The sequence below is a fragment of the Amborella trichopoda genome, chromosome 2 (genome assembly GCF_054954075.1).
Source record: "Amborella trichopoda isolate Santa Cruz 75 chromosome 2, AtrichopodaSantaCruz75HAP2 v2.0, whole genome shotgun sequence".
NCBI classification, from domain to species: domain Eukaryota; kingdom Viridiplantae; phylum Streptophyta; class Magnoliopsida; order Amborellales; family Amborellaceae; genus Amborella; species Amborella trichopoda.
In genome coordinates, this window is record NC_142337.1 from 13,784,243 (window position 1) to 13,928,421 (window position 144,179).

General features: G+C 36.6%; 5 protein-coding genes across 17 annotated transcripts; 4 read left to right on the forward strand and 1 right to left on the reverse strand.

Moving 5' to 3' along the window:
• The first annotated feature begins 12,763 nt into the window (after positions 1–12,763).
• LOC18448113 (uncharacterized) lies at positions 12,764–16,278 on the forward strand. Of its 7 annotated transcripts, none has more exons than XM_088858127.1 (6): positions 12,764–12,953; positions 13,777–13,867; positions 15,235–15,410; positions 15,524–15,599; positions 15,688–15,746; positions 15,921–16,278. In XM_088858127.1, the coding sequence occupies exons 1-5, from the start codon at positions 12,915–12,917 to the stop codon at positions 15,702–15,704; spliced, it is 399 nt and encodes a 132-aa protein (XP_088714253.1). In that variant the 5' UTR covers positions 12,764–12,914; the 3' UTR covers positions 15,705–15,746; positions 15,921–16,278. The 7 variants fall into 7 exon arrangements, with proteins under 7 accessions (XP_088714253.1, XP_088714251.1, XP_088714252.1 ...); XM_088858124.1 differs by lacking the exon at positions 12,764–12,953 and adding an exon at positions 13,274–13,565 and having other exon boundaries at positions 13,777–13,885; XM_006858189.4 differs by lacking the exon at positions 12,764–12,953 and adding an exon at positions 13,274–13,565.
• A 17,548-nt stretch (positions 16,279–33,826) lies between these two features.
• On the forward strand, positions 33,827–70,527 carry MBAC1 (Mitochondrial substrate carrier family protein). 7 transcript variants are annotated; one of them, XR_016049245.1, is made up of 8 exons: positions 33,827–34,471; positions 43,457–43,546; positions 68,708–68,809; positions 69,008–69,112; positions 69,195–69,294; positions 69,401–69,601; positions 69,882–69,974; positions 70,071–70,527. XR_016049245.1 is itself a non-coding variant. In XM_006858191.4 (8 exons), the coding sequence occupies exons 1-8, from the start codon at positions 34,385–34,387 to the stop codon at positions 70,209–70,211; spliced, it is 924 nt and encodes a 307-aa protein (XP_006858253.1). In that variant the 5' UTR covers positions 33,827–34,384; the 3' UTR covers positions 70,212–70,527. The 7 variants fall into 7 exon arrangements, 2 of the variants coding, with proteins under 2 accessions (XP_006858253.1, XP_088714254.1); XR_016049247.1 differs by having other exon boundaries at positions 69,532–69,601; XR_016049243.1 differs by having other exon boundaries at positions 69,190–69,294; positions 69,532–69,601; positions 70,071–70,399.
• Positions 70,528–74,355: 3,828 nt separating this feature from the next.
• LOC18448118 (dormancy-associated protein 1) lies at positions 74,356–75,228 on the reverse strand. The gene is made up of 3 exons (XM_006858194.4): positions 75,096–75,228; positions 74,803–75,022; positions 74,356–74,733 (listed from the first exon to the last, which is right to left on the reverse strand). The coding sequence occupies exons 1-3, from the start codon at positions 75,199–75,201 to the stop codon at positions 74,697–74,699; spliced, it is 363 nt and encodes a 120-aa protein (XP_006858256.1). The 5' UTR covers positions 75,202–75,228; the 3' UTR covers positions 74,356–74,696.
• A 16,377-nt stretch (positions 75,229–91,605) lies between these two features.
• Positions 91,606–93,466, forward strand: LOC18448119 (malvidin galactosylase UGT88C3). The gene is given in 3 exon segments (XM_088858129.1): positions 91,606–92,008; positions 92,010–92,400; positions 92,403–93,466. Coding segments are annotated over 3 exon segments (1,443 nt in total). The 5' UTR covers positions 91,606–91,813; the 3' UTR covers positions 93,260–93,466.
• A 28,376-nt stretch (positions 93,467–121,842) lies between these two features.
• Positions 121,843–123,703, forward strand: LOC18448120 (UDP-glycosyltransferase 88F5). Its single transcript, XM_020675861.2, has one exon. It carries the CDS (start codon positions 122,088–122,090, stop codon positions 123,534–123,536), a length of 1,449 nt encoding a protein of 482 aa, XP_020531520.1. The 5' UTR covers positions 121,843–122,087; the 3' UTR covers positions 123,537–123,703.
• The last annotated feature ends 20,476 nt before the right edge of the window (positions 123,704–144,179 follow it).

Genomic DNA, 144,179 nt, shown 5'->3' on the forward strand with positions numbered 1-144,179 from the left:
GGATAGTAAGGGTTCTATGTATGAGTTCCAATTAATTAATCTTAGAATGCATTATCTACCTTTTTTTTTTTGAAATCGATGGGTTAAAATGTTGGGTTTATGTGGCCTTTAAAGGCTTTATGAGAGCTTGTATGAACATTTTATATAATGGAACATAAACTCAGTAGGAGTGCGGTCCTTTTGTGGATCATACTAGGCAAATATTGTTTGTTGATACTCGGATTAGGCTCGACGAGCTAGGCCAGCCGAGGTTTAGAAAAACCTAAGATACCTAGGTATAAGGATCTACCGAGAAAAGTTTAGTGGGTTATCCCTTGATGAGGTCAGAGTATGCCCAGATCAGAGCCAAGGGACTGTGTGGCCTTTATGTGTGATGAATAGCTTTTAGAGACAGGGTTAAAACCTCATAGTTATATCATCACACGTCATGTACATAGATAGCCGTTTTGAGATTCATCAATGAGGGTGAAATGTGTATATGTGCGAGAGATTATCCCTATGCATCATAGAGTCATGGTTGCGTCATGGTTTGGAGGACCATGATTTTTGTCTTTAGGAGAGAACCTGAAATCCATAAACTGGGATTGCGTCTCTTAGTCTACTGGTTGACTTTGGTGGTCCAATCATGAATCCTTGCAGTGGACTGTGGGTCATGGGAACAGCTGGGTCAGTTTAAGAAAGCTAGGCGGATCGTGATTCGCAGTTAAAGGTGGGGGGCTCCCATATATTGATAATTTTCTAGATGTACCGGATCCGATTCCCATCAAAATTAATTAATTTTAATTAATTTTATGTTATGTCATTTTTAGAATGTTTATTTGAATTTTTGGAAATCTTATGATATTTTATTTTTGTAATTTGGATTTATAAATTAAGAGAAATAAATTTTTCAATGTTTTAAATAAAATATAAGATTTAAAAATTCTAGATATGAAATAAAATATTTTTAAAAAATATATGGGACGTCTATAAAATATGGGGCCAAAAAATTAAATACATGTGGCCCACATGGGTGGCACGCCCTACCCATTCACGTATTCTTCTTAGGAAGAATGTTTATCCCTTGTTAGCTTATCTTTTGGGTATAACCATGATAAGGTTGAATGTTTGAGATATTTACTAACTCTTTGAATTAAGATTGATTGATCCAATAATTAAGGATTTGATATATTAAAATATAAGCTTTCTGATGGGAATAGATTTAAGAAAAGGAGGATAAAGCTCTAGCTCATCTTTTTAAATCTTGATAGTGGATCAAAGAGATTGATGTATCAAATCTCTCACCCCATAAGTCTCCTTAGATCAACGATTGAGATTTGACCCTATGAATTGATGCAACATCTACGACGTAGAATATCTATAAAAAGATGCCTCCCCATGAGATATGATTCTCTTTTATCTCTTTAACAATCTTCTCTCTCCTTATCCAAAATTGAGCTCTCTTCCAAAGGCGAGGCACGCCCTAATTTTTTATCTCTCTTTCTCTCTCCTATCTCCCTCTCCAAGTTGCACTGTATCTCTCTCTCCAACTTGTACCATATTTTTGGTGGCACGTACCACCTTTGTTCTTTTAGGGTGCCAAAGAGGTAGAACGGCTTGCTAGTAGATCTCTCCCTCTCTCTTCATATTCATCTCTCATCTCTCTAAACTCAAGCTAAGAGGCTTGATGAAGATTAAGTCATTAAGTGGATTTTTGCCATAATAGGAAAATCAACTTACCGATCATAGATCCCGAGTAGCATCTGAAGGAGGAGACTTGGCGTGGGGTGTACTAAGCCCAGTTGAGGTAATCTCCGGCAATTTTACCTTTTTAAATATTTACTTCTCCTCCCATAATGCAATAAATTATACTTTTGTTTCTTGAATAAAGCGTGGGGTGTACTAAGCCCGATTGAGGTAATCTCCGGCAATTTTACCTTTTTAAATATTTACTTCTCTTCCCATAAAGCAATAAATTCTAGTTTTATTTATTGAATAAATAATTGTATTTGAAGAAGTAGTAATTGAGAACCGATTTTATTTTTATTTTATTTATTTCAAAAGTGATTTGATTATAATTGGACATTGTAAGTGATATTACCGGTGTAAGGGTAAAGAATTTTTGAAATATATATATACCGTGCTTTATCCTAAAGTCCTTTCATAAAAGTATTCATGCAAGCCTAGGAAATATTTTACATGAGACAATTCATAGAGTGTAAGCTATCCGTTTTAGAAAGAAAAAAAAAAAAAAAACATTAGATGCTTTACATTATTTGGACCGCATGTAGAAATGCGGTCCAGCCCGCATGAAACAAAATTACATTTTCGCTCTTTAATCACTTGCTTCTTACTAGTCTTAGTAAATTATTGGCTTATGCCCAGGATGCCAGCTTATGACTCCTTGATCACCTGCATATGTGCTTAAATAACCTCAGTCATGAGCAAAAACAATTGGGTCTCCTATCCAATCATTTTAATGTTGGAGTTTATTGAAAATACTTTGCAAGGATAAAGGGGAGACATTACAAGAGCAGGGCAGATCTTTGTGAGCCCAAAATGCTCCATCTTCCCAAAATTGGGAGTTTTAGTAGTCATGCTTATCAATTTCAAAGCAAAAAAACGTCCAAATTAATTATCATTCATTTTCTGGCTTCATTTGTTTTCTTGACTAATCAGCTTGTTTATCCTTTAGATTTTAGCTTTTTCCATGGGCTTTAGATTAATTAGTCAGCATTGTTAAAACAATTGAAACTTAGTTTAATAGACAAGGTCCAGTTCCTTTTCTATTTGATCCCACCTTTCTCCAAAGAACCCTGTAATGTTAAAAATCAGGGGGAATCCTTTGTTGGAACTTCTATGATTCTTGTATATATGTTTTATCTTTGAAAATGATCGCTCCACCTTATTTTTGGTTTTGTTAGATCAATGGGGACTGGTTCCTATAAGTAGGATTGGAACTCAAGAGTTCATATTGTGGCAGAGCTCCAGATCTACCGGGATCTAGATTTGAATCCAAAAAATATACATAGATTTAGATCTAGATCCAGACCTGATCGGATCCATAATATATAATACGAAAATACTTTATAACATATATATATATATATATCAAATAAGAATCATGACACTATAAGACCCTCCCACGCCCATGTGAGTAGGATCCCAAATGATCAATATTAAATTTTGACACAAATCTCTAGAAAAGTTATCACATGGGTGTGGGATTTTGGTGAATGGGTTTATTGATAACTTTTTTAGAGATCTGTGTCAAATTTTAATGGTGATCTTTTGGGGTTCTACTCATATGTATGTGGGAGGGTCTCATAGTATCATTACTCATCAAACAATATATAATATTTTATTAACCAGGTCTGATCCAGATTGGATCCACCTGTACCTGAATTGGATCTGAATTACTATTTGAATCCAAATTTTGGATCCAAATCCGATCCATCGAATCCAAATCTTGGATCCATACCTAAATTTTCTTCTTGAAATGATTCTCAACTAATACTTTATTATTTTCTTTTTAAAAATTCCAATATTTAAAGTTATAATAAACAATTAGACTATAACATGATTCCTCTAGCACTTGTTTTGTCAGGCAATAATTTGTTAGGGCTAGCTTCAAGTGGCTAATTGATTGATTGACTGACCCAAATGGATAGTGCTTTTATGCTTTATCTCGTGATTTCCTCTAGCCAATGTAAATATTGTGGTTTTGTGGGAGGAAAACAAGACTCCCCATGAAAGCAATAAATCAAAATAGAAGAATGATCCCTTTACCCTACAATACCCAATACCATATAGAAATTGCAATATTAAAAATAGTAAACACCAAGCAAGGAGCAATTGAGATAGCCATCGAGTTGAAGATATTATGCAGTTCATTATTATTTTATCTTCTATCACCCAGCCATGTGTTTTTTATTTTTATCTTCAAGCAACCAATCAACCATTGGCCATTAAATTTGAAATCGAACAGGTTGGACTACTAATTATATATTAGATTGTTATATTTTTTAATAATAGAAGTTCCAAATTTCAAGTGATTTGGATTTGTAGAAGAAAAAAAAATGAAAATTCAAATACGAAATGAGGTCGTAGCCGTCAGATCGGCCTACATTCAATCTGGACCATTGGCTGACACTGTAGCTATCAGCTCGTGGGCTGACATGATATTTCCCCATATATATATATATATAAATAGATTTTACATCAAAATTATAGACCATGATAAAATTTGAAGGTGCACCTTACCTCTATAGCTACGGATGCATCTGTATGCCAACTGCACCATATATATATATATATATATATATATATATATATATATATATATATATATATATATATATATATATATATATATATATATATATATATATACTATGAGACCATTTATTTTTTGTACAAGGAGGTCAGTTACAATCAATTTAAGTTGTTGGATGTGAAATCTAATATATTGAAGTGTGTGTCATAGCATTCGAGAAATTTTGGACTGGGTAGAAAGTCAAAAATCAATTTCACGAATGTCATGACATACTTCAATATATCAGATTTCACATCCAATAGCTAAGAATGATTATGACCTCTACATGCCAAAAATGCATGGTCTTACAATCCACACACATATAAATATCTATATTTTAGCCTTAAGACAAAAAAGAAAAAGAAAAAAAAGACTAAAACTGCACCTTGAGACTCCACATGAAAATGCAGTTCTGGAATCAAACCCTGTATGATGGGCTAAAAAATCTATTTCAACCGGTGGTTATGAAAATTGAAATTTTAAAATGACATAGATTTGCTAGATCTGTGAATGCTTGAAAGTAAATAGGCTAGATAAAATATATTATAGTACTTTTAGGGTTTACATCTTTCTCTATAGCTAATCAATTTAAAAAATAAACGGGGCTTAATCAACTTGAGCATCTTTTGACACTAAAACTAGGGTTGGCAACAGGTCGGAGATGGGCCCCACGCAGACATGTATGTGGACCATAAATATAATGTGAGAACCGGACCCGGACCTAGACCCAATTGGACCGGCCCCTACTCAAATTTTAAAATATCGATAAATATATTTCATAAGGAACTTGACAATATAATGTGGGACCCAAACCAACCGGACCTAGACCAAAATCCAAATAGCGGTCAACCCGAACATGACCCGCCCCGCCATTCCAATTTTTAGACCCATAACCGGACCTGTTTCGGATGTACGAATCGGGTCCGAATCCATTCCCACCACTAACCAAAACTACAAATTTTGTGAGATTTGAGGTACAAGTTTGCTTTTTGTTTTTTAATATTAAATGTCCAAGCCTTATCCTAACCTCTTTCAATATCTACATATGCCAATTATCATCATTTGAAACTTATGATGACAACGACATCTATATGTATCCAAACCAATAAACAATACAAAAATAATAATTATTCGAGTGTCGTGGGAGGGTTGGTGCAAATTCTATCCCATTTCAGGAATTCACAGAGGTATCAGATTTTCCATTATAAGACATTTTGGCATTTTGTGACATGTGGTGCTTTCCTTCATCCACAATCATACATACATGATTTTTTTTTTTCCTTTCATCTTATGCCTTATCTTGTCTATTTAACTTTCAAGTTATTACCATTTGTCTTCTACCAATTTTGAAGCTTATATTGAAGATGACATGTATTGCTTATCGTTCCATAATATTGCAAACAAGGGGTTGTATAAGTGCAATCTCATTGTTGGCTCACATGAAGTTTAAATGTTTTTCTTCATCCATTGTGACAATAATTGTGTACTGTTTAAGCATGATTTGATAAGCTGAATCTAAATAGGTAAGAAAAGTCTAGGATGATGATTGAGACAGTTTTAATTTTAATTCAACTATCAAAGCATGAAGGAATCGAGATAATGGCCATGCAAGTATGCTTACAAGATAGATGAGAATCACGATCATCTTTATGTGTTATTCTATGGAATAATATCATGTTAAAGTTCAAAAAAATAAGAATAGAAAATGGCGTTAGTATCTTGCCATTTAAGAGATGATTTAAAATGTGCTTGTTTCTTGGGAGTTTAATCCAAAAGACATGAAAACTTACAAACTTGAAAGTAGCACCTGCTCATTTCTTTGCTAGATGATAAATTCCATAAAGATTATTGAACTTAAATGCTTTCTCCCACAATGACCATAATTCCGTGTGTTTTCATTAATTTAAGGACAAGGTTTCTATGAGTCCTAAGACTCACATTTAGATATGCAGCCTCTTTTTTTGATATATTTTTTAGATGGTGTTCATACCTAATTTCTCTTTTTAGATATACATGGAAATCATTAATATGTAGAAAAGAAAAAAAAAGTAAACGCTAAAAAAAGAATTTTTTGGAAATTGTTTATTCAAATATTAATTTTATTCTTTTAGAAGGGACCACAACTTTACATCTATATTAAAGATGGATGTTTGATACCTCCTCGGATGCAAATGTAGAAATACATCTGGGACTCATGGACTACTTTTCTTTAATTTAAAGTTGATATAAAAAATGTACATAGAATGGGATTGGAATAAGAGAAATTAGAGTAACAATGCCACACAATTAGAGTTTCTATACAATTTGTACAGGTTACCCTTGAAAATTGCTTTTCCTTGCGTCATGATCCTGGGTACATTTATTTACACCCACTTAGGAAAAAATGGGAGAAAGTTTTCTTATTTACTCCAAGACTCAAAGGCAAAAATTCTCGAATATTGTTTCATTTTCTAGATTCACATCCCCCTCCTAAATATATTCAAAGTATAAAAATTCCTGGATATATCCTTATCTACACACTTTTGGAGATTCTATAGATGCTTCTCTCTCTAAGTTTTATTTTAAAAATAAATAATAATAATAATAGTAATAAAAACTTACAACTTTTGTGAGATTTGTCATTTGACCAACCTAGATTCCATTCTTTTCCTTTGAGATGCTTAACTTGGGATTCGAACCTTGGACATAATATTAAGTCCACCGCGCCAACCAAAGGTCAAAACATAGAAACCTGTCTTATCACTTTGGCAAGTGTGAGAATATATGACTACTTTTTCAAAATTTCGGATTGGAACTTGGCCGTCAAGGGCAAGTAGAATTTTCACTATAATAGGGCGAATCACAATTATCAAAAGTTTGAATATATAATATTTGTTTATGAGTGTGGTTTGTATAAAGCCTAGGCTCTAAACAATCAAATTAAAGCTTACTTTAAAATAGTACCGAGAAATGTGGTTTCAATATTGAAAATATTTATGATAGCCTTAAAATATATTTTTATATTTATTTATAAAGTTTAAAGTTTAAAAAATAGTGTGGATCGACATATCTATGAGAAATTGAAAATCTTGAAAAATTGACAGTCCAAAAATGCGTTACAAAATACATTGTTTTCAAAACTTGCAAACCATTTTTTTCTCCTGTCCATACATCTTGATGTTGAGATGATCAATTTGAAGATATTTGGGCATCAAAACAATCTCTTCTAGTAAAATTTTTGAGGCAGGCTCAAATTTGATGGTTTAGAGCCTCGGCTCTATATAAACTTTTCCCTTTATATAGAGGTTGCATAAAATGAAGTTTTAATTAGATTTAATGCATGTTTTAAGATAATATAAAAAATTGGCTCGTCCTTTAAAGTAATATCAAATCTACATTATCTAAAGAAAATAAAATCAACCGACAAGTGAGATGGGAAGTTTATAGAAACAGTTTACTATAAAGGGACCTTTAGGATACTCTCGTGGGAGCAGGTTGTGTAGTTGATCCCTCGAGCGAGAGAGCTACTTAGGGGATTTTTTCCGGTTTGAATATTTGATGAACTATCAATGATTATTTATAAGAAAAAAATTGGATTTTTGACCTTTAAACAAAAAAAAAAATGTTTAATATGAGACCATTTATCTTTGTTCTAAGAAGGTAACAATTACCCTTATTTTAGGTGGGTCAAGAAGTTCCATATTTTTATTTTATTTATTTTTTTAAAACTTTGAATCTAATCAATGACAATCTTACAACTACCCATTTTAAAATATGATGGACAAATGATTGATTGTCTCCTTACACTAAAAGTAAAAATACGATGAACCAATGATTGTTCGCCTCCTTACACTAAAAGTAAATAGTCTCTCTATACTTTTCTTTAGGTTCCAAAAAGTAGAAGGTCTTTTCCCTCACAAAACATTTATTTTTTTGAAGCACATAATGTGGGTTTATTTTTCTTTATTAAAATTTAACATTTTTTTTATTATTTTGACCTTGGTCACAAAGTTTGATTCCTAAAAGTACTCCACTCTTAAAAAAGTACCGCAAGGGGTGCATGGAGGAAATGCTCCCGCGGAAGCACCTGATGCCATTTTCCTCAAAATTCAAATAATGTCAAGCCTTATTATCAAGATACCTAAAGGTATTCAATGAAAAATTGTACACAACAAAAGATAAATCAAAACTTCAACAAGTGTTCTGGCGGTGCACGTCTTGTCCGCCCATGGGAAATATCCAACCCAATACCCCAATAGGCACCGTCCAACAATGTTTATCTTTGTTTATTATATCCTACGTTCTATTTCATGTTGAGTTTATGGGATTTGTTTTAGTGGACCTACTATATGTACCTTTCCTTTTGGTAGTCCCCTACAAAAACATGCCAAATTTTTGACTACCCCCACTTCAAAATTTCCGCCCTTGAAATTGGGTTAAAACAGTAAAAACTCATGAGCATATTACAAAGGTACATTTTTTTTAATGTAAATTTCGGGTGAGGTGTATATAAGGTGCGTACCCTTATACTGCACAAGCAAGGCGCACTTGAATTTTATTGAAAGATGCAGATCCGGTGTAAAAAACCTTATAATTGCTAAAAAAAATTCATGTTCGACCCTCGTTATAAAACTTAAAAATTTATAAAACTAAATTGATAGAGTAGATCTATAAACGCTTCAAAATCTTGAACATAGACGGTCGAGATAACTTGTTACAAGATCTATTGTTTTGGGACTTGAAATTCAATTCTTTCTTTAAGGATTGTAAATTATGAGACAATTTATCTTTATTAGAAGGAGGTGACAATTACTACCATTAGCTATTGGATGTCAAATTAAATAGCTTAGGGTATATCATGAAGTCCGAGAAATTTTTTTTGATCCTTGAGCCAGTAAATGACACTCTTAAAACCACTCGAATTGAAAGCTCATTGACGTAATGTTTTGAACATCCTTATGCTAAAAATAAATTGCTTATTTATATTCTTTTTCTATCCGAAAAAATAAATTTAAATTTTTTTCCATTGGGTAATAATTTTTGGAAAATTACATATAACCCCCAAGACTAAACTTATTGTGCAACTTACCCCCAACTATTTTCTTCCTCTCACTTTTTCCCTAAACACAATGTTTCGTAGCAAATACCCCCATCCACCCCCAAAAAATTTTAAAAAAGCAAAACTACCCATACTGTACCTTTTACCCACACCTTATGTCCTCCTATATTTTACCCTTTACCCTCTCTTTTTCCTCTTTCCCACGAGACCTAATTTCCACTGGCCATAGACGCACTCACGACCCGAGCTCTGTCCCTCTTTCTTACCCACTGTCCCGGCCCGAGCTCTCTCCCTCTCCCTCTTCAAAGGATTTTTTGGATCAAGTCCTACCTTCTCTCTCTCTTCTACGGTCTCCTTGAATCCAAGGCTCGATCTCTCTCTGTGAAACAACTATCAATTTGTTCGGCCCAGCCCAAGTCACTTAAAAACAGTGTCACCACCACCTAAAAGCAACACGTAACTGCAGTTCTCCTTATTATTAATTAACATGTAATACCACCCAAAAGCAAAAAAAAAATAAAAATTGATAGCTCTAACAGTGGATCAAGCGCTCCGGCACTGTGTAGGTGCGCTCCGACAGTGGAACACTTTGGAGTCACAGCGCTCTGGTACGGTGTATGTGTGCTCTGGCAGTGGATCAAGTGCTCGGGCACTACGTAAGTGCGCTTCGGAACTGCGTAGTGCACTCTGGCAGTATAACACTCTGGAGTCACAGTTCTCCGGCACTGTGTAAGTGCGGTCTGGCAATGGAGCACTCTGGAATCACAACGCTTCGGCACTGTGTAAGTGCGGCTCAGCAGTGCAACACTCTGGAGTCCTAGGGCTCCGGCATTATGTAAGTGCGTTCCTACAGTGAAACACTTTGGAGTCACAGCACTCCGACACTATGTATATGTGCTCCGGTAGTAGATCAAGTGCTCCAGCACTGCGTAAGTGCACTCCGACAGTGGATCACTCTGGAGTCACATTGCTCCAGCACTATGTAAGTGCGGTTTGACATTGTGTAAGTGCGGTCCGGCAGTCAAGCACTCTTGAATCACAACGCTCTGGCACTGTTTAAGTGCAGTCCGGCAATGAAACACTCTGGAGTCCTAGGTCTCTGGCACTGCGTAAGTGCGGTTCGACAGTGGATGATGCACTCCGACACTATGTAAGTGCGCTCCGGTAGTGAATCAAGCGCCACCATGTAAGTGCGCTCTGCCAGTGGTTCCATCACTGTGTAAGTGCGGTCCGGCAGTGGAGCACTATGGAATCACAACGCTTCGACACTGTGTAAGTGCGGTCCGGCAGTGGAGCCTTATGGAATCACAACTCTCCGACACTGTGTAAGTGTGGTCTGATAGTGGAACACTCTAAAGTCTCAGGGCTCCGGCACTGTGTAAGTGCGGTCTGGAAATGGATGATGCGCTCCGGCACTGTGTAAGTGTGCTCCGATACTGGATCAAGTGCAAATGCGCTCTGACAGTGGAACACTCTGGAGTCACAGTGCTCCGGCACTGTGTAAGTGCGGTCCGGTAGTGGAGCACTCTGGAATTACAATGCTCTTGCATTGTGTAAGTACGGTCCGACAGTGGAGCACTCTGGAATTACAACGCTCAAGCACTGTGTAAGTACGGTCCAACAATGGAACACTCTGGAGCCCCAGGGCTCTGGCACTGTGTAAGTGCAGTATGGCAGTGGATGATGCATTCCGACACTATGTAAGTGCGCTCCGACAGTGGATCAAGCGCCACCACGTAAGTGCACTTCGATAGTGGAACACTCTAGAGTCACAATGCTCCTGCACTGTGTAAATGCAGCCCAACAGTGGAGCACTCTGGAATCACAACGCTTCGACATTGTGTAAATGCGGTCCGATAGTGGAGCACTCTGAAATCTTAGCGTTGTAAGTGCCGTTTGACAGTGGAACACTCTGGAGTCCCAGGGCTCTGGCACTGTGTAAGTGCGGTCTGACAGTGGATGATGCGCTCCGGTACTATGTAAGTGCGCTCCTGCAGTGGATCAAGCGCCACCACGTAAGTGCGCCTGACAGTGGAACACTCTAGAGTCACAGTGCTCCGGCACTGTGTAAGTACGGTATGGCAGTGGAGCACTCTGAAATCATATCGCTTTGGCACTATGTTAGTGCGGTTCAGCAGTGGAGCAATCTGCAATCACAGTGCTCTGGCATTGTGTAAGTACAGTCCGACAGTGGAACACTCTAGAGTCCTAGGGCTCCAACACTATGTAAGTGTGGTTCGGTGGTGGATGATGCACTCCGACACTGTGTAAGTGCACTCCGGCAGTGGATGAAGGGCCACCACGTAAGTGTGCTTCGACAGTAGAACACTCTGGAGTCACAGTGCTCCGGTACTGTGTAAGTGCGATCCGGCAGTTGAGCACAATGGAATTACAACGCTTTGGTACTATGTAAGTGCGGTCCAGCAGTGGAGCACTGTGCAATGACAGCGCTCTGTCACTGTGTAAGTGCAGTCCGACAGTGGAACACTCTAGAGTCCCAGGGCTCTGACACTATATAAGTGCGATCCGGCAGTGGATGATGCACTCTGGCACTGTGTAAGTGCGGTCCGGTAGTGGATCAAGCGCTATCACGTAAGTGCGCTCGAGCAGTTGAATACTCTGGAGTCACAATGCTCCGGCACTGTATAAGTGCGGTTTGGCACTGGAGCACTCTAGAATCACATCGTTTCGGCACTGTGTAAGTGCGGTTCGGCAGTGGAGCACTCTGGAATAACAGCGCTCCAGCATTGTGTAAGTGCAGTTCAACAGTGGAACACTCTGGAGTCCCAGAGCTCCGGCATTGTTTAAGTGTGATCCGGCAGTGGATGATGTGCTCCGGCATTGTATAAGTGCACTCCGGCAGTGGAACACTCTGGAGTCACAATGCTCCGGTACTGTGTATATACGATCCGACATTGGATCTAGCGTTCCGATACTGAGATGGTTCGCTCCAACAATGTGCTCCGAAAGTTAACCTGAAATCTGGCCAAATTGATTTTTGTGTATGGAAAGGGAATTTCTATCTAAAAAATGAACTTTTCCTCTTGCGGGTATCTGCATATAAAGTTTGTTTTTGAGAAAAAAAAATAAGAGAAAAAACTCGGTCCGATAAACTACATACAAAGTGTTTGGTTTTGGTTTTTTGTAATTTCCCCTATTTTTTCTATAGATTTTTGAGGTGCATCTTACTTCTGCACCCTAATAAGTATGATTCCACTTTTCACCACAAATATATATAAAAAGTAAGCAACCGAAGCGAGGCAGAAAGGGTTAAAAGGAGAAACGGTATTATCCGTTAATGATACGTGGCGATCGGGTGTTGGTTAAGGGTGGTGTGACCACTTGGAAGTCAGGCGGCCCCACGTGTTGCTTATCCATTTAGTAGTGGAGGTGTTTTTGGTTTTTATTGAGAAATTTTAGGATATTGCCCATGTTCATTTCTTCTCCTTCAAAGTACCCGAGAAATTTTTAGAGAGAGAAAGAGAGTTTTTAGAGAGAGAAAGAGAGGTGGAGGCCTTTGATTTGTGCGCATAGAGATTTGCATGTGGATATAAATATGGCCATCCCCCCTGCCATCTTCACATGGCCCTTTGTTGCAGAAGATTGACTCAGCAGTTAATGGTAGTTTGGATTTATACACCCATTCACAAAAGAGACAAACAGTTTCTTCTCTCTCTTTCTCTTTCTCTTTCTTCCTCGTGGGTTTTTTTTTTTATTTTCTCTGATTTTTGAGGCAGATTTTCTCTGGTTTCCTTTGAGTCTCTGTTTTCTCTTGAGGCGGTTTTTATTGACTGTTTTTAGGATTTGAGGTTGCCATTTACTATCTTGGGCTTCTCTCTTTCTCTATAAAGGTTTTCAGTGTGGGCAGTGGGGGAAAATTAGGTTTCAGGATTTGGGTTGTTTTCATTTCTCTTTCTCTCTCTTGGGTATTTGAGTTTCTCTCTCTTTTGGGGATTTTTGGATTCTTGTCCTCTCTCTTTCGGTCGGCTTTCAGGTTCTTTCTTTCCCTCTCCTGGGGTCAATTGGGGTTATCTGGATTTTGGGTTTTGGGGTGGTTTCCCTCTAGCTCTTGCCGCAAATCTTATTGCAATGGAGGGAAATGGTTCCAAGCCAGGAAAACCCAGGACCTCAATCTCCGAATTATTCGACTCCAAGGACACGAATTCACAGTCTGGGATCTTTGGGGTCTACCGCCCTTCTTCTCACTCTTCCCCATCATTCCCATCTTCGCAGGTAATGCGTGATCAAGAATACAGTGCTTTTGTTTTTTCGGGTCTCTTTATAAAGTTCCTGTTTTTTCTTTCTTCTCTTTGCTGCCTTTGTTTCAGTAGTTCATAAAATTATTGGTTATGGGGAAAGGGGGGAGACAAAAAGAAGAGAAGCATGGCTTGTTGGGGACGATTGTTTAACTAAGTGACTTTCGCATTTGTGTTTCTGGTCGCAGGTGGGTGGGAAAGACTCGCACTCGGAGGCTTCCATGTCATGGAAGAAACAGGGTTCTGAGCATTCAAGTGGGGATTCGCCATACACTCGTGGTTTGTGCAATAGACACAGTCTCTGCAATTATTCTTTGGGTGTTTGATAATTTTTTTACTAGTCTATATTTTTTGCTTACGTTATTCCATTCATTTCCAGTGCATTTTTAATCAGGGATGCTATTGGCTTGTTGGGCCTGTATATGGTGACGGAGAGTTCTTGTGTTTTTTTAGCTGTTGCATCTTCTCTCAAACTTGATTTAAATGATTAAGCATTGAAAATGTTAGTCTTTAATCTTGATTTAAATGATTAAGCATGCAAAATGTTAGTCTTCAGTCTTTTTTCAGTCAATGGACTTCCATTGAAAATTTCAATTTGAAACTAACTAGGGTTTCTAGTATCCAGCTGCAAGGAGAAGATTGACACTTTTTAGGTTTTTTGGTCATGTACTTTCTCAGAAGTATGTTATAACTTTATCTTATAAATGTATCTTGCGCAACTAGTACTTTATTAGTGTTTCTTTGTACTTTTTTTGTGCTTCTTACCCTGTTTTATGCAAATCAGTGTTTTTAAAAATGGATCCGTGGGGTGGACCACCCACCCACCTGGATTGGTGATCTAGCCAAATAAATAAAACAAAAAATTGATATAGTACATACAATCATACCATTTATCATTGTACAAGGAGATCACAATTACTTATAAACCATGCCATGTAAAATTTGTATTTATAAACCATCCCATGTGAAATTTGATAGCTTGGGTGTGTTACAAAGTTTGAAAAAATTCCTTTTGGACCTTGAGCTTGGGTCAATAGAATTAATGAAGCCACCCAATTCTACATCTAATAGTCAACATTAATTGTGATTACCTTGTACAAAAGGTAAGTGGTCTCATTATATACTTTTCCACTATATTATATATAAATTTTCATGCAAAACTAATAAAGTGATATTGGCAAATTATCAAAATAAATAAATAAAGTGATATTGGCTAGACATTGAGGTTAATTACCATAAACTTGAAAGGTCGATTCGAACATCCCCTTTTTATAAGGTACAAAAGTAAAACTATATAAATATATGATTGTCATATATGACTCATATAATACTCGGCACTAAAATTCAATAGGGAAAAGCATGCATGGAGGGTAGTCGAACCCCAACCTAAAACATAGTGTCCGTGTGCACTACCAAAAAGACAATGTAAGCTTTATTGAGTAATTTGAGTTATATAAATTTTAAAATAATATAGAAGTGAACCACCAATTCAGACCAAGAATCGGTGTGTTCCCTGGCAATTCCCAATCCGTATCAGTGATTCTGATTCAGATCATTGATTTTCTTAACACTAGTGCAAATATTAGAGTAATCTTTATCAGGGCTAGAGCAAAGATTTTAAGGCTAGATGCCATTTATTTTTGCAGAGAATAGTTCTCGTGGTCATGGAAGTGAAAGTCGAGCTCTTCCGGGCAAGGATCAGAACCCAGGTCGTCAGGATGATCATGGAGAACGCTGTGTTTTTAGTTCATCGCTCTACTATGGTGGTCGAGATGTATATGCTCCCTCCCAGAATGACCACACCTCTGGAGCTCCAAAGACTGTAAGTGTTCTATTTGTTGATCGACCACTAGAATATGACTTATTAGAAATTAGTAAATTCACTAGCATTTCGTCTTTCAAGCTCTGAAGGTGTTGTTTATTTTTATTGCGCAGTATAAGAAGGATGGAGCAGATGATGATCCTACTATGGGTGGTTCTAGCGGTGCCTCAAGGGGAAATTGGTGGCAAGGTATAATATAGAGGTGTACTTTGTAATAGTTTTAAACTAGAAATAATGAATGGCTTGCTAATGATCATTTGGAATTTGCTTTCCTTAGGATCTTTGTATTACTGAGCCATCGCCGCTAGAGAAGTATATGCTTGCTTCACTTGGGTGGTGAGTATGTCGTAAAATTCTATATTAGGTTATGTTAATCCGACAAAAAAGAGTCATTATGGATCTAGCAAACAACATCATGGCCTCATTCATTTATCCATGTTAATTTTTTTAAAAAATTGTACTTTGTTTTCTTCCTATTCACAACGAATTTCATTGTTTTTCTTCTTTCAGGGGCTTCCATGCTACTTTGGAGTAGAGAATATCAATACAGCATATAAGAACAGCTGACTAAATCAAGCAAGCATAAAGCTTGTTTTTTCAAGACTTATAGAAGCATCATATTATGTTGTGCCTTAGCTACTTTTTTAACATGGAACTGCTACATGTATCCAAAGAATTTTAGTTTTGGAGATACCGAGCTGTCATAATAGTGGCCTTACTAGACCATGTAGGCCTTGAAGTTTTGACCCAAGGGACTTGTAAAGCAGTGGTTGTTTCTAAGTATTCGTGAATGTGTGGTTAGAGCCAAGTGCTTGTATATACAATGAACTTTATATAATATATGTGTGTGCGCGCACATTTGTGTGTATATCGGGTATTCTAATCTCTTGTTATGTATGCATGTGAACAGTTGATAAAGAAAGACTGTATATGAAGAGTATAAATAAATAAGTGCAATTGAATATTGCAAATGAATTAGAATTTTAAAGTGTAATCTAGATACTAGATAGCATCTTTAAGTGATGAGGTTGACTCTTCTCCTTCAAGGTCATTTTGGGGATAAGTTAGCAATGGAGCACCGTGGGGCTCGCACAAATACTTCGTCCTATGTATTACATAAGGTTTATTGGCTGAAGTTCACAATTAAATAAAATTTTACTTCCTTAAGTAAAAAGGTAATTTTCTTTCTACATATTCTATTATTATTAGACTTTTTTTGATTGACTAACAACGCCTCAAACCCGACAAGCTTTGAAGAGTTCTATATATCTATATCTAAAAAATAAAGTGGTGTGGTTAGGTTATTGTAAACCTCAATTCAAAGACTAAAGCTTTACAAAAAATCTCCATCATGTAAGGCTTATCAAGATTGCGTAGCATTGACTTTGAATTGTACTTCTCTTTTGTCATATAGATGTTGATTCAGTTCTACTTCCCATGGGCTGCCTTCTCATTTACCAAGCATGAAGGAAATGAAATGCTATCGGTGCAATAATCCAAGTTACGAACATGTCCCAATTGTATGATTGATTGGCATGTATCTTTGAACTTTCATACCTCATCTTCTATGAGTACACTTTTTAATATTTCCTTATCCCCAACCCTAGGCCTCAAAAAAAAAAGATGCTTTCTTTTTAACACTTTGCTTATGACCTTTCCTTTTCCTTTCGATAAATGTGATGTACACATTTATCTATTGTTCTGAAAGATCTTCAGACACATAATGTTTCTTAAAGGTGTCCAACTTGAGAAGTTATACTAACTTCGGCATGATCTTGTCCATTCTTTGAAGGCATCTATCTAGCACTGTGTCTCAATTGCTAGATGGGAAAACAATCCAGTCCACATCTAAAGGACTATCCTATGAAAGCATATTTGGATTTTATATGGTATCTTCCAAAATGTTACCACATACTAATTCATATTCTGTTTCATATAAACAACATCTAGATTTATTCTTGAATTCATTCTTTGGATGTGATGTCTATGTGCTTAATAAGAAATCTCCACGCTGAGAAATCTTTTTAAAAGATCAAAAGTTGCATCATTGCTGGGCATTTTGATCATTACGAATGCTAATGGTCTTTTTAGCCTCAATGTTTGGTCTCTCTCCATGTTATTTCACCTAACGAGAATGCTATACTCCATGGAATTTCATGTGGTGGCTTACATTAATAGTTTGACTGTTAGTTCCATATTATCTGCTACAAATACCATGACAAGCATAGTGCATTTGCTCATTTTGCCTACATTTATAAAAAGTTTCTTTATGTTTCCTTGTACACATGACGTGGTATGCACAACCGTCTTGTTTTGAGTTTAGTATGTCTTCAGTGAGTTATCTTGGATTATGATGTCCTTTTTTGCCTAATAGTGGCAAAAAGCAAAAATATAGAAAGGCACTCGTTCAACACTAACCTCAAGAAGTTGGTTATATTTTCCCGAGTTAATATTATGATCCACTAAATTAATCTCATGAAGATAACAAAATTTTCTTTTCGTTTTGTTGTACACATGACATGGTATCCACAACCGTATGGTTTGAGTTTAGCATATCCTCAGTGACATGGTATCCATATGATTGTGCCACAAGATAATATATGCTAGGTTGGAGAATGATGGCTTGTAGAAATCATTTTTGCATTTTAGGAGACCCGAGGCCGCCATTTTTGCATCCAAAATGATATATAAAATCAATTAAAAACATATAAATGTTGAAAACGGCATACTGCAAGGCAAACTTATTTGGTGTTAGAATGACTCCCTCGTCTCACCCCTCTCATCCCTCCCCCCCCCCTCCCCGATTTGAGCTTGGGTCAATAGAATAAATGAAGCCACCCAATTCTATATCTAATAGTCAACATTAATTGTGATTACCTTGTACAAAAGGTAAGTGGTCTCATTATATATGTTTCCAATTTATTATATGTAAATTTTTATGCAAAACTAATAAAGTGATATTGGCTAGACATTGAGGTTAGTTACCATAAACTCGAAAGGTCGATTCGAACATCTCCTTTTATAAGATACAAAAGTAAAATTATATAAATACATGACTATCATCTATGACTTATATAATACTCGGTACTAAAATTCAATAGGAAAAAGCATGCATGGAGGGTAGTCGAACCCCCAACCTAAAACATAATGTCAGCATGCGCTACCAAAAAGACAATGTAAGCTTTAGTGCACAATTTGAGTTTTATAAATTTTAAAATAATATAGAAGTGAACCGGTGATTCAAACCAAGAATGGGTGTATTCCTTGGCAATTCCCAATCCGTATCGGTGATTCCGATCCAAATAAGTGATTTTCTTAACACTGGTACAAATATTAGAGTAATCTTTATTAGGGCTAGAGCAAATATTTTAAAGCTAGATGCCGTTAGTTTTTACAGAGAATAGTTCTCATAATCATGGAAGTGAAAGTCGAGCTCTTCCTGGCAAGGACCATAACCCAGGTTGTCAGGATGATCATGGAGAACGATATATTTAGCTCATCCTTCTACTATATGCTCCCTCCCAGAATGACAACACGTCTAAAGCTCCAAAGACTATAAATGCTCTATTTGTGACCACTAGAATATGATTTACTAGAAATTAGTAAATTCACTGACATGTCTTCTTTCAAGCTCTAAAGGTGTTGTTTATTTTTATTGCGCACTATAAGAAGGATGGAGTAGACGATGATCCTACTATAGGCGTTTCTAGCGGTGCCTCAAGGGGAAATTGGTGGTAAGGTATAATATAGAGGTGTGCTTTGCAATAGTTTTAAACTGGAAAGAATGAATGGACTGCTAACAATCACTTGGAGTTTGCTTTCTATATGATCTTTGTATTACTGAGCCATCGCCGCTAGAGCAGTATATGCTTGCTTCACTTGGGTGGTGAGTATCTCCTAAAATTTTATATTAGGCTATATTAATCCGACAAAAAAGAGTCATTCTAGATCTAGCGAACAACAACATGACCTCATTCATTTATCCATGTTAATTTTTTAAAAAAATTATACTTTGTTTTCTTCCTATTCACAACTGATTTCATTGTTTTCTTCTTTCAAGGGCTTTCATGCTACTTTGGAGTAGAGAATATCAATACAACATATAAGTACAATTGACTAAATCAAACAAGCATTGAGGCTATTTTTTCAAGACTTATAGAAGCATCATATTTTGCCGTGCCTTAGCTACTCTTTTAATGTGGAACTGCTACATGTATCCAAAGAATTTTAGTTTTGCAGATACCGAGCTGTAGGCCTTGAAGTTTTGACCCAATGGACTTGTAAAGCCGTTGTTGTTTTTAAGTATTAGTGAATGTGTGGTTAGGGCCAAGTGCTAGTATATACAATGAACTTTATATAATATATGTGTACTCACGCACAATTGTATGTATATCAGGTATCCTGATCTCTTGTTCTGCATGCATGTGAACAGTTGATAAAGAAAGACTCTATATAAAGAGTATAAATAAATAAGTGAAATTGAATATTGCAAATGGATCATAATTTTAAAGTGTAATCTAGACACCAGAGAGCATCTTTAAGTTATCAGGTTGGCTCTTCCCCTTCCACAAAAGTCATTTTGGAGATAAGTTAGCGATGAAGTCCCGTGGGGCTCACACAAATACCTTGTCCTGTGTGTTACATAAGGTTTACTGACTGAAATTCACAATTAAATAAAACTTTACTTGCTAAGTAAAAAGGTAACTTTATTTCTGCGCATTCTCTTATCATTAGACTTTTTCTGATTGACTAAAAGCACCTCAAACCCGGCAAGCTTTGAAGAGTTCTATATATCTATATCTAAAAAAATGAAGTGGTGCAGTTAGGTTATTTTAAACCTCAATTCAAAGACTAAAGCTTTCCCGAAAATCTCCATCATGTAAGGCTTATGAAGATTGCGCAGCATTGACTTTGAATTGTACTTCTCTTTTGTCATATAGATGTTGATTCAGTTCTACTTCCCCATGGGCTGCCTTCTCATTTACCAAGCATGTAGGAAATGAAATGCTATCAATGCAATAATCGAAGTTACCAACATGTCCCAATTGTATGATTGATTAGCATGTATCTTTGAACTTTTATGCCTCATCGTCTCTGAGTACACTTTTTATTGTTTCCTTATCCCCAACCCTAGGCCTAAAAAAAAAGATGCTTTCTTTTTCATAGTTTGCTTATGACCTTTCCTTTTCCTTTCGATAAAGGTGATTTACACGTGTATCTATTGTTTTAAGGATTTTCAGACGCATAATGTTTCTTAAAGGTGTCCAGCTTGAAAATTTATACTAACTTCAACATGACCATGTCCATTCTTTGAAGGCATCTATCTAGGTATGTGTCTCAATTGCTAGATGGGAAAACAATCCAGTCCACATCTATAGGACTGTCTTATCTTCCAAAATGTTACCACATACTAATTCATATACTGTTTCGTATAAACAACATCTAGATTTATTCTTGAATTCATTCTTTGGATGTGATGTCCATGTGCTTAATAAGAAATCTCCACGCTGAGAAATCATTTTTAATAGTTTGACTGTTAGTTCCGTATTATCCGCTACAAATACCATGACAAGCATAGTGCATTTGCTCATTTTGCCTACATTTATAAAAATTTTCTTTATGTTTCCTTGTACACATGACGTGGTATGCACAACCGTCTTGTTTTGAGTTTAGTATGTCTTCAGTTAGTTATCTTGGATTATGATGTCCTTTTTTGCATAATAGTGGCAATAAGCAAAAATGTAGAAAGGCACTCGTTCAACACTAACCTCAAGAAGTTGGTCATATTTCCCCAAGTTAATATTATGATCCACGAAGTTAATCTCATGAAGATAACAAAATTTCCTTTTTGTTTCCTTGTACACATGACATGGTATCCACAACCATCATGTTTGAGTGTAGCATATCCTTAGTGACATGGTATCTATATGATTCTACCAACAAGATAATATGTGCTAGGTTGGAGAATGATGGCATGTAGAAATCATTTTTGGGTTTTAGGAGACCCGAGACCACCATTTTTGCATCCAAAATGACATATAAAATCAATTAAAAACATATAAATGTTGAAAGCGACATACTGCAAGGCAAAATTATTTGGTGTTAGAATGACTACCTCGTCTCACCCCTCTCGTCCCTATCATCATTCCCCTGACCCCCTCCCCCCCTGATTTGACCTTGGGTCAATAGAATCAATGAAGCCACCTAATTCTACATCGACTGTATTCACCTAGTAGGCCCTCCGGTCTCCCACCCCTCGCTTTAAGGGTGCCTCTCTCTCCCTCAAACCTTGGGCTCCTGAGATCAGTGCTCTAAAAACAATGTATGTTTGGGTCATTTTTGCTTCTATTCCCTTCACCTCTGACAACCCTCAACCTTTAATGCATTAGGAAACTGCCTAGGGTCAACAAATCGTTTTCACCGGTAGCCCCTAGAGTAGCTTTCCCTGGGCTCCATTAAAATACTTGTGGAAATACCAGAACCCAACTCCATTATGTCTCAACTTCTCATCTTTGCCACTAGTCTCTTTTACATGTAAAAATTCCCTACGAGATGGCTTCTCACATTCCTGCTACAGAAATGCCAACAACCAGAGTGGTGAAGGTTGGACACTGGTTCCCTGCAAAAGACACCGGCCAAGAAGCCCTGTCTATTGATCTCAAGATCGTGCGGCTCGCACCCCCTCCCAAGTTTTTTGTCGTGGCTCTTGCAAACCCTCATCTTTCTCAAGGCCCTTTTGTCGAACACCATGTCTCTTTAGATCCTTCAGCTAGCAATCAACATCGCCAACCCCCCAATGATGTCAGCCATCTTTTGCAATCCCAACCTCGTGCCCCCTCTCGTGATTCACAATTGTCACCACCCTGGCCACCGCCTGTCTCCCTTTAATCATTTTGGCCACCTATCTTTTCCCTCACTCCCTTCTCTAGCATGTGCATGTCAACCTTTCCCCCTCCCTTCTAATTCTCCCCTTTTGCCCTTGGTGACATGTTTGATGTCTTTCTCGCCCGTGACGCACGACCTTTTGCAGAAGCTCGTGTCTCCATTTGATACCTCATCTCGTCAACCCCCTTCCCACCAATTTTCATCGGAGTCAGCACCCCTCTTTCTAAGTATATTGAGCCCTCAATGCCTCTCCTCATTCCCCCTTCACCAGTGGTGGTTTAAAAATGGGTGAGTCGCAACAGGCTCGCCCGAGTCGGCACTGGAATCGATAACCCGTACCGTTTACTTTATAAAATAGGGAATCGCCCAATTCTAGAGTGGAATCGCCGGTTCTGAACAGTGTGGCCGCCTGTATGATATCATAAACAGGCAAGAACCGCCCGTATGACCGTGCCATTTACTATATAAAACATGGAATCGCTCGGTTCTATAGTGGAATCGCCGGTTCTGAACAGTGTGGCCGCTTGTATGACATCATAAACAGGCGAGAACCGCCTGTATGACATCATAAACAGGCAAGAACCGCCGGTATGATGTCATAGAAAGGCTGTGGCTGACGTCACAAAACACCATGTGTGTGGAGAAATCTCACATGGTGAGCTCGTGCTTTGAATGTGGTTCCCGTCTCAAGTTATTCTTCATGAGCAAGGATATTGCAATTCCTTATATACGCATTGTTTGTCCCACCTCTCTTCGATGTGGGACAATTCTCAATGCTCAATATTGAGATCTTAATTCAATATATTGAATTATTATAGAAAAAGATACAACACGTGGTGGTGTGGTGAGTTGTTTATCACGTTGGATTCTCATTAGGAGGTCTCAGGTTTGGGCCGTTGTGTTTAATGTTTAGCTTTTGTGTTTTACTTTTGTCTTAAATAATGTCATAAAAAATAATATAAAGGAAGAAAATAATGTCATAAAAAAAATAAAGAGGAAGAAAATAATGTCATAAAAAAGAGGAAAAAAAGCATTTTATTTTTTCTTCCAAAAAGAATACAAGGAAGAAAATAATGTCATCAAAAAAATAAAAGGAAAGAAGTAAAATAAATGATAATACAACAAGCATTCTTGTCAAAAAAACAACTTATCTTCCAAAAAAATAAAAGAAAGAAAATAATGTCATCAAAAAAATTAAATAAAAGATAATGCAACAATTTGAGATTTTAGTGGTCATTATTTCATCGATTTAATCCATTCTTTATTGTAGTCCATACATGATTATATATTTTATCCATGATGATTTTATGGTTTTTCTTTTATGTGATGCAAATTTAATAGTTAACATAAGTTCATATAAGGAAAGAACATCTCAATATTCACAAATTGATGAAAAAATGAAAGTTAATAATATAGTAACCCCATTTCTTATTGGATTCCTAAAAAAGAAAAAAAATATAATGAATTTTAATAATATTTTTGGATTTTTTTAAGGCTTAATTAGACCGATTCATCTGATTCCCGATCTGGATCACCGATTCACGATTCGAATGGGTTTTTGGGGAGACCGAACCGGGGGCACCAATCCATTTTTTAAACCTCTGCTCTTCACCATCGGCCTCCCTCTCCTCTTGCTCTCTCCATTGGCCCTTCCTATTCCCCTGAATCACCCCAAATTGCGTCTACTTCTTTAGACCTCCCGACTGCGTCGTAGTATGCCGGGATTCTCGATGCTCCTGTAAATCATAACAACCTCTCCCTCATTGTGTTGGCTTATGATTCTCCTCCCTATGGCTCGCTTCACCTCTCCTTGTCATTCCCCCTTCCTCTCTCTGTTCAACTCAATCCCTCGCCTCATCTCTACCCCTCTTTCTCCAACCAACCCCCTTTTATCCCCCCTGTTGCTCCTATCCTGCCCCTAATCAGCCTGCCTCCTCTATTCTTAGTGTCTCTTTTCCTCTGTGTCCCTCCCCTATCTCCGTCTCGCCCCAGCCTCAACCCCTCCACTCTACTGTCCACTATCTCTCCCAGCACGTCTCTTACCCCTACTCATGCTCCCCCTGTCCTCATCCTTTTCATCCCCCTATTCCCAACCAATCATCATCCATCACTCCCTTTTACGTCCAATCTAGTTCTTCCCCTGCTCCTTTGGTCCTCCTCCCTTCTCTCCCCTATCATCTTCACTTATCCCTGAGCTTCATTTATCAAACCTTACCTCTCCCAATTCGACCCTTGCACCTTGGTCTAGTTAGTTACTCTCCTCCATCTCCTATACTACCTTGGAGAATCTCTTCCTAATTCCCATTCTACTCTCGTCTTGCCTTAAATCTTCCCATTCTTCTGAACCCGAACCCCTTCCCTCGCCCCCTCTGTGGACTCAAAACTTGTCAACCAGATGGATTGTGCCCAAGGGGACACAAAAAAGGTGTTCAAAGTCATTGGGTTCGGTAATATCCCCCCAAACTAGTCACGCCTCGGCTTGATCGTGAAGCCCTCGTCTCAAGGGAAAGAAAGCTTGAGCTGGCTAGCCCCAATTTAGGAGGCTGCTACCCCGCTCCCCCCCCCCCCCCCCCCCCCTCGCCCGAAAAGAAAGTTGAACGAAGATGAACTTCTTGAGAGATAAACTTCTCTACCAATCCATTCTCCACAAGGAGGAAATTTTTTGGGATCAACGTTCAAGGGTTTGATGGTTAAAGTTGGGGACCAAAATGCAACGTTTTTTCACATAATTGCTAAATGTAGAAGGAGAGATATCGTTATTTAACAAATCAAGTCGGGCGGCCAGACGTTTGAGAGGCCTTGTCAAGTGGAAGCAACCATTGTCAATTTCTTTCAAAACATCTTTCAAGCCAGCAGTCATCCCAAATCAAGGATGCCCGACCTCTCTTTCAAAACTATCCCCACCGAAGAGTCATATCGGCTTGAACGACCATTCTCCAAAGTAGAAATTGTGAGGGCCATCTTAGATTTGGCTTAAGATCGATCGCCAAGACCTGATGCCTTCCGTATTGTTGTGTTCAAGCATTTCTAGGAAACTTTACGCCCATATTTCATCGCTTTCTTCTCCAAATTCCATGAGAGGGGCATTGTACATAAGGTTATGAATGCAACTTGTGTTGCACTCATACCAAAGATTGAGGGGGCCGAGGAAATCAAGGATTTTTGGCCCATTAACCTCATTAATAACTCATACAAAGTGTTACCTAAAGTGCTGGCCACTAGATTGTGAGGAGTTATGGATTTTGTCATCTCGCAAAACCATGTCGCTTTTGTCAAAAACCGGTAGATCCTAGACATGGCTCTCATAGCCCATGAGTGCATCCATTCTCGTCATGTTGCTAAGGTGTCGGGATTGGTGATTAAACTGGATTGGGAAAACGCAGTGGTTTAAAAAACAGAATGGTGGCCCAGATAGGGCATCCTAAAAACCCATCGGGAATCGGCCGAATCGGTCGGATTAAGCTTTAAAAAAAATCTAAAAAATTTATTAAAATTCATTTATAAATATTTTTTTGTAGGAATCCAATAAGAAATCGGGGTACTATATTATTAATTTTCATTTTTTTCATCAATACGTGAATATTGAGATAATTTTTCTCTTTATGAACTTATTTTAACCATTAAATTACATCACACAAAATAAAAATCATGGAACAATCATGGATGAAGTATATAATCATACATGAAATACAATAAAGAATGGTTTTTTGATAAGAAACTTTTAGTATTTTTTGACAAAAACCTTTTATTTTTTTACAAGAAATGTTTATCGTATTACTTTTTTTTTTTGTTTTTAGCAAGAACCTTTTTTTTGACAAAAAATATTTGTTGTATTGTTTGTTTTTTATAAGAACTTTTTTTTTTTGACTATAAATTTTTATTACTTTTTATTTTTTTTACAAAGACCTTTTAATAAAAATTTATTTTTTTGACAAAGACTTTTTATTTTTTTGACTTTGACGAGAAAAATAATTGATAAGAACCTTTCATTTTTTTTTATAAGAAACTTTTTTTTTTATTGATAAGAAAAAAAATTGACAAAAAGCGAAATTGATAGAAAAACAAAAAGCAAAATTGATAAAAAAACCTTTTAATTTTTTGATAAGAAAAAAATTTGACAAAAAAAGAAGGAAAAAACAACGTTTCCTTCAGAGGGAATTCAAACGAACGTCCTTCATACGAGGAAGGTATGTGGTAACCGGTATGACTGATGCAACTTAGTGATATTAGAGGCGTAAAAAAATAATAGAGTATATCAATGTTGCAAGTTAATACCTTTTCACATTATCCCACATCAAAGAGGTAAAAACAAAATGTTAGTGAATAAATACTTCTTCGTACCCAACGAAGATAACGCGTGCAAAGCAATGAGAGTCACGTTGCGAGGTGTGCGGACCTTAGGTTCTTGTGATTTTTAACTTATTTTACCCTGAAATTTACAAAAATGCCTATGCTCATGATAATGCACACTGTTGAAGAATCCCTAAGATTTACAAAAATTCCCATGTCTATGACAATGTACACTGTTGAAGAATCGGGCCGGCCATGACATCATGAATCGAATAATTGGGAGATTCATGACGTCACATGGGGATTTACGGTACGGAATCGCCAGCACAGGGGTGCCGGTTCCCGCTCGCCGACTTTTGAATCACTGGAAAAAAGCAAACGACCACGTGGATTGGGATGTTTTGGATGAAACCCTTGGTCATATGGGTTTCGGTCATGGATGAGGAATTCCATCTCAAATGCCTAGTTCTCAATTTTAATCAATGGATCATTGAGAGGTTTTTTTCCATCCTCTAGAGGTCTTTAGTAGGGAGATTCCCTATCTCCTTTCCGGTTTGCCATTTCTGATGAAGTTTTCAGCCTGTCACTCGAGGATTTATACCCATGGACTGTTGAATGGGTTCAACGTCGGCTTTGGAAGCCTCACCATATCCCACCTCCAAAATGCCGATGATGCCTTTGAAACCTTAGGTCTGTCCTCCTTTTTCTCAAAGCTTTCCAATTAGCAATGGGTTTCAAAAGCAAACTCAAACAAGACCAAGCAAACTCAAACAAGACCAAGATGATGGGGGTGGCCTTAGAAGACCACCTGATAGCCCAGTTTGCACTTTTTTGGGGTTGTGGGTCGAATATCTGCCAGCATCCTACTTCAGGCTACTGTCTTGTTTAGGAAAATAAAAGAAAAACCTTTGGAGACACATCATAGAAAAGTTTGACCACAAATTTGCTGGTTCAAAAGGGCGCTTCCTCTCTTCCATAGGGAGAATCACACACATCAAGGCAATCTTATCAAATATCCCTATCTACCAAATGTTCCTCTTCCCTATCCCAGCCTTAGTTGCAGCCCAACTAGAGCAACTTATGAAAAATTTCCTTTGGGTGGGGGACGGCTCGGCCAACAAATACCATCTTGTTGCATGGGGTAAGATAAGCAAGCTGAAAAGCATAGGTGGTTTGGGTTTTGGGAGTTTACAAGACTCTAATATGGCTCTTTTATCCAAATGGCGGTGGCACCTTTTCTTCCAGCAGGGTCACCTTAAGCAGGAGGTCCTATGCTACAAATATTGCATCAACTATTCTAGATGGATGCCCCCTTCCATGCCTACAGTCTCTCTTCTGGCTTGTGGCGATCTATCATGAGATGCTATGATCTTTTTAAAGCCAATACCAGAATTCTCCTTATATCAGGCAGCAAAACTCTTTTCTGGATAGATATCTGGGTTGGTCACCCCCCTAAGGGACTCTTTCCCCTACTTTTTTTCTCCTTGCCACAAACCGAGAAGTTTATGTCCTATACTAGCTCCCTCTCTGAGCCTCAAATGCTCCAGGACACCAATTTTCAGGCGCTCTCTTCGTAACCTTGAGTTAGAGTCTTTCCTTCAACTCCAAGCTCTTTTGCAACCCATCTACCTCCCTCTCATAGGCGAGCGTAAACTATATGGAAACCCAACCCTTCAGGCTATTTCTATGTGGCCTCATGTTTCTTGGCCTCAGTTTCCTCTCACAAACCCCCACTGCCCTTCCCTTCTTCGGCCAATGCTTGGCTAACTTTTATCCCACCAAAGTTGTAGGTTTTCAATTGGCTAACCATCTACTAAAGGGTGGTCACTGTGAATCAATTACAAAAGTGTGGTATTCCTTTGCCTAACCATTGCCCCATGTGGTTATGTGCTGAGGAAACTAATGCGCACTTGTTTCTTCACTATTCAGTTGCTCAATTTCTATGGGGACATTTTCTACAACTTTTTGAATCGACTTGAGTCACCCCCCAGTCTGTTCCGTCCTTTCCAACCCCTCCCAATTCCTCTTGTGGCCTAAAATGGGGATTGTCTTATGGAAGACTATGATTTATGCCATCCTTTAGTCCATTTGTATTGAATCTAACCACATAATTTTCAAAGAAGAAAGCTCATCATCCGAACATCTCAAAGAAAAGGTCTTATCTTTGGTGATTGTTTAGAGCAAGAATCACAAAAGTTCTAATGCCTGCTCCTCAACAGATTTGTGGTCCAATTAGCAGGTGCTTATTCACTCCACCCCTTCAAGAGTCGCTTGTTCCTCGCTTTGGAGACCTCTAGAACAGGGTTGGATCAAATTAAACTAACTGAAGACCAATCGAGAGTGTGGGTTGTTTCAAAAACCCTTCCGGTTTCACTATTCTTGCTTTCTCCAAACCCATTGGCCTGGTCGATAGTGTTATAGCTGAGGCCACTGCACTTCTTGAATGCCTAAGAGCCTATAAGCCCGAGTGGAGCAACCAGATTGCTATTCACGGAGATTCTAAATCCATCATCTCTTGGGCCTCAGGCCGTGCAATTCACCCCTAGAGGCTGGCCCAAATTTTCAACGAGATTTCCGACATAATATGCTAAATCAGAGTTTCATGGACCCACATTGGGTTTGAGGCGAACTTGGTGGCTGATGCGTTAGCAAAAGAGGGAACATCTCCTCCTGGAAATGGCCCTCTCTAATTTTCGTTGGCTGTTTTAGTCTGATATTTTTCATGAAGTGCTTGTATAGAACTTTTGTACCTACAACACCTTCTTGGTGATATACGGTCCATATAAGGGGTTCTTTTTTGTATATTTACGTCTTATACTCAATAAAAATAATGTGGCTAGCTACAAAAATTTATACATTAACCTATTCTCTTCCAAATACGTGAAGTTTGGGAGTTGTCTCTAAGTGGTTTCACTAGCATCCACCACCATCTAATATGCAGTTTTGTCATTCACTATCATATGTCTTCAGACTCCCAAGCTTGTTGCCCACTTCACAAGACAAATAACTTCCCATCTAAACAAGTGGAACTTATCCAAACTGACAGAACCACTCAATAGGAAATTATTCATCAACGTTTCCAACCTCTAAGCGATCACCCTAAGGATATTCAACACAGACAAGGAACACATGACAAGATGGCTCTAAGAAGGGCGATCCTACCCCTAAATGAAATATCTCTTGATTTTCATGATTCTAACTTGTATTGAAATGTTTAAATGAATGGGTTCCAAGTTTAAGTCCATTGGCCAGCACTTTGGTTATAATCTTATAATTCGCAGTGAGCAAGCTAATGGGTTTGATGTTTGCCAAATAACTCTATATACTTTTTTATTTGGCACTTTAGTTTATGATAGTAGAGTTTATGGTTCGATTCACTATGACTCTTTTGTAAAACTCATGAAGTACCACTAGCAAGTCATATTTCACCACCTCCCATAACTAATGGAAAAATGCCAGAGAGAAGCCATAAGGCATGGGGCCATGTCCCTTGGTAGTGCAAACACTACCTTTCTAATCTCATTCTCATTGAAAGGTTAACTTCTTGCTTGTTCCTTAATTAGCTTGTGTGAAGGAATCTTTTCTAGAGAGAATGATAATCTATCCCATGAGGTGAATGCCCCCTTGAAGAAATTGACTGTGGCCCCTTGTTTTCTCTACTTCCTGGATCATTGGGACCAATATATTCCAAATATCATTCAATTTCCTTTTCTTATTCGTAATAACATGAAAATATCTCATATTACTATTTCCTTGATTGACCCACATTTGACCTAGACCTCTGAAACGAGTACAACTTCTCTATTTTCAAGAGATGTTGCAGTTCTTCACTCAGATTGACTGTAGTTGCAACATCACCAACTTGAATGCCTTATTGCAACTACTCCCCGGGTCAAGTTATTCAATGTCCCTCATTACCTCCTCCATCTTTACAAAGATATCCCCAAAATTCTCATGCAAACATTGTAGTTTCTTTCCAAATACATGGCTCCCCATCCCTGAATGTGTGCATTGTTCCATAAACGAAGCACCACATGTGGCAACTATTTGTCATCGAGCTACATCACCTCTAAATGAAATGTAGATGCCCTAAAAGCCACATCTTTAGTGGTCAGTAATGGCATAACATGATCCGACATAGCTTTTGGCATTGTCCTCACCAAAACTCTAGCGAAAGAGTTTCCTATTAAAGGGAGATTAGGACTCTGATCTATCCTTGACAGACATATTTTTCTAAATTATTTGAGTAATACGTGTCATACACGGTGTAATTCTACATTGATATTTAGATTATATGGACCATCTGATCATATTAAAATCCCCCAATCCACACGGTAGTACATCCAAATTATTTAGGATTTGCAACTTTACTTCTACAAATAAAATCGCAATGTTATATGATTTTTCTAAAACAATTACTACAAATTCTGTGTATTTTTATATAGACCTAGACCCTACCCAACCTAGTGGTTGAGTCTAAGTCTAATGGCCTAAACTCTGCCTTGCTCAATGTCAGGTAACGTGTGTCCAACTAGGACCCAGTTGGGTCACAGTAGGCTAGGAGCCTAGGATAGATGCCCAACCCCATCCATTTATACCCCTCCATCCGAGAACTCACAAGGGGCAATGAAGTCTTTATATACTTAAGTCTTAATAATATGGAAATAACCTTAGGGCTTGTTTGGGTACATGGATTTCAAAGCTTGGATTTTTAATATCTTGGATATTGTTAAAATCCACTGTTTGGAATGTTTAGTGACTAGGATACTTAACATCAGGAAAATCAAAATCATAAAAATAAAACCTACTTTTCCCTGATTTCATTTCTACACCAAGACCATTTTTTTTGCATTTCCAAGGCCCATAGATTTCTCTTATTGGCTCCCTCGACCTGAAACATAGAGAGCATTTGGTAGGTATGAAAATTTTAGAGAGAGAAAGTACTTAGATTTTTTAAACAGAGAAACTATCTTAAAATTTTTTGGGAGAAAAACTATCTCAAATTTTAACTTTTAGAGAAAGAAAATATGTTAAATTTTAGAGAGCAAAAGTATGTTAAAATTTTAGAGAGAAAAAGTACCAATTTTTTTTAGTGAGATGAACTATTTCAAAAGTTTAAAGAGAAAAATTGTCTCAAATTTTAACTTTTAGAGAGAGAAAGTATGCTAAAATTTTAGAGAGAGAAAGTATATTAAAATTTTAGAGAGAAAAAGTACCAATTTTTTTAGAGAGATAAACTATCTCAAAATTTTAGAAAGAGAAACTATCTCAAGTTTTAAGTTTTAGAGAGAAACTATTATATTTTTAGAGAGAGAAAGTACATTAAAATTTTTAGAGAGAGAAACTATCTCAATTTTTTAGACAGAAACTATTTCAAAATTTTTAGATAGATAGAGAGAAAAACTATATCAAATTTTAAATAGAGTACCTAAAAGTTTTAAAAATAGAAACTATCTCAAAAAAATTTAGAGAGAGAAACTATATAAAATCTTAAGTTTTAGAGAGAGAAAGTATTCTTAAAATTGTATAGAGAGATAGCATTATTAAACTTTCAAAGTGAAACTATTATAAATTTTAGAAAGAGAATCAACCAAAAAAAAATTTAAAGGGAGAAATATCTCATTTTTTAGATAGAGAAACTATCTCAAATTTTGAATTTAGAGAGAAACTATTTCTAATTTTGAATTTTAGAACGAAAAAATATATTAAAATTTTAGAAATAGAAATTATATCAAATTTTAGAGAGATAAACTACTTAAAAATTTTTAGAAAAAAAAACTATCTCAAAATTTTTGGAGAGAGAAACTATCTCAAAATTTTTGTAGAGAGAAACTATCGTAAAATTTATGTTTTAGAGAGAAAAAGTATATGAAAATTTTCGAGAGATAAGCTATCAAAATTTAAATAGAGAAAGTACACGAAATTTTTTAGAGAGAGAAAGTATCACAAATTTTTTTAGAGAGAGAAAATATCTCAAAAAAATAAGTTTTAGAGAGAGAAAGTATATCAAATTTTAAATTTTAGAGAGAGAAAGTATATCAAAGTTTAGAGAGAGACTACATCAAATTTTAAATAGAGAACTATTTCAAAATTTTAGAGAGATAAATTATCTCAAATTTGAAGTTTTAGAGAGAAAAAAATATTAAAATTTAAGAGAGTAACTATATCAAATTTTAGAGAGAGAAAGTATATCAAATCTTAAGTTTTAGGGAGAGAAAGTAATATTAAAATTTTAGAGAGAGAAAGTATTCTTAAACTTTTAGAGTGAAACTATTATCAATTTTAGAATGAGAAACAGCCAAAAAAAATTTAGAGAGAGAAGTATCTTGTTTTTTAGAGAGAAAAACTATCTCGAATTTTTAGTTTTATAGATAAACTATCTTGAATTTTGAATTTAGAAAGAGAAAATGTATTAAAGTTTTAGAAATATAAATTATATCAAATTTTAGAGAGAGAAACTACCTAAATTTTTTTAGAGAGAGAAACTATCTCAAAATTTTGAAGATAGAAACTATCGTAAAATTTATGTTTTAGAGATGAAAAATATATTAAAATTTTCGAGAGATAGACTATATCGAATTTTAAATAGAGAAAGTGCATGAAATTTTTAGAGAGAAATTATCTCAAAAATTTTTAGAGAGAGAAACGATCTCAAAATTTAAGTTTTAGAGAGAGAAAGTATCTCGAATTTTAAATTTTAGAGAAAAAGTATATCAAAGTTTAGAGAGACACTATATCAAATTTTAAAGAGATAAACTATTTCAAAATTTTAGAGAGAAACTATTACAAACTTGAAGTTTTAGAGAGAGAAAGCATATTAAATTTTAAGAGAGTAACTATATCGAATTTTAGAAAGAGCAAATAAATAATTTTATTTAGAAAAAGAAACTATTGCAAAATTTTTAAAGAAAAATTATCTCAAATTTTAGCTTTTAGAAAGAGAAAGTATCTTAAAATTTGAGAGAAAAACTATACCATATTTTAGAGAGAGAAACTATTTAAAAATATTTAGAGAGAGAAACTATCTCAAATTTTTTTAAGAGGAGAACTATCTTAAGTTTTAAGTTTTAGAGAGAAATTATCTTAAAATTTTAGAAACAGAAACTATATTAAATTTTAGAGAGAGTAAAATAACTAAAAATTTTAGAGAGAGAAATTATCTCAAATTTTTTAGATAGACAATTTCAAATTTTAAATTTTGGATAGAAAATATATAAAATTTGAGAGAGACAAACCATTTTAAATTTTGGAGAGAGAAACAATTTCAAAATTTTTATTTTATCGCAAAATTTGAGTTTTAGAAAGAGAAAGTATATAAAAATTTTAGAGAAAAAAATTTTGTTACGAAACAATGGACATAGAAGTGATTGGAAAGAATCTATTAATTTTGTATAGTTTATCTAAACAAGAGATTTGAGGAACCTATGACAAAACTCTTTGATATTGAAAAGATTAACGATCCTATTAGATCATTCTATATCTATGTGAGTAGGACCCAAACGATTACTATTTGACATACATATTTAGAAAAGTTTTTTTTAAAAAATCTGTATCACATTTTAAAAAATCCATAGACTTTTTCCGGATTTCATATATCTATTCCAAATATCTAGAAAAATGTTTGATATTAAAAATCTATAGATTCTTTTGGATTTCAAATACCTATTCCAAGTATCTAGGATTCCTAATTTCCTCCTATCCAAACGGGAATCAATTTACAAATCCAACCCTGCCCTTCAGGCCCATCTCTCTCTAGCTTTGCAGAAAGCATGGTGGGAGCGTAGTGGCGAGGTGTCGAAATGGAGGAAGGCCTCAAGGAGTACGCAGCAGGGTTTGCTGCCGGGATCGCAACTGTTATAACTGGCCATCCTTTTGACACAGTCAAGGTTCTCTCTCTATCTTCACCTTTATTATTCTGCATTTCGATGTCTCCTATAGCATTTTTATTGATTATTTTTCTTTTTATACAAAATAGATTTTCTTCTAAAATGTTCACGGTTTTAAGATTCTCTGTGGACCGCTACTCTCTGTTTCTCTTTTCATCTCATGGAGATTGATATTCTCCCTAACGGATCACTGTGTGTTTTTTGTATAATCTTTGCTTGGTATCATTCCCCTGGGATTTGAAGTTTGTGTAATATAAATTTAGGAAGTTCGTAACTTAAGTTTTTCTGCGACTTTAGCTCTTCTTTTTGTTGTATATGCGGTCCATGGGATGTTTGTCACTCTGCAAGTATTGGATTCCAATTTCCTTTTCTGTTTAAATGGGTTTCTCATTGTTTAGTGATCTGAATACGGCTTCTTTGATTTTGAACTCAATCTTCAGAAGTCCATTAAGTGATGAAATCCACTCTTTGGGTGAAGCCAACATGTGTGTTCCTTGATACACAACATTTCACCAAGTGATTTCATAGGAAGATGGCTAAGATAGTTCTTAAGCCTCTTGTAATTTATAACGCTTAAGTACACACTTCTCTGGTTTAAGGCATCGGTGTATGAGAATTCTGCCGCTTCTATTGTCTCGAAAGGGTTAGCATGAGGTATTGTGATGTTATGCAATTTATAGTAACATACTTTTTCCCATCCCAGTGATCATTTTATTTAAGGATCTCAACTGCAATGAGTCAGCTCGGAGAACAATAATGGATGGTTTGTGCCAGAAGGGACTCAATCTATACTTAAGTTTTATTTCTAATATCAGCTTATGGATTTGTGCCTGTTCATATTTCATGCAAGAAGAAACAATGACCTATATATCATGTTCATTATGGAGTCTAACATCTGATCCTTCCTATATGGAAGACGATATTGGGTCAGCACTCAGTGCTGACTTTTATCAGTTTTTGCCTTGATGGGGTGGGCTTTCCTATGATCCCAATGGCTTCAAAAGAGTTGAACGGTGCAGGGCGCCCATGAAATGTTGGTTTTTGAAATGGCGTGTAGCTAACTTGAGTAGGATGTTCCATCGAGCCAGTGACTACCTAAAGAAAAAATTGGTGTTAATGGCCATGTCAAAACATGCTTCATAGTTAACACGTAAACTTGATATGTTGGAACAAGGATGTTATTGAGATTGTTTAGCAAACCTACATGTTTTTGAGTGATCATTTCTGAGTGTTCCATTGGTTTTATTTTCAGAAACATCCATTTTGATGACACCGAGTACACCTGATTTAATCCACATAGGATTTGATGGTGGGTCCTCCCATCAACCTTAAAAGTGAATCTGAAATGAGAAGGTCAGAACCACTTAATGTTCTTCATTGACATGCTTCTGAAGTCCCATGAGACAAGTCTTGAGTTTGAAGTCCAAAATCTGTCTAGGTGCCTTTGAATTTCAGTTGATGATGCATTGTTAACTCTGTCCACTAGGCATAACTCAAACTAGGGTCCTATGATATCCTCTCCTAGGTTGAATCTCATGAGGTCCATGAAACTAGGGTTCTATAGTATCCTCTCCCATGCTGAATGTTATGAGGTCTATGAAACACGTCACTGTGGTTGTCAACCATGGGTGCCTTCATAGGTCTCAATTGCACACCTCACACTGGTGTTCCCATGATAGCATCAGCTCTCACCACATTGGTATAGCCACTACTAGCGATTGAGGTTGAATGAGTTCCTAGTTGAGCAAGAGATTTGTGCCATTTGGATCACGTTTGTGTCATTAGTGAGAAATTGGTCAGATGAATGTGTTCTTGAATCTTGATGTGGATGCTGACCATGCTTTGACCTTCATGCCTAAATGATTCTCTCAGAGACCACAAAGCTTTAGAGCTGTGGCATTGATGATTGGGGAGCTTGAATATTTTATTTAGTTTGTAAGACAAGAGTAGACTTCTCTTGAGTTTTGCATCTAAGAACTTGACCTCTCTTTGTTAGAGTTCTCGATAAAGAAAACATCTACACTTCCATTTCAATTGCTGTAATGTCAGTGATTCCTCTGTTATAATTAATTCACTTTGGCCTCCTGCACCAGTACTTTCTAGCTCTGGATATTATTGTTCTACGTCTTATGTTTATGATTGTACATATCTACACTGTGGTATCTGATGTACTGTAGGTTTGAGGTTTTACTTGCGTTATAGTTTTTCAAGAACAAAGTTTTGAAATAAGTTAATCCAAATTATTTCCTAAATCTTTTCTATATATTCATTTGGATTGCATCTGGGCATGTGATTGTTGACGAGAGCGTTTGGCACCGTGGTCCTACATGCCCCACCTTGTTCAAAAAGATGGACGTGCCTGCCTAGGCTGTTTGGGGACTTGGCCACCTAGGTGGGTGCCTAGGAACAAGGACAAGCTAAAAGGAGTTCTTAGGGCAGGGGTTTAGGCCCCTTAAGGAGTTCTTAGGGCAGTTTAAGAGCCCCAAAGCCCCTGAAAATAAAAAAACGATAATTACAGAGACACAAACATCATCAAATTGCAACAAAACTCGAATTTCATATTACATTTACATAAACTGATAACACAACCATCAAAAGTCAAATGAAAATTCCATGTCATCACTCATCACCACCGTGAAAATTTAAAATGACAATTCTATGCCATCACCACCATGAGTAGAGTCTAATGATATTGCCATGCCATCATCATCAAAGTCATCCCCCTCATCATATTGAGCATCATCCCTTGTCTCATCTGAATTTGCTTCATCCTCTTCATCTTCCTCTCTCAATCCCGTAAACATATTCCCCTTCTATTTTTCCTTCCCCATCCCCTTCCTTTGGCTTTGAGATTGTGATTAAGTGGTCCTTACAAGGCTCAATGGTGTCCCAACAGCCTCACGAACCTGGCTCTAGGTGAAGCCCTCTCTAAGGAATACCGCATCTTCCCCAGCATCAACTAGCCACTCGCACATATGATCCATATCATCAACCCAAGAGATTCCCTTCCATTGTGCTCTAGCTCTTGGTGGCGCTTCTGCAACTTTTGATTATATTAAACGAAGATAAGGTTGCTCAGTCGCTTTTGCTCAAGTCAGTTCCTCTTCTTTGTATAGACTTATTAGATAAGTGTTGAATGAACTAAGTACCTAACTAACGACTATATACGTAATATACCATTTCAAACGTGTTGAAATTGCGCTTGCATCCAGACGAGGTACAAGTTAGATTCAATATATGCATAGCCACTTGACACAAATGTGGGGTGCTTCCCCCATAGCTTGTCCACCATGTAGCTATTCATGTAAATATAAATGTAGTACATAAGCTATTTGCATCATTGAAATTTAAAATTTTAAATTCAAATCATTAAATCAAAATGAAGAAGTTCTAAACTCACCAAGAGAGGTCTTGGTCCTCTACGGTATTGCTAACTCTATTCCAAGAGATCCAGTTGAGAGCCTATACTTTTCTAAATCCATTGTGACCTTGCCTTGGACTTTCGGATCAGGGTTGAGTTTGATATTGTATTAGTTGATTGCTTTCATGAAATCAATCTTTCCATGTACCTCATGATCAGTAAAAAATGAGCAGGGTTAAGGTAGTTCCACATGCCTGCTAAGTAGACAAGCCTCTCAAGTTGGTAGTTCCATTTATCTTCTATAACCTTCAAATAATCTCCATACTTAGCTTCATCATTCTTGAAAACTTTCTTGATTTCTTCTTTAGCATCCTCCATAGCTTTATAAATGTGAATTATTGTGGGTTCCTTCTCAATCATCTCGAGTACCTTTACAAGTGGCAAAAAAAAAAAATGAGGCATATTGAACCTTATTCCCAAATCGTGAATCCATGACACTCTTCATTACTACTTTTCCATCGAACTTATTGGCCCACTTGGACTTGGTCCAATCCTCATATACAAACATTAACCTTAGCTTTTGCTGCAACTCATCCAAAGATTGCAAGGACAAGCAGCTCTCACCATGTCTCTACCATCAGTGAACTTCCTCATCATGTTTAAGACCTGGTCAACATTAATTTCCTTATGTTACAAACTTACAATGACATAACATAACATGTACGTATTTGAAAGAATCAAAACAAGTACAACAAAGCATAGTATAAAAACTTATGTTCTTACCTGAGTGTGACTGTATGTATAGATTGTGATGGTCTTTCCTTTTCTGATAATCGTCTTCATCAACTTCCTCTTACTAATTGCCTCAAGCATGATGTCTATGTTGTGCACTGTGCAAGGCGACCAAAAAATACGTGGCCTCTTTGCCATCAATAACCTAGCTGCCGCCAATATTGGATGAGTAATAACGGTCACTACTTAGACCACTTTATCCTCCCTCACCTCCTCTATGCACGAGTCCACCAATCATAAAATGAAGGTCGCATCATATAATAGACCTTAAGAACATCATCCTTAATTGACAATTCACCATCAAATTCATAATGCTTCCATTTCTCTTATCACTCTAACCATAAATCGCAATATTGTAACCTTAAATTCCCATGCTTCCTGTGGATCGTCAAAAAGTTAATAGCTAAACTCAACTTTATTTCTTAGCAATGGGCCCTTGAGATGATAAGCAGTTGGCACTCTAAACCCTGGCCCAAATTGACCACTGCTTCCAACATAGTCTGAAAGGTTTCCAAGTTAGTAGCATTAAAAGAAAAGCCTGCTTGGTAGAACCATCTGGCTGCATATTATGCTTCCTTACCTCTATCCTCATTTTTTAAGTGTGTGTTGTAATCTAAGGACTTTTTTTTGTGTGTATGTGTGTGGGAGGGGGGGGGGGGGGATGGGGTGGGGGAGGCTAAGAATCCATAGACCCTCTTCTTCGAGGCCTCTTATGCATGGACCCCATTTGCCTACTAGAAGATCAAACTCCGGCATATATGTTCTCTTCCTCTTCCTGAACTCCAAAAATACCTACAATTTTGATAATTTCTTCATGTCGTTTCCTCACCTCCTCTTTCTTGTTTTTAACCGCCTCCAAGTGCTCTAACATCTCTCTCCTAATCTCAGTTGGCACTTGAGTGTGGGGCCACACCCCATTAATGCTGGCTAAATATTTCTTTAATCAGTTAATACCGGAATTATATGATTTCTTACAAAACTTACACTCCACCCTATTCTGGTAGACAGAATGTGGACAAGTCCTGTACTTCCAACTTGGATCACGTTGCTTACTTGATCCAGTTGAACACTTGAACATATTGTCATGACTCATGACTTACAACACAACAAAGTCACAGTAATTTAGAGAGTACCACCTAATCAACAAACCTGAAAAATGCACAAGATGAAAGTGCTAAGAAAAAGAAAAAGAAAAAAATTCAAGTTTTAAATGAAGACTATGAAGTAAACAAAACAAACTGGAAAAGACACTAAAAATGTGGAAATTGGAAATCAATCAAAAGATGAAACTTCATAATATGTGGAAACCAAATGAAATGTAAAAAATCATACGATATATGGTTTTCCAATCTACAAGAAATCACATAATATGATATCAATCTAAAAAAACATAATCGCATAATTCACATAACATAATATCCATAAGATTTGGTTTTGCAATCTAAATATTAAAAAATATCAATTTAATTCAAAAGTTTCAAACTGTTCACAAAATATAAGCTGAAATCCGTAAATGTTTTATTTTATTATGTCAACCATCCATTTGTTTAGACCAATTATGGATGAGCTATAAAAATCCCTTTCACTGAACAAATAATACTATTTCATCTATATGGTCCAAATCAACTTATTTCCAGATCTTCAGGTTTCTAATATTCCAGGTTCAGTCAAACACAATTTTCTAGACTCTTTGTAGAATTCTAGATAGGTTATTAAACACAGTTTTTTCCAGTACCAAGTACTGAAAAATTCTACCTTCTAGATTCCAGAGCTTCCAGCTCTTACGGAACCTAGCTTCTGTTGGACAATCGGCACTAAATGTTTTTTAATTGATGCCATATATCTCTAAAGCAGATATATGATGCCTACTAAATTTTCTTTGAAAAAAGTTTATATGAGGTTGTAGCCTTATACTGTATAAGTAAGGTGCACCTAAATAATAATAAAATATTGTAACACATTATACAAAAAGATCATGTAACACATTATACAAAAAGAAATGGTAACACATTATACAATAAGAAAATCCTAATTCAAATTTGATATTGCATTAAGCTTTTCAAAATGAAATTGATATAGGTCCAAACCGGGAAATATTCAAAAAACATTTCAAATTTTCAACCACAAACATGTAAAAATATCACAAAAGAAAAAGAAAAAAAGACAAAATAATATCAAATGATTCAAATCATAACACATTACTCAAAAAAAAAAAAACCTAATTAAAATATTGTAATGCACTAACCTTTTCAAAATGAAACCTATATTGGCCCAAACTGGTGATCTTTAGTTAAGTTCTCTTATGCGACCACTTCAAGCTCAAAAAACTATCTCGAAGTATTTTCTCATTAATAACAAGAAATCGAAAAGTTGAAATCTTTTTGATCTTACAAAAAATCTCAAATCGTAAGTTTTTTGAGAGTTTTTCTCTCTCTAACATGCACAAAAGGGGTTTTGGGGACTAGAATGCTCCGCCAAACCCTTTTCCCCAGGGATAATCCCGAAATTGTCGTTGGTCAAGGGCCTTGTCTTCTCTGCTCCCTGCATCAAGGCACTGCCAAGGCACCCGCCTTAATTTTTTTGAGAGACTTTTTTTTTTTAATTGTTTTCTTACAACGTCAATTTCAGTCTCCGAGTGATCAGGTGTGATAAAGTTGCGGTTGTGGTATATCTTGTTTTCATACTTCCAATGTGACACTTGCTTAGTGATCGACTTGTATTCATTCCTTTGATAGTTTTCTATCACCATAAAGTATGATTTGTCATAGCTGTAGGGCAGGGCACTTATCATATGACAAATCTACTTAAAACCCATGTCGAGTTGATGCTATACATTATGTAGGAAGGAAACACGGGAATTGGTTCTAGTTCCTCTAGATAAAGATGTAGCAGGTTTAAATCGAGTAGGAAAACATGTTCAAATCAAATGGATTTTTTAACCATTGTGACGTTTGTTTTATTTCCTTGGGCTATCGTCACTCATGAGTAACATGGACTCCACTATGAGGAGGCCATTATCAGAAAAAAATATTAACAGATGGGGAAAAAGCATTGAATGAGAGGGGAACCTAGAGGCTATAGAGAATGTCATTATGAAGCTAGCCGCATGATATCCAATGTGCCATTGGAGAAACAATTTTTGTAGGCATTGACCATCTGAGGACTAAAATGAATTAAGAAACAAAATGTAAAATGAATTGTAATAAACTTGAAAGGTATTTGTTGTCTTGTGTATGTCCACGTGAAAGACCAACATGCCCCTATAGGTTTTTGTTATGTAACGAAATTTTCTTTCTCTTGGTTGAAGATTACGTAGAAAAATAGATGTTAGTCTCAAATGTCTATTCTGTTTATGGTCGATTATCATGTTTGAGAGCTGATGCATCTATTGATGTGCTTTTGGTAATTAGGATTCATATCATTTTTTGCTAGAGAGGTGTATCACACATGTTCATGTTTAAGCAATTTATGCACATGAATCCTCTTAAGCTACACTCTCAAGGATGATGTGCAGGAAAGTTTAGAACTACGATGGCATCTATTCATTTAAGTAAATTATGATTAGTTGGTACCTTTTAATGATTTCCATCTTACATATTTTTGTTGGGAAAAGGTTTTGATGATGATGATGATGCATCTTGTTTTTTTTTCTTTGTATCTTTTTGCTTGGTAAGCAGGGGTGAACTATAAGGACTTACTAGGAGGTCTCCCATTCCACTAGGAATATTAGACTAATCGGAATCATGACATGATGCTGTTCTAAATACTTTACGTGAAAATTATTGATGATTGATTTGTTAGTGTACTTAGTGCAGGTACTCCATATTGGATAAGAGATTTCTAAGTGCCTAGATCCTTGAACCCTTGGTGCTTAGGGAAGTTCCTCTAACTATGCCTAAAACATTGCCGGGCAAGCTACAAAGTGTGACCTGATGCTTGAGTTATTTGCTGGCTTTATGGGAATCCGAGCATGTTTGTCATGGTGGTATCTTTTGGGAAAATCACAGGAGAAGGCACACTATATGTGTGAGATACTTAACATAGTAAATCTGCAGTTATCTCCTTTTATCCCTTTCTAGAAGTTTACAATGATGATTTTGTCCTTAGCTTGAGGTGGAATGGGTCAGTAGAATAGTTCTTCTGCTTAAGATAAATCTTCCTCTCCCTTGATCTCTTATGTGTGCTTTCAATGTGGGTTTTACTCTTTTGTACTACTAGAGTCGTCCTTTTGATTTTCAATGAATACCATGAAGAAAGCAGTTTTTCCTTCCCTTACTTAGAGAAGGAAAACTGTGAGGAATGGGGCCAAATCATTACTTGTCCTTGGGATTATTGAACTACGAATGGGCTCTTACCTTCCCTCCGGTGCTCAACCAAACAACGAAATCCAACAAACTTTGCAATGCTTCCACACTGGAGAACATGTGAGTGATTAATGGGAACCAGCCAAGATGTCACCCAACAACCTGCAGGACAAACTGAGAATGGATGATAAATGATAAGGGAACATTGAGAGGAAAACAGCTGTCGACAGATAATTGTTTAGTCCTTCTTGTCTTGGTAACTACATTTTGCAAACACACTTTTCGCAAAGTCTTCAACGGACACCAGTGATTCATGCTTCAAAAATACAATTTCAGTTTTTTCAACGTTGCTAAGTGGTTAGAAGTCATGACTTACTGATATAACTTTGCTTAAGAAATGTGATCCTGTTGTAAGGCTTCTTTTCCTAGAGTCTTTGCCAGCTTCTTAAGATATTGTTGAAAGTAAAGTGTAGGGCTTCTTTTTCCTACAGTCCCTGCAAGCTTCTTAAGATATTGTATGCATTGCAGGTGAAGCTGCAGGCCAACAATACTGGACTTCATGGGAAGAAGTATAGGAATGCTCTCCATTGCACTGCCCACATTTTGAGAACTGAAGGAGTATGCACTAAATAACTCTGAGCAAAATGTTGAAGTGGAATTTGTTCTGATCTACATCCTATAAATGTAACCATCAGTTGTTCTTTTGCTTTTCTTCTTCCATTACATGTATCTATTTTGAGGTCCATTATTAGGTGCTTAACTTTATGATGCAATTGTTGAAAGCTACCCTTGCTATAAATAGATTAGATTGCTTCGTCATTGAATGAAACAGTCAAATGTTTGACAAAATAAGTATGCAAGTCATCTCAATTTTCATTTCTTATTCAGTGTTTTTCTTTGTTAGCATCCTATCCTATTTTTTGCCATTAATGTCTGCAAATTGTTAAATCAATGGTTATGTGTATCTGACGCTAGAGTTGCAGTGTTAACTGGTCATCGTCATTTCTTGGTTTGTGATGCAGCAGCTAGCAACATCAATGTGGCATGCCCAGTCATTACATTTAATAAGCGCATGGTTGTTGTGTAATAAAATGCTATTGCATGGAATTTATTGCATTTGCATTTGAAAATGATTGCATAGGAACTAGGACTGAATTGGAATAGTTGTTGCATGGGTAAACAACAAGAGTCTTGAAGAATATGATTTTGAGTCTTGAAAGTATGGTCAGAAAGTTATGAAGTCTTAATTGTCCAAGTGTCTTTGTGATTCTGTAAGTACCCATGATAAATGAAAGAAACAATGGTTTTCCAAATTATTTTGTTTGCAAGCACTTATCTTTTCCACTTGAAGTCAAGTGAGCTCTACTACGTGGTGTTGAGTGATTTCGTCACAAGCTGGTCGAGTGCTTCCCAGCTACGTCTTGCAGGTTCTCGTCTACTTCAGTTTGTTATGCCTTTTGCTTGTTGTGAATGTTGTTTTAAGTCCTGCTATATGTCTCAGAATTGTATTGAAAAAACTATTAAAGCAAATGACAAAGGGATCCTAAAACCCAACACCTGGGTATTGTCATGTGAATAAGATGTTGGATAGATGTGGTCTTTTAAGGCCTTGACAACATTGCACTCAAAATCTAATTTTGTGGATGGCTTGGCTCCAGTGGGAGCTTGATCCTGATGGGGACCAACGATGTGGTTTGGGGCCCATCCTAGATAGATGAGAGATGATCACTCGAGGCGACTCACCGAGCCTTGGTGGTTTAGCATCCAGAATGGTATTTAGAGTCAAGAAAACCTAGGATCATGGGCATCAAAGCCGAGGAGGCACCGAAGAGGGTTTGGGGGTCATCCCTTTTCGAGGTCGGATATATGCCCATTGAATGGCAAGAGGAAGATGAACTTCATCATGGGTCGGAGGCCTGTGAGCGCAAGGGCCAAAGCCTCGACACTATTACCATGTGACAAGTCCAGATGATAGCCACACTATGGGAAGTTGCCTCCTCAAGGAGACATCACATACTGTAGAGAAGTCCCCGCATCTTGCTTTGTGGTGCACATGCACAAGAGTGGCTTAGTTTTGTCCTCGGGGGAGCATATGTAATCCATAAAGGTACTGAAACGCCTTCGCCACCTATTGGCAGGCTTTAGTGGACCAAGCATGAACCCGGGCATGTTTTAGTGGACCAAGCATGAACTCGGGCATGTATGATTGTGGGTCATGGGTTTCATTGGGTCAGTTTAGGAAGGTGCTCATGACCCACAGAGTACACCGCCATGGAAAGCCTTGGATTGATTTTTTAGCCTTAGGTGCCTATTCCCCCTTTAATGATTTTTAAATGAGCCCAAATCACTTTGTTTTGAGAAAGTTGAAAAATGATTTTTAGGAATTTTTGGAAAATTTCTATGAAGAAAAATGGTAGAAATAAACAAATTTGGAAAATGACCAGGAAGGATAGACTCATGTGTGCATGGGACATGCATGGCCCAAGTGGCCAATGAGCCTCACAAGGGACACACAACCCACAAAAGGGCCCAAATGGGGCCCACACCCCTTGTGGAGGGCTCCACACCCTAGTGACATCGTGATGACATTATCCAAAGGGGCCTCACTTTGCTCTCCTCTTTGGTTAGTTTTTTAGTATGGGATTTTGATTTTATTAATGGGAAAATTGGTCAAGTGACCTACTTTCCCACAGTTGAAATTTGTGGAACACATGATTGGAAATTTAGTAATTAGTTCCAAGGAGGGACACTTGTCATAAGATCCCTTGAATACATGTGAAGTGTAGCTATGATTCCTTGGACACTTGTCACCACACATTTGAACACATGGATGTTGGTTAAGGGAATCATGAGATATTTTCTGTCCACAGAGGAAGAGAGAGTCGAAGAGAGTGGCATGCTCATAGTTCTTGGGATCTGGAATGAGATTGGGAGTGGGAGATCTTGAAATGCTAGAAGATCTCTATGGTTGGGATCACTGTCCATACAATGCATATGTTGGGGATCTAGCTCCCTAATTGATGCAAGGAGAAAAGTAACAAATAAGGAAATAACAATAAAAATAAATAGATGAGAGATTATACCCTCGCTCAAGGTCTGCAAGGGAGTCCACCTCAAAGATCTATTCACAAGATCAAAGAAAACTCTTTCTTTACTCAATTCATCATATGTTTTTTGAACCAACAATTAAATATTTATAGAAGAAATAAACCTAAAACATAACTTGTTTTGTAAGAGTCTGCAAGAGAGTCCGCCTCAAAGATCTCTTCACAAGATCAAATAAAACTCTTTCTTTACTCGATTCACCATATGTTTTCTGAACCAACAATTGCATATTTATAGAAGAAATAAGCCCAAACATAACTTGTTATGTAAGAAGCATCAATCAAATCCTAGCTTTTCATCTTTAATAAAGAAATAAACTTCCACTTGTACTCCTCAAATATCTACAATTAGAAAACAAAAATAACCCTAAAGAAAATTAAAAACCCAAGGTCGGCAAAGGAATCCACTTTAAAGATATCTTCACATGATCAAAGAAAACTCTTTCTTTACTCAATGCACCATATTTTGTTTTCTGCTAAACCAACGATTGCTATTTATAGAAGAAATAACGCTAGAATCTAACTTATTCCCTAGGATACCCTAATCGAACCCTACCCCTTCATCTTTAATAAAGAAATAAACTTCCAATTTACCCATCAAATCCTACAATTAAAAAAGACAAATAATCGTAAAGAAAATTAAAAACCAAATATAACCCTAAACCTATTAATCTCCTAAGAAATAATAAAATAAGAATTAAAAAAATTAATTGCATCATTTTCCCAGGGTTAGGAGAAGCTTGACCTCGAGCTTGTTGAATTCATCACATCCTCTAAAGGCCTTTCCAATAATTGGTGATGCAGGCTCGTCATTTGTCTCAATTCCTTTTCTTCAATGAAATCAAATACTTGATATGCAGTTTATAAGGGAACTCTAAGATGCCGATCATAATCTTGATTTCTTTTTTAAGCTCATCAAGGAACTCTGGAAAATCAATCTTGATATCAAGATTTTGTGGATGTTCCTTAAATCGTGGTTCTTGCATCACAATTTACTCGTTACATAGAGGATCAGCATCTGAAATCGATTGTGGAGGTAGTTTTGTCTTTAAGTTAAAAGTTGGCGCCAGATCTATGTGATTGCGAGTACCATCTTCTTGGAGAATAACATTATCTAACCGTTGCAACCTTTTATTCACTTCACCGATCTTTCCTCGAATTCCTTATATGGCTCCATTTATGCTCTTCATGTTCTCCTCCATGGCGTTATTTACACATTCCATAATGTGTGGCATTAAATCATCGTAGTAGTATGTTTTGGTGGCATTGGATGTTTGGTTTTCTTGCCCTGATACCAATTAAATATAGGAAGAAAATTAACAAACCAGGAAATAACTAGAAAAATAAATAGATGAGAGATTATACCCTCTCTTAGGGTCTACAAGGGAATCTACCTCAAAGATCTCTTCACAAGATCAAAGAAGACTTTTTCTTTACTCAATTCATCATATTTTTTATGAACCAACAATTACACATTTATAGAAGAAATAAACCTAAAACCTAACTTGTTTCCTAAGAAACCCAAATCAAATCCTTGCTCTTCATCTTTAATAAAGAAATAAATTTCCAGTTCTACGTCTCAAACCTCTACAATTTAAAAAGACTGATAGCCCTAAAGAAAATTAAAAAGCCAATATAACCCCAAAACTAAATTCTAATCTCCTAAAAAGTAATAAAATAAGAATAACAAAAAAATTTATTGCACAAATGTTAGGGATAGAGATCCCAACCTTTCGGGGATCTTTATTTTGGGGATCTGGCTCTTAATCTTAAAGAGTGTATATAGCCTGGGACTATACATACTTTTAAAGTAGGGATCTCTTTATTTATAGCCAGTAAGAGAGGCTACTATATTAAAAATATAATTTTGTTACTTGTAGCCAGTAAAGATGCAATTGTATTAAAAACTAGTTGTATTGCTAGTTGGCTATAAATAAAGACAATCATCAGTTTGGTTGTTGGCTTAGTCTTTAAGGTTAGGATCGAGATCTCTAACATTGGTAATTAGGATCCTTAAAAGTGAGGATTGAGATCCCAAAATTTAAAAAACTGAGATCCCAAAATATAAAAATCAAGATCCCTTCTTGGAGTGGAAAAGCGAGATTTTGGAGCGGGATCGCCGCCAAAATTGAGATCCCAAAATACAAAAATCGAGATCCCAGGTTTTATCTCTCTTGATGTGTGGTGATGAGTTCCCTTGATCAAAGATCCAATGGTTCAAATTCAAAACCTGTATGTGGATTAAAGGAGAGTTAGGGTTAGAAGCCGCTAAGGTATAAGGGTGTGATATCCACTATCGATGTGTTATAGCTAATTTAGGTTTGGATGATTGGATTTAGATCTTCTTTCTTCCCATAGATTATCAAGATCAATGACCCATATTTCTGGAAGTTAAAAAGAATATTCCTACATATCATTAAACCCTAATGCAGCTCTGTACATAGGGACCTTTCCATCTCTTAACCAAGTAGGGTTGTGCTGCCCATATGTCTCTAGGCCTACCGCTTAGCCTCCACTCCATGCCTATGGTCTCTCTCTCTCTCTCTACCCCCCATGTGTCAGGTTGAAGCTTATATTCATGAGCCTGCCCTTATATTGGTCTTGCCATATGTTAGCCTACACCGGACCATACCCTCACACCATCATGCATAGCTTTGCTTGGCCATGACAATGAACCCCTACACTACATACAATTGACTTAGATGAGCCCCAATACTTTACGAGTAGCAGGTTTTGGTTGCCTCTTAGCCTTGGTTGAGTTGGTTTTATTGCCCCCCCTGTCACCCAGTTGTTGAGTGCTCAATTCCCTTGCATGGGGCACTATTCCCTCATATTTTGGCACACCTTGAGATGGAGGTCTCAGCCCATTTTTCCCACCTCTTCTCTACCCATTCCAAAGAACTTTGAGTGGATTAGGAGTTCTTCTTGGTGCTTCCCACTGTTGGAGCTAGGAGGGCCATGATTTTGGTGCTATCGGAGGGAGTGATCCAGCATGAGGTGTTGACAAGTCCCTTTGAGGTAATCTTAGGGCACCTTGTTAAAAAAAAAACAATCTTAGGGCGGCACCTTGCTGTATGTTTTGGCTTCCCATGGTTCTATTGACTTGTTATTCATGTGTTTATGTTGTAATGTGAGTGAGATGGCAATTTCAATCCATGTATTGAGGTTGTGGTTGTATGTGAGATCAAGTCTGGTTGTATTTGATATCAAGTCTTCGTAGTATCTGTGCCGAAATTTTGTATTGAGTACATTGTTTTATGTATTGCAATCTCCATTGTTTCAATGAATGGAAAAGTTGTTGGGGGCTTGCTATTGTGATCCTTCAGTCTTTCTTCAGTTGTATTCAAATTTTATTTTTTGGCTTTTGTCTGGTGGTATTGCTGTAATTTAGGTCATTATAAGTACTCTTCCCTTTCTTGGAGATAAAAAAGTTTTAAAACACATGCCGGGAAGAGCTACCATTATGGCCATCATTGGTATCAGAGCTGGTCTTTGGCAGCCCCCATTGCCATTCATTTAAGAGTCGATTTATTAGTTTTGAGTCCATTTGTAATGAACCATGCCTGCCAAATCCCTTATGGCGGAGCTTATCAAAGATGAGTAGTTCAGTGGAGGGAATTATATCTCATGGAGAAAGATCAGGTATGTCCTCTGGAGGAGGAACTGACTCCTATTCTGACCCAACTCCACTCCCCCACCTGAGCCCGGTGGGAATTACAAGGGGTGCATTCACGTTGTGGGAATTGAGAAACCTATTGGCCAAATACCTTATATTGGCCACCTTGGCAGAATCCTATGCAAGGAAATATGAAATGTTTAGGACCACCAAAAAGATGATAGACAAGCTCGAGAAAACCTATGCCCCCCTTCTGTCCCCCGAAAGGTTTTGGCCCTCAAGTCACTCTCCTATCTCAAAATGCAGGAGGGGTCCAAAGTAGATGATCATGTCTAAACTTTCAGGTTTCGAATCTAGGAAATTGGGAGTGCCAATATGCATTTTGACGATACCCTCCAAGCCTCCTTATTCATCAGCACTCTTCCGCATTCATGGGATATTTGGAGCTTCCCTCATCACCCAGGACCCCACTCCAACTTTGGAGGAACTGCTCACTCACTTGAAAGCTGAGGATGAGTGGAGAACAGCCTGTAGCAAGAATGGACTGAAGGAGTTGGTCCACCTGTAAACTTGAAACCTATATTCAAAACTCCAAAGGGAAAAATCAACCTAAGAGGGGGTTTCATAACCAAGCAAAAAGAGGGGTTTCCTAAAAAAATGTGAAAGGGTTCTAATGCTTTATTTGTAAGAGGTTTGGGCAAGTTCAAAAGTTTTGTAGGCTCAGCCTTCACGCTGGTATTGGTGCCAGGAGCACCAACACAGGTACTGGGAAGAGGAGTGAACTTGCTTGTATGATCTTTGAGAGCTTGCTTGCCGATGCACTTGATGGGGTTACTTGGTGTTTTGACTCGGTGCTCACTACCCATATGTGAAATTCCGAGGATGGGTATAAGAATTTCAAAGATGTAGAACCAGGCAAGCAATGTATATTCGTTGGGGGCAATCAAAAGCAAGAAGTTTTTGGTATGGTTGATTTCATGCTGGACCCTGCTAATGGGAAGACTAAGACCCTAAAGCAAATTCTATATGCCCCCGCTTGAGAAGGAGTTTGGTTTTGGTTTCCAAACTCACTAAGGCAGGCTAACCCACGATCTTCATGGGTGACAAGGTAGCTGTTAGGGATGGTTGGTTTAATGGAAAAGTTGTGATATCTGGTTGGTTTAATGGAGAAGTTGTGATATCTGGTGACTTGGCCGACGTCCTCTTTTATGTTTCAATGAAATCACCCGCTGCTGTGTATTTCTTGGCTTCAAATGTGAATCATGACAATGACGCATATGTATGGCACATGTGATTAGGGGACAAAGGGCTTGGGCGTATGGAGAGGCTAAGGAGAGATGGTTTGCTCAAAAACATAAAAGGTGACATTACCAAAGTGTATGAGCCAAGCGATCCACTACGAAAGCTCAAAGAGCTACTAGCATATTGGACTTGGTTAATAGTGACATTTGTGGGCCAAGAAATGTGGCTACCAAAAGCCTCAAGAGTTACTGCATTCCTCTATATGTGGCTACCATTCATGCTTTGGTCATATCTACTTAATAAAAAATAAGCATGATGTACAAAATTGTTTTAAAGAATACAAGGCCGAGGTGGAAACTCAAACCAGGAAAAAGGTAGAGGTTCTTAGATCTGATAAGGGAAGCGAATACACATCCCAACTCTTCTGGAAATTTTGTAAAAGGATACATCCTTAACCGGACTCCCACTAAGGCGGTTCCCTCAACCACTCATGAGATCTTCATCGGTCCTGGCCCGTCTCTTGATCAATTAAACGTATGGGGGTGTTCGGCTTATGTATCTATCCCATCACAAAATTGGACCAAACTAGAGCCCAAGACCGTCAAGTGCATATTCATAGGCTGCTCCCACCATGTGAAAGGATACTGGTTTTTAAAAATAGATAGCAGTTCCATCCTTGAAAGCAAGGATGCCCATTTCTTTGAGGATGAGTTCCTTAAAGCATGGTATAGCCACGTGACTGCCAATTTCAATGAGATGGGTGGTGGCATCTTTGAGAATAGGGTCTTTCAACCACAAACTTGACCACTTAGGAGAAGTGAGCGGGTTAGGAGAGAACCACAATTCTTCAACTTCCTAGGAGAACACTATTAGAGATTGGGGATGAATGGGATGATGAACCTACAAATTGCCAAGAAGTCATGGCTAGTCTACAAGAGGACCAATGGGTAGGGGTTATGAGTGAGGAGGTCAACTCCATGGTTAAGAGTGAAGTATTAGACCTTGTAACTTTACCTCCAAATAGAAAAGCTATTGGGTGAAATGAGTTTTTAAGAAAAAGCTAAAATTCGAAGAAAAATTTGCAAAATATAAGGCTAGATTAGTAGTCAAGGGGTTCGCCCAAATGGAGGGTATAGATTACGAGAAACCTTTTCACTTGTAGCCAAATTCTCATCCATTAGAATCATAATAGCCATATCAGTCCATTTTGAATTCGAGCTCCACCAAATGGAAGGGATTCGTAGTTAAGGGCAAAGACAACCTTGTGTATTAACTTGAGAAATCCCTATATGGCCTAAAGCATTCCTCAAGGCAATGGTTCATCATATTTGATGAGACTTGACAAAAGAGCATGATTTTTTCCCAAATGGGAAGACCATTGCATTTATGCCAAAGTAAGTGGGAGTGATATGAAGACCATTGCATTCATATCCGTTGATGTGGACGACATGCTTATTACTAATAGTTAAATGAGCTTGGAGAACTAGGACTTTTATCACACCACTTTGATATGAAGGATCTTGGAGAGGCATCATATATTTTGGGAATACAGATAATAAGAGATAGGGCAGACCGACTCTAGTTATCTCAAGCTACTTAGTATAAAAGCGCATTGGAAAGATTCGCCATGCATAATTGCAAGCTCATAACCTTGCCAATCGATAAGAGGAGGAAGTTAAGATTTGAAATTTTTCCTAAAACGGAAACCAAGAAAATATTTTTGGAAAGAGTGTCATATAGGAGTGTCCTCGCTTATGTATGCCCCATTATGAACTAGACCGGAGCTAGGATTAGCACAAGGCATATCGGTAGATATCAAAGTAATTCGCATGAGAAGCATTGGAATGCTGCAAAGAGAATACTAAGATACCTAAAGGAGTACCATAAACTATGCATTTACATATATGGAGGTAGCTCAAACATGACCATACTTGGGATTCTGATGCCGATTACGAAGGGCACCTGGATGAACTTAAGTCCACCTTGGGCTGTGTGTTTATATTGGGTGATGGGGAAGTTTCTTGTTGCTTGAAGAAACAAACCGTAGTGGCCTTATCCACCATGGAGTCTCAGTATATGGCATGTTGCATGGATTCTAAGGAAGTGGTTTGGAGCAACAAGTTCCTCTCAACCAATTGAGGTTTGACCACATGAAATGTGTGAGGATGATGTGTGAAATTGACTATTTATGTAGCGAAAGAACCAAGGCAGAAGAAATTAAGGCAGAGTATAATTAGTTATATGGCCGTTCAAGGCGTTAAAGCGAAGATTCTCTCACTTAGTGGGAGTGAGAGAGTATGGATCTGGGTGTTGGACGCACAAGAACTAAATTCATATGCCCCGAGTACATGAGGCAATAAGTTGTTTTGTGATTTTACAGAGAGAGATCTCTCAAGGAGGTGTGAGGGTCACCTCCGAGTCAGGTTATGTTAATTAGTATGCCTCATGGTTGGTGTGATTGGCCAGGCTAGGAGAACCAAAAGAGTACAAACGAACTTGATTACTTTTTGAGTATCAGCCTCGTGTGGAATGGTCATAACTTATGGGACATAAGTCCGTACCTTGATACGAGACCACTCCATAGCATGTGCACTTACAGTTGCATGGGAAACCACTCTTCTATAGTTTGATCCAACTATGAAGAATTAGTGCCCATGTGCATTGAGAGGACCCTTGTATATGAGCACTTACATGTCCCACAGGGGCGCACCTATAATCCATTGAGAACCTGATGATGGAAAACTTGATTGGGGTGACTTTGATGAGGCCAAATTATATATCCTTGCCATAGACTGTGGAACAGAAGCTTATTGGGTCATCTTGAGATAAAGTGGACACCATTCTGGATTAACCCAATAAAGTACTCCAATACGTAGAATTATGCATATAGATCTCTTTTACCATTTGTTCCATTTTATTCTGAGGCGAGAAAAATTGTATTCATAATAGAAATCATTTAGGGTTTTTTTCGGATTTTTTGAATTTTTTTTGGAAATTTCTAAAGCCAAAAATTCCATTTTAAAAATTGTTGGGGAACATTCCAAACAAGGACATATAGGGGGTCCACGTGGCACCCAAGTGACCATAGGGTGGCCACGTGGCAGCCCCACGGCCGCCCTTGATGCTGATGTCAACATGATGTCAAAACAAGGGGGCCTAGTCCTTTGGAATTCTTTAAATTGTTCATTTAAGTTGTATAGTTTTTAATGAAAGAGTGTTTTATAACTTAATTGATCTATTTTATCACATGGGATTTTCACGCATGTGAATTTGGTGACATGTGAAGGGTTAGAGCTAATCAAGATATTTTGGCTCAAACCCTAATCTATGGAAGAAAATGAAAAGTTAAAGTGGCTTTTTATGTGGTACTATCTTATTGGCTAAGCCCATCTGAACTTTATGGAATGACACCGTTTGACTGGCTAATCTATGAGATATATCCTTATTAGGATGCCTTTTTCAAATTACCATAAGGGCATGATCCTACATTTATAATGCTTTATTATTTTCATAAAGATTTGTGGTCAATTATGGTTTAATTAAAGGGCTTGTGAGGAAATCTTTTTTGAGACAAAGAATTTTGAGTAAAATGGTTAATCTAGGGTTTCATGGAGTGATAATGGTGTGCAAATTATATCCACTTATCTTGATGGTTAGATGTGGATGTATGACTAGGATCAAAGCCCTCTCATGTGTCAGATGAATAACATCAAAGGTATAGATAACTTCACTCACAACCACTTTATTATATATTCATAAATTAGGTTCATTAAACCAAAACCCCACTTCATTGCAACTTATAGAGTGAGAAAGAGAGAGAGAAACGAGACCTCCAGGCCCCACTTTTGGTGAGCCTAATCTTGTGATTCAAAGCTTGGGGGGCAAGCTTCCATGGTGTCTTCATCATCTTATGGTATCTAAGCTAGTTGCATCCTTTATACTTTGGGGTAAACATATAGTTCACATTCCTTTCATTTGAGCTTTATCTTTTCCATCATTTTGGCTATTGTAATCAGATCTTAGAGCCTCGTTCATGCTATTAACTTAAGATTTTCATGGTCTTTCATGATTATATCAAACTATGCACATATTCCCTTTCATTTGCACAGTTTAGTTTGAAGGCTCATCTCTGGACACCATCTCTTTCATGATTTGACTACTTGATTGTTCCTGAGATTTAGAGTGAATATATTTGACATATTAGTGAGCATTTCATCCCTTTTTGAGTACCATATTGATAGGAAATTGTGTTAGTATAAGTGTTTGAAAAATTGCCTTATACTACACTACACCATGGACACATGTGTTCCTTGTCTAAGCCAATTGGTCTCCATCTCTCTCAATTTTTTTGATATTTAAAACTCAACATCTCTTTCACATTTTAAACCTATCTAAGTGGTGAAGAAGTGAGTACATGCTTCCCATAGTTTGAGTGAAGTAATCCTTGGAGTATTTCAAGCCATCTATGCTTTCATCTATGGGACAACACTAAGTCCCTAAAAGATCCAATTCGTGATCCGGGCATTAAGTGTTCAATTGTTGGCTTCCTTTTACATCGTTGGCACTCTATTTACTGTGGCATTGATTTTATAAGAGCTGAGAGTTATTAAGCTTTGAATTTGTATCGATAATGATGTATGTTTAGTGATGACAACGTTACATGTGTAATCTATGTAAAAGTAATTGTGAAAAGTGACAGTTTGAGTTTTTATGTATCAAGTGTTAGAGATTTTGTATCAGGGATACCATTGAGTTATAATTTTGAGTTCTTAAGTGATATTAGAGTCATAAGGTGTTGTAATTTGTGGATGTAATAGTTGTAAAAGTTTATTTGTACTTGCAATTGCTTGTATTGGTTGTAAAATTTTAAAGTTCTTTTACAAGTCAAGCATTGTATACAATAACATTCTACTCTCTATATCACAACAAGTTTTACCATATCTATGATGAAATCCACGATGGTGAGATTGTTTTGATATATAGCATAAGATGCTCTTATGGGCAATGATAGACTAGAACAACAACTTTAAAATTTACAACTAAAGCATGCCCGTATGACAAGCACAACTCTATCAATGAAAAGCATGTATTAAAGTCATAAGGAGCTCTAAGAGTTGTGCTTGTCATACGGGCATGTCTGTCATTTTAATGACAAGCACAACTCTAATTAGAGCTCCTTATGACTTTAATACATTAAAATGAAAAGCACAATTCTATCATATCCTCGATACAAGATCTTAAACACTTATTACATGAAAGACCCAAACTATGTTACTTTACATAAGCATCTTTACATGGACTGCACAAGTGACTTTTCCATCACGAAACATACAGCATAACCAACATGAATACAAAATTTAATGATTCACAACTAATATGAAAACAAAACCACAGTGAGTAGAGTGCCAAAAAAGTATAAAAAAGCTAACAATTGAACCCTTTGTGCTCGGATCACGAATTGGACCTTTTAGGGACTTAGTGTTGTCACATAGATGAAAGCACATATGGTTTGAAATTCTCAAGGGATTTACTTTACTTAAACTATGAGAAGCGTGCAATCATTATTCACCACATAGATAGATCCAAAAATGAGAAAGAAAAGTTGAATATCAAAGATCGAAATAATCGAGAGAGATGGTGATCAATTGGCTTAGACTATAAGCATACATGTGTCTATGGTGTTTTTAGCATAAGGTAATTTCTTAAGGAATTAAGCTAACATGATTTTCTACCTTCATGGAACTTTAGAGAGGGTAAAATACTCACTGATCTATCAACTATAATCACTCAAAAACTCAGAAAAATCAGATGGTGAAGTGGTGGAAGAAATGTTGTCTAGAAGATGGGATCTCAATCTAGACTATGCAATTGAAGAGAATGTGAACATAGTTCGGTATGGCCATGGAAAATCATGATAAAATCAAGATAATATCATGAAAGAGGCACTGAAATTTAAGATTTACATTAGCCAAAACATGGAGAAGATGAAGCTTAAATGAAAAGAAAATTGAATTATATGATTACCTCAAGTGTAGAGTACTAGTTTCCATGAAGAGATGGGAACAATGGTTGCTTGAGGTTTAAACTTTGGAGCACAAGGCATGAATCGAATGGGAGGTGTGTGGAGGTCTATGTTTCTCTTTCTAAAGTTTTTGATTAAGTGGGTTAGCATTTAGTGAACCTAAGGTACGTATATGTAGTAAAATGGTGGTTAGTGAAAGTAATTTATGCCCTTGATGCTTTTTATCTTTGGCACATGAGAGGGCTTAGATCCTAGCCACACTTTCACATCTAACCATCAAGATGAGTGAATTTGATTTTCACCTTATTATTACTCCATAAAAACCCTAGGTTAGCCATTTTACCATAATGTCCTTATCCCATTAAACTTTTCCTCATTAGTCCTTTGATAATTCTATAAGTGACCAAAATTTTAATGAAAATAATAAAGTATCATAAGGGTAGGAGTAGGCCCTTATGAAAATTTAAAAAAGGCGTCATTTTAAGAAAAATATCTCGTAGATCAACCAATTAGAAAATGGCATTCTATAAAGTTCTCATATACTTGGCCAATGGGGTGTAGCCACTCAAAAAGCCACTTTAATTTTCATTTTCTTCCATGGGTTAGGCGTCAGGCTAAAATATCTTGATTAACCTTGGCCCTTGGCACATGACACCAAAGCCACATGTGTGGAAAAAGACCATTTGACAAAATAGATTAACAATCTCATAAAACAATTTCTTTAATTAAAAACTATACAACATAAAACAACAATTCAGCAAATTCCAGAAGAGGACATCCCACTATGTTTGACATCATGATGGCGTCAGCATATGTGAAAGTCTGTGGGGGTGCCACGTGGTCACCCTATGGCCACTTGGGTGCCACGGACTCCCATTAAAGTGTCATTGTTTGGAATTTTTGCCAAACAAAGTGTCAAATGGGATTTTTATGCTTTAAATTTTTTTCAAAATTTTTTAAAAAATCCCCAATTGATTTTTCATCATAGATACATCTTTTGTGATCAAACTAAAATGGGACCAGAGGTAAATAAGATCTCTAGGCTTAAGACTAGGCATTGGAGTACTCCATTGGGCTAGTCTAGAATGATGGTCCACTTTGTCTCAAGATGACCCAACAGGCCTATATTCCGCAGTCTATGGCAAGACACATAATTAAACCACATCAAAGTCACCCTAATCAAGCTTTTCATCATCAGGTACTCAATGGATTACAGGTGCACCCCTGTGGGACATATAGGTGCTCAAATATAGGGGTCCTCTTATGGTACATGTACACAAGCTTTTCTTAGTTGGATCTAGCTTTAGAAGAATGGCTTCCCATGCAACTGGAAGTGCACATGCCATAGAGTGATCTCGTGTCAGGGTACAGATTTATGTCCTATAAGTCATGACCATTCCACACAGGGCCGATACTCAGAAAATATTTAGGTTCTTATGTACTCTTTTGGTTCTCCTAGCCTTGGCCAATCAATCCAACCATGAGGCATGCTAATTAAAATAGCCTTGATTCAGAGGTGACCCTCACACCTCCCTGAGAAATCTTTCTCTCTAATTGCAAATACTCATTGCCTCATGTATTCGGAGTATATGAATTTGGGTCCTAGTTCGCCAAGTACCCAAATCCACTCTCTCTATCTCCCTTATTGCCATTGATCAAAAGATTCTTGGTTTTTAAGTCTTACAAGGCCATATAACCAGAGATTGAGTTAGCTTACATCCTTACTGAGGTTATGTTGGCAGACCCACTAATTGAAGGGGTAGTGGTAAATGAGTATCAGAGCATGTGCATGGCATGGGATTGAGAGAGTGTGAGGTTTGAGGGAATGTAACGGGCTGTCTTATATGGGTTTGAGTATGTAGTGAAGGATACACGCAAGGCCTTATATGGCCAAGTTGGAGATGTTGGATATATGTGGCCTTTCAAAGCCTAATACCATTTTATTGAAACCTAATTTAGTGGGTTGCTTAGCTCTTGTGGGAGCTTGATCCTGATGGGGATCAAGGATGTTCCTTGGGCCCCATCCTAGACCAGTGAGTTAGGCTCACCTGGGGTGACTCACCAAGCCTTAGCGATCTAGGGCCCAGAAAGGTGTCTAAAGTCACGAAAACCTAGGACCATGGGAATTGAAGCCGAGGAGGCACTAAAGAGGGTTTGGAGTCATCCCTCATCGAGGTCGAGATGCGCCCACAGATTCAAGGAGGAGGATGGACTTCCCTGCATGAGGTTAGAGGCTTGTGAGGGCAAGGGCCAAAGTTTTCACTCTGCCAACCAATGCATGTGAATATGTAGCTGCAATATGGGAAAACGTGCATGTGCCAAAGGGAAGTCCCCCACACCTTGCATTGTGGTGCACATGCCTGAGAGTGGCCCAATCTTCTCCTCGAGTGGAGCACGTAATCCACAAAAATACTCACCCGGCCATGCTACTTATTGACGGGCTTTGATGGACCAAGCATGAGCCCTGAATGTATGACAGTAGGTCATGGGGTTTGTTGGGTCGGTTTGATGCGGAGTAGACCACTGTGGAGTGCCTTGGATCAATTTTCTACCCTTAGGCACCTATTCCCCTTTAATGATTTTTAAATGTGCTCAAATTACATTGTTGATAAAGGAAGTTGAAAAATAATTGTGTATTTTTGGAAAAATATTTATATGAAAAAGTGGTAGAATTAGATCAATTTGGAAATGACTAGAAGGACAAACCCTTGTGAGCATGGCACAAGTGAGGCACAAGTGGCCAATGGGCCTCACATAGGAGACACAGCCCACAACAGGGCCCACATAGGATTACCCTCCTTGTTTCCTAGTTGTTGAGTGCTCAATTCCCTTGCATTTGGAGCACTACTTCCTCATGTTTTGCCCACCTAGAGACTGAGGTTCTAGCTGAATTTTCCCACTTCTTCTCGGCCCTTTCCAAAGACCTTTGAGTGGATTAGGAGTTCCTCTTCTTGGTGTTTCCCACTGTTGGAGCAAGGAGAGCCGTCGATTGTAGCACCATCTGAATGAGTGATTCAGATGGGGTGTTGAAAAGTCCCTTCGAGGTAGTCTTAGTCCCTTGAGATAATCTTAGTGCACCTTGAGTGATCCAGATGGCTCTATTGACTTGTAGTCATGTGTTTATGTCGTAATGTAAGTGAGATTACAATTCAGTCCATATATTGATGTTGTAGTTGTATTTTGGCATCAACTCTTTGCAGTACTTGTACTGAAATTTTGTATTGAGCACATTATCATGTGTATTGCAATCTCCTTTTTGTCAGTTAATGGAAAAGGTGTTGTGGACATGCTTGTTTGATAGTCTGGGCGTTATTTCAGTTTTATTCAATTTTATTTTGTGGCTCTTGTCTTGTGGTATTGCCGTAATTTCTTGTAATAGGAGGCCATTGTAAGTAGTCTTCTCAGTCTTCGAGATAAAAAGGAATTTCGAAATACCATTTCTGGAAGAGCTAACATTAAGGCTACATCATAAGAAACATACGTAAGGTGCAGTGTTCTGCCCCTTATCTTTCTCACTTCTTCAACAGATTGCTCGCACATATGAAGCATTGTGAACGTGTATTGAGAGAAATCAGAAGAGGTAAGAGAGTGAAAGCATTTTCCATATTTAATATGAACTGGATAGGATTTGACAAGCGGATGAGGGTGGGGAGCGGGAGGAGGATTGGCATCATGGTTTTGGAATGGGAGTGCAATCCTAATTACATGGTTCCTGCTGACTAAGTTGTCAATCTTGATTACAATACGTGGGTTTGATCTCTGTCTTTAGTAGGTAAGCTAGGCTTGAACTTAAGAGCTGAAGGTTGAGAAATAAAAGCACCTGCTGATTTGCACTATGGGCTTGAACCCAGGTGTGATTGTATCTTGACCATACTCGTAGGAATTGTCATGATCATGCAAATGAAGATGCATTCTCCTACATCATGGAAGTAGAACAATTATTGCAATCTGTTCTGATCTCCAAATATCAAAACCATAGAATCAAACAGTGCATCAGTCATCTTCTTTGAGGTCATCTCAACAACATAAACAGTGCATCAGTCATCTTCTTTGAGGTCATCTCAACAACATAAACAGTGCATCAGTCATCTTCTTTGAGGTCATCTCAACAACATAATTATCTAAGAGAATGAATTTGTTAAGCTTTGAATCTCAACAGTAATTTCATCTCCATAAGATATGAGACTATGGTGCTCCCTATGTTTTATATGTCCAATGTAATGGATGAGAAGTGCTGAGACACAATGTCTATAAGGCTGGTATCAATGTCAAGGGTTAGATATGGCAAAGGTTGAAGGTTACTTGGTTAAAATAATGGTTAAAACAGGGAGAATGAGAAGCATTATTTCCCAAAATGCAGCTAACATGCACAGGGCACTGAAGCATATTAGGAGATTAACAGTTGAAGAGACATTCTTTGACAAATTCTAGAGACTAATGGTTAGAGGGGAGGTTAGAGAAGGAGGTATGCATTATGGAATGTACACTTATGAAGCCGTTTCTCAGGTGTACTTCCCTGGGATTTCTTTCGAGAATGGTGGGGGATCATCGAGGAAATTTACTAAAGATTTTCGTAACATTCTAGGACTGAGGCCATTTTTGTAGGTATATCTGCAACCTCGATCACTCTCAATTCCAACTTAGCTTATGTGAAAGAGCTAATGTTTTAGGTGCATTAAATGTACAGTAATACTTACAAATTTTGGCTGTATTCTAAGGGAGATTGAAAGGAGATCTTGTGGTGGATGAATGTTTGGACTCAGTGAGCGAGGAACACATAGCTTGACATGTGTGCATGGTGAACATGCAAGAAGTAAATGATTCTCATGGGGTTGTTTGGATTATTTTGTTAGATTTTACTGGTATCAGGTGTGGATAATGGCATAGCTTGTCTTTGCTTTTGGATTTGGTCTATGGCACCCTTTTGATGTTTTTGGGACATCCCTCATTCCAATTCAGCAACATATGGGGGGCTTCAGTTGTTTCATGGAGAGAACCAGTGTTGGTGTATTAAGGGCTTCAGGATCTCCTGTAATGGGTTTTCCATCTGACCCCTTCCTAGCATCATGGGTGTGGGCTAAGTGAGGCATACAGACCATCCCTTCGCAACGGTATAAACTGGAAATGACTTGGAAGTCCTTTATAGACTTGTACTACGTTGAGCCGTTAGCTCCTCTCCTGCATAGAAAATTTTTAGCCGATAACCTATATTGGGAGTGTTGTTTAGTCTCAAGACATCCATTCTTGTGTGGGAAAAGCCTTAGCAGATGGGGACACAAGAGATTGGAGTTGGATAGCAGACCTTGGGAAAGATATTGGGACTTGGATAGAACACTGAGACCTTGGGCCAAGGCTGATGTGGTCAAACAACCAGGATCGTGACGGGACATGGGAAAAATAGCATATGGGTATTCTGGGCTGGGAAAATTTAGCAGTTGGTATTAGAGTCTGGTTTGATGACCATGGCTAGTGGTGCCTCAGCTGGGTTTCGGGAACTGTCCCACAACTTGAGGAGCAGTTGGAGCAAGTGATGACCCAAGGTGTCCAAGATGGTGGGATGGTGTAGAGCATCATTGCCTTGGAGGCTTGGATATATGTTGGGGGAAAGTTGTGGCGTTTGTGAAGTGCATGCGCAGGGCTTGTGGACCATTAAAAGTCCTTTGTTATCCAAGTCCTAGGACCTATGTTTCGTTTATTTGTATGGGCAGTTTGTCCTCAACATTATATTTTTTTAATAATATATAAGACTGAGAGGTGGGTGATGTTGAGACCTTATGGAACTTTTTCCTCTCATGCCTTTCATCTCTCTCTTTCTCATCTCTCTTTTTTCGTCTCTTTTCTCTCTCTAGATTCTTTGACATGGTATCAAAGCATGACATTAGTTTGTCTCAAAGAAAATATGTAACTGTTATGTTGACAAATTGGAATTTTGGATGCTAGACCAATGGATAGGCCTATGCATTCAAATATATAATTATCGCCTGATTAGAGGGAGTTGTTTGAGGATCCAAAAAGATGCAGAAGACTCGTAGGCAGGTTGATTTATCTGACCATCACCAAGCCTGATATTGCCTTCGTATGTAGGTGTTGTGAATTGATTTATGCATGCTCCAAGGATTCCTCACTAGGATGTTGTTTGTAGAATTTTAAGGTATCTGAAGTGAGCCCCAGGGCGAGGTTTGATTGACAAGCCAAATAATCATTTAGCCATTGAAAGTTACTCAAATGCCGATTTAGTAGGTTCGTCATTTGACAGGCAGTCTACCATGGGTTATTGTATATTTATTGGTGGAAACTTGGTAATTTGGAGAAGCAAAACGTTGTGGCTAGATCTAGTGCAGAGATTGAATATAGAGCAATTGCACATACTACATGTGTATTGATCTAGCTGAAAACATTGATATAGGAAATAGGGTTTACAGTTGCTGAACTTATGAAGATGTATTACAATAATAAAACTGCCAACTATGTAGCTAGTATTCTAGTTGTGAAAGGATGAAGCATATTGAAGTAGACTATCGTTTTATTCGTGAGAAAGTTGTTAGTAAGCAGATGTTTACTCCATATATGAAATTGTAATGGGCAATATTTATGCTTCATCTTCAAGGGGACAGTCTACTTGAGTGAAAGCTGGGAAATGCGACATTTATGCTCCAGCTTGAGGGGCAGCGTTAAAAGTCTTGTGTTATCAAAGTCCTAGGACCTAAGTGTCCTAAGTTTATTTGTATGGGCAGTTTTATTCTTCTCCTTTTTTTTTAATAATATATACAAGATTGAGAGGAGAGGATACCATGAGGTCTCAACAACCCTCACACACCTCTCAATCTCATGCCACCCTCTCCTCTCATCTTTCATCTCTCCCGCTCTCTCTCCCTCTCTTTATTTCTCTCTCTCATTTTCTTATATCTTTTCTCTCTCTAGATTCTTTGACATGGACAACCTCAAGGCCTTCACAAGCTCCTTAAAGGCAAGTCTTGTGGATATGTAAAAAAAAGTGGCCCTTGTCAAGAAGGCCTTATGCAATGCCAAGGGTGGTCTGGATCCTTAAAGCATGAGAGTGTTAGAGCCTAAGACCCTGAGGAATTTGATAACTTCTTATGGGACCTGGAGCAGTACTTAGAGGTTGCTCATGCTTATGGAGAATGCTTGGTTGGCATTTGTGCCATGTACCGGTACGAAACTCTAGTGGAAAATGTATGTTAGGACCCTTTAAGGCCCAATGTTGAAAAAGTTGCCCGACCGCCTAGGAGGCTTTCTGGAGAAAACGCTTAGGCGTTCTTAAGGTGGTCACTGTTAGGCACTAGAACTTGGCGCCCGCCTAGGAGGTCGGGTGGTCGATTAGGCGGTCGAAAAGGCGGTAAAAGGCACCCCCGCCTAGGCAGCCTGCAGGAGTATGGCGGAAACGTTTTTCGAGAGGGGACAAAAAAGGTCATTTTACCCCTTTAAAAGGGGGGATAAGGGTTTGGGGGCTCATTCTTGCCGCCGAAAGCGATTTTAGTTAAACTTTAGAGTGAGAAACAACTTGAAAAAAATTAAATTTGAAGATTTTTTGAGAGATTGAAATTTTTTTGAAATCCTCAAATGGTCACGATATTAAAGGATATTCAACCCCAATCTTTTTGAGGCTTATAGGGGTTGTAAAAAAGGATATTTGGGATCCCAAACATTTTGGTTTGGCCTGAAATCGAGTCTACTTCAAGAAGGTTGGTATATTTTAATAGTGTTCATTAGTAATTGTATTTTTTTCCCTTAATGTCTATTGTCTAATGAAGTTATTTTTTTCTATTTGTATTTTTTTTATATTTTTTGATATATATTTTGAGTAATGATCCTATAGGACCCTCCGCCACCCATGTGTGTAGGACCCCAAAGGATCGCCATTAAATTTGGCACAGATGTCTAGAAAAGTTATCACATGGGTGTGAGACTTGACATTTCTATAGATTCATGCCAAATTTAATGGTGATCCTTTGGGGTCCTACACACATGGGTGGGGGAGGGTCCTATAGGATCATTTCTCATATTTTATATGTTATTGTCTATTTGGATTATTATTTTATTAGTTAGTTTAATAATTGCTTAATTCTTAATTGCTTATTAAATAATTGTATGTGAAATGTGTTTTCTCGTTGTATGATTCATAAAACATAATTATTTTATTAGTTAGTTTAATATTTCTTAATGCTTATTACATAAGCGCATGTGTGATATTCTTTTTCGATTTTGTGTTATATCATTGCAATTTTGATGTGTATGTTTTACCTAGATTTATTTTTTGGCTTCATAAGAAGCCAATACATTAAAAGGTCAATGGCACTTCCCATTTGTAATAAGAAGCCAATACATACAAAAATTACTTATTAAATAATAAAATAGAAAATTTTATATATAATAAAATTGGGGGAGATGTGGGCGATCCAATTTTTTTTAAAAACAATCATTGGCTTTTTTTGGGTCTGGGCCCCCGCCTTAGCACCTAGGCTGCCCAGCTCCCGCACCGCCTAGGCAGCTGCCTCTGACTTATCGAACATTGTTAAGGCCTAAGGTGAGCACTTGAGAGGCATTAAACCAAGAGCTGAAGGATCAGTTCTTGCTGGGGAATGCAACTTGGATGGTTTGTAAAAGCTTTGACTAATGGGCTTGATGAGGTAGTACTTGAAGAAATTCGTGTCTAATATTGGACATCCGTTGGATATCAAGGCCCCTGACTGAAGAGGAATGAGTCTTCAATTTTGTGACTAGGATGTAGAGTTGGGTCTAGGTTGAGCTTAAGAGGCAAGGTGCGCGATAGTTGCCTGCTGCTATGGCGGCAATTGAGGCCCTATCAAACTACTACTGTTGTTGTGAGGTGGAGTTGACCTGCAGATCGGGCTTCAAGTCTATCACTGAGAGAACTTTGGCGCCCTAAAATGGGGCTAGATTTGAGAAGGGGGCAGTGGAAGAGGGGCACCTCAGAAAATATATCAGGCTTTTGTAAGTATAACCATTGGGCTAGAGACTGCTCACAAAAGCAGCCTTTGAATGCAGTTAAGGTAGTTGAGGGAGAGGAGGCCGTAATGCAATCGTGCTCCTTGGAAATATTGAATGTACTACAGCTAGTCGAGACATTTGTGTGGGCTTTGGAGGAGCCTAGGCCAAAGATTGTGGAGGCAATGGTAAAGAAGGCCGTAGTAAAAGGCTACTTAGCATCAAGACGGAAGAATCAAGTGAGGACTTTGGTGGGATCATTATGAGGAGGTCATCGATGGTGAGGATGGCAGCTCAGCATGGGGGGCTGTTCCATGTATCTTTGTTTAGTGAGGCATGTGATGCGAGGAGACACCCACCAAGTCCTAGTATGATAACGAACTGGAGATTGAACTGCCAGCATGACTATCTTGGGCATCACACAACCTGTGGTATGGCTAGAGTTAGTCCTTCCTCTTGAACGTTGTTTGTGGTAGCAAGAGGCATGGTGGAATCAGTAGATCTCCTACAGAACAACTGTCTGAAGAGGATGTTAGAGTTAGGGTAGGGGATTCTTGTGAAACTCCCTGCTTGATGTCATGCGTGTGGGCTAAGTGAGGTGCGTGGAACCTCCCATGGCAACATTACAAATTGGAAATATCCTGCATTTCATGTATGAACTTGTGCAAGCTTGGGGCATTTAGCTACCACTACTGGCAAAAAAAAGTTCTGGAGTTGACAATACCTATATGAGGAATTCCGTCCGGTCTTTAAGACATCCCATCCTTGTATGTGTGATCCTTTGGCAGATAGGTGCATGTGAGACCGGAGTTCGTTGGCAGCAAAGACCCTTGATGAGAGACCTTGGGCAAGATGTTTCAGATGGATAATTGAAGGTTGGACGATGGATCACTGAGACATTGGGCATGAGGCCTATATGGTCAAACAACCAAACAGAACCAGATGGGACATGGGCAGCATATCATGTGGGCTTTCTTGGTATGACCCATATGCAAGAGGCATGGCTGGCCGTACACCTAGGTTGGATTTGTAGATTAGTGATGGTCAAGTGTTTGTTCAAATTATGTAACTCCCCTTGTCATAGGCCATGTGAATGTGAGAGTGATTGCACATGAAATGGGTTTGTTTGGCCATTGGTGGCTTTATGACGCCAATGCATGTTTGAATGGGCATGCATGGTTAGTGATGACTCGTATAGCAAGCTGCAACCTTCAGTGACCCCCCTTAGTATGAGCTGGTGTGCAGCCATAAATGGAGAGGCCTGATCATGTAACTGCTAGGCTGGTGGTGTGCAGTCATGGTGGGTACTGTTCTTCATCATTCAAAAAGTCGGTAGCCTGCTTAGGCGGCTGGGAGGCCTCACCTTCCGCACTGGGCCTATGTGGCCTAATGTGGGACGGTGACCTTGGGCAGCTGTCTAGTCGCATAGGGCACTGCCTGGGGGGGTTGCCAACCCTTGGGCACCCGCCCAGAGCCCTTTTCGTGAGGGAAAAAATAGCCCTTGTCGAAAGGGGAAAAAATGTAATTTTCCCCCCTTTAAAAGGGGGAAAAAATAGCATTTGGAGGGCATTACCCTCCTCCCCAAAAAAAATAAATAAATAAATAAATAAAATAATAGAGAACTCTATTTGTTTGCTAAAAACGACTTTTTTATCTCAAAGTAAAATTTTTTTAAGGATCGAATTCGTATTAAAAGTTCAAGAAATCAAAAGGAATTCGACCTAGAACTTGCTAGGGATTAAAGTGGTTGTAAAAGAGTTTTTGGCAACATAAAGTGATCCATTCAGGCCTACTTCGATTGGTTCTTGAAAGGTTAGTAAATTTAGTTGTTTATGTTAAGGGTTTCGTATTTTTTTAAAGTATTGCCATGTTATGCTTTTTTATCATTCTCTTGTGTTTATTTTTGAAGTTTGGCCTTATATTTATGATGAAACTTTATGAGTGTTTATTTCATTTTATTTTTATTTTTAAATTTTTATTTATTTTTATTTTAAGGGTTTGCCATTTTTGTGATTATAAAATATTTTGACTTTGTATTTATATTGCAAATTTAAAATTAGTACTCTATATTTGGCCATGTTTCTAATTTTTAATGCAAAAATAAAGATTTACAATATATTTCCTCCCCTCCTCCCACCCCTTGCCCCCTTTGACATGGTGGGCGGCGGCTGCCCCCATCTTCTTGAACATTGCTGGTCTTAATGGCCAATGTAGTCGTCAAGTGTGTGGATGCATGTGGAACTGTATAAATCCTTGCCCAGACCATTGAGGAGCACCTATGGCTTTGTAGATAGTCTGGGATGAGGTTGGTGTAGCCCGGAAAGCTATTTATGCGTCCTTTGCATTGGAAAGCTAGTTAACCACTTGCGGTTCCAGTGTTCCACTAATTGGGAGGTATGAGTGGAGATTGGCATAATGGAAGTTCTAGTACTCATTATCCTTCCTTTGGATGTAACTCTCTTACTCCATATGTTTTGGTAACGAAAGGAAATTTGGGTGAAACCCTCCTTGGTAAATATATTGCATGGCATCTTTGTGTAATGCTCAGAAGTAGTGCATGTTCTCGGTTCAAACACATTCCACATATTATTCTTTTGCATCCTAATTCCTACTAGAATACCTTTTTTTTATACTTTTGTGCTAGAACATTTCCTTTTCCCTCTCTTTTGTAGGAAGACATTTTGTGTGTACAATGCTGTTTTTGACCTCCGATGCTACTTTTGTTCTTTAATATTTTGTACATATTTGTTAACTGTATCATCATTCTGTTTGCAAGATCCAATGTTTTCCCTGACCTTAAGCTCAAGTCTGAAAATTGTAATTTGCAGATAAGAGGACTTTACAAAGGTGCTACATCATCTTTTATTGGAGTTTCATTTGAGAGTTCCCTGAGTTTCGGCTTTTATTCTCAGGCAAAAGCAGCATTGCAGGTTTCCCTCATGCATCTTACAAATTGATTACATGCCAACGTGATCTCACCAACCCTCACGACCTAACCCTTTTTAATACACTCGTCACAAATTCTGTATCTTGATATGTTCCTTTAAACCCCAATAGTGTTATTTTTTTATTGGAATTAGATGTTATTCATTACTTCTGGGTTTATAAGTTGTTGTTGTCTTGTAAAGGGCGAATGGGATAGTGAAACCCCACGCCTTCAAACGATTTTTCCTTCAGGAGCTTTTGCCGGAGCCATAATCAGTTGCATACTTTGTCCTGCTGAGTTGATCAAAGTAAGTGAAATTGAGATCCCAAGTTGGGGCCCCAACAGATTACTAGTTAATCCAAATATAACATTCAGCGTTTTCAGTGTAGGCTGCAAGTTCAAGGGGTGGAACCCATTGCTTCTCAGAAATGCCAAATAAGATACAGTGGTCCTCTTGATTGTGCTACTGAAACAATCAAGCACGAAGGGGTGAGTGAATAATGGATCAATAATTTATGTTTTTTGGTATTTTGGATTGAAATTTATTGTTAAATTGACAAAACACGTTTAAGCCAATTGTATGATGCAACATCAGGTAAAGGGTTTGTTTCGTGGTGGTCTTGTAACCCTCTTAAGAGAAGCGATTGGCAATGCTGTCTTCTTTAGCACTTATGAATACAGTCGCTTCTACATGCATTCTCAAGCAAAGTCTGCTTTGTCGAGCAGGAGCCAAGCCCAAGATTTGGTTCTTGATGTAGGAATTGGCATTATCAGTGGCGGGCTTGCCGGTATGTCTGTAAGTACCAAAGAATAATGAAGAATTCTCCAATTATTGGAAATCTTGTGAAAATGGTTTTGAATGTTGTAAGAAAGATGTTTTTCTGGAGGGTTTGTATGATATGCTATCATTTGGGTTTTCCTACTCTTTCGTAGTGCTACTAACTGTCATATGTCAACAATGGATGATTGGGGTGTCATTCCTGCCATCACATTTGTAGAAGATTAAATCGAAAAAACCGTAGGTAAAGAATGACTTTGTCCTTCCATCTTGAACTCCATTTTTACTGTCTTTGCAGTTTTGGTCTGTTGTCTTGCCTTTGGATGTGGCAAAAACTATTATTCAGACTGATAAGAAAGCTAGCCGGAATCCATTTGACACATTGAGCTTGGTAAACGATTACCACATTTCAATTTTGTTGCTTTGTATGTACCATAAATATGTGTATTATGTAATTTGAAGTGGTTTATACATGGATTGGTTACAGGTGTACAAGAGAGTTGGTATAAGAGGATGTTATGCTGGCCTGGGACCAACATTGACGAGGGCTTTCCCTGCAAATGCGGCTGCTATTGTTGTTTGGGAACTTACGGCCAAGGCTCTCGGGATCAGGCCCTCTAGCAACTGATATTGTGCCCTTTTGTTTATCAAAAGAAAAAAATATTTGTGGCAATTTTGATGGTCTTCTATTTCCTATGGTGCCATGTTACCCTATTGATGGTGTATCTTTATCTTATGACATGTGTGAGAGAGAGTAATTGTAATGAGAGAGGGTAGAATAAGGAAGCATTTGGGTGCCATGTGGCATTTGGTCTCTATAGGGTGCATAAGAGAGGGGAGGAAGCATTTGGGAGGCATATGGCATTTGATCTTGAGAGAGAGAGAGTACTTGGAATAAGGTGGCATATGGCGTTTGATCTCTAGAAAGTTAACCTTTTGTAGCTGGTGTCACCTTCGTGAAAGTAATTTCTATTCCAATGCTATACCGTTAAAAATAAAAAAAGAGAAAATTACAAAAAAAAAACATTCTTAAATGAACTATTTATGCAACTTACCCTCATTATAAAATTTCTCACTTTTTTCCCTCCAAACTACCTTTCTTCACAAAAACTGCTCAACCCAAAAGTAGCATGAAATAAGATTAAAAGTACCTTTGTTTCTTTTCACAAGGTCTGCTCTCTCCTGTTTTCCACAGTAAAGATGTGTTTCGACAGCCCCAATATGTGCTCCAACAGTATTTTGTTTGACCCACAGCGCTCTGACATTTTGATAACTCGCTCTGGCAATGCAACTACACGCTTCGACAATCTGCTCCGATAATGAAGCTTCTGGAGCTACAGTGCTTTAGAAATGGAGGACTGCGTTTCGACTGTTCGAATGCACGCTCTGGTAGTCACAATGTATGCTCCGATAGTGCTTTGTTTGACCCACAACGTCTTGACATACTGAGAACTGGCTTCGACAGCTTGAATGGACGTTCCAACAGTCCCAATGTGTACTCTGATAATCATTTGTCTGATCCAGAACATTCCAGCATTTTGAGAATGCATTTCAGTAATGAAAATATGCGTTTCGACAATATAACATTGCCGTAACGTGAAAATACACGTTTCGACAATGTAATACCACGTTACGACAGTGCTTCTTAACATTCTACTCCGAGAGTAGTATATTGCCCTTCGGCACTACTTTATTTGAGATTTGCAAATTGATTTGATTTGTACGGAATCGGTATTTTGTTTTTTATTTTGGTAGGTTTTTGTAAAAAAAAGTTATTCAGAAAAAAACAAAATGCGAGAAAAAATTGGCTCAGAGTTTGTTCATTTTAAGTGTTTTTTTTTTTGTAACTTTTTTATAAAAAAATATTTTCTATTCCAATAACATCAATGGCATTCTTTTCTTATATGACATTGAAGTATGGTTCCTTGAGAGTGGAGAAAACGGTGGAGCAATCATCAAAGAGATTACAGCTGCCATCCTCCAATTATAGGACAACTACGCTTTCACATGCGTCATATCGATGCTACTTTACCTCATCTTCACGTGAACAAATCCATCCAAGGCATTTTCAAAATTAGATGTGACATTTTGTCTTTTTCAAACGATGTGACATTTACCAAATTCTCCTTTTTCATTTTTATCTCAGAAAAATATTAATAAATTATGAAATTATAAAAAGATGGAGCCAAGGCTCGGACCACTAAAATTAGAGCCTCGCCTAGAGGAAGTTGTTTTCGTTACCCAAACATAAATGGACAGAAAAAAAAATAGTGCTTTTTATAATATATTTTTCGATCGTTAATTTTTAAAATTTTTAAGTTTTTATAATTTTGTTCGATCTATATTATTTTTAAAATTTTTAAATTTTTATAGTTTTGTTCGATCTATATTATTTTTAAATCTTTAAATTTTTATAATTAAATATAAAAATATATTTAAAACTATTATCAAAATTTTTAAAACCATAATTCCCGATACCATTTGGAAGTGAATTTTAATTTGATTGTTTAAATCCTCGACTCCGTACAAACCGCACCCTAATTAAAATGGTCAACTTATCTTGTTTAAAACCAATACCCTTATTAAAATTGTCAAATTATCTTGTTTAAAATCAATATTATTGTTTTTATTTTATTTAATAGGCTTGCCTGAATTGAACTGTTAAAATACCTCTCCAAGGGCTCACAATTTAAAGAGAGGGACTTTTTGAGTTGATACCGTGTATTTTAATTATCTGATAGTAGTGGGAATTTGAGTATTTTGTCATTTGGTTTGAATAATTACTTAGCTTGCAAGGGTTCTCAATCCTTCAAACATGAGCAATTTGGCTAATTTTTACTATATTTTTTAAAAAAACGCTCGTGTAAAATTATCTTTAAAATGTAGCTCTCTTAAAATTAAAACAAAAATAATATGATTATCTTAACAACTCTATAAAATAATTTCACCAGTTAATTGATATTTTCTTAAATTAAAGAAAATAATTTGCTTATATTAGTAATTTTATAAAGTATTTGACAAGCTATTTGATATTTTTTCATCTACCAGCCAGGCCGTTCTTGCATTGTATTTTTACATAGATATTTAGTTCAATTGTTGAATACATCAGCTGTAACTACTAAATTAAACTTTTGTAGTCCCAAATGCCCTTGGTCGCTGAGCAGTCTCACTCGGATTTAAAACCCCAAAATGGGCTGCGGATTGCCATCCGTATGATGGAAGTGAAATTCGTTGAGGAGAATTTTGTAAAATATCTAAAATACGATAAAAAGCACTATTAAGAGGATCTAGCCCATTAGTTTCAGATCAATGAATTTAACCATTCGTTCCAGATCAATTATACTATCCAGGTTGTCGTTATCATCTTTAAAGCCTTCAGGTCAATGAACCTATCCAAATAATGGGGCATCATCATCATTAAAGCCTCTCAATCTATCCAGATATTTTTAAGTACAGTTTATACAAGGCAGCAACCTTGATTATAGAAGTAAAATTGCGTACATTTCCAATTGGACAAGATAGATTTGACATCTAAAACAATAATCACCTCTTAAAATAGAGTATTACGCCTATATCATCTCAGTAAAATAACAGTAAAAATTACTCGAATCTTGCAAGTAAAGTTGTCCTCTACCCTCAACAAAACGAACAGTGTACATTTACTCAATATCCACAAGTCGAAATCTTCTTTACACTTTCCTTTCTTCAATGCTGGATACAACATTGCTGCTTAGAAGTAAAATCGGACATAGAAAAACAACTATAAATGCATGAAAATTAGCAAATTCCTACTGGTGAAATTCTCAAACACTAAAATTCTAACTTTAATAATTATAGGCACATATATGAAGAGTTCAGTACGACCTACGAACATCTTCAAATCCTACTAACATCTTCAGATCTTTTCCTGTTGCATCTTTATAAATTCTACTTCTTTCCTTTTTTTCATGGAGTCGAAAAAATACTTCTCATAAAATACATTCAAAAAATTCTCCCAAATAGTTATTAATTCCTATCCTCTATCCTTTTTCCAGGCCGCTTTATTGAGCTCCACCGGTGCTCATCTTCTCTTTCAAGCCTGGAGATACCCAGCCAACTTTATGCTCGTCCGTACAATTTAAAACTTTAAAGTATCTTTTCTTGGAGATGAGCTTGGATCCATAATTTTGGAGGTGTCATGTTAATGCATCTCAATAGATAACAATTTTTCAACCTTCAATAGGAAAACATTACTCACGATCCCATTTAGGTTTTTCGTTGGCTTAGGATATAAAGCAAAAACACATTTTGAATATTTGGATCTAAAATCCCACCGTAGATTCATTTACTCGTAGTTTAAAAAATAGTGATCATTTGATACGATATGGAACAACTAAATGAATTAAACCATTCCGTATTCATTTAAAGAAATATTTACTTTTCCATACTGCTAAATTTTGGATTGAAAATCTGATTTATACTACTTGAACCGTTCATTTTAATTCTGCATCTCAGGATTGAGGGATGGAGTGTTGCAACCCACCCCTTTTCCCGTAGCTCACTTGATCTAAATTGAATGGCAGTTCGCCGGATGGAGACTTTCGCACAGTAAAAGTATAGACAGATTTCCCAAAATAAAATTTTTGTAGATGTCTCGGGATATAATCATTAAATTTTGTTTTTTTGTTTCTTTTTTTCTCCATTTTTTCTCTTAATCGGATGCAAGCAAACCTAAATAAAAAATAAAAAAAATAAAAAAGAAACAAAAACTAATCTCTACAAAGTAAAGAATATAAAGAAACCACTCTTAATAACCGATTAAAAAGTGAAACAGAACACTGAGGTCATGCGTCTCCATGAAAATTAATATTTACAACAACAGAGTGACAAATCCTGTTGCTCTTACACGTGCCCATATCTAAACTCTCACACAACTTAGTATCAGACTACACGTGCCCATTTCTAATGTTCACACGTGGGTGCCACAAGAAGCATGTCTCATGGCACATGCCCTTTTTAACATAGATATTATAGATGCAGGAAAAAGCCTGAATAAAAAAAAGAAGGAAAAAAAAGAAAAGAAAAAAAGAGTCGAAGCCTGTACAGAAGTTTCGAGTGCCTTCTCTCACACCGATCAGCGATGGCGGCTTCGGGTATCGCCACTGTAAAGCCTGCATGTCACATGTGAATTATGAGGGAGATCACACACAGAGGTGAAGAGAGTGAGAGAGGGGAGTTACCAGTCATAGACGGTTGGGGAGTTTGGCTGAGGCTTATCGAAGACCTCAGCACCGATGGTCTTGGTGGCAAGGTTGCTTCCGGGGTTGAAGACGCTCCTCCAAACGTTATCCTTCTTCGCCGAACCCGGCGTCATGGGCGTCCCCGGCGTCGGGGGAGTCCCCGGCATCGAAAGTGACCTCCCAAACTTACTGTTGCTCCCTTCTCCTTCTCCCCCTACATCTGCACCACCAATACAGTCATCAATTATGAAAGAATCAATAACTTGACTTAAGAATTTACAGAGAGAGAGAACCTTTCACGCTGAGGGCCTTGGTAGAGAGCTTCCTAAGTTTTCCCAACCCTTGATCAGGCTGGGGACCGGCCAGTACGTCGTCCCAAAGCTTCTCCAACAGCACCATTTCAATACTCTCTCTCTCTTCACACTCTCTCTCTCTCTCCCCCTTCTCTCAATATATAACTTGAAGAAAGGGAAATGTCACAAATGTTACCACCCAACAAAATACAGAATTACGTCTTAAATGAAGTGCATGGAGAGCGTATGGCGTATATATACGGTTGAGGACGTGGCGGATAAGGATGAAGGGGAACCGGTGGGACCCGACCCTTTAATTAATAATAATATCTTCTTACCTCAAACTTTTTCTCTCTAATCCAGCTTTCTCTCTCTAGAACCCGGCGCGCAGTGGCCATCCCTCGACACGTTGCTGTCTACGTATCGGGATTTCTGGGATCGCAGAGGATCGGGTGGGGCCCTCTTTTCCACCAAGTGACCTATTCTTCATCTTATGTAACGTGTCCTAAGACCCGCGCTCTTCCGAGCCGGGACCCGGTGGCTTGGTCTTCCTGGCGCATTCTTTTGCTTTCATTTTGGATCTCTTTTTCTTTATTAAGGGAAAGGAAAAAAAAACAAAAAACAGGGTAAAAGCTACAAATTCCACATCGATGACTAGGGTTTAAATAGGATGTTTGATTTGGATCAGAATCGCTTTTATTCAAATTGATTTAGGAGAGCCAATTGAATTCCCTCTTGCTCGTAAAATCGATCCAGAACGGTTAATCGGATATGAGACTTGAAGCGGTTTAACGAGCCTAATCGGTAAATCGGCCGTTCTAACTGGGTAAATCTTGAGGCGATCGAAAAATTGTTGTAAAAGTAAAAAAAATCTACTCAAATATGAAAAACATATAAATAATGATTAAAACAAAATACATTAAAATGAAATTGATCAAAACAATTTTTAATCTTTAGCATAATTTAAAGAATATTATAAAATATATTATAAATAAAATTCTTTATTTTTGATATTTTATATACATTTTTTTTAAAAAAAATTTCTTTTAAAACACACATCGATCACCTAAACTGCCCCTTACACCGGAACCGGCCCCTAAGTGATGGTTATATCCCCCGGTTTCTCTAATGTGGATTGAGAACAACTAATTTTAGGTAGGAACCGGTCGCTTATAGGTCTATTAGGCAACTGCTGATATGGCTTGACTATCTAAATGGATTTTTAAATAGAAAATAAATGTGTATAGTACTATCCATAAATATAAAATAATACTAGTTGGAAAAGACCTTAGACAAAAATAAGGCACCATGCACCAATCGCTCAAATAGTGTACTCATTGCCTTGGCATTGTTGTACCGTCTAAAAATTCACTTGATGGACATTACAAGGAATCTATTTTAGACAGCCTCAAGGATTTGTCCTAAAATGTATTAGGAACATTGGTTTAAAAAACGGAAGGGTGTTTCGGATTGGGGCATCTCAAAAATCCATTCAGATAGGTAAATCGACGATCCGGATAAAAAATCGATCGAATCGATTGGATTAAGCTTTAAAAATATCTAAAAAAAATATTAAAATTCATTATAAATGTTGTTTTTTAATAATCCAATAAGAAATCGGGGTGCTACATTAATTTTCATTTTTTTCATCAATATGTGAATATTGAGTTTTTTTTCTCTATATGAACTTATTTTAACAAAAATACTTGTTGTATTTCTGACAAAATTAAGAAATGAGTTTTTTTGACAAAAAATATGAATTTATTATAACAAAAATAAGAAATGAGTTTTTTTGACAGAAATATATGTATTTTTTTTTATAAGAACTTTTTATTTTTTTGACAATAACTTTTTATTTTTTATTTTTTTGACAAAAACATTTTATTTTCTTGACAAGAAAAAGAATTGATGAGAACCTTTCATGTTTTTTATACGAAACTTTTTATTTTGTAGATAAAAAAAAAAAAAATGACAAATTGCAAAATTGATAGAGACCTTTTTTTTTTTTTTTTTAGAAAAAGCCATTAAATTTTTTTATAAGAAAAAAATTTGACAAAAAATTTAATTTTTTTTATACGAAAATTTTTATTTTATTGATAAGAAAAAAATTTGACAAAAAGCGAAATTGATAAAAACCTTTATTTATTTTTTTACAAAAAACCTTTAATTTTTTTGATAAGAAAATAATTTGACAAAAAAAAAGAGGAAAAAAAAAAGTTCCTCAACACGACGAATCAAACCTGCGTCCGTCCACATAATGAGCGCACGCAATAACCGTGTCACACCCCAAGAATTTACAATATTGATATTCCTGAGATGTGACAGTCAAAACATATATACATCTCTTGATAGGACAAATTTACACTGACGAATTCTTACAAAGTAACAAAAAAAAAGCTTAGACACAACTACAATATCTTCCAAAGTTGCCCTTGACGAGTACTCAAAATGAAGCCGCAGTTATCCTGAAAAATGTTTACCATAGTTTGATGAGTTTGGCTACTCAGTAAGTGATCATCATAATCCTAAAAATAATCATGGTTGAAAGATATCAATATTTTCCAAAAGGAGATATATTAACAGAAATGCATCAACAGTTTCACTTTCAATAAATACATAATTAAGTATAATTCGAATAATTGAAATGCATATAACACTTTAACGGTAGTGCATAATTCATAGGATTTCACAAAATACCCTACTGGCGTCCCAAGTAGGTCACCTATATACCCCATCAGCGTCCTGATGGGTCCACTTAATCCCTATCGACGTCCCAGATAAGTCCACTTAATCCCTGCAGGTCCACTTATACCTCACCGGCGTACCGGATGAGTCCACTTGATCCCTACCGGCGTCCCAGATAGGTCCACTTATACCTCACCGGCAAACCGGATGAGTCCACTTGCATACTTAAATTATTTCTAAATCTCTTTAAACATTCGAAAGCAGCAATATCATGTACTCAACATATCACTGAAATCATTAATATGAATTTCACTTAAACCATTAATAACAGTCACTCTCTATAACATTTCAAAAATAACCAATCAAATATTTTGGGCTCAAATTTAGAAAGGTAGCAGTTTGTAAAGGCATTCTAGCATAATTGCCAATTTAATATGTATAGAAAAACTCTTATAAAAATTTAAAAATACGGAATTATCACAATTTATGGGATATCAATCCACAAATAAACATTTCACAACAATACTATAATCAATTACAAAAATGTCAATTTTTTTAAATAATAAGGTAGTCTAAATATTTTACAAAGTCTAAATATTCAAAACAGTAGAAAGAAATATCACAATTTTACTAAAAGCAGAAATATCACATTTATTTCTAACAATAAACAAGAAAAATAAATAAATTTATTTTTCTAATTTACAGCATTCAAAATTTCTAACATAGATAAAATATCACAATTTTTATTAAAAAGATTATTTTTCAAGATAATGAGGTCACGTGTGCATAGAATTTATCGCGCCTAAAATTCATGATAATAAGCAGAAATAATTATTTCATTTCATTTTTAAAAAGAATGGATTATTTTTCGAGACAATGGGGTCACTTACACACAAAACTTATAAAATAAAGATCCTGGACAGAAATATCACTATTTATTAAAAACAGACTATTTTCAGGAAGACGATGTCACTTACACACAAAACTTATAAAATAAAGATCCTGGACGGAAATATCACTATTTATTAAAAACGGACTATTTTTCAAGAAGACGATGTCACTTACCTAAAATATTTGAGAGGGAGCTTCCGATAAAAATTCGGCTAGGGAGAGGAGCTCACTGTGTTTCGACCAAAAAGGGAAAGATTTCAAAAGTTTTCTAGGGTGGGAGTCCTCGCCTCTCGTATTTAAACTCTTACGACACCTTATTATAATATTTTATTAAGTGACACCTCATAAACGAGGTGTAACCGTTACAATACCCCTTATATGCTTAAAGCCCACGTCCACTTGACGTGGCAAGGCAAGAGCAAATAAAAGAAACTTAACCAAAAGATTTTGAAAACAGTGATGGTCCTTAAGGACCATCATGCTCATATAGACCATCACTTATTAAGAGTTTATTTTCTTCTTTTTTATTTTTATTTTTTATTTTTTATTTTTTTACTTTTTTTTTTTTAAAATTTTAGAATTATTACAAACCGGTATAGCACTTGCAACTTATAGTTAATAAAACCGTTAACAAAATATATAATATATGAACGTTTTAAGGTATGACCTTTTCGCATAGTCCCACATCGAAGAGAGAGACGCAAATTTATGTGAATAAATAGTTCTTTGTACTCACCGATTACAGCGCATGTGAAGCAACGAGGTCACGCGAAGCGTGTGAATCGTGAGCTCAACTAGGGCCCGTGAAGCGTGTGGGGGTACCCAGTGGGCTCCCGGTCTCTTAATTTTGCCTCGAAATTCGAAATTCTCTGAAATTTATAAAAATACCCTTGACTGTAGAAGAATGGGCCTCAAAATTCGAAATTCTCTGAAATTTATAAAAATACCCTTGACTGTAGAAGAATGGGCGGGTCTTGACGTCGAAGAACTAGGCGATTTACTATGCAGAGAAATTTATAAAAATACCCTTGACTGTGGAAGAATGGGCAATCGCCGGTTCCCGACGTTACAGAAGAACCGACACGGGATGACCGATTCCCGATTCGAATAGGCCGATTCTGTGCCGACTCGGCGAGTTTTAATGAATAGTTTAATAAAATTATATTATCACTTGAATTTCAAATCAATAATGTTTATACATGTGTATACCCCAGAGTTTTTTTTATGTAGGTTTCAATTATTGACTTGTATGTAGATGATATACTCATATTGTAATACTTCGTGCAATGAGAACGTAAAAATCATTGTCTTTTGAATTTAATTTGAAAGACATGGAGCAAGCCGTTGTGATTGGAATCAAAATAGTGAGGAAAGAGACCCTGAGCCACCATATAGAAAATTGCTCAAAAGATTTGACTACTTTAACTATAAACTAGTTTTGACCCCTTATGATGCTCATTTAAACTTGGAAAGAACTGCAATTGTCCTTTTTCCTATTTAGACTATGCCAGAGTCATGGATGTTTGATTATGTAGTGTCCCGTGCTAAACCAGTTGCCTTTGATGTTGGTAAATTGAGTATATATATAAGAAACTTAAGTCAAGATCATTGGGATATGGTTTACAAGGCCTAAGATATCTTAAAGGAACCTTATATTATGACCTACATTATATGGGTGAACTAATGGTAGAAGTATACAATGATGCAATTTCGATTAAGAATTATGATGAATCCATGTCCATTTGTTGCTTCTAGGGATAATATTTTTTTACAGAAAAAAACCATTGATTTGGGGCATTGCATCCTCCCTGTAACTTCAATCTAAGAGATAGGCCACATTGCAATAGACTTTTTTCACAATGAATGGTCCTTCCTATTTTAGTTCAAACTTTCATCTCCTCGTAACAGAGCACCTAAATGCCAGAACTAAATCCCCCTCTCTCGACCCGGAGCACCTAAATGCCAGAACTAAATCCCCCTCTTTCGAACTTTTTCTTTCATTTGAGCTTAATAGACCTCGAGTGTTGGCTAAGATAGTAGCATCCTCTCATCTAAGGCTTCCAATTTTGAAAGTGTAACCATGCTCTTTCTTCCCTACACACACCAGCTAACACCCTACTCAGTCATCTAGGACAAACTTGACTTCTAGGTTTAAAAGCTAATTTGATGGTAGAACCAAATTTGACTTTATTTAAAGGTTCCTTATCTCTTTTGGGTTTATCTAACGTGGGGTTTGGATTTAGCTAAGGATTTCTTTGTAGGCTTGGGAAGGTTTGGAAATGTTTTCCTAGGTTATTTCTCCCATTCACTCTTGGCAACTCTCCTGATCAAGAAATCGTCTTGGATCTTGGACTTATAACTTTTATTGACGACGAGATGGTGTCATATTAGTTCTAGGGCCTAATCCAAATCCCTCGGTTTTAAAATATATGTAGAAATTTTGAAAGGAAAAAATTTATATAGAGCTGAGGCTCTAAACTATCAAATTAGATTGTACCTCAAAAATTTCACTAGAAGAGATTGTTTTGTTGTCCAAATATCCTCAAATTTATTATCTCGACATCAAGATGCTTGGACACGAGAAAAAAAGGATTTTAAGTAATGGAAATAGTGTATCTTGTAATGTATTTTTGGACCGTCAATTTTCAAGATTTTCAAGTTTTCATATATCTGCTTGATCTACACTATTTTTGAAAATTTAAAATTTATAATTAAAGTTAAAAATATATTTTAAGGCTATTGCAATGATTTTCAGTATTGAAACTACATTTCTTGATACTATTTGAAGGTACGCTTTATTTTAATTATTTAGAGCCTCGACTCTATACAAACCACACCCATTTTGAAAAGGGGAGAATTTTGGAAAAGGGACTATTATCGGGTTTTAGAAAGAAATTAATGGTTTTTTAAAAAAACCTAGCCTAAAATTTTGAAAGTCCAACTTAGGGTTGACCCAAGACGGTTTAAAACATGAAAATTAAAATTTGAAAATTTGAAAATTTGAAAACCTGAATTGTTTAAGAACTTTTAAAATAAATATTTTTAAAATTATTTTGCAAAGAAAGATTTTTGAAATTTTTGGATGCTTTTTTTTAAAATAAAAAATAAGAAATATTTTATGTAGGGACTTTTTATTTACTAAAAACCTAACTGGAGAGCCAAATTTTGGAAAACAAATTCCCCTTTGTGTTTTGGCATGCAGGGAGGCAGGTTAGTTAATGTTGCTAACCATGGTGGGGCTTTTGAGACTAGGAATCATCTTGTTCTCAAATCTCAAATCTCAATTCTCATTTGGCAATCCAAAGAGAAGTTTTTGAAGTCCTTGGAACAAATTGGCGTCTTAGAAGATACATGGTACTGTTCCTAGTGCTCAGGATCTCTTTATATTTCCAATTTCATAACCCCAATATTGATCCTTTGAACTTCAGATGGTTAAGGTCCTTTGGTTTTAGTTGCCCTTGATTTGCTTTACAGGCATGGTGCCGGTGTTTGACTGGGCATCTTCTAATTTGCTTAGGAGAATTTTGTATGCCGCTTTATATTCCTTTGAGGAGTAATGGTAGTTTTTTATTTGCTTGAGGATTTGGACACATTTTTTTTTTTTTTTTCTCATTACACGGGGCTCGTCTTAGATGTTCGTCCCTAGAGGCATAGTATTTTGTCTGTCTTTTTCCTTTTTTCCTCTTCGCCATCTTGAAAGCCTGTGAGGCATTTTTGTGACATGTCGCGTTAAAGATCGGGTTAGGATTCCCTTCGAACTTAGAATTTTTACACTCGGAATCACACTCAGTTTTCCTGGTCATACAATCTCTCGCTCGGGTGCTAAACTCTTGAGGTTTTCCTTTTACAGGCTAACCCAGATGCATGTTGTAGGATTAATTGGGGTTGTTAACATTTTTTATTAAGTGCCCCTAATTTAAGGGCGATAGAAAGGTTTGGGTTTAGAAGGTACCCTTCCACTATCTTGTTTGCAGCTCCAGGACCTCGTGGTTTCTACTAGTGTTTCGACCAGCATTCTAGAGACATTGAACGGATAGGAGGTCTGTGATCCCAGTGTGCTTGTGTTGCTTTTTAAAAGGGATACATCATTTAGTTATTGAGAGTGAATACATCACGCTCAATAACTAAATGATGTATGAATACATAACTTAGTTATTAAAAAGGATGAAAAATCATCATGTTCCCTTGGATTGTTGAGGAATTAACTCTTTTGTAAGCTCATCCTCAATGCTCAAGTCTTGGTGGGACTCTTGGATGAGGAAGGCAATGTTGTTAGCATTTGGATGCGTTATGGCATTTAGGGTAAATTAGATGAGGTCTCGGCCTCACCTTCTGCTCTTATTGTATTATTTTCTTCGGTGAAAGTTGTGGCTGTTAGGCTGGTGGAGGTGGATGTCCCTATTAATTCTTAAGATGGGATTATCCCCATCGATTCTTTGAATGGGACTGCCCTTATCGGTTCTTCTTCAATAATGGGGAATTATATCATGTCAAGCGGATTTTCACTGCCTTGGGGTGCCGCTATTAATGGAGAGACACCCTCAGACTTTTGAGGCTTCTTTTTATTTTGGTTTCATCCCACTTGAATCCGTCATCAATAGAGGTAATTTGAGAGGTTGACTTAATTGAACTTATGGGATTGGTTTCTTTTAATTTAGGTTTCTTATTTATTTAGATAGAGCTTATTATTTAGGATCTAAATTCATGAATAACTCATTTTTAGATTAGGATGGGCCTTGGGTCTACAAGTAGATAGAGATAAAGTTAAGTTTCAGGGATGTGCTTTTTCTATATAACGGTTATTTTATATTGAGAGAAATAAATTCAGAAAAATAAAGAAAAACATTATAGGGTTTTTATAAAGAGAGAAAATTATAAAGATATGCGAAGAGGATAGAGGCAAAATTTATTTAGAAGATCGGAGGGCTTAGATAAGAAATGCCTCCGAGCCCAATAGAATTTGGGGGCTCGTTAAGCGGGAATCAGCAGGGCTTACAACAAAAAGGTCAGGAATCCATCTCTAGGTGATGTATTAGCTTTATGGAAACCCAATTGTTTTCCCTAGAAAATTAATGAATTAGGGTTTTTACGTTTTTATTTATTATTTTTTAGGATATTGAAATTAGATATTATAGTTATTTTAGGTTTATGGTTATCGTTTAGGATATCCGTCTTTTTTTTTTGACATTTGAGGGGCGAATTTATAATATTTAATGCTAATTAGGATCCCATATGAAACAAATTATGATTTTGGGGTTGTTTTCTTTTATAAACATGTAACTATTGGACTTTGAGAGTGGATTTTGTAAGTCCACTAGCTGACCACTACAGTAAACGCTAATAGCCCATATTGAATCTGTGCCAATCTGATGACCATGACATCATTTTATGTTTGAATTTTAATTTTTTTTCTACAAATCCAAATCATTTGAAATTTTAGATGTGTATTCTTCTCACCAATTGCATCTAATAAAAAACAATAATAATAATTTACAAAAATAAAATTAACCAAAATACCGCCAAAACTTTTTGGGGGGTATTTTGGTCAATTTATTTCATGTAAAATATATATTTTTTATATTTTTTGTAGATTCGCCTATTTTTAAAGAATACAACTTAAAATTTCAAGTGATTTGGATTTATAGAAAAATTTAAAATTCAAATACTACTAAACATCTGTGATCGTCAGATCAACCCAGATTCAATCTGGGCAGTGGGCGTTTACTGTAACACTACGCCTATGGACGTACATGATATTTTCTCCTTTTTTATATATAAATATGTAACTATTTGACTAAAAAGAAAAAAAAAAGATATGAAAAATAAAAAGAGTTCATTTTGGATATTATGAAGAGATAATTTTGGATTGGACTCCCTTATAGACCCTGAGAGAGGGTATTGTCTCTAAACCCTTCATTCTTATCTTATATTTTTCTATTTTATTTAGCCTTTACCCTTCTTCCTACATCAAGTGGTATATGAGCCTTGAGATCCATGCACCATGATTCCATCACAAATATTTATGAATCTAATTATTAAGCATTTAGATCGATTGGATCAAATATGTGATAGACACAAAGATGAACTGGTAGAACATTTTGGTAAAGTAATGCAATAAGCGATACAAGATCTACTTATTGCAAGAACAAGAATATGACAAAGTAAATCTCAGTTTAAAGGATGTTGACAACAACCCATAAGTGCTACAAATTTCAACAATCGATCATGAAAAATAAAGATATGCTAGTTGTGGTATGTGAAATACCAATTTTTGAGCTTTAAGGAGAAATCAAGTTTCCATAGCTCTACTACAAGCTGGATATAAAATGTCTTATCAATTATTTCATCAAAGAAGACAAGGTACACAGGAAAATTGTGGGATTCTATCACTAATTATTGAAAAGGCCATCAAAGGATATAATAGATTTAATAAGATCGAGATCGAGTTTTGCCCAATCCCAAGAAAATGATGCAATTAGTGTTTTCAATATTTTTTTTAATATTTAAAAATTTTAAAATTTAGATTTTTGGACTATTTTAAGTTTCTAAATTTTTTGAATACTTGTATATTTTTTTAATTGTAGAGATTGGAAAATTGTTTCATGCGGGCTGGACTGCATTTGTACATATATTATCCAGAAAGTGTAAAGCATCCATCTTATAGATGATGCAAGTAGTGTTCCATCTAAAAACAATGGAAACTAACATTCCGAATGGTTCCTTACTAGAATTATTATTTTTAGTTTTTAAAATTTATTTATTTATTTGTATTCATGATCTATGTTGGAGATTACATAGCTTTAAAATTTGTCGTAAAATACATATCAAAAATAGATTTATTAAAAGAAAAACTTTGTATAGAGCCCAAGCTCTAAACAATCAAATTAGCGCCTACCTCAAAACTTTCATTAGAAGAGGTTGTTTTGATGCCCAAATATCATCAAATTGATCATCTCAACATCAAGATGCAAGGACATGAGAAAAAAATGGATTTCAAGTTTTGGAAATAGTGCATCTTGTAACACATTTTTTTACCATCAATTTTCAATATTTTCAAGTTTTCATAAACCTGCTCGATCTATGTTATTTTTTAAGATTTAAATTTTATAATTAAAGATTAAAATATATTTTAAGGCTATCACAAAAATTTTCAGTATTAAAACCATATTTCTCGACACTATTTGAAGGTGGGCTCTAATTTGATTGTTTAGAGCCTCGGCTCTATACAAACCGCACCCTTTATTAAGAGGCCCGCATTTCTACATATGAGGGATTGACCGCATTGAATCCGCGTCCGTAGAGATTTGATTGTCAAATTTGAAAATTTTAGTATTAATTATATGCTCTGCCCTCTTTTCAAAACCAAGAGAAAAAGGGGGAGGGATACTACTTATAACCTTGACCTGACCTTCTGCATTCTTATAGAAATCTAACCAGCTGGTATGGATTTTCTACATGAATATATGATAGATATCATGCAATGTCATGCTTATTGTTTTCTATTTGTGACAATTCATTTTGAATAGTTAGGGTTGTTGATTAATCTTTTTTTTTTCTTTTTTTTTTTTACGTAATTCAATAAAAAAGATATGCCCCTACTTATTTTTTTAAATAGATTAAGAGTTAGCTTTTTTTGAAGATATTAATGGGGTGGTGTTGGTAGTGAGAATGAAAACCACAACATGGTAACTAGAGTGTGTGGTGCTAATTGATATCAATTATTAAAGAGACTTGATGATACAAAACATCCAAAGTTGTAATTGATGAACAATTAATTAATGTTAACTAGTAAAGAGACGCGATGATTCAAAACATCCAGATATGAACAATCACAAGCATCGAACCCCCACAACCCACGACATGAAAACGTACTCTCTTTATAAATGAGACTAAATTTCACTGCCAAAACACAGCCCTCTGTAGGCTATCTCACTGTTTTTTACTTATTCTCTCTGTCAATTAACTCTCCTACTCTAAGGTTTTGTTGTTTGTGTGCAATGAGCTGACAAAATAAATGTTAAGTCCTCTGCTTTTAGATATCCAAAGAAAACATTTGCCAGGAAAACGTTATACACATTGATTATTATCAATTCGGGGACAAATATTGTCTTATGATAGTTTATTGATGTCTAAAAATAGAAAGACCTCTTCGGAAAAAACCACCAAAAAAGCAAACAGATTTTTTATTGGCCCTTTTCACCCCCACCGAACCATTTCGAACATAAAATATGGTGATTATATATGAAATCCTATGTGTATTGCGGGATACGGTAAAATATACTTGTACGTGCATGTTTGATTTTAAATGGTTTTTTTTATTACATAATTTTAAATAGTTACTCCAAACGTATTATATGTATATGAATAGGAGGCCACAAATGCAATAAAAGAACAATATCATGCAAGGTTTAAAAAAAACAGATGGGTGACTCGAATTGGTCACACCCATATATGTGTCGGATTGAAGAAACGGCAGATTGGATCAGAGAATCGATGGAATCGGCAATCTTTGTCTCAATTTTTTTCAAAAAAATTAGTGTTCTTTAAGGTTCTAAACGTATTTATGAGTGATGCATTATGTGCTATTATTACTTTGTAAAAATAGGCGAATACTGAGACAATGTTATCATGTCTGGATGTCGGTATAATTACTGATTATAATATTGTATCCAAATAATTTTAAAATATTAGTAAACTCTTCCATATTAAAAGATTAAAAAAAATTATTATATGAAGTAAAATTAGTATTACATCAAAGTATTAAATATTTATTAATTCTCTTTACTCATCCAAAATTATCACAACCTAACTAACTATAATATTATATACTGAAATTGAAATTATTGGTTTATAAATTTATATTTTATAATTATTTTACTATACAAATAAAAAAAAATCTAAAATATCTTTTAGTACCATCTAATTTTTTAAAAAAATCTTATTTACAACTATAAGAAAAAATAATATATTGCATAATTTATAATACAAATAAATTAATAAATAAAATACAAGATTTGGCTAACAATGTATAATATTAATAATTATAATAAATATGATTAAAAAATATTAAAAATGTTTCCATAGCATATGATTAAAAATAAAAATAAAACCCCTAATAAATTTTAATGTAATTATATTCACATGATTATACTGACATAAGTTTGACAACTTATTAAGATAAATAAACAATAATAACTTGAATATTATTATACTAATTTTTGTAACTTAATTACATAGAATTTCGTTTTGTAATTATATATAATTAAAACTTAACTATATATACTTTTATTTTTATTTTTATAAAAAATTATTAATCTAAAAAGTAAATAAATTTTATTTGTAGACTAGAATAGTCCCACATCCAAGGATTTGGCTCAAAGAATCTAGTATTAAAGGGTGACCTCAAGCGTATGATTAAGAAATGGCGCATGTTGAGTAAGCATCTCATAAGAGCGGTATCCATCCAATTAATGGCATACCTTAAATCCAATTAAAGGCTGGTCTACCTCAAAAACTGCGATTAGTGGCCTACCTTAAAAACTGCGATTTATGGCCTACCTTAAATCCAATGGCTAAGGGTGGCCTACCTTAAAAACTGCGATTAATGGCCTACCTTAAATCCAATTAATGGCCGGCCTACCTTAAAAACTGCATTTTTATATATCATGAATCCATCCAATTATACATTTTTATATATCATGAATCCATCCAATTATGCATTTTTATATGTCATGAATCCATCCAATTATGCATTTTTTTATGTCATGAATCCATCCAATTATGCATTTTTTTATGTCATGAATCCATCCAATTATTTTTATATGACATGAATAAATCCAATTAGTTTTATATATCATGAATCCATCCAATTATGCATTTTTATATATCATGAATCCATCCAATTATGCATTTTTATATGTCATGAATCCATCCAATTATTTTATATGACATGAATCCATCCATATTTTTATATATCATGAATCCATCCAATTATGCATTTTTTATATGACATGAATCCATCCAATTCTTTTTATATATCATGAATCCATCCAATTATGCATTTTTATATATCATGAATCCATCCAATTATGCATTTTTATATGTCATGAATCCATCCAATTATTTTTATATGACATGAATCCATCCAATTATTTTTACATATCATGAATCCATCCAATTATGCATTTTTATATATCATGAATCCATCCAATTATTTTTATATAATCATGAATCCATCCAATTATTTTTATATATCATGAATCCATCCAATCATTTAATGGCATAAATCCAATTAATGGCCTACCTTAAAAACTGCATTTTTATATATCATGAATCCATCCAATTATTTTTATATATCATGAATCCATCCAATTAATGGCATAAATCCATCCAATTATTTTTATATATCATGAATTCATCCAATTAATGGCATAAATCCATCCACTTATTTTTATATATCATGAATCCATCCAATTATTTTTATATATCATGAATCCATCCAATTAATGGCATAATATATCATGAACCCATCCAATTATTTTTATATATCATGAATCCATCCAATTAATGGCATAAATCCATCCAATTATTTTTATATATCATGAATCCATCCAATTAATGGCATAAATCCATCCAATTATTTTTATATATCATGAATCCATCCAATTAATGGCATAAATCCATCCAATTATTTTTATATATCATGAATCCATCCAATTAATGGCATACCTTAAAAAGGGAAGAGGGAAGAACATATCATATTTTGCATTTTTATATATCATGAATCCAATTATTTTTATATATCATGAATCCATCTAATTAATGACATACCTTAAAAAGGGAAGAACATATCATATTTTGCATTTTTATATATCATGAATTCATCCAATTATTTTTATATATCATGAATCCATTCAATTATTTTTATATATGATGAATTCGTCCAATTATTTTTATATATCATGAATCCATCCAATTAATGGCATACCTTAAAAAGAGAAGAACATATCATATTTTGCATTTTTATATATCATGAATCCATCCAATTAATTTTCCAATTAATAGCATACCTCCAATTAATTTTCCAATTAATGGCATACCTTAAAAAGGGAAGAACATATCATATTATTTGGATGTAAAATTCTCTTAGGAAACGATAACCCGGTACATCATGAATCTTTTTATATATCATAAATTCATCCAATTAATGGCATACCTTAAAAGGGAAGAACATATCTGAATATATCTTATTATTTGGATGTAAATTTGGAAATAAAATTCTCCTAGGAAACGATATCCCGGTATATTATGAATCTCGGTTGATCCTAAATCTCAGATCGGCTCACTGATTTTTTATATATCATGAATCCATCCATTAATGGCATACCTTAGAAGGAAAGAACATATCTCGCATACCTTAAAAGGGAAGAACATATCTTATTATTTCGATGTAAAATTCTCTTAGGAAATGATTCCATCCAATTAATGGCATAACTTAAAAGGGGAAGAACATATCTTATTATTTGGATGTAAAATTTCCTAGGAAACGATGTATCCAGCCGGATCAGGTCATCGGTTTTTTAAACATTATGTCATGAATCCCGGTATATCATGAATCTTGAATCGGGTCACCGATTTTTTAAACACTATATCATGAATCCATCCAATTGATGGCATACCTTAAAAAGGGAAGAACATATCTTATTATTTGGATGTAAAATTCTGCTAGGCAACGATGTATCTTAATCTAGACAAAGCTAGTAGAACCTAAAATCGAGTCATGATCATATACAACATCGGCACATACAATGTTTATCTGAACAATAAATTTCTCTATATTTATAAATAGAATGATATAAAATGCATTACAAGAAAGATATCTTGACAGGTAATCCTCCAATTAATGGCATAACTTCAAAGGGATTACTTACTTTTTATGAATTTGAATCTCATTTCATAAAGAGAAATATAATTACATAGATACATTTACCCCCACAGTATATTTTACGTCATACCATATGGATTTATATTTAGGAAAAAGTATATATAAGGTGTCAACGTACAAGTAAGGCGCACCCAAAAAATCCACGGTCTTTTCTATGCTGTAAAACTCACAAATCGATCATCTCAATCTCAACATTCATAGATATAGAAAATCAAAAGACGATTTTTAATCCTAAAAATAGTTCATCTCCGTACACATTATATGGACCATAAATTTCCAATATTTTCAAGTGTGTAATAGATCTGCTTGATCGTCATGATTTCTAAAACTTCAAATTTCATTTGAGGGCAGCAATAAATGTTCATATCATCACAAGACTATGCATCACCAGCCTTGCATTTGTGGTTTAGTTTTGAGGTGGACCTTACTTCAATAGTATAAGGTTGACACCTTATACAAACGTAATTTTGATTGTGAAGTCATACCATATGAATGAAGTAGTCACTCACACTTGATATGCTCGAGAGGTTAAGGGCACCAACTAATATTGAATCTCATCCCTGTCTTACCCAATTTTTTTTATTTTCCCTTTTTGTTCACAAATAAAAACTCTCTTTTTTCACCCAAAACACTCCGAGTTTTTCATACTGTTCAAAGGTGGTCTCTTTCCAAAATCCATTTTTGCAATGGATCATAATTAATCTTCATCACCAATATCATGTCTAAGAAAAATGGAATTTAAATCTTAAAAATCGATCTTGAAAGGTTTCAAAAACCCTATTCTTCATATATTTTTATACATTTCATTGAAGTAAACCACACACTCTACGTAGAAAGCTACTTTGTAAAGAAACCCAAGTAGGATGAGTTGGAAATTACTCTAAAAAAAAGGAAATTAATAATATCATACAAATTTATTTCTTATTCATGGCTCCCACTACTTAATAACTCCTGTTTCTAAACCCTCGACAGTCCCCCAAGATCACAACACAGAGAAGGAGAGAGAGAGATTAAATTTCACCTGAAAGACAGTAGAGAGAGAAAGAGAGAATGAAAAGCAGAGTGAGAAAGAAGATAAAATGGAGGACAGGGAGTTACCCTGCAACTGCTTGATCCATTGGAAATCACCCTTCGTCTATATATAAATATAGGACCACCCAGTCACTTTGAGCTCACCACCTAAACCTAAGAGAGAGAAATGGCAACTCAGTTAGTCCTCTTCCCAAGCCCAGCAGTGGGGCACTTGGTGTCCATGGTGGAGTTGGCGAAGCGCCTCCTCCACCATAACCCCACCGCCTTCTCCATCACAATCCTCACCACCCAATCCCCCTTTGGCCCTGGCGCCGCTGCCACCTACATTGCCAATATCTCTGCGTCCGCACCGCTGGCCCTCCAATTCCTCACACTCCCTCTCCCACCTCTCCTTCTCCCCTGAAAGCAAAGGCGAAGTGCTCCTCAGCCTTTTCATCGGCGCCCACAAACAATCCATTGCTGAAGCCCTGAAATCGCTCTCCCCGGTTCGAGCCTTCATCACTGATCTCTTCTGCACCACCATTCTTGACACTGCGGCTGAAGCTGGTGTTCCGGCGTACAACTTCTTCACTTCTGGCGCTTCACTTCTTTCTCTAATGCTCTATCTCCCTACACTTCATGACCAAATTGCATCGGAATTTACGGATTTGAAGGAGCCGGTGGCGATCCCCGGCATGACGCCGTTGCCACCACTCGACATGCCCACGACGCTCATGAACAAGACCAATGACGCATACACCTGGTTCTTGTACACTCCCGCCCCCTCCGTGAGGCAGAGGGAATTCTTGTGAACACCTTTGAAGAATTTGAGCCTCAACCCCTCAAGGCCTTACCCGATGGTCAGTGCCTACCTGGCCACCCCACGCCCCCAGTCTACGCTGTCGGCCCCCTCCTCAACCTTGATGAACAGCAGCCCCCTGCTAGCGAACCTCACGAGTGCTTGAAATGGCTCGGCACCCAGCCAGATGGCTCGGTCCTGTTTCTGTGTTTTGGGAGCTGGGGCGCCTTTGAGCCAGCCCAGGCCAAGGAGATCGCTCTTGGGCTCGAGCAAAGCGGCCATCGTTTCCTGTGGTCTCTGCGAGGTCCGCCAAAGGAAAAATTCTCAGGCCCCACCAATGCAGACTTGGAAGTGCTGCTCCCAGAGGGGTTCATAGACCGGACGAGGGAGCGCGGGATGGTGTGGCCGACATGGGTGCCGCAGGTGGCGGTGCTCGCACACCCTGCAGTCGGTGGGTTCGTGTCGCACTGTGGCTGGAACTCGATTCTGGAGAGTGTGTGGCATGGCGTGCCTATCCTGGCCTTTCCCCTGTACGCAGAGCAGAGGCTGAACGCATGGGAGCTGGTGAAGGACATGGGCGTGGGCGTGGGCGTGGGCGTGGGCGTGGGCTTGGGCGTAGGCGTGGACGTGGAGGTAGATAGCGGTAGCTGCGGTTTGGTGAAGGCTGAGAAGTTAGAGAAGGCAGTGCGGCGATTAATGGAGGCGGAGGAGGGGCAGAGAGTGAGGCGGCGTGGGAAGGAATTGAAGGAGGCGGCGAGGAAGGCGGTTGAAGAAGGGGGCCCGTCGTATGCCGCTCTAGCAACGGTGGCTGGCAAATGGGTCCAAGAGAAGTGAATGGTCTTCGTCGTCGCCGTTGCATAGCTTGATTGCCTTAATTGTTTTTCCATAAATTTCGAGTACTATCTCTCGCGACTTTTTTTTTTTTTCTCTACGTTGACCTATTATTTGGCAAGGACAAACCTTGACATGAGGGTGTTTTCTTTTCACAAATGTAAAGAGTTGTCTGGTATTCGTATTACCAAATAACTAGATTATTTGTTAAGTTCATGTTTGATGGTGTTGGTAACTAGATTATTTGTTAAGTTGATGTTTGATGGTGTTGGTACCGGACAGTAATATAGTTCTATATTGTCTGGCATTCGTATTATTCAACAACTTTTTATAATCCCCAAAACCTTGTTTGTCCTTTATTCCCCTCATTTCTTTCACTTCTTTCTTCTCTTTCCACTCTTTCTGATATGACCCCACTCCCTACCATCCCCATCGGACCCACACAGGGCTAAGCTTGGGCCCGTTGGAGGACAATAGGGCGTGGAATCGCAACCACAGGTTGCAAGCACCACTCTGGTTGGAGTGCGCCCAATCACTTGAAAAAAAAAGAATTTTCATTATCAAAGCCAACTATGAAAGAAATGAAAAACAAAACACATTATACATAACCATAGTCTGATACACAAACAAGTCCCAAAATATATATAACAGTAATAAAATAGTACATATAAGTCTAAGGTACAAAAAATCCAACATCCAGACATTGTCAAAATAAAATGGACTATATGGCCAAACCACCAACTAAAACATATATTGCAATATGGAGTTTCAACTGAAGGGGAGTAAGAGACCCCAAGTGCAATCACCAAGTCACGCTGCTCCAAACACGCTGGCTATCACTCTACATGGAGGAGAAGTTGAAAGAGTGAGCTGTAAAGCCCAGTAAATAGATCTAGGTGCCATGAAATCATGTTTATCATGACAATAATCGGGTTTATGCTAGTCTTACAAAGCATGGAGTGATGAGTCAAATTCATATCTTACACACGTGTCTCGTACGATTCGTTTCATGGTGGAGTAATAACTAAATTGATCGATCTGATATGATATGGACAAAGAGTCGATCAAATCATTCAAGCATGAGTCTTATAACAGATCAAAACAATTAGGCATGTATATGTTAAGCATAATCAATATCAAGATATACTAACTAACTAACTACCTAACTCTTGAAGTAGAAGCTCCACTGATGCCTAGAGCCTCTACCATTTCATCAGGAGGGAAGCACCACTAACGGTTCACTCCGTTGTGTAGTGCCTTACACACAGTCCCCAATGCGCTTTGGGGCATTTTGATAGGCAGGGGCCTTACAAGATACAACCCTCTCATGTGTCTTTTTGGAGAGAAAGCATTACACTACCAAAGGGGTCCCAATGAGTAGTGCCTCACATAGATTTTGGGGGGCGCAACCCTCCCAAACACACACACTCCTAACTCTCATCCTATCATAGAGAGTTAGGAAAATATCACAACTACCAACACATATATCTCATCATATCATCGCAGGGGCATGTCTCCATGCACCCATAGCTTATCACGAGCATGTTATCATGCACACATATCTCATCAGTAGCATGTTGCCATGCACACATATCTCATCAATAACATGTTGCTATGCACATATATCTCATCAGTGGTATGTTACAATGCACACATATCTGATCAGTAGCATGTTGCCGTGCACACATATCTCATCAATAGCACCTTGCAATGCACACATATCTCATCAGTGGCATATTCCATACACATATATCTCATCAATAGCATGTTCTTATGCACATATATCTCAGCAAAAGCATGTTATACATATAAACAAAAACGCCACTATATCATATTATCATGCTTTTTAGCTCAATAGACATTATCATGTCAATATCATGCTATATATCAATGCAACAGACATCATCATGTCATATTATCATATTTATTAGCTCAAGAGACATTATCATGTCAATATCATGCTATATATCAATGCAATGGATATCACTATGTCATATTACTGGGTTTCCAAGATGAACATTGTCCACCTCTAAGCTCATATCATTAAATTTAACAATTATTTAACCTTGCAACCAAATTTATGAAAATGTAGACTCATAAAAAGACAAAAATATTGGTTTAAAGTTTGTTAAACTATTTGATGTTCTCGTCTTGCGCAATAGAAAATCCAAGGTGACACCTTACTGAAAAAAATGACCATATCTTTCAGACCATAAGGCATTTTATCATGATTCCAAAACTAATTTTAAACTAGACTAATCTATCTAGCATTTCAAAGTGGTTTGACCTCATTTGGGTACATTTTGGTATGTGAAATGCTTCACACAAAAACAGGTTAAATCCCTGGAATTTTATTTCATAAATCTGCTTCAATAAATGGTTAATAACTTTCAAATTAAATGATATATCAACAAAAGGTTTTTTCCATGTAGAAATACATTCAATATACTACTGACCCACCAAAATTCATGGTCTAAGGCAAGGTTCAAGGTAGTCTAATGATCTCTCAAACAGGGACCACAGTTCTGAAAATCAAAATGCTCTTCAAAAGATTATTAATAGCATGCACTAGCACCCACACTCACACCCATAATCGAATTTCACATTTTGATTAGGTAAGGAAACATGCATTAACATAAGTATTAAACCATGAAAACTAAATCCACTTACCTATTCCAAATCAAAACCCTCAAGATGCAATATTCTACAAGCTCCACTTCAATTGTCAAGCTTCAAGTGGAGTGGGTTCAAGGTTGAGAGGTTAAAGATGTACGAAGGTTAAATGACTAAGGGAGAAGAAGGAGAACGTGGGGGAAAGAGGGGCAAGTGAGGGAGTGGGAGGAGAGAAAAAGAAACCAAATTGATTAGTAGATGAAAGGGGTATAAATAAGCATGAGGGGTGGAAGCATACATGTGCCACATGACACTCAAGTGATCATGCATGAGGAGAGAGAAGCAAGCATAGAGAACACAATGATGAGGGTGGAAGCATGGATGAGGAGAGAGAGAATGTGAGATGAGAGATACTCTATACCACCATGCACCACCCGCGTGCTTATCCACCGCATTCTAACACATGTCCGTCAATCCACGCTTAATAGCGCTCATCTACACGCGCCCGTCAATCTGCGCTCAGCACTCATCCACCCGCGCTCTCAAAATGTGCCCATCAATCCGCTCTCAGCGCTCATCCACCTGCGCTCTCAACGTGCGCCAGTCTACCCGCGCTCAGCAACAACACTCTTATCTATCTGAGCCCAACTGCACATTTATCTGTCCGTGCCCAACTGCGCACTTATTCATTACTTTGGGAAAGTCCCGGACTTAACACTTTCTAACCCAACGCTCATCCTCTCTGTGGAGCAGCCATGTAAAGCTTCACATCCACGGATATTTGGTTGTGCTACACCATGCTAGAGAGTTTCCGGTAATACTACGACCGGACAAGAACTTAACAAAGAAATTAGTTGTCCGTTAATAAGAATGCCAGACAACTCTCCACATTTGCCGAAAGAATAGGGTCCTGTGCCGAACAAGAGGGCAACTTAAGAACAAAAAAACATCGTCGGGGTGGTACTCATAATTTATGGTAAAAATAACATCATACGGTAAAATCCCCCAAACAATGTCCATACAAAATTGCTCTTTAATGATTCATCTAGGGCTGGCAATTGGCGCGGAAAACTGTGGCATGAAGTCTAGGGTCGCCGGCCCCACCTAGCCATTTTTTATTTTTTCTCATTTGTTTTTACCTCGACCCTAGACCTGCTTGTTGCCACCCTTAGATGAATCTGATATTTAACCATGAGATTATTTTTAAAAATAAAGGATCTCCATAAAAGTCTCTTCAAAATTAAAATTTGGATTTTGAGTTTTGAACACAACTGTGACTATACAACCATACAAAAATTTTGGGCCTAAAAGTCGTTATATCGCTCGAGGGAGTGAACGCAGAAAATGCTCCGGCGGGCGCATAGAATCGTTTGAATTGTTTTATAATTATCTAATCCCTCCTCCCTTGGACTCCTCCGAGCCCATTCACCACCACCCAATCCTGCAGCGACTCTAATTTTTCCATCACCATGTCCAATTAAATTGGTGACTCAAAATGTGAACCTATTGCACTCGGTCCAAGTCTTTAAGCCGAGGGTTGTAAAATTGTTTGAATCGTCTGATCCAGATTAAGTATTATAGTTATTGTTCTGGATCTCTTAATATATCGAGATCCGACAGTGTCCCCAAGAACTAGTATGTTCAAGTCGGTCCGTACCGATCATTTATCAAAGAACCAGTTCATTTCTAATAAATTCGGATCTGGATCATGTATGTGGTAACCATTCCACATCCCCAATCTATCAAGATCTAGTTGTATCCCCTAAAACTAGACCCCCAATATATTGGGATCTAATCGTAATCCCTAGAAATAGCCGGTTCAATTCAATAGTTTGTACTGGTTATTTACCAAAGAACCAGTTCATTCTTAATAAACCATATTTCTTAAACGATTATCGAATAAAAAGTACTATTGTGGGGCACACCAATCTCACTTATATTAGCAAGTATTATAGGGCAGTGATTTTATGCAACAGTTGTATCATAATATAATGCAACAATTTTCAAAAATCATGTTAGAGCCATTTGTTTGATCCAAATTTTAAAATATACACTCTTAATGAACAATAAAAAAAAAAGAACTTAGAAAGTATTTTTTTAGTCCAATTAACATAGGCCATTCATTTTGATAAGATGCTTAGATCTAGGCCTTAAAAGGATTTTTTCGTTTCCATTTTTTTTAGGTGGCTTTATTATGAACAATGTTAAAAAAGAAAAAAATGATTTTGAGTTTGTAATGGCTAAGATATTGAAATTTACCAAATGAATGGCCAAGATTTGTTGTTGAAGGGGACTAATTTTGACCCTACCTAGGGTTCAAATTGAACTTTTTTGTTGGGGGAGGATTGATTATTGAGATGAAGAGAGTGCGTGTGCAAAATTATGGATCATACAAATACCATAAATATAATTTTTTAGAAATATGGTTGCATTATACTATGATACAACTGATGAATGCCAAAGTATTATAACATTTACCTCTCCCTTATACATATTTGACCTCATTGGCAAGACCTTTTACTATTGACGTGGAGTTCGCAAGGTGACTCTCTCTCACAATCTTTCGATGTAGGATATATCTACCTCTACTTCAAAGTTAGTGCTTCCCTTATCTCTCTTTCTTGTTTCTACATTCGTGATGTAAAAGATGGGTGGCTTGAACAATTTAACAATATAAACAGGCTCTACATTAGTGATTTAAAAGATGGGTGGCTTGAACAATTTAACAATATAAACAAGCTTGTGTATAATCCAATCCGTATTTGTTTCTACATGAGTGTGAACAATTTAACAACATAAACAAGGTCGTGTATAATCCAATCCATGTTGCGGCATGTAAGCAATTATAATGCTTATGTTGGTCTTTACTCACGATTAAATCATAAATTACAAAAACGAGGGAAAATGATGGACTAAAATTAATATTTATTACATTGGCAGAACCTATACCGAGTTTAACATATGCCATGTCAAAACAAAATAAAGACGTATTTTTCAATTGTCTGTTTCCATTTTATTTTTTAAGTTATTATATTTTATTTTATTACATTTCCATTAACATCTCTATCTCTCTCTTGCTCATACAAGGGTATGTTCGTCTACAAAACTGGAAGTCTATAAAATAAAATTTATTTGTCATTTTTAAATTAATAATATTTATTTTTTATATAATTTACCAAAAAATAAAAGTACATATAATTAAGTTTTAACTACATATAATTACAAAGAGAAATTCCATATAATTAATTTACAAAAATTAGGATAATTATATTGAAATTATTATTGTTTATTTATCTTAATAACTTGTTAAACTTATATTCATGTAAATATGATTAATTAAAAATAGGTTAATATTATTATGTTGAATGATATAATTATGTAAAAATTGTTAAATTATTTGCTATAATTGTGTTAAAATTGTTATTGCTGTACAGAAATTTTTATTGTTATAAATACATTAAAACATCACGTAATTTAATGTATTATATTGCTACATTAGTAATAAGTTGTTATTGTTGTATAAATTATGCTACTTTCATTTTTAATATAGATTGTAATTTTAAATTAATATATTTATAAATTACACATGTAGAAACAAATAACTTATTTTTAATTTGTTATATTTATAATAACTTATTTTATAGAGCAATAAAAAATAAATTTAATTTTAAATTGTATTAAGATCTTATTGTTAAATAGAATGTACAACAAGTTGTGCAGACAATTATGAGGCGTACATGATACGACTCAATGAATTGTCGTGACAATTCAATGAGTGGCACCGACACGATGAAGAGGAAGAACAACGACATGTTTCATTTTGGCATCAGGTTGTATTTTAATTATTGTATGTTCTATTTTAGACCATGTATTTATTTCCATGTTGATTATTATAAGCTCTTATTTTTTAGTGATATGGTTGAATAGAACAGGCATCCAAATAGGAAAACGTCTCATGATTCATATATGTTTACAAAATAATGAAAGTACATAATACACCACTCCCAATTTTTAAGAAACTCAAAAAACACAATTTTTAGAGATTTTTTGAAATGTTTTCAGCCAACACCGACTGATCCTCTCAATTCTTTGCTCTGGATTGCTGATCCGGGTGTCCAATCCTCTTCCTCTTATTCAAAAAAAAAGAAGAAGCTTAATAGTCTTGATAGTTGGAGGTCAAAAACATTAGTTTGAGAGAGATAGAAACTTGTTTAGGGTATCAAAGACCTTGATGTTTTAAAGAGAGAGATAATACGTTTGGGGTACTTTAAAAAAGAACCAACAAGGAGTAGAATATTTTACCATATTATTGGTGTTATTGTTGGGTTCATGTGGCCTTTAACAGCCTTATGAGTGCTTATAAAATGAAAGGATAGAGTGGAACATGAACTCAGTGGAAGTGTGGTCCCTCATGGGCTATACTAAGCAAACAATGTTTGCAAATAACGGACTGTACTTGACGATTTAGGACAGTCGATTGGGAAAAACCCATGTTACCTGAGCATAAAGAACAAACCGATAAGGGTCATAATGGGTTAGTTCTTGATGAGGTCGGAGAATATGCCCAGATGAGTGAACCGAGGGACTGTGTGACCCTTGTGTGTGATGGTGGCCTATAGAGATGGGGGCCAAAGCCTTATCTATAAATAGATAAGGCATGTACCATCACACGACATGCATATCGATAGATTGTTCGAAAAAGCCATAAATCCCCCTTTTAGGCTGAAGCGTATGCATGTGCGAGAGATACCCTATGTACCATAGGAGCTGTGGTCGCATCAGGTTTAGGTGACCTTAACTCGTCTCTAGGGGAGGACCTGAAATCCACAGACTAGGATTGCGATCCCTTGGCCTATTGGCTAGACTTTGGTGACCCGGTAATGAGCCTCTGCTTGGACTGTGGGTCGTGGAAAACATTGGGTTGGTCAGATAAAGTAAGTATGGTCTGTAGTCCACAGTTGAAGGTGGAGTGCCCCATAATTGTTGATTCCTAAACTATATGGGTCATTTTCCCATCAAATTAATTTAATTGTGTTTGTTTTATGATGGAAATTATTTTAATAGTATTATTTGAATTTTTATGAACCCCTGGATATTTTATTTATAATTTTTGAATTTATAAAATTAAATATATTGATTTTAAAATTATTTAAATATTCAAATAATATTTTAAAATCCTTTTATTAATTTAAATATATAAAAATATCATGGGGGCTCTTTCTGCACATGGGCCCGCCATATTTTTAGAAGATGGGGCCCATAAGTGCCTCCCTTGGGTGGCACGCCCCACTCTTATTCTCTTTCCTATTTTTTGGTGATATGGCATGTGGCCATATGGTTAGAAGCTATTGACTAAATATTGATTTGACATATCTTTGAAAGATTATGTGGAAAGATTTAGTAGACTTGTGTTATTTTATAGTATGCACAATATTTTGATTAGATTTAATTTATTTAATTTCTATTGATGAGAAAATGGTTTAGAAAAAGAGAATAACGGTTCATGCACCTTCTATAATGTTGATGACCCATCTATGGAATGGATGGCTCATATCTCTTACTCTACAAGTCACCATTCATCGACGGTCTATGTTCAATCTCACAAAAAAATGCAAGCTAAAAAAAATCCGAAGAAACCCTAATCTTATTCAAAGCCTATTAAAAATGATTGTCTCTACCAAAAAAAATCCTACACCTTATCTTTTTATATATCTCTCTATTAAGAACGTTTCTCTCTCTCATGTTTGATCTCTCTCTCCCGCATTGTGAAAGAACCTAAGGGTTTAGATTATGGAGTTCTTCTCTCCTATCTCTCAAATATAGATTTATGACAATGATTTTAGGGGTTTAGCAAAAAGAGAATCCATCTCTTTCAAATTAGGTTGCTAATAGAATTCACCTAGGGTTTGAGTTTGTGATCAAAGGGGTTCATGTTCTGTTGGTGTGGCTTGGTCGAAATTTGCTTTCTCGATTCGAGATTGAGTTAGATTATTGATCATGTACCATCAGATGGTGGTGACTGGGTGTGGGGTGTAATAAGCCCGGTTGAGGTATCTCCGGCACTCTTCCTTTTGTTTCTTGCAATCTTATCGTTTATTCTCAAACATAGGTGCATAGTTGTTTCAATGGCATCAAGTTGTTGAGATCTTGGTTTTATTGTTATGCTGATTTTATTATGAAATTTATCTTATTATAATAAATACCACATATAAGTGATCTTTTGCCAAAAAAAAGGGGTGAAAAAAAAAAAAAAATGTATTCCCCGGTAATAGATCACATAGGTCTTTCTTTCATTGGTATCAGACCTATTAATATTTGATGTCATTAATTATTATCTTGTCTCTTTATTGAGTTGAGATCAAGTTTGAGAATGAGATATAAGAAAGTCAATGACCTTTGTAGTCAAGAAATGCACCCACGGTTAATAATTATTGAAATATTCCAACACCAAAAATGCACTCTGCATAATGAGTATTACGGGTTATTTTGGAGTAGTAATATCAAGAATATAATGAGGTATTTTTCTTTTACATACTTGAGTGATATTTTGTGTCTTTAAAAGCAGGATCTACTTGAAAACTTTTCGTGGGAGATCCTAAGGGAATTGAGAGTTATAGAATCATCAATGATGGGTGTTAGTTATGACCCTACAAAATCCAGAAACTATCTATTGAGTTCCGTGATTTTTCTCATAAATCATATGATTTTATTTCTTGTTGAAATTTTAATTCAACTCACAAAATTGAGTCTACTTTCAACCAAAAAACGTTTCATCAAGAAATTCCTTGTGGTTTAAAAGATATGATCAATTTATTGAAGGTCACGCAAGTGGTGTTTTCTGCAACAAAAACTATTTCCATGACTTGGAAGTCATGATTTTATTTCTATACTTAACAGAATATTTTATGGTCCACACTAAATTTTTAGACTTCCATTCTGAGTCTATTTTCTAATAAAATTTATTTGAAAGAGAAATATCTATAGGAAGAGAGGAATAAAAATTTTGGATTGAAGAAAGGTCATCCTAAATTTTCTACAATTTGGTATGTTATTCATTTAGACATGAATAACTATATTTATCAAGCCTACTTAACAAAATCATATGAGGCTTGTGGAAATATATGTGTTATCATTATGTGTCTAATTTCAAACAAAGGTGATTTGAAGTGGAAACTCCATGAGAGTAGAGAGAAAAGACAATTTTATTAAATAGTGTTCATCCTGGAATTCTTCAGTATGATTTATTTTGTGATATGAATGTCACTTTTTTTTTTTTCTCTGAAGAAAAGTATTATTTGGGATTCAAACTATGATGTTGTGATTTTATTTTGAGTGTAGTTTTCAACACTAAAGATTTTAGGAAGAAGTTCTTTGAGAATTGAGAGAAACAATTTTTTATTGAGAGATGCTCAATCTGATTTTCTACTGAGAACATTGCATTGTGACCTAAATGTCACTGAAACGAAGACTCACTATATGATATGATTTAGGAATGGAACTGAGCATTATTTTATATTTTTTAGTCTATTTCAATACTCAAAAGGATACAAAGATAAACTTTTTATGAGTTGACTGATATCATATTTTAGTCATGGGATGCTCATGTTCTATGCTGCAGTAAATTAAAAGATGTGGCATGTTAAGGCACATCATTGAATTCCCAATTATGGAGATCTTTAAGACTCATTTGAAAAGGCTTTACAGCGTACCATGGGTATGATTTATTATAGTACAACTTCAGAGAGATGTAATGCAGAGTTAGCAAGATGAGAGACTATATATGAAGAGTATTCGATCTATAAATAGCAGAAAAAAAAAGAAATACAATGCGTATAAAAGCATCTTGGTTTCTTCAAAATGAAGGGATATATAGAGAGATTTGGTAGTAGCATAGAAACGCTAAAGATCAGTGGAGAATCGAAATTGTGATATTTGAAATAATAGAATGAAGAAGATATTTTCTTCATGGTGTAAGACAGGAGTATCCAATTGCCAAAGAGATGGACACTTCGTGACATGTGAAACTAATGACCAATATATTCTCCATCAGTTGCGCGCACTTCCAAGATCATAAAAGCTTGTCAAACAAGTAAAAACGACGAATCAAGAAAGCCCAAGTAACACACTTCATGGTTTTGAAGTATGAAATCTATCCCACATTATATGGTAAGGTCATATGGGAAAAGAGGATTCAATAACTTTGTTTAATGTGTTTTGGTTATATTTTGGCTAATTGTTTTATGAATATGTATGGAGTGTATGGACATTAAGTAATAAGTGCTAACAATGTGAAAGTGCCAGTTTTTAATACCTTGTATTTTTGTGCCTCTTTGTGCTTGAGTATGAACTACTTAAGGTAGTGATACACATAGAGATGTGATTTGATCTAGGGATTTAAGCCCTAAGGATGAAACACGAGAGATAAGTGTGACTCATTCAAATATATAAGCATAAAGGGAGTGTTCTGATGGAACTTAGTCTTGGTGACCATCCTCTCAATAATGTCTATAATATGATGTGTTGCATGTGATGATGATCTCTAGATAAATTCTCCATAATTGCCAAAAAGGAAGTATTTTGTCAAGGCTTTAATAAACATTATTTAGTCGTACTTTATTTTGGATAAAATTATAAGATGGTATATTCGATTTGTTTTTATGGCCATGAACTTGACTTGGTAGGAAATTAAAGTTGAATGCGATAAAATGATTTATGAAGGCTAAACATGTGTTTTATAATTAAATTAGATGATTTGAGAAAAGCCTAAGTTTATGAATATGGTTTTGAGAAAGCCACATAGTCTTGCAAGGTCCATTAAGTTTTTATGAAAATCATTTTAAATTGTCATGCTACTATATAACTATTGCTTGTGAATGCATATATATATACCAAGTCAATTTTTTTTATTAACAAGAAAAACATTATGTCTTGAAGGTATATATAAAAGTAGGAGAAAAACTATTATGCACGCTTTTTTTTTTAATACCTATATGCCTTGACTCATGTTTCTAGTTATTTAGAATCATCAATTACTTAAAACTTTGAACCATAAGGAATGTTGTAGGAATGTCATCATGATGGGCTTCCCTGACACATATTGTGTTGATTAGATAACTTAGTTTGTATGAATTTACTACCAATATGTCTAATGTGGTTGAACCTTTGTGGTTTATAAAGGTTTTTGCATATTGTGAAACCAATGGGTATTGAATTACATATTACATGAGACTTGATATGCTACCTCATGATATATGCATAAGAATGTTGAAAATATATATGTTGTATGTGCAATAATTGAGTGGGAGCTGCTACAGTCTCACGTTTTTTTAGCTGCTTGGATATTCAGATATACAGGTGCAAGATATCTCACATATCCAGATGATGCAAAGTCTACATTTGGATATGTATTTATGCTTGGAGGGGGTGCAGTTTCTTGGAAATCAAAGAAACAGAATGTGCGAAATTGTCTATCATGAAGGCAGAATACTTAGCGTGCTGTTTGGTGATCGAGGAGGCTATATAGATTAAGAAATTTCTTAATCGATTTGACATTCACCTCGTGCGTTGTGAGGCAGTAAGAATTTTTCGTAACAACACAGTGACGATATGTGTGTCAAAGAAGCCACGATTTCATAAGAACTACACGCATATAAAACCATTTTTTTATTACCTAGGGAATGAGGTGAGATTGAGAAAGATTGAGATCCAGATAAACTAAATATTCCAGTGGGAGCACCTGCTAGTATTTGGCATGCCAAATGGAACAACAGACTATATTGTTATTCACCCATGGAACCCAAATGTTTGGTGATGGTTGTATGGCTACAAAATGGATCAGCTTATTTGAGGAAGTCTTTTGAGCCCATGAACATACGACCTCATGCGATGAGGTACGTAATGGTCTTTTGCAATAACAGGTCCATGATTCGCGATGTGATGTGAAAGATGAGCTATGACCATTTTTGGGATGAGATCCGAGCAGCAAAGAGAAAAATGTGTTGCCTCTGTAAATCCTTTCGTGAAAGTATTGATGGCGAAAGCCATGTTTAATGTATTGAGAAAATAAATAAAAATACATGAGAGAGATTGTAATTGGGAGAGAGATATGGGAATGAGAGAAAGTGAAAAAGATAGAATGTAAGGTCTTCAAAAACCAAGTAGGAGATGTTGGGTTCATATGACCTTAAAGGCCTTATGAGTGCTTGTAAAATGAAATGATAGAGTGGAACATGAACTCAGTGGGAGTGTGGTCCCTCGTGGGCCATACTAAGCAAACACGGTTTGCAGATAATGGACTGTGCTTGACGATCTAGGCCAGTCGATTGAGAAAAACCCATGTTACCTGGTCATAAAGAACAAACTGAGAAGGGTTTTAATGGGTTAGCCCTTAATGAGGTCAGAGAATATGCCCGGATGAGTGAGCCGAGGGACTGTGTGACCTTTGTGTGTGATGATGGCCTACAGAGACGGGGGCCAAAGCTTCATCCATCTGCCATCACATGGCATGCATATCGATAGATTGTTCGAGAAAGCCAGAAATCCACCTTTTAAGGTGAAGCGTATGCATGTGCGAGAGATACCCTTATGCACCATAGGAGCTATGGTCGCATCAGGTCTAGGTGACCTTGACTCATCTCTAAAGGAGGACCTGAAATCCACAGACTGGGATTGCGATCCCTTGGCTCATCGGCCGGACTTTGGTGACCCGCTAATAAGCCCCTGCTTGGACTGTGGGTCATGGGAAACACTAGATCGGTCTGATAAAGCAAGTGTGGTCTGTAGTCCACAGTTGAAGGTAGAGTGCCCCAGGATTGTTGAATCCTAAACCATATGGATCATTTTCCTATCAAATTAATTTAATTGTGTTTGTTTTATGATGAAAATTATTTTAATATTATTATTTGAATTTTTATGAACCCTTAGATATTTTATTTATAATTTTTGGATTTATAAAATTAAAGATATTGATTTTACAATTATTCAAATATTCAAATAATATTCTAAATCTTTTTATTAATTTTAAATATATAAAAATATCATTAGGGCCCATTGTGCACATGGGCCCACCTTATTTTTAAATGGGGCCGATGAGTGCCTCCCTTAGGTGGCATGCCCCACCCTTATTCTCTTTCCTATTTTTTGGTGATATGGCATGTGGCCATATGGTTAGAAGATAATAACTAAATATTGACTTGATATATCTTTGAAAGATTTTGTGGAAGGATTTAGTAAACTTGTACTATTTTATGGTATGTACAATATTTTGATCAGATTTAATTTATTTAATTTCTATTGATGAGAAAATGGTTTAGGAAAGGGGGATAATGGTTCATTCACCTTCCATAATGGTGGTGACCCATCTATATAATGAATGGCTCAGATCTCTCACCCCACAAGCCACCATTGATCGATGGTCTATATTCAATCTCACAAGAAGAGGCAAGCCAAAAAAATCCCTAAGAAACCTTAATCCTATTCCAAGCCTATAAAAAGTGATTGTCTCTACCAAAAAAAATCTCTACACCTTATCTTTCTATCTCTTTCTCTTAAGAAAGTTTATCTCTCTCATGTTTGATCTCTCTCTCTCCTACATTGTGAAAGAACCTAAGGGTTTAGGTTATGAAGTTCTTTTCTCATATCTCTTAAATATGGATTTATGGCAAGGGTTTAGGGTTTAGCAAAAAGAGAATCCATCACTCTCAAACTAGGTTGTTAAGAAAGATCACCTAGGGTTTGAGTTTGTGATCAAAGGGGTTCATGTTCCATTGGTGTGGCTTGGCTGAAATTTACTTTCCCGATTCGAGATTGAAGCTAGACTGTTGATTCCACGCCATCAGATGGTTGTGACTCGATGTGGGGTGTAATAAGCCCGGTTGATGACACTGTTCCTTTTGTTTCTTGCAATCTTATCTTTTATTCTCAAACATAGTGCATAGTTGTTTCAATGGCATCAAGTTGTTGACATCTTGGTTTTATTGTTATGCTGATTTTATTATGAAATTTATCTTACTATAAAAAAGACCATATGTAAGTGATCTTTTGCCAAAAGAAATGGGTGAAAAAAAAAAAAATGTATTCCCCGGTAAAAGATCACATAGGTCTTTCTTTCAGTTATGTCCCTGGAGTCGTTAATCAAATGTTGAACCCTAATTTAAAGAAACAAGGGCCCATTACTAGGGTTATTGCGGTTCGAGTCTCTAGTCTTTTCTGAAGAGAACTCTCAGTATATTGATTTGTAAATGTTTAGCATCCATGTATATACTCTTGGATATGGTGATATCCAAAAATCACCAACATAAAGAAATCTTATATTATGTGGGATTGTAATTGATAATGATAAGTTTCCTAAAAGAAATAAAAATTAAAAAAGATTAGGACTCAAGGATATATCTCTTGGTTCCTGAGATATATGTACCATCTATAGGGAGTTTCCTACTTAATGTGGACTCCTAGCCTCATATATATGGGATGAAAGATGAAAGTCTATGCAAGCCCTAATTGGGTTACCATATCGAAAAGGTGGCTTCCTCTAAAGAGGAAAGTGTTGGGGCGTGATGCTAAATCACCCCCATGTGGCATTTTTCCTCTTTATGAGGGCAATTTTTGTCTTTTGGTTGAGACCCTTAAAAGAGGTTATAGAGAGAGAGAGAGAGAGAGAGAGAGAGAGAGAGAGAGACGCATGGATGAGTTAGAAGTAAAAGGAGGTGCGTGGGTGTGAAGAAGAAAGAAATGCGTGAGAGAGAAAGAAGGTGCACGGGCGTGAGATTAAAAGGGGTATAAAAGGAAAGAAGACATGAGAAAGAATAGTGAGGTTTTGGGGAAAAAATAGTGAGAGAAATTTGGGGTTTTACCATTGGGGCTCATCTTGAGCCATTTTGTCCGTATTTCTTCACTGCTGCAGTGAATCGAAAAAAGGGATCAATTGTAGATGGTTTTATGATAGGAAGTTCTTTGTTTGAGCATTCATTGAGATTGTATGAGGTAACTATATATTACTCCAATCTTGTAATTTTTCCTCTTGATAGTGAATACATCTTTGCTGTCTTGCCTGTGGACGTAGCCCATCTTGAGTGAACCACATATATGTGTGTGTCCTTCTCTATTTCTATTTGTGTTGTGCTTGGATGATTCCCATATTGTTTGATTTATTGTTCTTATATTTTTTCCAATTATATTGCACTCGTTATTACATCTTGGGCAATTTATTTGAGTGTTGAAATCAGTGTGGTGTAGTGCTCACTACATCTAGTGGTGTTTGAGATATCCCGATTTGCTTAAATGGGGTGATTGGGTTACCCCGATTTATCAACAAGTGGTAGCAGGGCTCAAGGAATTAGTATAGTATTTTTGGAAAAAATGACATCTCACAAGTTTGAGGTGGAGAGTTTAATGGAAAAGATAATTTTAAAATTTGGAAATTAAAAATATAAGATTTATTAGTACATCAAGGGCAACACAAAGCATTACTTGGAAAGGATAAGAAACACATAAATATGACCGATGACGATTGGGATGAACTCGATATGAAGGCATGAGTCACTATTCGCTTATGTTTAGTGGATGAAATTTTGTTTAATATTGTCGAGGAAAAGACGGTAAAAGATTTGTAGGAAAATTTAGAAAGTTTGCATCAAACAAAATCTCTCATAAACTAAATTTTCTTGAAAAGAAAATTGTATACCTTTAGAATGAAAGAATGTTCAAATGTGCCACAACACGTGAATGAGTTTAATAATCTCATTTGTCAACTTGAGAGTATTGGTGTGAGAATGGACGATGAAGATAAGGCGGTCACCTTACTTTGTTCATTGCCTGAATCCTATGATAACATTGTTACTACATTGAGTTGTAGTAAAGAGGATTCTCTTGATTTGGGCTCGGTGTCAGGTGCCCTACTTGCCGATGAACTTCGAAAGAAGACATCTTTAGGAAGTTAGGTAGAATCGAAGACTGAAGCTCTTGTGGTAAGAGGTCGATCAAATGAACGGGGTGATTCAACGAGGAGTCATTCAAGAAGTAACTCAAGATTTTGATCAAAATCTAGAGGGCCCAATAACAAAAATGTGTGTTGGCATTGTGGGAAGCCCTTTTAGATAAGGAAGAATTGTTTTAAAAGAAATGGAGTGAATTCTTCCAAAGCTCTTAATGCAGGAGGTGAAAAGCCAAGTGAATCCGAGAATGGAGCAAATCAAGTTGAAGAGTTTACATCCAGGTTTATTGAAGATGAAATATTGATGGTGACATATAATTCAATATTCTATCAAAATTGGATACTTGAGAGTGGAGCCACCCATCATATGAGAGTGGAGCCACCCATCACATGTGCCCCCATAGATCATCGTTTGATTCATATGAGTCATGTGAAAGAGGATCGGTATCCATGGAAAACAATTCCATTAGCAAGGTGGTTGGAATGGGTTCGGTTTGCCTAAAGATGTTTGATGGGTCTATTCGAGCAATTAAGGATGTTAGGAATATACCAGAACTCAAAAAAGAACTTGATTTCCCTCTCTTTTCTAGATTTAGAAGGCTATAAGTTCACCGGTCAAGGTGGAGTAATCAAAGTATCAAAAAGGCCTCTAATTATGATGAAAGAAGTCCTAGTTGGGAGCTTGTACAAGTTATTGGGAAGGACAATAACAAATGATGAAGTGAATTCTGTGGTTGAAGGTGAGGAAGTTTCATATCGCATATGGCATAAAAGATCAGGGCATATGAGTGATGGGGGTATGAAGGTCTTGATGAAGGGGAATTTTATTCATACTGTTAAAGTTGATGGATCTGAATTTTTTGAGCATTGTGTCTATGGGAAACAATATAGACAACCTTTCAAGGCCAGGAAACATACAAGCAAGCGCGAGCTTAATTACATTCACTCGGATGTGTGGGGCCCTTCACCAACCACATCTTATGGCGATGCATTATACTTTGTTTCATTTTTTGATGACTTCTTAAGAACAGTATAGATAAAAACTCTCAAGTCCAAAAGTGATGTGTTTTGTGCATTTAAGAATTTTAAAACTGAAGTTGAAAAATCTACGGGGAATCACATCAAAGTTCTACGAACTGATAATGGTGGAGAGTTTGTATCAAATGAGTTCGAAAATTTTTGCAAAGCCGAGGGAATTACTAGGCATTACACAAATGCCTACAATTCTCAACAAAATGGTGCGGCCGAGAGGATGAATCGCACTTTGATGAAGCGTTCGAGGTGCATATTAAGCAATGCCGGCCTAGAGCAAGAATGGGCGGAAGTCGTATCAATGACTTGTTATCTTATCAACCGATCACCTTCGGTAGCATTGGGAAGCAAAACTCCTAATGAGATATGGTATGCAACTCCGAGTTACTACTCCAATTTAAAATGTTTTTGTTGTAATGCATATGCACTTATTCCAAGTTGTCAAAGAAACAAGTTGGATTCAAGATCAAAGAAGTGCATCTTTGTGGGTTATAGCAAAGGTGTGAAGGGGTACCTCTTATGAGATCCAAGTACCCGAAAAATAATCTCTAGCCGTGATGTGCATTTTGATGAATCCAAGATATTGGCAAATGAGATGATGGTGAAGGACAATAGTCAAAACATGTAACAAGAGAGCCAAGAATTTCAAGACAACTTCGAAATACTTCCACCAAGTACAATTATGCCTAATGAGAATATACATATTGATCACAATGAAGAACATGGTGAAGAACCAGGAAGTCAAGATGAAGAACCACATTGTGCCTTTGTTACAAAGGCACTCTACTAAAGAAACTCGTGCACCCGGGTGGCACAAAGATTATGTGGATCCAAATACTATGCATGCTTTGATAGTCGAAAATAAAAAGCCAACATTAATTTGTGAAGCCATTGATATCAATGGTACCGAGCATTGGAAAAGAGCTATGGAAGAAGAGATATTGGTCCTTCAAATAAACAAAACTTGGGATTTAGTGGAGCTACCAAAAGATAGAAAGACCATTGGTTGTAAATGGGTGTTTCAGATAAAGAAGTGGCTTGATGGCAAGCTTGAAAGATATAAGGCGAGATTGACGGCAAAAGGTATTTTGCAAAAGGAAGGGATTGACTTTGATAAAAAAATTTGCACCAATAGACAAGTTGGTCACAATTCGCTTGGTGCTTAGGTTAGTTGCTATGCACGATTTAGAGCTTGAGCAAATGGATGTGAAGACAGTTTTTTTGCATGGTCAACTTGAAGAGAAAGTGTACATACAACAACTGGAAGGCTTCATAGAGAAGGGCAAAAAATGACTTGTGTGCAAATTGAAGAAGTCCTTATATGGGCTCAAGCAAACATCAAGACAATGGTATAGAACATTTGATATATTCATGTTGAGCCTTGGGTACACAAGAAATAAGTATTACCATTGCATCTATTTAAAGTTCTTTGATGATGGTACATACTTGATTTTAGTCTCATATGTGGATGACATGCCTTTGGTGTGCAAAGATAAGGCAAAATTGATGAGCTCAAGACTTCTTTGAGCAAAAGATTCGAGATGAAGGATCTCAGACCGGCAAGGAAAATCCTTACGATTGAAATTGAAAGGGATATACAAAGAAGAATTTTGTCATTATCTAAAAAATATTACATAAAAAGGGTGCTTGAAAAATTTGGTATGAAAGATGCAAAGCCGGTGAAGACACCCTTAGCGCCTCACTTCAAATTGTCTTCAATGCAAAGTCCCAAGACAGAAGAAGAAAAAAGTAGCATGACTAAGGTTCCTTATGCAAATGTGATTAGAAGTTTAATGTTTGCCATGGTATGTACAAGACCGGACATCATGCATACGGTTGGTGTTCTAAGTCGATTTATGGCAAACCTTGGAAAGGTTCATTGGGAAGCAACAAAATGGGTGCTTCGGTACTTAATATGTACAACTAGTTATGCAATCACATTTGGTAAGGGATTGTCACACCCCAAGAATTTACAATACTATTATTCCTGAGATGTGACAGACAAAACATATATACATCTATTGATAGGATAAATTTACAGTGGCGAGGTCTTACAAAGTAAATAAAGAAAGCTAGCACAACAACAGTATCTTCCAAGGTTGATCTTGACTATCACGCAAAATGAATCCGCAGTTATCCTGAAAAAATGTTTACCATAGTTGGATGAGTTTGGCTACTCAGTAAGTGATCATCATAATCCTAAAAATAATCATGATTGGAAGATATCAATATTTTCCAAAATGAGATCTATTAACAGAAATGCATCAACAGTTTCACTTTCAATAAATGCATAATTAAGTATAATCCGAGTAATTGAAATGCTTATAACACTTTTAACGGCAGTACATAATTCAAAGGATTTCACAAAATACCCTATTGGCGTCCCAAGTAGGTCACCTATATACCCCATAAGCGTCCTGATGGGTCCAGTTAATCCCTATCGGCGTCCCAGATAGGTCCACTTAATCCCTGCAGGTCCACTTATACCTCACCGGCGTACCGGATGAGTCCACTTAATCCCTACCGGCGTCCCAGATAGGTCCACTTATACCTCACCGACGAACCAGATGAGTCCACTTGCATACTTAAATTATTTCTAAATCTCTTTAAACATTCGAAAGCAGCAATATCATGTACTCAACATATCACTGAAATCATTAATATGAATTTCACTTAAACCATTAATAACAGTCACTCTCTATAACATTTCAAAAATAACCAATCAAATATTTTGGGCTCAAATTTAGAAAGGTAGCAGTTTGTAAAGGCATTCTAGCATAATTGCCAATTTAATATGTATAGAAAAACTCTTATAGAAATTCAAGAATACGGAATTACCACAATTTATGGGATATCAATCCACAAACAAACATTTCACAACAATACTATAATCAATTGCAAAAATGTGAATTTTTAATAATAAGGCAGTCATTTGCACATGAATTTTACGTTGTCTAAATATTCAAAACAATAGAAAGAAATATCACAATTTTACTAAAAGCAAAAATATCACATTTATTTCTAACAATAGACAAGAAAAATAAATAAATTTATTTTTCTAATTTACAGCAGTCAAAATTTTTAACATAGATAAAATATCACAATTTTACTAAAAAGATTATTTTTCAAGATAATGAGGTCACGTGCGCATAAAATTTATCGCGCCTAGAATTCATGATAATAAACAGAAATAATTATTTCATTTTATTTTTAAAAAGAATGGATTATTTTTCGAGACAATGAGGTCACTTACACACAAAACTGATAAAATACAAATCCTAGACGGAAATATCACTATTTATTAAAAATAGACTATTTTTCAGAAAGACGATGTCCCTTACACACAAAACTTAAAAAATAAAGATCCTGGAAGGAAATATCACTATTTATTAAAAACAGACTATTTTTCAAGAAGACGATGTCACTTACACACAAAACTTATAAAATAAAGATCCTGGACGGAAATATCACTATTTATTAAAAACAGACTATTTTTCAGGAACACGATGTCACTTACCCACAATTATTTGAGAGGGAGCTTCCGATAAAAAATTCGGTTCGAGAGAGAAGTTCACTTTGTTTCGACCAGAGAGAGAGAGATCTCAAAATTTTGTTTTAGGGTGGGAGTGCTCACATCCCCTATTTAAATTCTTATAACGTATTATTATATTGTTTTATTACGCTCTACCTCATACCTGAGGTGTCGCGTTAAAAGTCTACTTTTATCGTACGAAAACCACGTCCGCTAAAGGACGTTGCCAGCTGCAAGCAGCAGGAGGCAAAAGCAGACAAAAGAAAAGTAAAGGCAAAGGCAAGCAAGCAAAATAGGCAAGCAAAAGTTAAACGAAGTAAATTTTTTTGAAAATAGTGATGGTCCCCAAGGACCATCATACTCAAACAGACCATCACCTATTTAAAAGAATCTTTTCTCCTTTTTTTTTTTTTTTTTTTCTCATATTCTTTCAACTTCATTATTATTTTAAGTACATTTTTTTAAAAAAAAAATTTTCTTAATAATTTTATACCTATTGCTCTGATACCATAATTGTCACACCCCAAGAATTTACAATATTATTATTCTTCAGATGTGACAGACAAAACATATATACATCTATTGATAGGACAAATTTACAGTGGCTAGGTCTTACAAAGTAAATAAAGAAAGCTAGTACAACAACAGTATCTTCCAAGGTTGATCTTGACTATCACTCAAATGAATCCGCAGTTATCCTGAAAAAATGTTTATCATAGTTTGATGAGTTTGGCTACTCAGTAAGTGATCATCATAATCCTAAAAATAATCATGATTGGAAGATATCAATATTTTCCAAAATGAGATCTATTAACAGAAATGCATCAACAGTTTCACTTTCAATAAATGCATAATTAAGTATAATCCGAGTAATTGAAATGCTTATAACACTTTTAACGGCAATACATAATTCAAAGGATTTCACAAAATACCCTACTGGCGTCCCAAGTAGGTCACCTATATACCCCATAAGCGTCCTGATGGGTCCACTTAATCCCTATCGATGTCCCAGATAGGTCCACTTAATCCCTGCAGGTCCACTTATACCTCACCGGTGTACCGGATGAGTCCACTTAATCCCTACCGGCGTCCCAGATAGGTCCACTTATACCTCACCGGCGAACCGGATGAGTCCACTTGCATACTTAAATTATTTCTAAATCTCTTTAAACATTCGAAAGCAGCAATATCATGTACTCAACATATCACTGAAATCATTAATATGAATTTCACTTAAACCATTAATAACAGTCACTCTCTATAACATTTAAAAAATAACCAATCAATTATTTTGGGCTCAAACTTAGAAAGGTAACAGTTTGTAAAGGCATTCTAGCATAATTGCCAATTTAATATGTATAGAAAAACTCTTATAGAAATTCAAGAATACGGAATTACCACAATTTATGGGATATCAATCCACAAAAAAACATTTCACAACAATACTATAATCAATTGCAAAAATGTGAATTTTTAATAATCAGGCAGTCATTTGCACATGAATTTTACATTGTCTAAATATTCAAAACAATAGAAAGAAATATCACAATTTTACTAAAAGCAAAAATATCACATTTATTTCTAACAATAGACAAGAAAAATAAATAAATTTATTTTTCTAATTTACAGCAGTCAAAATTTCTAACATAGATAAAATATCACAATTTTACTAAAAAGATTATTTTTCAAGATAATGAAGTCACGTTCGCATAAAATTTATCTCGCCTAAAATTCATGATAATAAGCAGAAATAATTATTTCATTTTATTTTTAAAAAGAATGGATTATTTTTCGAGACAATGAGGTCACTTACACACAAAACTGATAAAATACAGATCCTAGACGGAAATATCACTATTTATTAAAAATAGACTATTTTTCAGAAAGACGATGTCACTTACACACAAAACTTATAAAATAAAGATCCTGGACGGAAATATCACTATTTATTAAAAACAGACTATTTTTCAGGAGGACGATGTCACTTACCCACAAAACTTATAAAATAAAGATCCTGGACGGAAATATCACTATTTATTAAAAACAGACTATTTTTCAGGAAGACGATGTCACTTACCCACAATTATTTGAGAGGGAGCTTCCGATAAAAAATTCGGTTCGAGAGAGAAGTTCACTGTGTTTCGACCAGAGAGAGAGAGATCTCAAAATTTTGTTTTAGGGTGGGATTGCTCACATCCCCTATTTAAATTCTTATAACGTATTATTATATTGTTTTATTACGCTCTACCTCATACCTGAGGTGTCGCGTTAAAAGTCTACTTTTATCGTACGAAAACCACGTCCGCTAAAGGATGTTGCCAGCTGCAAGCAGCAGGAGGCAAAAGCAGACAAAAGAAAAGTAAAGGCAAAGGCAACCAAGCAAAACAGGCAAGCAAAAGTTAAACGAAGTAAAAGTTTTTGAAAATAGTGATGGTCCCCAAGGACCATCATACTCAAACAGACCATCACCTATTTAAAAGCATTTTTTCTCCCTTTTTTTTTTTTTAGGATTGATACCGGGATCAATTCCAATACAAGGTTTTGTGGATGCAAATTTGTCGGTGATCTTGATAGAGGTAGGTCGACTATCGTATTTGTTTTTCGGTTTGCAAATAGACCTGTTAGTTAGATATCAAGGCTTAAAGACACGATAGCATTGTCAACTACCGAGGCTGAGTACTTGGCGGCAATGGAAGCATCAAAAGAAGTCGTGTGGCTTCAAGCGTTGATAGGTGAGAACGGCATTATGTGCAAGCCCATGGAACTATTTTGTGATAATATGAGTACTATCCATTTGGCCAAGAACCCAGTTCACTACAAGAGGTCAATGCACATATTGGTCCAATATCATTATATCCGTTAAGTTGTTGAAAATGGAAGAGTTCGATTGCGAAGACAACCCTGCGGCTATGCTTACGAAATCCATCCAAGTAGAGAAGTTAGATTGGAGCCTAACCTCTCTAGGTTTTAAGAAAGGAAAGAAGTGATGGATTGGCAAGGCAAGGGTGTGATTTCGCATCAAGGTGGATATTGTTGGGGCATGATGCTAAATCACCCCCATGTGGCATTTTCCCTCTTTATGAGGGCAAATTTTGCCTTTTGGTTGAGACCCTTTAAAAGTAGTTATAAAGAGAGAAAGAGTCGCGCGCGCGGATGAGTTGAGAAGTAAAAGGAGGTGCACGAGCGTGAAGAAGAAAGAAGCACGCGAGAGAGAAAGAAGGTGTGTGGGTGTGAGCATGAAAAAGGTGTGCAGGCGCGAGATTAAAAGGGATATAAAAGAAAAGAAGACGTGAGAAAGAACAGTGAGGTTTTGCAGAGAAAATAGTGAGAGAAATTTGGGGGTTTTACTGTGAAACCCTAGCGCCACCATTGAGGCTCATCTTAAGCCATTTTGTCGCCATTTCTTCACGGCTGCAGTGAATCGAAGAAAGGGATAGACTGTAGGTGGTTTTATAGTAAGAAGTTCTTTGTTTGAGCATTCCTTAAGATTGTATGAGGTAATTGTGTATAACCCCAATCCTGTAATTTTTCCTCTTAATAGTCAATATATCTTTGTCGTCTTGCCCGTGGACGTATCCCATCTTGGGTGAACCACGCATATGTGCGTGTCCATCTCTATTTTCATTTGTGTTGTACTTGGATGATTTCCTATATTGTTTGATATATTGTTCTTATATTTTTTCCAATTATAGTGCACTTGTTATTGCATCTTGGGCATTTTATTTGAGTGCTGAAATCAATGTGGTGTAGTGCTCGCTACATCTAGTGGTTTTTGAGATATCTCGAGTTGCTTAAAAGGGGTGATTGGGTTATCCCGATTTATCAACAGAAAGGCTTCCCCTTTGAGAGAAGAGAGCTTCCTATGGAGAGAAACACCACAATGCACCTTATATAGATTGACAGGCTGGTTTCTTGTAGAGAAGCGGTTGTCATGAAGATTTTTGGTGGTTTCTCTTTTTAGTGAGAGAAAATCTCAGTTGCTCTCAAGGGTATATTCCTAGACAGCGGTTTAGCTGTGGAATAAAGGTCTCTTCCTAGACAGTAGTTTAGCTATATAATAGAGATGAGAGATCAGCATGATCGAGAGAGTGGGTCTCAAAAGGTATGAAGATTTTTAGTGGTTTCCCCTTTTAGTGAGATAAAGTCTCGGTTGCTCTCAAAGGTCTATTCCTAAATGTCAGTTTAGTTGTGGAATCGAAATGGGTCTCTTCCTAGATAGTGGTTGGTTTAACTGTGGAATAGAGATGAGTCTTTTCTTGGATAATGGTTTAATTGTGAAATAGAGATAAGAGATCAGCGTGATCAGGAGAGCGGGTCTAAAAGTGTTTACTCGTCTAGGTTTTGTCGAGGGTTAGAGAGGCAACTCTATGTCCCAAAATCTATTATGTAATTTTCATTGGTATAGAGAATTTCAATTTAGTCATGCCCGTGGATGTCGCTCTCTTGGGGTGAAACACATAAATCTTTGTGTTCTTGTGATGTGTGTGTTCCATGCTTTATTTTTTATATGCTCTACCTTGGTATGGTGAACATGTGATTTTCATATCAAGGTGGAGCTTGTTGGATATGGTGATATCCAAAAATCACCAACATAAGGAAAACTTATATTATGTGGGATTGGGATTGATATCGATAGGTTTCTTAAAGGAAATAGAGATCCAAAAAGATTAGGACTCTAGGATATATCTCTTGGTTCTTACGATATATATAATATCCTTATGAAATTTTCTACTTATGGTAGACTCATAACCTTACATATATGGGATGAAAGATGAAAATCTTTGCAAGCCCTAACTATATGGGAAAAGTGGTTTCCTTTAAGGTATAGCCTCCTCTGCATCAGAGGCAATGCTTCCCCTTAGATAAAAGAGAACTTTCTCTGGAGAGAAATATTACAATGTGCCTCCTGTTGATTGATAGACAGATTTCTTGTAGAGAAGTTGTTTGTTGTATATCATTTTTAACGTACTTACATATTTGGTACAAATAAGAAGAGTGCCAGTGATGATTTGGTCCTGCTAGTACCCAAGACACAGCTAGACACAGGGAACACAACCTTGGAAAAAAGTATTATCATGCCAAAAAGAGACGTTACAACTATAGCTCTATGCTAGGGCCTTCCAAAAGGTACCAGACCACTGCCATTGCATCCAAAACATTGAAAAACCCATAGGGACCAAATTTGGGCTCAATCGGGCCTCACAAGAACATTCTGAGCCTAAATTACCACAAAACGAATAGATCGTACACTATTGCGGTGTGTGTCACGCCCCCAGAATTTACAATACTGATATTCCTGAGATGCGACAGTCCAAACATATATACATCTCTTGATAGGACAAATTTACGGTGGCGAATTCTTACAAAGTAACAAATGAAAGTTTAAGCACAGCTACAATATCTTCCCAAAGTTGATCCTGACGAGCACTCAAAATGAAACCTCTGTTATCCTGAAAAATATTTACCATAGTTTGATGAGTTTGGCTACTTAGTAAGTGATCATCATAATCCTAAAAATAATCATGATTGAAAGATATCAATATTTTCAAAAAAGAGATCTATTAACAGAAATGCATTAACAGTTTCACTTTAAAAAATACATAATTAAGTATAATCCGAATAATTGAAATGCATATAGCATTTTAATGGAACTGCCTAATTCAAAGGATTTCACAAATTACCTTACTGGCATCCCAAGTAGGTTACCTATATACCCCATCAGCGTCCTGATGGATCCACTTAATCCCTATCGGCATCCCAGATAGGCCCATTTAATCCCTGCAGGTTCACTTATACCTCACCGGCGTACCGGATGAGTCCACTTAATCCCTACTGGAGTACCCGATAGGTCCACTTATGTCTCACCGGCGAACCGGATGAGTCCACTTGTATACTTAAAGTATTTCTAAATCTCTTTAAACATTCGAAAGCAACAATATCATGTACTCAACATATCACTGAAATTATTAATATGAATTTCACTGAACCATTAGTAACAGTCACTTTCAATAACATTTCAAAAATAACCAGTCAAATATTTTGGGCTCAATTTAGAAAGGTCGTTATTCGTAAAGACATTCTAGCATAATTGCCAATCTAGTATGTATTGAAAAACTCTTATAGAAATTCAGGAATACGGAATTATCACAATTTATGGGATGTTAATTCACAAATAAACATTTCACAGACAATGCTATAATCAATTGCAAAAATATCAGTTTTCAAATAATAAGGCAGTCATTTGCACATGAAATTTACAATGTTTAAATATAAAAAAAAAACAGTAGAAAGAAATCTCACAAGTTTACTAAAAGCAGAAATATCACATTTATTTTTAATAATTTTACAGTATCTAAAATTTTCTAACAATAAACAAAAAAAATAAATAAATTTATTTTTCTAAGAATTTACAGTATTTAAAATTTCTAACATAGATAAAATATCACAATTTTATTAAAAAGATTATTTTTTCAAAATAATGAGGTCGCTTGTGCATAAAATTTATCGCGCCTAAAATTCATGATAATAAGCAGAAGTAATTATTTCATTTTATTTTTAAAAAGAACAGATTATTTTTCAAGATAATGAAGTCACTTACCTAAAATATTTGAGAGGGAGCTTTCGATAAAAATTCGGGTAGAGATAGAAAATTCGGGTAGAGATAGAAAAAGCTCACTGCGTTTCGACTAGAAAGAGAAAGATCTCAAAAATTTTCTAGGGTGGGAGTCCTCGCCTCTCTTATTTCAATTCTTAAGATACCTTATTATATTATCTTATTAAGTTACACCTCATACATGAGGTGTAACAACTATATTACACCTGAACGTTTCAAGCCCATGTCCACTAAAGAACGTGACAATGCAGCAAAAACTTTAAACCAAAAGCTTTTGAAAGTAGTGATGGTCCTTAAAGACCATCATGCTCATATGGACCATCACTTATTAAAAGTTTTTTTTTTTTTTTATTGAAATTTTAAGATTATTACAGTGTATCATCATGGAACCAGTCTTCAATCATGGAGGTTGCATTCTTCACATCTCATGATGTACTTACAAACACCCTCACGTCACTCGTTTGAAATAGAAACAATCTCAACTTCGGACACAAGCTGGGTCTCAACCTTAAAAGCTAGGTTGTAAGGAAACCCAAGTAGGATGAGTTGGAAATTACTCTCAAAAATAAAAAAATAATAATATCATATTAAAAGTCAACGATCTCATTGAACACAGTTGTCTAATTATGCAAAAAGAATTGAATCTCGTCTTAAAAAGTACAAGATAAATTATTCTTAAGGTTCAAATCTTTTTCCTAAATGCCGAATAAATAGTACTTTTAGTTGCCAAAAAAAAAAAAATATTTCCTCAATTAAAATTCACGGTGTTTAGCGGCACATTACGGAAATACATTATCCAGTTTTTTAAAGTTTCTCTACAAATTTATTACTTATCGATGGTTCCTATTTACTCAATAACTCCTATTTCTAGACCCTCAACAGTCCCCCAAGACCAAAACACAGAGAAGAGAAACAGAGAGAGGATCCCCCAAGACCAAAACACAGACAAGAGAAGCAGAGAGAGAGGAACATCAAATTTCACCCAAAAGAGAGAATGAACGTAGAGTGAGAAAGAAAATAAAATACATTCGAAATCTCCCTTGGTCTATGTATATATAAATACGCCCACCGACTCACTTCGAACCTCACCACCTAACTCCAAGAGAGAGAAATGGCAACTCAGTTAGTCTTCTTTCCAAGCCCAGGAGTGGGGCACTTGGTGTCGATGGTGGAGTTGGCGAAGCGCCTCCTCCACCATAACCCCACCGCCTTCTCCATCACAATGCTCACCATCGAATCCCCCTTTGGCGCTGCCACCGCTGCCGCCTACATGGCCAAAGTCTCTGCCTCCGCACCCCCGGCTCTCCAATTCCTCCCACTCCCACCTCCCCTGAACTTCTCCGTATCCCCTGAAACCAGAGGCGAAACGCTCATCAGCCTTTTCATCGGCGCCCACAAACAATCGGTTGCTGAAGCCCTGAAATCGCTCTCCCCTGTTCGAGCCTTCATCATTGATCTCTTCTGCACCACCTTTCTTGAAACCGCAGCTGAAGCCGGTGTTCCGGCGTACATCTTCTTCACTTCTGGCGCTTCACTTCTTTCTCTAATGCTCTATCTCCCTACACTTCATGACCAAATTACATCAGAATTTAGGGATTTGAAAGAGCCGGTGGCGATCCCCGGCATGACCCCGTTGCCACCACTCGACATGCCCATGCCAGTCATGGACAAGACCAATGACGCATACACCTGGTTCTTGTACCACTCCCGCCGCCTCCGGGAGGTCGAGGGAATTCTTGTGAACACCTTTGAAGAATTCGAGCCTCAACCCCTCAAGGCCATACGCGATGGTCAGTGCCTGCCTGACCACCCCACGCCCCCAGTCTACGCTGTCGGCCCACTCCTCAACCTTGATGAACAGCAGCCCCCTGCTAGCGAACCTCACGAGTGCTTAAAATGGCTCGGCACCCAGCCAGACGGCTCGGTCCTGTTTCTGTGTTTTGGGAGCTGGGGCGCCTTTGAACCAGCCCAGGCCAAGGAGATCGCTCTCGGGATCGAGCAAAGCGGTCATCGTTTCCTGTGGTCTCTGCGAGGTCGGCCAAAGGAAAAATTCTCAGGCCCAACCGATACAGACTTGGACGTGCTGCTGCCAGAGGGGTTCATAGACCGGACGAGGGAGCGCGGGATGGTGTGGCCGACATGGGTGCCGCAGGTGGCGGTGCTCGCACACCCTGCAGTCGGTGGGTTCGTGTCGCACTGTGGCTGGAACTCGATTCTGGAGAGTGTGTGGCATGGCGTGCCAATCGTGGCCTTTCCCCTGTACGCCGAGCAGAGGCTGAACGCATGGGAGCTGGTGAAGGACGTGGGCGTGGGCGTGGGCGTGGGCGTGGGCGTGGGAGTGGGCGTGGGCGTGGACGTGGGCGTGGGCGTAGGCAGCGGTTTGGTGAAGGCAGAGGAGCTGGAGAAGGCAGTGCAGCGGTTAATGGAGGCGGAGGAGGGGCAGAGATTGACGCGGCGTGTGAAGGAATTGAGGGAGGTGGCGAGGAAGGTGGTGGAAGAAGGGGGCCCGTCCTATTCCGCTCTAGCAACGGTGGCCGGCAAATGGGTTCAAGAGAAGTGAATGGTCTTCGTCGTCGCCCTTGCGTAGCTCGATTGCTTTTTTTTTGTTTCTTGTGTCTAAGTGTTTTTTTTTGTTTAGTGTTTAAGTTCATGTACGAAAGTGGACAGTAATGTAGTTCTATTAAGTGTTTGTATTATTGAACTAACTCTATCTTGCCCTTTATTCCTCATTTCTTCTCTTCCCTGCTCTCTCTTTCCAACCCAGAGCTCCTCTCCGTGGAGCACCCATTGAAGCACCACATCCACAGATATGTGGCGGTGCTACACCACTGCTCCAGAGTTGTCCCGTAATACGACTATTGGACAAACATTTAACAAAGGAATTAGTTTACCGTTAATACGAATGCTGAACAACTTTTTACGTTTGTGGAAAGAATAACCCTCATGTGCAGAATTAAATAGCAACTTAGAAAAAAAAAACACACATCATTAGGATAGTACTCTTAATTTATGATAAAAACAACATCAAACGGTAAAATCCTCCTAACAATGTCCATACATAATTTGCTCTCTAATGATTCATCTAGGGCTGGCAATGGACAATGATTCATCTAGGGCTGGCAATGGACGCAGCACATTGTGGCATGAAGTATAGGGCTGCCGGCCTGACCCAGTCATGTTTAATTTTTTCTCATTTGTTTTTACCTCAGCCCTAGACCTGCTTGTTGCGGCCCTCAGATGAATCTGATATTCAACCATGAGATTATTTTAAAAAATAAAGGATCGCCGTAAAATTCTCTTGAAATTTTAAATTTGGATTTTGAGACTTGAACACAACTGCGACTATACTACTATACAAAAATTATGGGCCTTGAATTATTTGAATTGTTTGAATGCCCCGGCGGGAGCATAGAATCGATTAAATTGTTTTATAATTATCTAATCATTCCTCCTCCGACCCCATCCCTACCACCCAATCCTACAGCTACTCTAATTTTTCCATCACCATGTCCAATTAAATTGGTGACTCAAAAAGTGAACCCATTGCACTCAATCCAAGTCTTTGAAGTAAGACGCCGTTTGGATACTTGAACATATATGGTCTGTAAAATATATTATTGGTGTAATACATTGCTGCGTAATACATTATCTGTAAATGGATGGTTACCGTTTAGGTAATATTTAGACGCAACCTAGAAAATTTATTGTTTGGGTAATATTTAGATGCAAACTAGAAAATACATTACTACTCTTTGGTTATGTCTGGAAAAAATATATGGGAAATGCATTATCAATATTTTACCCTATAAGCTATCATTTCTTTTCTTTTTTTGGTCATAGAATTCCACTAAAATGTGGAATTAAAGTCATCATCGTACTATTCGAAAAAAATTTTCTAATAATAACATCATCACCATTTCAAAAAGATTTTCTAATAATAACTTGTATCATTCTAACGTCATAATGACACCATTTCTTACTTATCTTGCATGTCTGTGGCACTTACATGGAATCACATTTCTTCTAACATGATTAGACTTTGGTTTCAATATGATAAGTCATTGGAATAATATGATTAGAATAACAAGATTTTATTGTGATAAGCTTTATTTTTATTTATGTTTTGTAAAAGTTTTTCAAATGTCTCCCTATATAATTTTAAATAACCAATAAATTTATCATACCAGATTCATTCAACAGTTAATGGTTCCAATTAGTCAAGAATTATTTAGTCTTCTGTGACTAGAAATTCTTTTTTTATCCTTTTCAATCTAAAAATGAAGTCGTTAGGTGTTGTGATTGTGGTAGACAATCAATCGTAGAAAAAAATTTCAACTTGATCAATAAAATAAAATGTGCATTTTTGGAAAAGGATAAGGGAAAAGGGATTCAAGATCAAGATGAAATAAAATAAAAAATTATTCAATAATCTCCCCATCTTAAAAGTACAAGTTAAAAAATGAGAAGAAGTTTGATTAGTAAACTAGAAGTTTTCATAATAGGAGACTAAAGATGTATCTTATTTCAATTGAGGTTTTACTAATCATGTTGTGTGAAATTTTTTATTATGATTGTGTAGGGCTTACCAGCATTCTCCTGCTTCTCTCTTCATGTTAGCGGCAATGACTCTCTTGATTCTCTCTCTTCAGTTTAATAGCTCAAAGGAAAAAGTCTAGACCAGAAAGTGGCTTAAAGAGAGTAGAAACATCTTATACAAACCCAGTTATTATGGTTCAAGAGAGAGGGTGCGGGCTAATAAATAGAGAGAACTCTGCAAACCAAAGGTTTTCTAAAAATATTTTTTTAAACAGAAATAGGGTAGAGAGGGAGGCCTAGCCAAGATTACCTGTTATCCCTCAGCGACTAATGAGTTTGATGATTTTTGGGAAATCTTAGGTAATCACTCGTTATCTCATTCCATTTCTCTACTATTAAAATGTACCCAATAAAAATATCATATTTCCTTCTAATAGTGGCATGTAAAATTGTTTGAATCGTCTCATCCCAATCGGGTATTATAGTTATTGTTCTGGATCTGTTAATATATCGGAATCAGGCAGTGTCCCCAAGCACCAGCATGTTTGAGTCCGTCCATACCGATCATTTACCAAAGAACCAGTTCATTTGTAATAAATTCCGATCTGAATAGGGTATATGGTAATCGCTCCGTACCCCAATATATCTAGATCCATCTGTATGCGCCTAGAACTAGACACCAATATATCGAGATCTGATCGTAATCTCTAGAACCAGCCTATTCGAGCCAATAGTTATTTACGAAAGAGCCGGTTCATTCTTAATAGAGCGGATTTCTTCAACGATTCACTCATAAAAATTACTATTGTGGGGCACACCAATCTCACTTACATAGGCAAGTATTATAACAATTACCTATCCCTTTTACATATCATCATCGCATGTAAGCAAGTATTATAACAATTACCTATCCCTTTTACATATCTTCATCGCTTACCTTATTGGCAAGACCTTTTGCTATTGACGTGGAGTTCGCAAGAGTGACTTGCTCTCTCGTAATCTTTTGCTGTGGGATATGTCCAACCTCTACTTCAAAGCTACATCGGTGATTTAAACATATGAACAATTTAACAATGTAAAGATTTAAACATATGAACAATTTAATAATGTAAAGAAGGTCGTGTATAATTCAATCCTTGTTGCGGCAGTAAAGACTAAATCATAAATTATAAAAAAAGACAGAAAAAAGATGGATTAAAAAATTAATATGAAATTATAATGCGTACTTATGTTGGTCTAAATCATAATTACAAAGAAGAGAGAAAAAGATGGATTAAAAAATTAATATGAAATTATAATGCGTACTTACGTTGGTCTTTACCCACGGTTAAATCATAAATTACAAAAAAAAAAAAAAAAAAAAAAAAAGAGGAAAGAGACGGATTCAAAAAATAATATTTATTATATTGGTAGGATCTATATAGAGTTTAACATATTCCATATCAAAACAAAATAAAGAAGGATTTTTCAATTTTTTTGTTTCCATTTTATTTTTTAAGTTTTCATATTTTATTTTATTACATTCCATTAACATTTTTATCTCTCCCTTGCTTAAACAAGGGCAAGTTCGTCTACAAAAATAAAATAGTCTATAAAATAAATTTTATTTTTTATTTTTAGATTAATAATATTTATTCTTTTTTCATAATTTACAAAAAATAAAAGTACATATAGTTAAGTTTTAACTGCATATAACTACAAAAATAAATCCATATAATTGATTTATAAAAATTAGTATAATTATAAATTTATTATTGTTTATTTATCTTAATAAATTGTTAAACTTATAATCATGTAAATATAATTAATTAAAATCATGTTGAATGAAAATAATTATATAAACATTGTTTAATTATTTACTATAATTATGTTGAAATTGTTATTGCTATACTGAAATTTTTATTGCTACAAATACATTAAAACAACACTTAATTTAATGTATTAAATTGCTGCATCAAGGGTCTAATCCCAGACGTCGGTTTAGCAGTGGAATAAAGATAGCTCTCTTTCTGAACAGTGATTGGTTTAGCTGTGGAATAGAGATGGGTTTCTTCCTGGACAGTACTTTAACTGTAGAATAGACATAAGAGATCTATGTGATCGGGAGAGTGGGTCTAAAAGGGTTTGCTCGTCTGGGCTTTGTCGAGGGTTAGAGAGGTAACGCTATGTCCCAAAATCTATTATGTAACTTTCATTGGTACATTGGGTTTCAATTTGTCATGCCCATGGATGTAGCCCTCTTGGGGTGAACCACATAAATCTTTATATTCTTGTGACGTGTGTGTTTCATGCTTTATTTCTCGTATTATGGCACGTGCTCTCTCCTATTTTGTTTCTAGCAGTATAAGTACACGATCTTGGTGGGATCCAACTTTTGAGACTCCTGTTTTCGCATCTAAAAGGGTTATTAAATCCTAACAATTAGTATCAGAGCACATAGTTCAGTACAGAGCTAGTGTTTGTGCATTCGGTTGAACAAAAACACATGGCAAAGTATGCAAGTGTTTTATTTGAGGTGGAGAAATATGATGGCAAGCACAATCTTTCTAGAAAGAATGATAATAGAATTTACTTGGCAAAAGAAAATGAATTCATAAAGATATCCATTGGATGTTGGTATGATGAGCATGTGATTTTGATATTAAGGCGGAACTTGTTGTATATGGTGATATAAAAAAATCATCAACATAAGGAAATCCTATATATGCAGGATTGAGAATGATATTGATAAGTTTCCTCAAGGAAATAGAAATCCAAAAATATTAGGACTCTGGGATATATCTTTGGGTTCTTGATATATATATATATATATATATATATATAGGAAAATACTATGCAATGCTTATAGGCGAAAATGAACAGTGATTTCGCCTACTCCCATTATCGTCCAAAGTATTTTGTTTGCTTATTACAATTGATTAGTCTTAGATTCAATTCGGATCCACTTCTGGTCCGAGCTGAAACCTTCTGGGTCGACGTCCAGGAATGTACCCGGTCTAGCCCAAGTCCGAACCAGGGTCACACCCAGGTCCAAACCTAAGCCCTTTTTGGTCTGAGCTACGGCTCACGACAAATCTCACCTAGACCTAAGTCTGAATCCACATTCAGTATAAATTTGAAACCTTTTGGGTCCAAGTCCAGCCTTGTGCCCAGCCTAGCCCATGTCCGAACCAGGTTCACACCTAGGTCTGAACCTAGGCCCCTTTTGGTCTGAGCCAAGGCTCGTGCCTAACCCAACCTTGATCCAGTTTGGGTCAACAACCGGTCTGATATTCAAAACCCTCTAGGTTTAAGCTCATGCATGTGCTTAGCCTAGCCCAGGTCCAAACCTAGGCCCCCTCTCGGTCCGAACAAGGACTCGAACCCATATAGTCTAGATATCAGTCTAGGTCCTAGCCTAGGTCTAAGTATATAATTGCCTCTAGAACTAAACTAGGTTCATCTTAGCTCAAGGTTCAAACTGAAATTCATCGAGTCTAGCAAGATTCATCCAGTCTGGTCCTAAATTATGTCTAGATTCAGAGTTGTCCCTAGACCTAGACAAGGTTAACCTGTATTCTGTCTAGGTTTAGCTAGGTTCGAGTCTTAGTCCAACTAGGTCCATTGAGGCTCAAGCAAAGCCTAGTTTACGCCCATGTCCAAGCCAAGTCTAACCTTCTAATTTAGCACAAGTCTAGGAGTCATAGCCCAATATCAAAGCAGAGCAAGGTCCAACCCTATGACTCCCACCTAGTCAAGTTCCAGGGAACCCAGTCAGTCTGAGAGGCACCATCACAGTGCTCCCTCACAAATCCATAACACTTGTGTTAGTGATCCGAGTTTCTACCCACATAGAACCATACCTAATGGTCTGAGACACTCAATTGGTAACCCTCAAGGCCATGATGTAGAAGCTGCGAGCCGACAGGTTAGTAAAATCAAGGAGTTAAGCATGGGGTAATCCTCTAGGACATGGGGGTTAGACTTACATCTAGTCAGCATGCCAAGAGTAAGGCCCCAGCCCAAATCCTTGAATCAACCAATCCCAGCCGTATTAACCCCAATGTTCAGCATTCTAGGCTTAGTAATCACCCAGTTAGGGAGTAAGTGGGTTCACACACAGTTAAGGAAAGTCTACCAAAGCAACCCAGCATCAGTAAAATTCAAAGTTTTGACCTAACTAAGTATCAAGACAATCTTAGGGTGCATGCATACTTTCAAGACCTGTTGAGGTGAGGGTATACCATCCAACATAGTCAATCCAAGCATGTTAGGTCAGAAGCACAAGCTATAAGGTATGCCCAACCTGTTGGCCCAAACCAGGATAACCCTACAGGTGCTAGCTTGCCAATCCAATCGACTAGCGGCCAGGGGTCTAACTCTAGTCATCACTCAAGCCCAGGACTACTTAGGGGGCTGACTCCATCTGACAATAGCTATGGACTCCCTTCACTCTTCCGGTCTAGTTTTACGACAAGAGAATATCCCAACCTCTACGTCAAATCATCCAATCAAGGTCAGGGACAGATGGACCTCATTGCCCAAGGTCAGAGGTCTAGCCATCATAGCAGCTCAAATTGTCCATCCTAGTCAAGTGGTGATCCTATCATGCAGGCCTTCTTGCATGGCCATGTAGTTCAAACTCCGAGAGACAGGTATGCTCTTGCCCCAATTCAACTCGGGTGAGTCTATAAGCCGACAACCGGCACACCAAGTTCAAGATACTCCCCAGGCTCAATCTTTGGGGCAACTTGCTACATGGGTCCAACAGTCAATCTATACAAGCCACATACCACAAATCCAGGTTCAACAAACCATGCAATCGAGCCAGGTCACCGTTATACCAAGCCAAGTCACCGTTATACCAACGGCCCAATTCATCAACATGAAATGCCTTCAAGAATCTTTTGAGAGAATAAGAATATGAGATTTCTCAACTCCTAAATCATACGTACAAGAGACTCTAGGATACCTAAAAGATCTACCAGTCGGGTTTCTGATGCCACAATTCAAAAAGAAGTTTTATGGAAAAGAGGACCCTGAGGTACACATCAATGCTTACCTATTAATAGCTCATACACTGTGAGACTTACCTAACCAACTTAAGGTCATATTCTCTCATATCGTATCAGAAGAGCCTCTGATGTGGCACTGAAACTTCATAAAAGATAACCCTCAAACAACTTCTAATGAAATATTCATGCAATTTTCTTCCCGTTATTATGGGGGAAGACCAAGACCCATCACCCTTGGTGAGTTAACATCCACCAAGCAAAAGTTAGGCGAGTCTCCTTCTGACTTTATAATAAGATTTAGAGAGGTCGCTATACGAGTCGCTGAAACTTCACTCCTTGAATCTGTGAAGATAGGCATGGCATTAGAGAACATGACCCATGAATATGTCACCTTCTTCAGTAAGGGGGTGATCCTTTACTCGTTTGATTTTATGTTTGAAATAGTATCACGATATGAGCGAGTCAAGGATGATGAAGCTAGAGTCTTTCGTAGCCTGATGATAGTCAACCCTCCACAAGAAGGAGAAGGGAATGATGACTCGACTGGTGAGGAACCCTCTTAAGAAGGAGAGGTGAACTTGATTGAGAAAAGTGTCCATTCTACAAACCATCCATGAGAAGAGACTAAAACTTACTCAACTACATGGAGAATGCAGACTTTCATGAAAAGGGAATTCACTCCCGTTGATGATCCTTTTAACCCATCAGTATAAGTGAATGCGATAAAAGACGTCTCACATGCGTGGGATGGTGAATTAAACTCACAAGGGATTCGAGATAAACTCGAGCATAAGCTTGGTCAATGCTCCAAAACTAGCGATTCCTTGAATCATGGAGACAAAGTTAGTTCGAGGCTAGTTATTCAAGAGAAAATAAAAGAACAAATATTTAAAGAAAACTTATCACCTTGAGAACTAGAAACACTAAGGAAAGATGACCTGTTAAAAATTCTAAGGGGACCTCCCGAACCACCTTCATAAGATTTATTGAATGATCCACCAATCTGGGATAAAGAATTGGATATTAAAAATCCAACCATGTTACCTCTTCAAGAGGCAGGCTCTCTAAAAGTCATTAACGACATGAGCACAACTGCGATAACAGGAGCACCCCCATATCAAGTCTCATGAAGAACATGTTCCTAACGAAATAGAAAGCTCTGCAAGGGCAACCCCATCAAACTACTTAATAGGGGCAATATTCTCTCATGAAGAGAGCACAGTAGGAGCAGTTAATGAGATTGAGCCCTTATTTGTTAATTCTTAATATTAACTCAGTCACTCTTCTTGTGCGAGTGTCACCCAAGTGCGAGCACTGAGAAGGAGCCTACTACATAATTAACTCTTGAAGAGAAAGATAATATTTGGAATGAAAGAGACAATCGAAAAAGAGTTGGGTGATCACTCACCCCTTACAAAAAACAAATGGGGCATTCATGCCTCAAACTTCAAAAGGCATTAACACTTAATGAGTAACACAAATTATCCCATTAACGGAGAGGACCTAATGAGTTTGTCCATCCAGGTAAAAGATTGAGGGATTAGGAAACTAAGAGTGATTCTTAGTCCCAAAATCAAAGTTCAAGTGTGGCAATTCAAAGGATAAATCCAAGAGGAACTCAACAACCATTGTCAAAGAAATATTGGATGCCAAACTGGGGCAAGGGAAATCAGAGGATGACTGATATCAGAACCTCCCCACCACCTGGATAAGGGAAAGATGATCAAATTCTTACATAGTCTTAAAACGAAATGCCAAAAAAAAAAAAACGCCACTCACTCTTCTTCTTGCTCCTCCTCCTCCTCTTCCTTTGTCATCATTTTCTTCTTCAAAACTAAATAAGTAAAAATCCGCTGGGCTAAAAATCTAAAAGAAACCCCAAGCGTTGGAAAAAATGCAACAAGGCTGAACACCTGAAAGGGACCTTGAGACGATGAAAAAATAAATAAAAAAACAAATCTGCTGGGTTTAAAATCTGAATGGAACCCCAAGCGTTGGAAAAAAAGCTACTAGGCTGAACACCCAAAAGGGACCCTAGGGGCGATGACAAGAAGAAGTTCTTTTATTTCCTTCTATTATCCAAAGTCTTCTCTCTCTAACATTTTCTCTTCCTTCTTCTTGAGTCAAAAGACTGTCAAAAGAAAAATAAGTGAGCATTAGCCTGATGGACCAATCTTAAGGACCTCGATCATCTGGACTTCAAAAGGCGAATAGTGGAGGAACGAATTCGAAAATCCAAAAGAGATTCTAAACACACAGGGGCAGTATCATGTATTTTCAAAATTATGTCTCACTCGAAAACTTCAAAGAACTCTCATTTGAATTGAAATACAACAGTTGAGGTTTGAAGATAAAGAAATGTTTGATGATTCATCGTCCTGAAGATTCAAGCAATGACCTAACATGCTCATATAGGGTCACAAGTGGTTAAACTATAAGACCCACATTCAAAAAAAAAACTAAAAGTCTTAAAAATTTCATTTTAAAACTTTTCTTTTTAAAAAAACACTCCATGGTTGTATGAGTATAATTGGCAAGTACCGTATCCATCACTGCATGATGGTAAACTGCTTAGTGGGCTCTACGGTTATTTTTTCAAAATATCTTTCTCATTTCAAAATTTTCAGTATATGTCTTTTATTTTCAAAAAAATTTTATTTCTTTGTTAAAATCGTGACCTGTCCAAAGCTCCGGGTTCTATTTCCAAATCCCCCCTTGTTTTCAAAATTACTAAAAAGACTTTTAAAAACGAATGAGCTTGGACAGTCATATATGATGATTACCGCGTTGCCGCCTCATCTCTCTCTTTAGAATTGACAAGAAAAACCTTTTTCTAAACAAGAAAAAACTATAAAAGACCTTAGGAAACCCTAAGGGAATAAAAAAAAATGTCAAGTTTAAGAATTTGAAATTGTGAAAACCCCTGAAGTTAAGTAGCATGGCCGAAAAATCCAACTTGAGATTCAAGCTTGTGTAACTCATCAACATCTCACATCAAAAACCCTAAGATGAAAATGCACTAGGTAAGTGAGCGGGGAGGGCAACGTCTTGGATGAATAGTTGGTGTGCCCTTTAACGACGAAATGTCAGGATCAAATTTAAAATGTCTGCATTAACTTTGTCACTCACGTGCCCCTTGAAGGACATGGAGCACCAAAGAGTGTCTACTTATTTGCCACTCACCAGACCCTCGAAGGACAGGGAGTGTCAAAGAGGGGCAACTGTAGACACCCCATTTTAAAAAACTGGCAAATTGTGTGATACTCTTGAACCCTTAGGACTAAACCCTCGAAGCATAGATCATCATAGTCTGTGATCCCTATCATGTGATCCAGAATCCTGCAATACTATTGTTTTAGTAATAAATCAAAGTAAAAATAGCAAAATAGCTTATTTTTACCTAATATTTGGTGAGCAATATCACAAAAACGCAACCACTAATTTTGGTCTGACTTGGGCTGTCTTTGACCCCCAAAAATAGAAATTTGGCTGGTAAATCTACTTGAAATTGGTATACATTCATTCTAGTATGATTTGAGCCTATATATAAACACATGTTGTGACCCATTTAGGGTGGACTTTGTTAACTCATAGGCCAAGAAATTTGAGAGATAGAGAGAGCCTAGAGAGAAAACCTATGAACAAGCCCTAGATATAGGAAGCTTAAGCTTTTGGCCACCTGCAGCCCTTAGATTAAGAGATTCATCCAACCAAACCAAGGCATGGTCAAAACCTGAAGAGAGACAAAGATGATGTACGACATAAACTTAATTGGTCCTGATACGGGCGAGCCCTCGAAACCTCGGGTTTGCGGGGCCAACTGGCCCAGCCCGGTATTTTCTCATCATCTTTTCTTTTATTTTTCATTTATTTTGTTAGATCTAGGTTTTTATTCTTATTTCATTTAATATTTTGTGCATTTGAATTTATTATCCTCTTTTCCTTTATTTTTCAGTTATTTTGTTAGATCTAGGTTTTTATTTATATTTCATTCAATATTTTGTGTTTTTTGAATCGATGCTAACTTTGTCACTGATATCTATTTGATTTTTAATAGATCTGGCAGTTGGTGGTATAAGACCAATAGGCTAGAAATGCAATCTTTTAAAAAAAAATTCCATTGTATAAAAACTTTAGGGTTTAAATGCATGAATATCTCAATACAAAACCATAATACATATATTCCAGTCTACAAACATGGTTTATACACATTTGAATAATAAAATTCAACCCTAATAGATCCCTTAAAAATCCTTTACTCAAAAATACAATTAAACTGAATACAATATTCAAATATTCACATTGTACATCTCTGCAACATATTACTTGACTTACACTCGCAATTCCTCATTATATCAAAACTATATGATAATTTCATCTTCATTCTTCATCCTCATCATATATCATAATATCCCATACACATCATACACATGATCATAATAATTCAATAAGATTTCAATTCGCATAAACAATAATGCATAACATTAAAGCTCATACCGTAAAAAAACCATTTCAATATTCACATAACATACTGAATTTAACTAATCATGAATCCATTTAATAATTGTAAATACATCAAATTAACATGCAAACATACATGGGAAAACCATGGTTCGAACCCCTTGTGCCCGGGCCACGAATGGGCCTTTTGAGGAATTAATTTTGTCTCATTGTCTAAGGCATGGATGATAATAATAACTCAAGGAGATCAATCCAATGGGAAACAAATGATCACATTTATTTCACTTAATGGGGATCAAATCATGAGAGAGGTATGTATCAAAATAGCCCTTCAAAGTTTGAAAGAGATACTACACAAAATAAGGAAGTTATGATGAAACTACACGATGTGGTCAATAAGGGACAACAAGAAATTTTCAACATTAAAAAAAGGAAACTCAATGGACTATTTCTTATGCTCAAATATGATGAAATAAACCTCTCATCGGTTGTATATTCTCAGTAAAAATTTCAAAAAAATAAAATCGATAAATCAAGTTGAAACTACACAAGATCATGGAGTAAGCAAGCTAGTCTATACATACTATGTGTATGGACTACACTATTGCTTTGAGACTCTTCAAATCTCAAGTTTTTATGACAAAAAATGAAGAAAGCTACTGTAAATTAAGAATTACAACAAGCTTTGATAATGGAAATGAGGTAGGAATTAAAATATGAGAAGAAAAAGCAATACCTTAATGAAGCAATAGTATGGGCTTGATCACATAAATGATGGACTACTCCATGAAAGGGTTTCAAATGAAAGCTTAAGGAAGAAGATAGTCTCATGGGTGACCACATTTTTTTCAAGAGCTCTCTCTCTTTTTCTCTTTGAAATGAATACTCAAGTTACGATAATAATTGATCTCATAAATTACTTAAATCATAAAGATGGATTTGATCTTGATCCTTGATGTTTTAGATCAATGGCACATGAGAGGCTTTTATCCAAGCCACTCATCCATATCATATCATCAAGATCAATGGATAAGCTTTTGACACCCTTCACGCCTCAAAACCTAGGTTTATAGTCATTTTACCTTGAAGCCCTTAGCTCCGTATTTTATTTCCCAATAAGTCAAAATTCATATTTACTCTTATGCCCATGGTTTTTGAATAAGTTGTGAGAGTCAATAAAATACAAGGATATGGACATAAAGGTAATATAGGACATCTACACATGTGAATAAAATATCTTATAACAACACTAAAATTTCACATGGGTCAAGCCCATAAAGTGGTGCCACAAAAGATATACTCACATGCTACAAAATCATATGTGGATAATAATATGAATTAAATTAATTCTCAAAATCTCATGACTTCACATATGCCAAAAATGACACATATGAGAAAAAAAAAAAAAACATGTGACTTAAATCAAACTTAAGTCATAACAATATATAACCCTTTAAATAACAAGATAATCATGTTATAACATAATACCAACAAAAATATTAATGACAAATAAGTCCCCACATGCATATGACGTCAGCATGATGTCATCCACGAGTGGGGAGGTGGGGTGCCACGTGGCATCCCTATGGCCACTTGGGATCCATGTGGTAGCCTCATAGGATGTCCTTGTTTAGTATTTGAAAATCACATTTTTTATTGTTTAAAAAATCTGAAAAATTCTCCAAAAATATCAAAAATTCTTTAAATGATTTCTAAACATTATTACACAATTTCTCATCAATTTTAGATTAATTTGGGCCAAAGGTTAATGAGATCTCTAGACTTATAACACTAGTCGGAGTCTTCCATTGGGCTAACCCGAATGACGTTCCACCGATGTCTCAAGCCGACCCAATGGACCTATGCTCCACAGTCTATGGCAGGGACACATAATTGGTCACATCAAAGTCACTGATCCAAAGCTTCCGGTTACCGAGGGTTTAATGGATTACGGGTGCACCCCTGTGGGACATATTCCTACTTAAATATAGGGGTCCGCTCAAAGCACATGTGCACTAGCACTTCTAAGTCGGATAATACTATAGAAGCCATGGAACGGTCTCGTGTCAGGATACAGGCTCATGTCCCATAAGCCGACTATTCCATATAGGGCGAATACTCTTTTAAATACTCTGGTTCTATTATTCTCGTTTGGATTCTTCAAGCCCTGGCTTATCACAGCAACTATGAGGCATTCTAATCAATTTATTTCTGACTGGGAGGTGACCCTCACACCTCCCCGAGAGTTCACATTTTCAAAACGTATACTCTCAATGCCTCAAATACTTGGGGTATATGAATATGGGCCCCAGTGCGTTAAACACCCAGATTCAGTCTCTTTGTAACTCCCACTGAGCGTAAGACTATTGGCTTTAAGGCTTTGAAAGGTCACATGGCCACACTGGCATCATATCAAAATTTGATTTTCCCCACTCTCTATCAGTCTTTTAAAAAAAATCAGTTTTTCATAGGGATCTTCCTTTGAAGATCTCTCCGATTTACATCATAAATAATATGACATCTCTATGAAATTCCATACTTAGTTTAGACTCATAACCTTATATGTATGGGATGAAAGATGAAAGTCTATGTGTGCCCTAACTATATGGGAAAAGTGGTTTCCTCTAAAGAGAGAGGCATTAGAGGCTGGGCCTCCCCTTAGAGAGAAGAGAATTTTCTATGAAGAGAAACATCACAATGTGCCTCTTGTAGATTGAGAGGCGGGTTTCTTATAGAAGCGGCTCTCATGAAGATTTTGGGTGGTTTTCACTTTCAGTGAGAGAAAATCTCGATTGCTCTCAAGGGTCTCTTCCTGGACAACAATTTAGCTATGGAATTGCCTTCCGTAGATTGAGAGACTGGTTTCTTATAAAGAAGCGGTTCCCATGAAGATTTTGGGTGGTTTTCTCTTTTAGTGAGAGAATATCTCAGTTGCTCTAAGGGTATCTTCCTGGACAGCGGTTTAGTAGTGGAGTAGAGATGAATCTCTTCTTGGATACTGGTTTAGCGGTGGAATAGAGATGAGAGATCGACTGGTCATGCTGATCATGAGAGTGGGTCTAAAAAGATTTACTTGACTGGGTTTTGTCGAGGGTTAAAGAGGTATCTCTATTTCCCAAAATCTATTATGTAACTTTCATTGGTATAATAGATTTCAATTTCCTGTGCCCGTGGATGTAGCCCTCTTAAGGTGAACCACGTAAATCTTTGTATTCTTCTGGCATGTGTGTTTTATGTTTTATTTCTCGTATTATGGCTCGTGCTTTCTCGTATTTTATTTCGAGCTGGATAAGTACACGATTTTGATAGGATCGAACTTTTGGGATTCTTGTTTCCACATCTAAGAGGGTTCTTAGATCCTAGCATATACATCCAATGAATGGTAGAAATGGAAAGAAATCATAAAACTATACTACTCTTAACCCATAAAATACCCTGTAGACAACATCCATACAATATACACTTTCCTTGACACGAATATGAGGAATGAAGAAAGGATTTGCTCACCTCATTCTCCAAGTTCCTTGTTATTTCATTGAATTTGATGATTCTTCAAACCCTTTTGTATGCAACTGCACCTTCACAAAGTGATAGTGGTATAAATTTCTTTGTCCTCAAAATATCTGGGGATATTTAAATTTGTTCACATCTCGTTTTTTCTTAACCGAAAAATGAGAAAGAGTACATATAAGGAGAAATAAAATAGAGATGGTATACTATGAGATCATTTACTATTTTTACAAGGAGGTCACAATCATACCTAGTAATTAGATGTTAAATTGAATGGCTTGTGGTGCATCATGAAGTTTGATTTTGTTTTTGTTTTTTTGAATTTTGAGTCTAGCCAACTTATCAACTACCCAATTTAAAATCCGATGGACAAAAGTGATTGAGACCTCCTTGTACTAGAAATATATAGTCTCTTTGTACACTTTTCCAGATATGTAGTCATAAAATCTTCAATCTAGAGAGGGAAGTATTGTTGGTGTTCATTGTAGAAAGGGTGCGGTTTGCATACGGATGCATCCATAGGTGTAGAGGTACGGTGCACCTTCAAATTTTATCATGGTATATAATTTTGATGTAAAATGTTCTTAGGATTATCTGAAATCTATTTTTATATCTAATTATAAAATTTTAAATTTAAAAAGTGGTTAAAATCAAGTAGATCTATAAACATATGAAAATCTTGAAAATAGACGATGTAGATAATATGTCGTAAAATGCACTATTTCTGAGACTTAAAATATTTTTATTGTTCATAGTCATACATCTCAAAGTCGAGATGATCAATCAAAGGGTTTTTCAACATTAAAGCTATCCTTTTCCGGATTTTTGAGGGGCATCCGTAGTCTTACATTATAAGGTAGCATCCTTATATAAACTTTCCTTGTAGAAAAGGCAGTAACGCAGAATAAGAATAAGAAGAGGTTTCCAGAGGAAAAACCACGAATAGAGATTAGAGAGTCAAAAATTTTATTTTAGCCCAAAATTTTTTTACTCGTGCGGAAATATACTATTCATTTACTACTTCGGGCAAATTACCAGACCCATACCCTAACGGCGGTAATCTGGTCCAAATGTTGGTGATAATTTTCTTGGATGGTTGATGAAAAGAAAAATTGTTCTCGGGTACATTGTATGAAGACCATGTTGTGTGGGTCCCACGTGTGCATTTTTTAACTAGGGGTCCATGCGATTTTCCCTTGTAAAAAAGATTCGGTAGTTGAAAGCGACCATGATATATATAGTCCCGTCAATGCAAGTAATGGTTAGGTCAGTCTTATTTAGAGCTTGCAGTGGGTGGGTGGCCCTGCCGGCTCGGCCCCTAAAAAAGTAGGGCCTAAGGCACAAACTGTGGCCCAATGGTTTGGCTGGGGTAAGTGCCAGCCTACTTAGGCTTGACCTGACCCTCTTTTGTTCTTGTTTTTTTTATTTATTTTCATTTATTTTTAGCCTAGCCTTGGCCCTGTTAGGGTCGGGCTGGGAATGGGCCAATCCTATGGGAATAAGGCTGGCCCGCCCCATTGCCACCCTTTGTCCTGATCATCCATTGAACAAGCGATGATATGTATCCAGGCTTTTAATAATTAAAAAAATATAATATTTCGTCTAGATTTTAGAAGTGGGTATGGTTTGCATCAGGTTGTAACTTTAAATAATCAAAGTAAGGCATACTTTCAAACTTTCTTGGGGGATGTAATTTTGGTGTCCAAGAGTATTAGAATCGCCTATAAATTTATTTTTACTTCGAATTGTAAAATTTTGAATTCAAAAATAGTTCCGATCAAGCAAGTATATAAACACTTAAAAATCTTGAAAATAGACAGTCCAGAAAATGTGTTTACATGATTTTCTATTTTTCGGACTCGAAATCCTTTTTCCTTTAAAGAGATAGTCACTTTTTTAAAGATGACTTGGACCTTTGAGAGAACATTTTAAAAGGGTGTGATTTCTATAAGGTTGCAACCTTCAACAATCCAATTAAGGCGTACTTCCAAATCTTATCATGTAACTTTGGTGTAAAAAATTCTTAATATTATCTTAAAATCTATTTTCGTGTCTAATTATAAAATTTTGAACTCCAAAAATTGTTAAAATCAAGTAGATCTATAAACATATACAAATCTTGAAAATGGACAGTCTAGATAATCTGTTGCAAGATGTATTATTTCTAAGACTCGAAATCTTCTCTTTTTTTTTCATATTTATACATCTCGATGTCGAGATGATCAATTAGAGGGATTTTCAACATTTAAACAACCTTTTCCCATTGATTTTTTAGGTGCGTATGTAATTCTACATTTTAAGGTTGCAACTTTTTCCTTTTAAAAAATATGCTTATTGGAGTGGGGACCTACATATTTCGAGGGTGATCGACCCAAATTATTTTTTCGTTAATAAAGTCTACATTCAGCAATTCAGCCTCAGCAATTCAGCCTACGGGAACATGCATCCCACCTACTCAGATTACTACAATGGGTATACGATCCAAAAACTGAGCTTTAAAACATTGATTTGAGAGCATAGGTCCCTGAAAAAATTATGTACAGCCTGATCTATAATATCAAAATGATATTTTTGTTCCAATTTTTTGTAATTTTATGCGGAGACCTCTATTTTTGTGTTTTTTCATTCTAATTTGGAAAAAGTTTATATAAGGTTGCAACCTTAAAATGTAGAACTATGGATGCACCTCAACAATCCATCAGTAAAACTTGTTTTATTGTTAAAAAAACCCTCTAATTGATCATCTTGACATCAAGATGCAGGACTATGGCAAAAAAAGGATTTTGAGTCTCAGAAATGGTACATCTTATCATATATTATCTAGATCGTCCATTTTCAAATATTTCATATGTTTATAGATCTACTTGGTTTTAGTCATTTTTGGAGATTAAAATTTTATAATTACATTTGAAAATAGATTTTGAGATAATCTTAAGAATATCTTACATCAAAATTATGTGTTATGATAAAATTTGAAGGTGCGCTTTAAATGGATACAACCTTATGGAAACCACACCCTTGTAATTTTGCTCCCAGTCTGGTGTTGTAAATTTTAAGCCGCATTTCTTTTAAATTTTAGTTTTGTGATTTTTAGGGCAGTTTGATGCCCTAGATATAATGTCAAATACAATTTAATATTGGAGACATCAAACCATAATACTTAAAAAATACTGACTATGGCTTGATGTTTCAAATATTAGTGTCCCCCTAAAATGAATCATCCGTTAATGTGGGGCATTACAGTACCCCGGAAACCAGAAAATTAAAAATAAAAAAATATAGTTTGATGTTTGTATCAATATCCTGGGGCAAATTTTGGAATAAAAAGTACAGCAATGTAGGACCTCCGCAATTTGCAAAATTTGGTACCTTATTGTGTTTTGAATATCTGAAAATTAGGTTAAAAAGATGGTGTTAATATTTGGGAAAGATTTTATAACGCTAGGTTCCGATACTGTTTGAGAAGAAGGCTTACTTCTGGGTACACACCAACGCCATTTAGGGTTCTCTTTATCCGAAAAATCAATTTTGAGCATTTCCTCTATTGGACAGGTGAGTCTTCCTGAAAAGTTTGAGATTGGAACGAAAAATCGAACTAGCCTAGGAAACCGGCCATTCCGAGTAACCACTAAACTGGCCAGTCCAACCGGCTTTATCAAGCACGTCTTGGCCCGTCTAAAAGGTGTTAAAATAATACAAAAAAAATCTAAAAAATATATTTAAAACATGATTCAACAAAGTATCTCCAAATAAAGTTGAAAATTAGAGAAAGAAAATAAATTTTAAAAAATCTATTTTTGCCCATGGGTATTTTTGAAATTTTCTAAAAAAAATGATAAACCATAAAAATAAATATTGATAGTCAAAACACTTTACAATCTCTGTCAAAATGATAGAAAACATTCAAAAACACATTCCAAACAAATTTCTTATAGTTTGGGTTTTTATATAAACTTTTTTAACTTTTAATTAAATACTCGACCGGACCATCAAAATCAACCAAAACCAAATCGGATAGTGCGCGATTCCAGTTTGACAGACCGGTTCTGAGTTCGACTGGTCGAGTTTGCAAACTATGGTTAGAACCGGTGGTATAAAAAATAGATCAATGCCCCGTATCGGGCACCCAAAAAACCCATCTGGATCGGTGAATCGGCTTTTCGGTTAAGGAATTAGACAAATCGGTCGAATTTAGCCTTAAAAAATTTCAAAAAAATTATTAAAAATCATGATAACTTTTGTTTTTTAGGAATACAATAGGAAATGAGGGTACTACATTAATAACTTATTTTATTGCATCAATATGCGAATATTGAGATGTTCTTTCCCTGTATGAAGATTCTCATCAAACATTTATTAAAACCTAACTAAGTACAATATTATACATTGAAATTAGAATTATTAGTTTGTATTTTATTATTTTATCATCATTTTACTATACAAATAAGAATAAATTTAAAAGGAAACCATTGTGGGATAGAGGTCTAACCACAATGGCTTCTATATCAGGGGGGAAGCCCTTGTGTGATAAAGAAGCCCTTGTGGGATAGGGGGAAGCCCTTGTGGGATAGGTGTGTCCTCGGACTTCTTTGTCCGGGGGAAGCCCTTGTGGGATAGGGGGAAGCCCTCACAATGTAGGACAAAGAAGCCCTTGTGGGATAAGGGGCCCTCGTGTGATAGGGGGAAGCCCCACAATGTAGGATAAAGCCCTTGTGCGATGTGGGATAGGGGCACCCCTTATAGGATAGTGGCACCCCCCCTTGTGGGATAGGGGGAAGCCCCACAATGTAGGAAAATGAAGCCCTTGTGGGATAGGGGCACAGTCTAACTCGACAAAGAAGCCCTTGTGGGATAGAGGGACGCCCTTATGGGACTGTCACGGTCTAACTACAAGGGCTTCTTTGTCCGGGAGAAGCCATTGTGGGATAGGGGTCTAACCATAAGAGCTTCTTTGTCCAAGGGAAGCCCTTGTAGGATATTTGTCCGGGGGAAGCCGCTGTGGGATAGGGGTTTAACTACAAGGGCTTCTTTGTCAAGGGGAAGCCCTTGTTGGATTGGGGTGTCCAGGGGAAGCCCCACAAGGGCTTCTTTGTCCAGGGGCTTCTTTGATAGGGGAAGCCCTTGTGGGATAGGGGTGTCCAGGGTAAGCCCCACAATGTACGACAAAGAAGCCCTTGTGGGACAGGGGGAAGCCCCACAATGTAGGACAAAGAAGCCCTTGTGGGATAGGGGCAACCCCCTTATGGGATAGGGGCACCCCCCTTGTGGGATAGGGGGAAGCCCAACAATGTAGGACAAAGAAGCCCTTGTGGGATAGGGGCACTGTCTAACTCGACAAAGAAACCCTTGTGGTATAGGGGCACGGTCTAACTCGACAAAGAAGCCCCTTGTGTGATAGGGGGAAGCCCTTATGGGACGGTCACGATCTAACTACAAGGGCTTCTTTGTCTGGGGGAAGCGCTGGTGGGATATTTGTTGGGGGAAAGCCGTTGTGGGATAGGGGTCTAACCACAAGGGCTTCTTTGTTCGGGGGGAAGTCCTTGTGGGATAGGGGGAAGTCTTGTGGGACGTTCTAACCACAAGGGCATCTTTGTCATACATGCCTTGCTTGGGCCACGTGCTTCTATATTAATTTCTTTTATAACATGGTGGCCTTTAACATACATTTAGGAATATTAATTTAAAGAGGAGCAAAATTATAG

Excerpts from the sequence above, each read along its gene's own strand:
- LOC18448113 (XM_088858122.1), top strand. The coding sequence starts at position 13,422 with ATGGAGGGAAATGGTTCCAAGCCAGGAAAACCCAGGACCTCAATCTCC. Across the intron at positions 13,566-13,776 it reads CATCATTCCCATCTTCGCAG|GTGGGTGGGAAAGACTCGCA; the intron begins GTAATGCGTGAT and ends TTCTGGTCGCAG. Across the intron at positions 15,411-15,523 it reads CCTCTGGAGCTCCAAAGACT|TATAAGAAGGATGGAGCAGA; the intron begins GTAAGTGTTCTA and ends TTTATTGCGCAG.
- MBAC1 (XM_006858191.4), top strand. The coding sequence starts at position 34,385 with ATGGAGGAAGGCCTCAAGGAGTACGCAGCAGGGTTTGCTGCCGGGATC. Across the intron at positions 34,472-43,456 it reads ATCCTTTTGACACAGTCAAG|GTGAAGCTGCAGGCCAACAA; the intron begins GTTCTCTCTCTA and ends TATGCATTGCAG. Across the intron at positions 69,602-69,881 it reads GCGGGCTTGCCGGTATGTCT|TTTTGGTCTGTTGTCTTGCC; the intron begins GTAAGTACCAAA and ends CTGTCTTTGCAG.
- LOC18448118 (XM_006858194.4), bottom strand. The coding sequence starts at position 75,201 with ATGGTGCTGTTGGAGAAGCTTTGGGACGACGTACTGGCCGGTCCCCAG. Across the intron at positions 75,023-75,095 it reads CAAGGCCCTCAGCGTGAAAG|ATGTAGGGGGAGAAGGAGAA; the intron begins GTTCTCTCTCTC and ends TTGGTGGTGCAG. Across the intron at positions 74,734-74,802 it reads TCCCCAACCGTCTATGACTG|GCTTTACAGTGGCGATACCC; the intron begins GTAACTCCCCTC and ends TGTGACATGCAG.
- LOC18448120 (XM_020675861.2), top strand. The coding sequence starts at position 122,088 with ATGGCAACTCAGTTAGTCTTCTTTCCAAGCCCAGGAGTGGGGCACTTG.